This window comes from Perognathus longimembris, chromosome 5 (assembly GCF_023159225.1).
Source record: "Perognathus longimembris pacificus isolate PPM17 chromosome 5, ASM2315922v1, whole genome shotgun sequence".
Lineage (NCBI taxonomy): Eukaryota > Metazoa > Chordata > Mammalia > Rodentia > Heteromyidae > Perognathus > Perognathus longimembris.
In genome coordinates this window covers 864,833-1,001,893 of record NC_063165.1, presented here as the reverse complement: position 1 = coordinate 1,001,893, position 137,061 = coordinate 864,833, and the positions used below count along the sequence as shown (strand labels likewise).

Here is a 137,061-nt window from a genome sequence, read left to right as displayed (position 1 = left end):
GGGACGCCCGCCCCCCGCCCGCGTCCGTGGGACCAACGCCTTTTGTCCTTGTAGGCGGCCCCTAGGGCCGTCCACTTCCCTGGGGAACCCCGGGAGGAGCTGGCAGGCTGGGAAGCCCCCCACCTCCGCATGCCCACGCGCTGCGGCAGGCCTGAGGGAGACGCTGGGCTGGGCGGCCAGCCCTCCACGTGAGCGAGGACCGCCCGGCCCGCTAGCTGCTCCCACCGCGCCCCGCAGCCTCACCTGCGATGAACTGCTCGTACTCGATCACGGGGATGTTCTTATTGAGACTCGGCAGGTCAAAGAACTCTGACCAGGGGATGCGGACCTGATGGATGTCCGGGCTCTGCCAGTGGTAGAGGCGCCCCCACGGGGGCAGGACCAGCACCCACTCCTCCGTCTTCAGCAGGGTCTTCAGCAGGGAGGCCACGCGGATGTACACGTCCCTGCGGAGGTTGAAGCCTTCGGGGGGGTTGACGTCATACAGAAGGTACCTGACATGGACAGGAGCAGGACATGGTTCTGGTGAGGCCACGCACACAACACCCGCCTGCCCAGGCCCATGTGCTCCCCTCCACGCCTCCCACAGGTCCTGGCCTGCACAGGGGGGTGTCCACCCTCCTGACTCGGGGACAGGCACCTGGAAAGCTCCCCACACCAGCAGTGGAGGCCCCAGCATCAACACCTTGCCCGGCCAGCGGCGGAACCTGGGCATCAGTGCGCTGCGGTTTGCACGGCGGTCTAGAGAGCCCAGGGAGAGCTCCGTGATTACTGAGGATGCAGAGCCTACTTCCAGGGTTGGAGTTCAAAGCTACGAGTGCTCACGAGTTCACTCCAAGTCACGAGAATAGTGTTATGTGTCTGACAGTTTCAAAATAAAAACTAGTAACAAGAACAGCAATTCTTGCGGATTTGTTTTAGGCGTGAGGTGTGGTCATAGCTAGCTCTCATTTCTGTCTCTGGCCGGAGGAAGAAAGACAAGCAGTGGCCAGAAGCAGTATTATAACGACTTGGGAAACCGCTATCCCTCTCCGGACGCCCAACTCCTAGGCCTCAATGCAAACACCGTCAGGACTGCTCTCAGTGTGGGTTTTACCTGTGCTGGGTTCCTGCTTTACCACCCTCCGGCACAGAGACGGCCCAGGGCAAGGTCACACCCATGTCTGGGTCTGCTTTGTGCCGTCCCCCCTGACGGCCAGGTAAAGCAGCCTGCCTGTGGTTTCTATCCATCAACGCCCACCATGGGCACAGGGACAAAGAGCACGGGCCCTGGCGAGCCGGGTGAGTCAGGCTCCGCCCACCTCCCGGGCTCGGGATGCGGATGAATGGGGACACATCGGAGCAAGCCTGGGGGTGACCACCCAGAGGGCAGCAGGTTCCAACTAACTCCACAATCTACCCTGCTGCCACCGAACGCTGGCCTGTCCCACCGACCCAACCCCTGATTGGCCTCTGGGCCCCTCCCTGGACCCCCGGCCCAGGCCCCGGCCCCCTCCCTCGAACCCCGCCCCCAGGTCCTCTCCCTGGACCCCGGACCAGGCCCCAGCCCCCTCCCTGGAGCCCCGCCCCCAGGTCCTCTCCCTGGACCCCCGGCCCAGGCCCCGGGCCCCCTCCCTCGAACCCCGCCCCCAGGTCCTCTCCCTGGACCCCCGGACCAGGCCCCAGCCCCCCTCCCTGGAGCCCCGCCCCCAGGTCCTCTCCCTGGACCCCCGGCCCAGGCCCCGGGCCCCCTCCCTCGAACCCCGCCCCCAGGTCCTCTCCCTGGACCCCCGGACCAGGCCCCAGGCCCCCTCCCTGGAGCCCCGCCCCCAGGTCCTCTCCCTGGACCCCCACCCCCAGGTCCTCTCCCTGGAACCCCGGCGCAGGCGCCCCGGCCCCCCTCCCTGGAGCCCCGCCCCCAGGTCCTCTCCCTGGACCCCCGGCGCAGGCGCCCCGGCCCCCCTCCTTGAAGCCCCGCCCCCAGGTCCTCTCCCTGGACCCCCTCCCTGGAGCCCCGCCCCCAGGTCCTCTCCCTGGACCCCCGGCCCAGGCCCGGCCCCCCTCCCTGGAGCCCCGCCCCCAGGTCCTCTCCCTGGACCCCCGGACCAGGCCCGGCCCCCCTCCCTGGAGCCCCGCCCCCAGGTCCTCTCCCTGGACCCCCGGCCCAGGCCCGGCCCCCCTCCCTGGAGCCCCGCCCCCAGGTCCTCTCCCTGGACCCCCGGCCCAGGCCCGGCCCCCCTCCCTGGAGCCCCGCCCCCAGGTCCTCTCCCTGGACCCCCGGCGCAGGCGCCCCGGCCCCCCTCCCTGAAGCCCCGCCCCGGGCCCTCACGTGGGCCCCGCGGCTGGCTGTCTGGTCTCCACCCCGACCCCGGCGACCCCCGCCGTGGGGCCCCGCCAGGCCCGCGGGCCCCGCCCCGCCCCCTGCGGCCGCCGGACGCGCGCTCACCGTCGGCGCGACGCCGCCCCGGACAGGATGTCGGCCGCCGACTGGCCCGGCCAGAACTCCTCGCCCGAGGCCCGGGCCGGGGCCGGCCGCCAGGACGCCAGCCCCAGCAGCAGGCAGACGACGCCGAGAGCCGCCATGGCCCCGGCGGCCACGCACTTCCGGCCGCCCCGCCCCGCCCCGGAAGCGCGTCCTCCCGCCCCCGCGGGACGCGCCGCCGTCACCGTGGCAACGCGGCGAAGGCCGTCCCGCGGCGTCTTTCGTCACCGGAGGGGCGGGGCCGGGGCGGGGCCGGGAGGTGGGCGGGGTCCCGCGGGGCCGAGGGCCGCGCCTCCGTCGCTCCCGCGCCCGGCAGAGCACCGGGGCCTCCGCGCTCGCCCTCCGCGCCGGCTCCCGGGGCAGCGGCCTCTCCGGACCGGCCGGCCGCCTCCGGCTGTGCGGGGCGACGGCCTCGGGGACGCGGGCTCGCCAGGAATGTTCCCGGGCCGGCGGCGACAGGGCCGCCCGGGGGCAGCCGGGCCCGTGAAGCGGCGGCCGCTAGGCGCGGGCACGCGGGCACGCCACCCGCAAGCGGTCACGCCATCCACACGCGGTCACGCCATCCACACGCGGGCACGCCACCCGCAAGCGGTCACGCCATCCACACGCGGGCACGCCATCCACACGCGGGCACGCCACCCGCAAGCGGTCACGCCATCCACACGCGGTCACGCCACCTGCAAGTGGTCACGCCATCCACACGCTGCCACCTCGCCCGCACGCGGTCACGCCATCCGCACGCGGTCACGCCATCCGCACGCGGTCACGCCATCCACACGCGGTCACACCATCCACACGCGGGCACGCCACCCGCAAGCGGTCACGCCATCCACACGCGGGCACGCCATCCACACATGGTCACGCCATCTGCACGCGGTCACGCCATCTGCTCACGTTCACATCATCCACACGCGGTCACGTCATCCACACGCGGTCACGTCATCCACACGCGGTCACGTCATCTGCACGCTGTCACGCCATCCACACTGGCACGCCACCCGCTCATGCCACCAGCATGCAGTCACGTCACCCTCACGCAGTTACGCCACCCGCAAGCGGTCACGCCATCCGCACGCTGTCACGTCATCCGCACGCGGTCGCGTCATCCGCACGCTGTCACGTCATCCGCACGCTGTCACGTCATCCGCACGCTGTCACGCCGCCCGCGCGCGGTCCCTCGGCTCGCCTGGCTCTGAGGATGGAACCGCGAGGGCGAGGGTGCGCGGCGCGGGCTCTGCGGACGGTGCTGATGGCCGAGGGGACACGGAACGCGGGGCGGAGCGCACGCGGCACACGCACACACGTGACCCGAGCGCGGGGCGGAGCGCACGCGGCACACGCACACACGTGACCCGAGCGCGGGGCGGAGCGCACGCGGCACACGCACACACGTGACCCGAGCGCGGGGCGGAGCGCACGCGGCACACGCACACACGTGACCCGAGCGCGGGGCGGAGCGCACGCGGCACACGCACACACGTGACCCGAGCGCGGGGCGGAGCGCACGCGGCACACGCACACACGTGACCCGAGCGCGGGGCGGAGCGCACGCGGCACACGCACACACGTGACCCGAGCGCGGGGCGGAGCACACGCTGCACACACACACGTGACCCGAGCGCGGGGCGGAGCGCACGCGGCACACACACACGTGACCCGAGCGCGGGGCGGAGCGCACGCGGCACACGCACACACGTGACCCGAGCGCGGGGCGGAGCGCACGCGGCACACGCACACACGTGACCCGAGCACGGGGCGGAGCGCACGCGGCACACGCACACATGTGACCCGAGCGCGGGGCGGAGCACACGCTGCACACACACACGTGACCCGAGCACGGGGCGGAGCACACGCTGCACACACACACGTGACCCGAGCACGGGGCGGAGCGCACGCGGCACACGCACACACGTGACTTGAGCGCGGGGCGGAGCACACGCTGCACACACACGTGACCCGAGCGCGGGGCGGAGCGCACGCGACACACGCACACACGTGACCCGAGCACGGGGCGGAGCGCACGCGACACACGCACACACGTGACCCGAGCGCGGGGCGGAGCACACGCTGCACACACACACGTGACCCAAGCACGGGGCGGAGCACACGCTGCACACACACGTGACCCGAGCACGGGGCGGAGCGCACGCTGCACACACACACGTGACCCGAGCACGGGGCGGAGCGCACGCTGCACACACACACGTGACCCGAGCGCGGGGCGGAGCGCACGCGGCACACGCGCACACGTGACCCGAGCGGGGGGCGGAGCGCACGCGACACACGCGCACACGTGACCCGAGCGCGGGGCGGAGCGCACGCGACACACGCGCACACGTGACCTGAGCGCGGGGCGGAGCACACGCTGCACACACACACACGTGACCCGAGCGCGGGGTGGAGCACACGCTGCACACGCACACACATGTTCTGAGTGTGGAGCGGAGCACACGCTGCACATGCACACACGTGTTCTGAGTGTGGAGCGGAGCACACGCTGCGTACACACGCGTGATCTGAGCGCGGGGCGGAGCACACGCTGCGTACACACACGTGATCTGAGCGCTGGGCGAAGTGCACGCTGACACACGTGACCAATGAGCAGAAGTGAGCACACACACGCTGTGCACACACACGTGACCAGTGGGCAGAGCGGAGCACATGCACACAGACATGCCCACAACCAGCTCCTGGTCGCAGGGCTGATGGGGGGAGGAAGGAGGGGTGCATGGGGGGCAGGAGCGGGTCACGGGTCGTGGGGTCGGTGGGGGGAGCTCCAGGTCCGGGCCTGGCTCTGGCTCGGATGAGGGGCCGTGCCCTCCATGTGGCCCCCTACCCCTGGTGGGCTGTTCTGGCACAGGGTTCGCCTCCTGCGGGGCAGAGGGGGAGTGGGGGGGGGTAGTGCCGGGGGTGGGGGGGGGTAGTGCCGGGTGGGGCTTCCCCGCCACCGGCCCGCCCCTGCCCTGCCCACTGCAGCCCTGCTCAGAGCTGGGTGGGAGGCTGGGACTGGCGAGCAGAGGCTGGTGGAGTAGCCGGGCGCCCCCCCCCCCAGGGCTCTGGTCCTGGCGGGCGGGCGCTGGCCCCCCAGGCCTCCAGGGTGGAATGAGGCGAGAGCCTCCGCACGGGCGGCCCGGGGCCGCGGAGCTCCCCTTTCCTTCCTCCGGGAGGCAGCATCGGGCCGGAGGCCTCCCCGCTGCCCAGACCGGCCGCTGCCCCCACCCCGCCCTGGACAGACAGGCCTGTGACCCCCTGCGGGCCTGCGTCAGCCGTGACCCTCGCTGCCCTGGCGCCGAGCAGCCAAGAGGACACACGCACACACGTACGCACACACACACACTCACACGCACACACACGCACTCACAGGCAGGAACACTCACGCCCGTACCCCAGAGGTGCCCACGCTGAATCCCACACACAGAACAGAGAGGCTGGCGGAAGGCACCCTGAGAACATCTGCGCACACCTGCACACCCCCTGGCGCCCCTGGCCCGGCCGGCCCCCTGAGCTCCTGACTTCAGAACACGGTGGAACGGCCCGCGGGGCCCCATGGCCAGACCCCCCCCCCCCCCCGCCCCCGTGCTGGTCACTGCCGGCTCCTGAGTGCCGGCTCTGCCTTTCCAAACCGCAGTTACGCAGCCGAGAGCCGGGCCGGCATGTGTACGGGGGTGGGGGGGGCAGCGGAAGAGGGGCCTGTAAACACTGGAGAATTGCAAAACTGGGCGCCTGGCTCCGAGACCTCGGAGCACCCCAAGTGTGGGGGCCGAGCCTCTGCGCGGCCGCCCGCCGCCCTGGCTGGCAGCTGGGTGCCGTGGGTGGGGCGGCCCCGGGAGCCTGGCTTCGCGGCCCCGTGCCGGAGAGTGAGCTGAGCGCCGGGCGGGGCCCCGTGTAAGCCCTCGCGTGGCGGGCTCTGCGCCTCCCACCGTGTCCTCGCGTGGGGACCCGACAGCTGCCCCGGGAACCGGCCCGTCCGCCCATGGCCGCCCTGCCGGGGCGGTGGGGAGAGGCTGCGTCCGGAGGAGCCGCCTCCCGGCGCCTCCCCGAGTGTGCACATTGCCCGGGAGCTCCGTGGGTGTGCACACCCGTGCCTCGTGCACACGCCCTTGTCACGGCCACAGGCCGGGGTGCGGGGGCGTCCAGGCCCCGTGACAGCCGGAGCGCGGTGCCCTAGAGAGGAAGACCAACGCGTCCAGACTCGGGGTCTCCCCGCCGCAGACACTGACCCCAGCTCGTGGCCGGTCACCCCGGCCTTTCCCAGAGCCCGCGGAGGGACGGGAGACTAAACAATTCGGTCCACTTCTCATTTCCCGAAAGATCCTCTCTGCCCAAATAAATAGATGTCTGTCAGCGGCTCGGAGCCGGCCTGGAAGCCGGCTGCTCCCGAGTCGGGAGGACTGGCCGTGGCTGAGGCTTCGCCCTGGGGAGCCTGGGGCGTCGCCGTGGCCCCCCCACCCTGGGCCCCCCCACGCTGGGCCCCCCCACCCTGCCTGCAGCCAGCCTGTGGCGGCCCTGGGAGTTTCCCTCCCCGGGGTCCAGGGCGCCGGGACAGACCGCGCGCGAGGGTGAGACTGGAAATCAGGCTGCTGCCGGTGCCCTCAGCGGGGCACCGCGTGCCGCACGCCCGGCGCGTTGTGGGACGCACGCGGAGGCCAGCGAGCTCCACCCGCTTCCCAGAGGCATCTGGTGGAACCGGCCAGGCGTGACGCGTCCTGAGAGCCTGACCGAGGCCGGCGTGACTCCGGACGGGCACTGGGGTCGGGGCTGCCTTCTGGTCACTGTGTGCGGAGCGCACAGTAGGTCAGGACAGAAGCCCGGGAAGCGGCGCCCTGGTGCTGAGTCCCGCCTGCCGAACCCACTGGGCCAAGGGTCCCAGAGCATGGTCAGCTACGCTTTCTAGCTGTTTCTAGAAGACCCAGTGATAGCCGCGAGTCTGAGTGAAGGGGGTCCTCGCTGACCCTGGGCTCCACGAGCCGGGACAGGGTAATTATCTCACGTGGTGCTGGAGCAGGAAGCGTGGACAGCAAAGCGTGGGAATGCCTAGGAGGAGGCTCGGGAGAAAACCCGGACGGCCTCGCGTGTGGCCGGCCCCGTGGACACGAAGCAGGTCTTTGTGGTTGCCGGGACCAGCGCTAGTCAATAGGACGGGACGGAGGGCAGGGCCGGCTGGCGCTGGGGGGGGCCCGCGGAGTCTCACGGAGCCCTCCTCCGAGCTTCCTTCCGGGCAGATCCAGAGAACAGAGCCCGTGGGCAGAGCACGGCTCCCTCTGAGAGGGAGGTCAGGCTGCGGCGTCTCGGCGCCGACAGGGTGTCTCCTCTGGCTGGGAGACACGGCCCTCCTGGGGGTTCCGGGCCTCTTGCCGAGGAGCCAGCACCCCATCTTCCAACCCTAAGCCCTCCTCCCCTTCCCTGCTGGGTTCTGGGATGCACTCCCAGTGTCCAGAAGGCGGGGCTGGGAGCGGGGGCTCCCTACTTCCCAGGGCCAGTGGATCTGAGTCTGCACGAGTGGTGTTGCCTGGTGGGCGCCGGTCTCCCCGCCTGGGGCCTCCACCGTCCTGTGTCCGCGGCCGGCCCGGGTTCTACCACGGGGCATGGCAGACCTGGAAGGCAGGAGGGCAGTTGGGGCTCTCCAAGGGGCTCCTCAGCCTCGGCCTGGGCACTGTGCACGGCGGGCTGGCGTCTCTCCCTGGCTGCTCTCCTGGCCTGGGCCGCAAGACCTGGCGGAGGCGAGTCTCTGCCCCTGGTCCCCCCGTCCGTCCAGGTGGGCGGTGGCCAGAAGGCTGCAGACTCGCACCGCGGGGCCCCGCGGCGGCCACCCAGCCAGCATGGCTTTCCAGCGCTCTTGGTGGAGCTGCGCCAGGGTCACCGAGAACGGATGCCCGCCCTTGCTTGGGCATAAGAGGGACAGGAAGGAGATGGGGGGGGCGTCTGCGTCAGGGCCGGGAGAGCGAGCGAGTGGAGGGCAGGAAGAGGGACGTGGGCGTGGCTGGCTGGGATCTGCCATCGGTGGCCGCACTGCCGTGTGCCCTCCCCAGCCGTGGGCAGCACTGGGCGGCCAGGGCCAGGCTGGGCCCCCGTCAGGCCGTCCTAGCCTCCTCCTCGGCCCGCGGCACCCGTCCATCCAGAGTGGAGCCCCGGCCATTCCCGAGAGCCCCTGGTAAGGCCGGAGCCGCCTCGGTGCCCTGCAACACCAGCGCCTGGTGGCCTGGGGCCCGGTGACACCGAGCAGCGGGGGCCAGCGGGGGCCACACGCCCTGCTCCTCCCACAAGTGTCCCGTAGACACTGGTGACGCTCAAACTCCCCGGAGACCAGCACCCTGCAGGCCCCGCCCCGGCCTGTGCTCCTGCGGCCAGGACTCAGGGCTCGCCTTGGACACCTGCGCATGCCCCACCCCAGCACCCGTGCATGCTCCCAACCCAGTGCCCTGCATGCCCCACCCCAGCACCCGTGCATGCTCCCACCCCAGTGCCCTGCATGCCCCAACCCAGTGCCCTGCATGCCCCACCCCAGCACCCGTGCATGCCCCGCCCCAGCACCCGTGCATGCTCCCAACCCAGTGCCCTGCATGCCCCAACCCAGCACCTGTGCATGCTCCCACCCCAGCAACCGTGCATGCCCCGCCCCAGCACCCGTGCATGCTCCCACCCCAGCAACCGTGCATGCCCCAACCCAGCACCCGTGCATGCTCCCACCCCAGCAACCGTGCATGCCCCAACCCAGCACCCGTGCATGCTCCCACCCCAGTGCCCTGCATGCCCCACCCCAGCAACCATGCATGCTCCCTCCCCAGCACCTGTGCATGCTCCCAACCCAGTGCCCTGCATGCCCCAACCCAGCACCCGTGCATGCCCCGCCCCAGCACCCGTGCATGCCCCGCCCCAGCACCCGTGCATGCCCCGCCCCAGTGCCCTGCATGCCCCACCCCAGCACCCGTGCATGCTCCCTCCCCAGCACCCGTGCATGCCCCAACCCAGTGCCCTGCATGCCCCGCCCCAGCACCCGTGCATGCCCCGCCCCAGCACCCGTGCATGCCCCAACCCAGCACCCGTGCATGCCCCACCCCAGCACCCGTGCATGCTCCCACCCCAGTGCCCTGCATGCCCCGCCCCAGCACCCGTGCATGCCCCGCCCCAGCACCCATGCATGCCCCACCCCAGCACCCGTGCATGCTCCCACCCCAGCAACCGTGCATGCCCCAACCCAGCACCCGTGCATGCTCCCACCCCAGTGCCCTGCATGCCCCACCCCAGCAACCGTGCATGCTCCCTCCCCAGCACCTGTGCATGCTCCCAACCCAGTGCCCTGCATGCCCCAACCCAGAGCCGGTGCATGCATAGACCGTCTGTGTACTCCTGCTCACCCCAGTACTTCCTCCCGTGGTCTAGGTACTCCTGCTCACCCTGGTACTTCCTCCCGTGGTCTAGGTACTCCTGCTCACCCCGGTACTTCCTCCCGTGGTCTAGGTACTCCTGCTCACTCCGGTACTTCCTCTTGTGGTCTGTGTCCTCCTGTCTCACCGCTCTGGGGTGTCCATGGAGTGACATCATGGCCCTGGCTGTGAAGAACCTCCCCTCAGGAGGGTGGTCCCCCTGCTGCTGCCCTCCTGTGGTCCTCCCGTGGACTGTGGTCCTCCCGTGGACTGTGGTCCTCCCGTGGGCTGTGGTCCTCCCCATGGGCTGTGATCCTCCCCGTGGACTGTGGTCCTCCCCATGGGCTCTGGTCCTCCCGTGGACTGTGGTCCTCCCCGTGGACTGTGGTCCTCCCCGTGGGCTGTGGTCCTCCCGTGGACTGTGGTCCTCCCGTGGGCTGTGATCCTCCCGTGGGCTGTGGTCCTCCCGTGGGCTGTGGTCCTCCCGTGGGCTGTGGTCCTCCCGTGGGCTGTGGTCCTCGTCACCATGCCTCAGCCTTCCCCTCGCCCTCGGGGGCACTGGGGGTTCCTCTCTGCCCCGCCTGTGTGTCCCCAAGCTCAGGGGCCTCCCTGGGCCCCGGCTCCCCTGCTGTCCCGGCCTCTAGCTCTGGCCCCGCCTGGGCGCCATCTTGGTGCCGAGTGGGCTGGGCCCTGGCCCCACCCTGGGGCTCTGACCGGTCGTCCCCAGGGACCGGGCTGCTCCGTCTGGAGTCGGAGCTAAGATCAGGCCCCGCTGACCCCGCTCCGGGACACCGCGGCACGGCCGCCCTGTCTGGGTATTCTGAGTCCCTCTGTGCGTCAGCGGAGCCCGCGTTGCCCGGGACCCCTGAGGCCGGGGCCGTGTCGCCCCGGGGGGGGGGGCAGCGAGAGCTGAAAGGGGCTCTGTCCTCCCCAGGGGGCCTGGCCCGCCGGCCACACAGGGCCTTTGTTCTCCTGCGGAGCCTGGAAGGCCTTCCTCCCGTGGCCCCTGGGCTTATCTGGGCCTCGATTCAGGCGCTGAGTCCCAGGCTGCAGCGCCGACAGAGGCTGCGGCCCGGCCCGCCTCCTCCCCGGCCCAGCCCGGCCCGCTTCCCTCGGGCGCTGGAGACAGCCCGGGCTGGCCCGGCCGAGACCCGGGGCCCCCAGGGAGGGGCGGAGGCGTCCGGAAAGCCAGTGGCTCCCACAGAAGCTTCTGGTAGGAAGCCCTGTGGTGACCCCGGGACTGCGGGGCCCGGCCGGGCTTGAGTCTGCGTCCCTCCACGCGAGTGCCGCCCCTCAGTTCTTCCGGGTCGTGCTCAGCCCTCCCCCGGGGCCCCGCCTGGCCCGGGAGCCGTGTCTGTGGCCGGCCCTCTGCCCACTCAGGTCCTTCCGTTCTGCCTCAGAGACAGCAGTGCGGTGCCTGGGACCCGGGACCCCGGCCCTGCCTCCCTGTCTCACACAGAAGTCCTCCCCGAGCCAGGTGACCTGTCTGAGCCCCGCCGGGGACACGCAGCGCTAACGGGACAGTCCCTGCCCCTGCTCCCTGGCGGGCGCCCCTGCCCTGCTCCCTCCTGCCCTGCTCCCTCCTGCCCTGCCCTGGCCCTCAGTGCCCCTGCCCTGCTCCCTCCTGCCCTGCCCTGGCCCTCAGTGCCCCTGCCCTGCTCCCTCCTGCCCTGCCCTGGCCCTCAGTGCCCCTGCCCTGCTCCCTCCTGCCCTGCCCTGGCCCGTGACGAGTCCGCGCAGGTTCTCAGCGCGGGTGGATGGGCCCTGTGTCCTGCGGTGTGGACAGCACCCACAGGGGCTGGGCTCCCAGGCTGGGCACCGGACGCTGGGGAAGGGTCTGGAACTACGGGGGCCCGGGATGCCGGGGAAGGCAGCCGTGATGCCGGCGGGTCGGAGCTGAGGCTGAGGAGGGACGGAGCGGGGCTGGAGGACGAGTGCAGATCCCTGTCCCCCGGGGGGGCCAGGCCGGGAGGCCCGGGAGGCCCCACTCGCAGCCTCGCTGGAGCGCCGGGCGCTGAGTCCGTCCTGTCGGCCTGCGGCCTGCGCCCACACACCGCCAGCGGCCGCTCCCCACACGCCCCCCCCCGCCCACGGGGCCCCTCGCCCGACGGGCACCGGCCCAGCAGCCCCGTGCCAGGGCCGTCCACGGGGAGCGGCGGCACAGATGGCCGCCGTGTGGCCGGGGTCCAGCAGCCGGATTTGGAGCGAGGGTGGATCTTCAGGAAACCGCGGAGGCCTTGGCTGTGGGGAGGCTTGTGGGGGGTGGGGGGCTCCTGGGCCGTTCCTGAGGGGCCCCTCGCCTTCCCCGGCGGTTTCTGGAACGCGGTGGAGGAAGGCGCCGCGCTCTCGCCGGGCCCCGGTCGCTGTGGTCTTCTGGTGATGGCGGCTCCTCGAGGTCCTGTGCTTTCTCTCCTGGTCTCGCCTTCTGAGGCACCGCGCTGTGAGTCCTAACCCGGGGCAGAGCTGTGTGACCACAGCCAGGACGCAGAGCAGGGGCCCGGAGCCCCCCGAGGGCACCGCCCCTCCCCCGAGCCCCCGTGGGCTCCCACCCCTCGGTCCTCACCGCCGCCACGTTGTCTTCTCTAGCACGTTCTACAGCCGGAGCCCCACCGATGCATCTCGGTTCCTTTTGCTCCGGCGAGCGTGTGTGAGACTCAGCAGACGGCGGCAGGGGCCTGGGCGCCAGCAGCCGGCGGGCATTCGCGTCTGCGTCGCCACCTGCCCCGCGGCCTGTCCAGGGGTCAAGCTGGGCCCCGAGGGCCTGGAGCTGCCCAGGCCACGCGCCAGACCTCGGGGATGGCCTGGCTCTCAGAGCCCCCCCCCCCCCCGCCTGCGTGGCCGGTGGGACTGGGGGGGCCTGGCCTCCTGAGAGAGGAAGACAGCCAGCCGTGCGGAACTCTAGGTTTCAACAAACGGCCGTTTAGTTCTTGACCCTGATTTCTGGCAAAAAGCAAAGACCGTTTGAACACGTCGACCTGTAATGACATCAGGCCGAAATCAAATAGGATTTTCAACAGTGGTATTTCCAGACGCGTCCACTTTACACCCCGCCCGGCACGTCCGGGACCAGGGCAATTCAGGTCTTTATAGCCTGACAAAGTCACCCGCGCTTTGCCAGCTCCCAACTTTAAACAAAGAACAAGGGGCAGTTATACACGTTAAACGTCACGAGCGTAACGGGAAACGGAACGGCTGTAAATGATTGATGCCGTTACTAGGAAGACCGTGTCAGTGTCGTGAAGAAGGGCCTGCGGGTTGTCTGCTTTGGGGATTTCTTTTTTAATTTAGTAGATTCTGTTTCTTCAGAGCACTTTTAGGTCTACAGGACGCCGGAGCAGGAAACAGCGCCCGCACAGCCCCTCCCCGCCCCGCGGCTTCCCGGGGTGAGCCCTTCGCGGGGAGGCCTGTGTCACTCGCGCGGCCCCCGTCTGTGTGTCCGTCCGCTGACCCCTGGCCGCAGTTTACGTTCACCGCGACGCGGCCGATGTGGACAAAGGCAGGGCGATGCCGAGGCACCCCTAGTGTTTGGCGAAAATAGACGGGAGGCCTTGCTGAGATTTAAAGGTGGCGATTATAACCTTTGTTATATATATTCTTTTCCTTCTGAAAATACTAGCCTCGGAAGGAAATGCTTTAACAACCAGCTACTGTTCCGTGTCTCGGGCGCGGGTCCATCAGCGCACTATCTTATCTTTTTGGGCTGAGCTGCCAAATTACAGACAAGCCGCCGCGCCGAGGCTGTTTTCCCTGGCGGTGCAAGCGTAGCCCACGGCCGTGAATTTCCTCGGCACGCCCTGGCGTGACCGGCTGGAGTTCCCACAGAGGTCACGCGCCTTTCCCCCTCCCTCACTCCTCCGCCCGGCGGGTCACCTCCCGCGGTGTCCACGTCCCCTCCTTCTAGGAGCTGTGAGCGCTGAGAAGTGGAAGCAAGTAGTGCCTCTGCCCCCCCCCCCCCCCCCCGCCAGGCTCTCGGGAGGTCCAGACAGAGAGCCGCAGGTGAGAGGAAATCCACCCTCAGGATTCACGCGCCCGGCGGGGGGGGGGGGGGATTCCTCCCCCTGAGAATCTGACAGTCGACACGGCCGTTGGGAAGCGGGCAAACTCGTGCCCAGCACCGGGGTGCGCTCCAGCCCGCAGGCCGGAGCCCTTTCTTGAGCAGGTCCCCCGCCTGTCTCGGCCTTGGTGGCGCTGTGGGCTGCGTCCCACAGACAGGTCTGGGCTTGAGGGGCTCCTGTCTGGAGGCAGCCCCGCGTTTGCTCTCTGGTGACCTCCGGGAACGGCGGCCGGGTGGCCAGGCGGTGCCCACGGGGAGGCACCGCAGTCCCCCTTCCCAAGGGCCTCCGGGCTCACGTCCCAGGCTCAGGCCAGAGCCTGGGGGGGGGGGGGGGGGCTGGACAGGGGTGCGGTTAGACCATGGGGGCGTTCCTGGGAGAGCCGGCCCGCGCCCAGCCCTCTCCCCTACAGACCTTTCCTTAGGGATGGGAGGGGAGGGGAGTCTGCGGGACCCTTGCCTTCCCCGGCCCGCGAGCCGGGAAGCCGGGGTCCTGATCCACCCACCCTGCCCACTCGCTTGATTCTGTCTACACGAGCCTACTTCTCCATCCACACCCAGGGTCTCAGAGCGCGCTTCAGCGGGCCATTCTGGAAACGCACGCCCACCGCACCACCTGCCTTGGGCCACTTCCGCAGACGTGGCCCGCTCCTTCTTCTTAAAACCCAGAGTGTGTGTCTGTGTGTGTGTGTGTGTGTGTGTAAGAGCTTGACTGTCCTCCAAAACAAAGTGTTTTGTAGTCTTTTGTAGTCAGATTCATTTCTGGATTCCTTGTAGTTCCTTTTCTTTCTTTTTTTTTTTTTTTTTTTGCCAGTCCTGGGGCTTGAACTCAGGGCCTGAGCACTGACCCTGAACTTCTTTTGTTCAAGGCTAGCACTCTACTACTTGAGCCACAGCGCCACTTCCGGCTTTTTCTATGTATGTGGTGCTGAGGAATCGAGCCCAGTGCTTCATGCGTGCTAGGCCAGCGCTCTTACCGCTAGGCCACATTCCCAGCCTCTTGTGGTTTCTGATGCCTTTAAAATAGTACCATTGTAAAGTTCTCATTCTCTAACTGCTCGTTGCAGGTCTAGGCAAATGCCTTTAATTCTTTGGGTTTATCTTGTATCTAGTGTCCTTGCTAAATTCACTTTTTGAAAGTAACCACTTTATTGACCTGTAATTCACATGCCTAACATTCACTTATTTGAAATATAAACTTAGTTTTTTTTAGCGTATGTACAGAATTAGGCAACCATACTCAACTAATTTTAGAAGATTTTTTTATTACCTTCTCACACAAGAAAAACAATGAAAACCTATAGGACTCAGGTGTGGCCTGGGTGTTTGGCATATACTCATGCGTGTGCGCAGGTGCACGTGTGTGTGTGCATGTTTCGATTCCAGAGCCATTCCCCCGCATGGTGTGGAACTGAGCAAAGACACCGAGCAGGCTTCCGAGTTGGTGGTTTCGTGGCCATTTGGGGAGGTTGACTGTTTCAACCAGTCACTCTCCCTGGGCCACACCCAGCTCAGAGGCCCCTTCCTCCAGGAAGCCGTCGGGGCAGAGCCTGGGAGCTCTGAGTCCCAGAGCTCACGGGGCTTCCGAGCGCGGACGTGGGTGCCACCGCCCCGGGCGCCGCGGGAGCCCCGGCCTCCTGGTCGCCGACCGCCCAGCCTCGGGACCACAGCGAGCCTCAGGGCCATCGCAGGGCCGGGAGCAGCCCGAGCACCTCCCATACCACGGGGGTAGCGGGCCAGGCCCCCCCAGACCGCGTCCCCCGGCCCGGGAGCCCGGCCTGGGGCCCCACCGGGCCCGACGGTCTCCAGGGATGTCAGCCCGGGACCACTGCAGTTGTGAACCCACAGGTCCCTTGCTTGGGAATGTCGTGGAATGACGGGACGGGCTCTTCTTAGATGCGCTGGGAGTGGAAGCTGGTGGGAAGGGGAGGGCCCCGGACCAGGAGCACAGCCGCTGGGATGAGCTGGTGACCAAGAGAGGGGGGACACCCTCTGAGTCCTCACCTGGGGCTCTGGAGCATCCGAATTGTGGGTGCCTTGGGGCTAGGGTAGCTGAGGGGCTGAGGCCGGGCCGGGAGCTGGTGGTGACGGCCTGCCCACCCGCCCCACTGCCGAACGGCCACACGCCCAGGCGTAAGGTGAGAGGACTGTGTCCCAGAAGCGGGGTGCTGGGGTTCTCTGCAGAGAGAAGGCCCTGGAATGGCCGCGAAAGGGCCTCAGGACAGCTGGAGTTCAGAGGGACTGGGCTGGACAGCAAGGCCAGCCTGGTCAGACTCCAGCCCAGCCCTGGATGCAACAGGAACAGGATGCCAAAAAAAAAAAAAAAAGCAAAGAAATGATGGTTAGGGCGCCCTAGAGGGGGCCCCTTGGGGCTGCTGTAGGCAGGGGCTGGCCTGGCCACCTGCTCACCCTTTCCCTATTTCCCCACGCCCTCCCCATTTCCCGCCTTCAGGAGGCACTCACCCCTGTGTGGTCCTGACAGGCCCTCCCCGGCCCTGCCCCTGCCCCTCAGGCCCCCAGAGGTAACCCCAGGAGGTCATCCTCACCCACGCGTTGTGGGGAAAGAAGGGCCAGGCCAGGCCTGCGTGGCCCACCCTTCCCGAGGGGGCAGAGGGCCTATCCGCGCCTCCCAGGACCGCTTCCTCCCTCCCACACAGACGACCACGGGGCCCGGCCCTGGAAAGTCTGACCAGCCTGCCTGTGCCCCCCCCCCCCCCGCCTTTCCCCAGCGTTAGGAAGGCGTATACCCAGGCCCTGGGCCTGCACGGGGGACCCCCCCCCCGGGGTGGCTGGCTGCTCGCCCATGCTGGCCTGGAGGCTGGCAGCCTGCCCAAGAGCCTAGCCAAGGCCCAGAGCACCTTCTGTGGGTGCACCAGCTCGGTCACCAGCTGTGGGGAACAGGCGGCTCTGGAGGTCGAGGCAGGCTGGAAAAGGATAGGCACCTTGACTGTCCAAAATAGAGAGAAGAGCTGGGCACGGTGGTGCCCGGTGCAGAGGGCCTCGGTTCCATCCCAGGCTGCCAGCACAGACCTCGGGCCGGCTGCAGGTCTGCAGTGGGCAGTGTGGGCACCCTGGGAGGCCCTCTCACCAGCACAGGGACCGCCGGAGGACACTGGGCAGGGCTGGGGCCTTCTTTCTGGCTGACCTCAGTGAGAACCGGCCCCGTGGGGTTTGGGTCTCAGGCAGAGTCCGGGGTGACCCCCGTAGGCCCCCATTGGGGCAGGCACACCCACCCTGAGTGCCATGGGGTGGTATCAGGACTTTAGGGGACACAGCGAGGACCCAGAGGTGGCACCTGAACCTGAGGAGGAGGGAGAATCGTGCTGACCACTGAAGCCACACCTGTCATCCTGGCCACGCAGAAGGCTGTTGAGGATGGTGGTTCAAAGCCAGCCCCTGCAGGACAGTCCATGAGACTCTTATCTCCAAAAAGCTAGACGTGGAGCTGTGGCTCCAAATAATTTAAGGAACAGTGCCCAGGCCCTGAGTTCAAGCCCCGGGACTGGCACATACACAAAAAGAAATCATCACAAAACCACGCAGGGGAGTCTCCGGCTGCTTTTGGGGGGGGGGGGAGCGGCCACTGTGGGGTGTTGGAGGCCTGGGCAGCCGCGAGCACTTCCCCTGTGCCCGTCCAGGGGAGGTCACCCTGTGACCTGGCACACAAACCCCACGCACACCCCTGCCCTCCACAAGGGGAGCTGTAGCTTTCGTCCACCCAATTCTTTCCTTAATCGGATCTCTGAAGTTGAGAGGGGACGCCGGGCCTGGACGCCTCCCAGCCGCTGTGCCTCTCGGGCCTCAGAAGCCCACCGAAGCTGCTCTTGCTGCAGAAGCCTCCGCGGCGGCCCCAGACTGGGCTCCAGGCCGGGCCAAGGAGTCCAGACCACCCGTGGCCACCGTCCCCGGCGCGTGGCCCGGCGGGGGCCCCGTGAGCCCCAGGGGCACACCGCCGCCCAGAGCCCACCCGTGCGTGTCCCGGGAGGTGTGGGCTTCTGGCAGGAGAAGGTCAAGTCTGCTGCGCCCTGCCGTGTGCGTGGGCTCCGGCTCTCCGAGCGGGCTCCAGCTTCCAGGCCGCCCTGCGCCTCCCCCCGGCTGTGATCTCCGGAAGCACGAGTGGTTGTTAACCCTGCGCTGCTCCAGAGAAGCCTCACGGGACGCACGGCTCGGCCCCCTCGGTGAGCAATGGCGGCCGGAGCGCCGGCTCCCGGTGGGCCGGGCCCCGTGGCACAGTCCCCTGGACATCCGGCTCTCTGCAGGGTGGAGCGCTGGCTCCCAGTGGGCCGGGCCCCGTGGCACAGTCCCGTGGACATCCGGCTCTCTGCAGGGTGGAGCGCTGGCTCCCAGTGGGCCGGGCCCCGTGGCACAGTCCCCTGGACATCCGGCTCTCTGCAGGGTGGAGCGCTGGCTCCCGGTGGGCCGGGCCCCGTGGCACAGTCCCCTGGACATCCAGCTCTCTGCAGGGTGGAGCGCTGGCTCCCAGTGGGCCGGGCCCCGTGGCACAGTCCCCTGGACATCCAGCTCTCTGCAGGGTGGAGCGCTGGCTCCCAGTGGGCCGGGCCCCGTGGCACGGTCCCGTGGACATCCGGCTCTCTGCAGGGTGGAGCGCTGGCTCCCAGTGGGCCGGGCCCCGTGGCACAGTCCCCTGGACATCCAGCTCTCTGCAGGGTGGAGCGCTGGCTCCCAGTGGGCCGGGCCCCGTGGCACGGTCCCGTGGACATCCGGCTCTCTGCAGGGTGGAGCGCTGGCTCCCAGTGGGCCGGGCCCCGTGGCACGGTCCCGTGGACATCCGGCTCTCTGCAGGGCGGAGTGCCGGCTCCCGGTGGGCCGGGCCCCGTGGCACGGTCCCGTGGACATCGGCTCTCTGCAGGGCGGAGCGCCGGCTCCCGGTGGGCCCCGTGGCACGGTCCCGTGGACATCGGCTCTCTGCAGGGCGGAGCGCCGGCTCCCAGTGGGCCGGGCCCGTGGCACAGTCCCGTGGACATCGGCTCTCTGCAGGGTGGAGCGCTGGCTCCCAGTGGGCCGGGCCCCGTGGCACAGTCCCCTGGACATCCGGCTCTCTGCAGGGCGGAGCGCCGGCTCCCGGTGGGCCGGGCCCCGTGGCACGGTCCCGTGGACATCAGCTCTCTGCAGGGTGGAGTGCAGAGCCCAGAGCCAGGCACGTTTTTCTCCCTGTGGAAGTTCTCCCATTCGCCGTGGCCTTCTCCAGGCACAGGACGCCTTGCCTGGGGGGTGGAGGCCTGACGGGCGGACCGGGGGGACGCGGGCCTGGTGAGAGGCCGCCCCCAGCAAGCCTCAGCCCCCGCCGGAGGCGCGCGGGCCCCTGGCTCAACGCTCGACGGCTGGGGAAGCCCAGCTGCCCTCCTCACGCCCGCAGAGGGCTTTGGGTTTCAGGGGAGGTGTGTGTGGAGTTGCACTTCCCAGCCAGAGCCCCGCACGGCCCGGGCGGCCCCCACCGGAGCCCCGCACAGAGACGGCACCCCACTGGAGCCCCACACGGCCCGGGCGGCCCCCACCGGAGCCCCGCACAGAGACGGCACCCCCACCGGAGCCCCGCAGAGACGGCACCCCCACCGGAGCCCCGCACAGAGACGGCACCCCCACCGGAGCCCCGCATGGCCCGGGCGACCCCCACCGGAGCCCCGCACAGAGACGGCACCCCCACCGGAGCCCCGCACAGAGACGGCACCCCCACCGGAGCCCCGCAGAGACGGCACCCCCACCGGAGCCCCGCACGGCCCGGGCGACCCCCACCGGAGCCCCGCACAGAGACGGCACCCCCACCGGAGCCCCGCACGGCCCGGGCGACCCCCACCGGAGCCCCGCACGGCCCAGGCGACCCCCACCGGAGCCCCGCACGGCCCGGGCGACCCCCACCGGAGCCCCGCACAGAGACGGCACCCCCACCGGAGCCCCGCACAGAGATGGCACCCCCGCCGGAGCCCCGCACAGAGACGGCACCCCCACCGGAGCCCCGCATGGCCCGGGCGACCCCCACCGGAGCCCTGCACAGAGACGGCACCCCCACCGGAGCCCCGCACAGAGACGGCACCCCCACCGGAGCCCCGCACGGCCCGGGCGGCCCCCACCGGAGCCCTGCACAGAGACGGCACCCCCACCGGAGCCCCGCACAGAGACGGCACCCCCGCCGGAGCCCCGCACGGCCCGGGCGGCCCCCACCGGAGCCCTGCACAGAGACGGCACCCCCACCGGAGCCCCGCACAGAGACGGCACCCCCACCGGAGCCCCGCTAGCCCGGGCGGCCCCCGCCTCGCGGCCGGGCGTCCCGGCCCCTCCTGAGCGCACACACACTGCACACACACTGCACACACACTGCACACACACCGCACACACACCGCACACACACTGCACACACACTGCACACACACTGCACACACAGTGCACACACACTGCACACACACTGCACACACAGTGCACACACACTGCACACACAGTGCACACACACTGCACACACACTGCACACACACTGCACACACACCGCACACACACTGCACATACACCGCACACACACTGCACACACACTGCACATACACTGCACACACACATCCACCTGTGCACCTCACCCTCGCATGGATCTACCGCAGGCGCGGGGTGGAGGAAGAGTGCGGGGGGGCGGGGGGGGCACAGCTGTGGAGGGGACGGCCTGGCCGGACTCAGCCGGAAGTGATGGCGCGGGGCAGAAGACCCCAGAGGTTCTGCAGATGCCTGGGGGGGGGGGAGGGAGCACGCCATTCCCACAGAACCGGAGTGCCTCACGGCAGGGAGCCAGGCTGGTGCGTGGTCTCCAAGGTCACCTCACCCCCGCCCGCCCGAGGCCCAGCTGCGGCCGAACCCTCCTGCCGCCTCCCGCCCCCGCCGGCGGGGCTGAGTCACCTCCAGGGCGCTGGGTTCCCAGGCCCCACTGACCCCGCGAAAGCCTGGAGGGCGGCCAGCGGCCGGCAGCTCCCCTCCCTCCCCACCCACAGGGCCCCAGGCCCCGCACGCACGCACGTGAGCTGCCCAGAGAGCGTAGGTCGAACCCGGCCCCCGCCGCGGCTTCCCACACGGATGGGGATGGGGAGCGTTCCCAGGGCCCCCCTCGCCGGGGACCCGTCTGGGACCCCTGGGCTTGGCACCACCTTCCACCCAAGGGGCCCCTAGAGGGCAGGACGGGGTGGTGACACACGGTGGCTTGCGTCCTGCCCACCTGAAGGCCGCCGGCCCGCCTCCACCCTCCCCTGCCCTGCAGGCCTCTGGCTCGGTGCCGCCCCTCCCCCAGTCCTAACAAACCCAAGTCGCAGATAAAGGAGAGCTGGAGACGGCGCCCCTGTGGAGACCAAGGTGCGCCCCCCACCCCCCGCCCACCTCCCCCAGCGCTCCAGGACTTCAGGGTAAATGTATTCTTGTGCAGGAATTCCAGGTCTTTCTTTCACCGCCCCTGCCACCGTGTCTTGCTCATGCGAAAGGAGTGCTCTACCACCGAGCTACCCCTCAGCCCCATGATTCAAGGTCCCCCCCACACCCCCACACCCCACCTCCAGGGTCAGCACAGTGCCTTCCCTCTCCTCCACCTGCCCAGGCTCCCAGGGGCCACCGGGGCTCGCTCCCTGGAGTGGAGGAGCACGCGGCCTGCGGGTCCCCCCCCCCCCCCCGCGGGAGCTCAGCATCCTTCATCCTTCCAAGGCTTCCCAGAGGAAAGCTCCGGCCACCTAACGTGGCTTGGTGCGGCTCCTCGTTTGATGGGGGGGTGGGGGGCAAGGGTCTCCTCGTCCCCTGGAGCAGAGTGCGCGACGTGATTTGGTCAGTCCACCTGACACGCCAGTGTCACAGGCAACCGTGACCAGGAATGAGAGGACGTGGGAACACGCTTCATGACCTCCTACGCCTCGTCCTGTGGTTTCAGAAGGGGCAGCGAGTGTGACACGCTACCGACCGTCCGTGGACACAGGCGGGTGATTTGGTCACGCCGTCTGGACGCTTGCTGGTGATTCCCAGGGACCTGGCCAGTGTCGCAGGCTCCACACAGAGCAGGACAAAGCTAGAGCTGGCCATGGCCACCGGGCTGCCGCACCACACTGCTGGGCTTCGACCCTGGCTTCCTTGTCCGTGGGCGAGCAGGACTGGTGGGAGTCTGCTCACTCCACCAGGGTCCAAACGATGACTCACGCCGGCCACTTCCTCTGGACTCATTTCCCAAATACCCACAGTTTCGCCGCCAGCAGCCGAGATTCCCATCTGCTCAGAGCATACAATTGAAGTACATCAAACCCAGAGGAACTTGTGACTCAGCAGAGTCCTGGAGAGTTACTCACCAGCAGGGAGACGCTGGCCCAAACTCCTTCCGTCTTTGCTCGGTCGACGCGTGCCCAGCTCCTCTGTGGCCGCCCTGAGGCGACCAGAAACGCAATGTCCGCTCCAGGATCCCAGTTGGCAGAGGCCAGGACAGGACCAGGAGAGGCCTGCATGCAATCCCTGTGCAAAACAAAGACTGTGGTCTCTCCGTCTCTCTCTCTGTGTCTCGCTCTGTGTCTCTGTGTGGCTGTCTGTTTCTGTCTGTCGCTCTCTCTCCCTCTCAGGTACCAGCCTGTTGCGCTTGGATACGAGTTGCCTCCAGCAGGCACCGGTGTTGGGGCTTGGTTCCTGGCTCATGGCACTCGTTTGGGAGGTTCTGTTCTGGAGACTTGAGCAGATGGGACCTGGCTGGAGGACGTAGGTCACTGAGGAGGGGGGAGCTGGGGACAGCTTATCTCCTGATCCTTTCCACCTCCTTCTGTTTCTTGCCCCCCACAGATGCCCCCCACGCACCACACCTGCTGCCCCGTCCTCTGCAGACCAGCTCGGGGCCACGTGACCACAGACAGCCCTCTGAACTGAGACTAAGCGCAATCCCTTCTTCCCTCAGATTGCCCCTCCTGCGTGACCCCACGCGTGCACAGCAGAAACAGACACAGAGCAAGGAAGACGGCGAGGAGACAGATGGGGTGGGGAGAGGGAGAGAGAGCAGGAACCCTGGAAGTGGTTCTCATGGCTGCCTGAGTTGGGCGGTGTGTGGACTCATGGTGATTTATTCCACCCCGGTCCCCCCCGCCTCTTACGGAGGACACCCCGAGGGCCGTGCTCTGCCGGTTCGGGTTACGATACACGCGACGGCGGTGAAGAGCCCTGAACGTGTTCGGGTGTGCCTCTACTGCTGACCCCACAGGACGCACAGCAAGCTGTGGGGTCGCCGGGTCGCAGCCAGGTTGGAGGACGAGCTGGTGTTAGTGGACAGCCGGCCTTGGCGCCGCCGCGGGGCCGGGGGGTCTCGCGCCTCGCCTTCCTGCGGTTGTCCCTAGGGAGGATGGCCCGGCCCGGTGACCACCAAGGCGAGCTCTCCACGGGCCCACGAGGCCCGGCGCAGGAGCTGGGCACACGCCTTGCGCTCCCCGCGTAATCTGTGTTGATTTGTGAGTGCTCGTTCCCTGCACGACCCCATGAAATGAGGGGTCCCCTAGCGCCTCTCTTCTCCATCGTTTACCCCTTGATGGTGTCTGCAGGGAACAGAAGCCCTTGCTTCCCCCCTGTCCTCTGGGATGCATTATTTTCCGAGTCTGTTTCAGACACCCTGGTCATACACGTCCTGGCCGTGTTCTCCAATCCTTATCGGCACACGCAGCAGCAGCTGGCCGGAGCTGATAGGGTGGTGAGGATGATGATGATGATGTAGAGTTCAGGTTTGGTTTTCCCCTAGACGGATGTCCAAGCGAGTCGGCCTTATTTATTAAAGAGATCCGCTTCCCTGTGGGCTCGCACACTTTCTGACACATTGGTTACTGTGACCTTTTTGAAGCCATAGGTGGTGGTGGCTCCTCCTCCTCCTCCTCCTCCCCCCCCCCCTCCTCCTCCTCCCTCCTCCTCCTCCCTCCTCCTCCTCCTCCTCCTCCTCCTCCTCCTCCCTCCTCCTCCTCCTCCTCCTCCTCCTCCTCTTCCTCCTCTTCCTCTCTCCTCCTCCTCTTCCCTCCTCCTCCTCCCTCCTCCTCCTCCTCTCTCCTCCTCCTCCTCTCTCCTCCTCCTCCTCCTCCTCCTCTCTCCTCCTCCTCCTCCTCCTCCTCTCTCCTCCTCCTCCTCCTCTCTCCTCTCCTCCTCCTCCTCCTCCTCCTCGTTAGTGGGATGTGATCTCATAGCCTTGTGTTATCATTTCTTGCTCTTGGACGGCATGCTACCCTTGTGGCCACACCCCCACGTTAGCTAGGGGTTAGGTGGAGATAAGAGTCTCGGGTTTGTCTGTCAGAGCTGGCTCTGAACTGAGATCTTCAGATCTTCGCCTCCCGAGGAGCTGAGATTAGAGGCATGGCTCCCTTTCTACTTCTGTGTGTATTTTCAAATGTTTCCTCTATAAGAAGACTACTGATGATGCTTTCTTTTTAACTCCAGTCTGCCAGTCTTTGGCGTTTCACTTGACTGTCTAATGCAAGCCCTGACACATTGGAGTGCATCTGTCATCAAACATACGGCTTCCTATTTCTCCTGGGCTCTTTGCTTCCTGTTTCCATCTCCGCTCCGTTCTACTATCTACAGCTCCCCTTTAGCTTATCTGCTGTACATTCACGTGTCGCTCCATTAGCAGCTACTTAGGAACCATGGAATTCCGGATGACCATGGAAGTTAGCGGTTTGGCTCTCTGCGCAATGCCCCACCGCTCCGAACGCTTTCGCCTCCCCCGTTCCCTGCGGGGGATGGCGCACAGCCCAGATGCCCTCGTTCTAATCTCTAGAACTGGAGGACATGTGATGTTACACAGTAAGAGACTGGCAGGTACCGCGAGGGCCAAAATCTTGACACACGACAGGGTCCGTTCGAGCCCGGGAGTCCCGAAGGCAGAGCCACAGGGCGTACCTGGCTGGCTCGCGGAGCCCATCAACGGTGGAGGATGAGCAGCCGTCTCCCGGCCCCTTCTGCTCCGTGGCCCTGAGCGCAACCCCCCATGGAAGTACACCTCCGAACACCACGGCTGGACCTCTCTCCTGCGTACCGACACCTCCCCTCCCCCCGCCCCCTCCCCGCTCCTGCCCCGTGCCTGTGCTGGCCAGTGGTCCTTCCGCGGAGCAGCAGCCCCTCCGCAAACCCTTTCGGCTCTACTCTGTGGGGAAAAATTCTTTCTGCTTTTGTCTGAGCATTCGTTAGGCTTCTCTTGTGCAGGATTTTTTTTTTTTTCCTGGAGATGCGCTATTTGGTTATTGAGCAAGACATAAATAATAATATCATTGACTTACAGCCCAAGGAATAAAATGAACACACAGGAGTCCACATTGATTCAAATAATTGGCGGATGTACTAGTACGTGAGGGGAGGGGAATCTCTTAACCGTAATAGGATCGCCCTCGATACGTGAAACGGAATGAGGGGAATATGAAATACCACCGTCTGACATAACTGCTGTGGTCAAGGTAAACCGATAAGCGCTAAGATAGACGGAGAATGTGGAAGACGGAGCTGGATGTGTGCGTGGCTTGCAGTGCTAATCTCTGCGGTGGTTTCTGTAGGGGTCTCGGCTGAGCAGCGGAGGGAGAGGGGACCGTGATGGGCACGGAAGCCCGCCGGTGCCCCTCACCCAGTGGCCAGGCCCAACACTTCCGGGAGCAAGTCCTGGAGCTCTCCGGAGCCGGCCCCGTGCCCCCTCTGATGAGAAGCAAGCCTCCCCCCCCCCCACCACGTCCTCCCGGGAAATCCACCCCCCCCCAGGACCAAGAGAAAATACAGGCACCCGGGTGGGGTCCTCTCAGAGCCCCGGGCCGGGCTCCCTCATTTGTACCAAAAGCTCCGTAGTGTTGGTGATCACACGGTAGAAGCTCAGGCACAAACCTGCAGGGACCCTCGGACTAAATCCATTACTCTTCAAACAGAGCCTGGGGATACGCCGTTTAATTAATGAATTGGGCAGTGTTTCGGGCTCTCCTCCCTTCGCCTGCTGTCTCCCGTGGCCTGCTCGCTGAGCCGGCTGGGAGCAGGGCCTTCCCTGAATGGAGCTGACTGTTCCTTGCTTTGGGGGTGGCTCTGTGTCTTCATCTCCCATCGTCTGGGTCTGGTATGCGTGGCGCGTCTCTGTCTGTGCCCGGGTCCTGTCTGGACTCGATCACACGGCGGGCCGGCTGGCTGGTGACTCACCGGGCTGCCGTGCTCCCCCTCCTCCATCAGGCTAGCCCGGGCACGGCCTGCCGGTGGCGGCTGAGGCGCGAGCGCGAGCAGCCCCAGCTTCGTGCTCCCACCGAGAGCCGGGGCGCGTGTGTCAACGCCTTTCCACGGAGGGGCGGGCCACGGCGGGGCGGTGGTGCACGCTGCCCTCCCAGCTCACCCAAGTCCCCCCGACCCGACCCTGCCTCCTCCCCCAGACCAAACCCAGACACTGGCCGGGGCGAGGCGGGAGTCCATCTCCACAAAGCCTCAGGTCTGCTTGGTAGAGCCAACCAGGAGCTGGTGGGCGGCCTCCGGGGCCTGCGTCCTCCCGGACGTGGCCGGAAGGCATCCTGCCGGAGGTCCCGCCCCGCCCGTTCCGGGAGCGCCACTGGGGATCAGAACAGATGACTCAGACGGGGACCGGGCACCACCTGCCTCCTTCTCCTCCTCCGGCTCCCCTCCCCCTAGGCTGCCCCCCCCCACCCAAGACTCCCTCAGCTTCGCAGCCTGGCGCTGCCCACACTGGAGAAGTTACGAGCGACACCATGCCAACTGAGAAAACATTCTTCTTCTCCTCACTGTCTCCTCCTCAAATTCCAAAATGGAGAAAACAAACAAAGCCCCAGGAGAGCATTTCAGCAGACCTCAGCACCCGCGGCTCCGCCTTCCACCTCAGCTGCCCCCGTGACCCCTGGCGGCCCCTCCCTGCCCCTGAGCGCGTCCGTCCGTCCGTCCGTCCGTCCGGGGCTTCGGTCCAGGCCCCGGCAGACGCGGGCTTCCACGAAAGCAACCTCGAGGCCTTGGCGTCACCGACGGCAGCGGCCCCAGGCCGGGGCGCGGGCCCACGTTCCGGAAGCACGCAGGCCAGCGCGGGCGAGCTCTGCCCCGCGGCCGCGGGCGGCTGGACGCGGGGAGGCCGCGCTCCGTCCTGGGCACCGCGGCTGTGGCCCTGGTGTCGGCGTGGAGATGGGGAGCCGGGGCCGCGGACGGGCTCCGTGGCCCCTCCGTGAGGGGGTCTCGCTTCCCACTCAGCTTCCTCTCAGGGCGGGTCCTGGGTCCGAACGGGGCCCCTGCCGCGGGGTTGTGGGGACGGTCACTTGGAGACGGGCACTGAAGGCCTCTGGTGGCCTCGGTCGTGTGGTTGGGCATCCCGGAGCCAGGGACCGGATGCAGGGCCGGGAAGGGCAGAGTAATCGCTTCCGAGGTGTCCAGCTGGACTGCTCAGACGGGGGCGCTGGGATGGACAGCGTGGGGGGCCCACGCAGACCCGTGAGGGGGTAAGGACGAGGCAGGGAGGGCGTGGGCACGGGACGCAGTGGGAGGCACAGCAGGTGGCTTCGAGCATAGACGAGGGCATGGGTGGAGTTAGCTGACTGCATGGGGGGGGCAGGGTGGGTGGTGAGCCTGGGAGACGGGGGGGGGGGGGTGGGGGGGGGCGGGGGGGGATGGACGCAGCTCTCCCAGCGGTCAGAAGCGAAGGATTCTCTCGGGGGGGGGGGGTGGTTAATGGCAGAAAGAAAAAACAAGCCTTACCTATGTGCCGTCCGTGTCTTCCCACCCCCCGCCCCTCCCCCGGGCCCAGCCTCCCTTCCCTCATCTAGATAGTGGGGTGCCATGTATCCCCTTTGGTGAAGCGGTGTGCAAGCCCCGTGTCTACCCACCTACGGCGTAGATTAAATTGTCTGCATTCTTTCCCATCAATCTGTCTTCCGTCAGGTTAATTTGCAGGTGTCAGGAAGGAATCCAAGCCGCCGGGGAAAGGTCCCCCCCCCCCCCGGGTGTTTAAAGCCCCCACCCCATTCTGGAGCAGGAGGGCTGGCCCCGTCCAGGCCCCCAACCCTGCCCGTCTCTCGGGAGAATCAGAGGAGGCTGTGGTTTAGAAACGCAGATGGGAAAAGGGCTCTGGCCCCGTGCGGTCGGTCCCCAGAGCCGGGAGGAGAGGGCCGCAGTCAGAACGCGTCACCAGGGGCAGGGGCTGAGATGAGGACCCTGACCCGGGGGCAGCGGGAACCCCGAGGAGCGGCGAGGGGGGCAACAGGGATCCACCTGGAGGGGTGGGGCCGGACGGAGGCAGGAGCACGGCCAACGCCTGGGGGCTGCCAGGGGTCAGCGGTGGCTGGGCGGGGGGGGGGGTCCCCCTCTGTCATCCTGTGGCCGTCAGTACACTCCCGGGGCACCCCAGCCCTTGAGGGGGGCAGCTCCTGAGGGGCCACGGTCGGGACGGCGTCTTAATTGCTGGTCCCGGGCCGTCGCCGCCCCCTCCACAGAAGCCGTTCGTGGGGCGCTGGCCCGGCCTCCGGGCAGGGGAAAGCCACCCCAGGGCACGGACCGCCTCCACGGGCCTAGGGTGCACAGAGCTGCCCCGAGATCCGTGACTGGGCTCGCACGCCGCCTCAGGGGCAGGCTGGGGCAGGACAGGGCATCGCTTCCCGCCCGCCCGCCGGCCGGTGTGGGGCGTCCTAGCTGGGGTCTCCCTGTGGCCTTCGGTGGAGCCAACGTTTACTTTTTAAGGGAAAACAAACATTAAGACGTTTGTGACAAAATAGCAGCTGCATTCCAGAGAAACAGAGCCTGGGAGGCGGCGAAGCTAGAACCAGCCCCGCCCGCGGACGGACAGACTGACGGAGCGGCAGCGCCGAGGACCGACAGGCAGACCACAGCCTCCCCCGGCCCAGCGAACAAGCAGACCTCCACGACACCATTCCTGACCCCCGGGTCACGACTCCTGACCTCCACATGCTCGTCCTCCCAGGATCAGCGTCCACCCCTCTCTGGAGGCTCACAGTCCTTGCCCGGCCTGTGGCCTGAGCCCCCCTCATTCCCCGTCCTCCCCACTCTCCTTAGCGCCTCCTCTGGGTCCAGGTGCGCCCATCACTGCCCGGAGGCCCCCCTCCTCACCCCCGCCCCCCGAGGCCCCCCTCCTCACCCCCGCCCCCCGAGGCCCCCCCTCCTCACCCCCCCACCCCCCGAGGCCCCCCTCCTCACCCCCACCCCCCGCCCCCTCCTCACCCCCGCCCCCCCCGAGGCCCCCCTCCTCACCCCCCGCCCCCCGAGGCCCCCCTCCTCACCCCCCCACCCCCGAGGCCCCCCTCCTCACCCCCCTCCGCCCCCCGAGGCCCCCCTCCTCACCCCCACCCCCCGCCCCCCCATCCTGTCCACAGCCCTAAGCAGCGTGCGTCTGCGCTGCTCAGAGCCTCGTCCTGCAGCGACTCCCCTGATGTCCCACCCCCGGCTCACGCCGGTCCCCCCGACCGGAGCCTGGCTGTCCGTGGGACCTCCTCTGAGGGCACTGCCCACCGGTCATCACGCCCCAGGACCCCGCCGGGAGGTGGGAGAGGGTTTGCGGAGCCGGGCGGGAGCCCGGGTAAGGCAGCCCTGGAGCCACCTCAGGGACGAGGTGACCCCAGGAAACGCTGCTGTTCTTCTGTTCTGCAATGTCTGTTCATCCTGTTGGCCAGATGACGACCGTGTCTTGGTGCTGGTGTTTATGTCCGATCTAGACACACAAACCAACCAGGAACACCAGGCTCTCGGTGCTGCACAGCGTCTGGCCTGGATCTAACACAACCGCTGCCTCTCTGTTGCTCATCTGTCTATCTCCTACCACCAATCTGTTTACATATCTCTCATCCATCAACTACCTACCCCCTACTAGCTACGTAGCAATATATGCACTCATTTACCCACCTTCATCTGTTCCTACCCATCCACCATCTACATCTACCCCTCTTCCAACGAATCTGGAGATGGATGCATGAATAGAGCTACTGTCTCCACCCAACCACTCACCTGAGGGTCTGTGACTATCTGCAGCTTATTTAGCCATCCCTATCAATCTGCTTATCTGTCTATCAATCTATGTATCTTATCCAGCAGTGTATATATCTGTCTATCTATCTGTCTATCTATCTATCTATCTATCTATCTATCTATCTATCTATCTATCTATCTATCTATCATCTGTCCATCTATCCATCTCTGTTTATCTACCTCTCCAGCCGCCTTTCTACAGTCTGGCTTCCTGCGGTTGCTGTATCACAATGAAGAACAACGTCCTTTCTCCTAAATACACAGACTCCTTCAGCCCCAAGGAACCTTTGGGAGGAACAAGGCAAGAGCAAGCAAGATGGACTGCCTCCATCCCTGCATCCCCACGACTGCCCACCCCCCGCCATCCGCTCCCCCCCATCCTCACCCTGTGGGACTCGAGGTCGGCCAGAGCCCCTCCGTCTTCCGTGCCCCCCTCTGCCCTTGGCACGCAATCCTGGGTCACAGAGCGAGGACCAGAGAGCAGGCAGGGTAAGAAAGCCAAGATGGGCTGCGAGCAGCTCAGCCGGGAAGGCGCTCTGGGTGTGGTGTCCAGGGCCACAGAGGCAGCCGTTGGGAGTCCCACGAGCCACGACCACACGGTCCCCGCCTCCTGTGGCCGGAACCCCAAGCCGGCCGCCGAGGCGGCGGGGCCCTTTAGCTCTCCAGACCGGACAGCGCTCCACTGCCTGCCCGGCCTGGGTCGGGCTGCCTCCTCCCACCTCCCCACTGTATCCCCACGTCTCCTCTCAGCGCTCTGGGGGGCCCGGCGAGTCTCCACGCAGCTCAGGTGGGGCCCAGAGAGGGAAGCAGCTGCTGTCATGCCTCAGAGACAGACGTGTTGAGTGACCAGGACAACGCCGAGGTCGGAAGTCTGGCACGGCTGGAGAGAGGCCTGGCTCGCCCAGCTCGGGCGGGAGCGGTGCTGACCGCCGCCCGGGGAGGGTGCAGGTGCCCCGGTCTCCCTGCCGCCGCCCACCCGCCGCCCCAGACGGGCTTAGGCGGTCTCTCTGTGTATCCACCCACCGTTATTTCGCCGGTTTCATCTCCCCCAAGTGAATGAGCTTTCTCAGCAACGACAAAATGAGTGTTGGTTCTGAGGGGAGTCTGGGGGCTGGGGCAGGGCCCCGGGGCCCGCAGCCGTCCCCTCCCGCGGCCCAGCCCCCGCAGGAATGGCCAGGCCCAGGGCGCCCTAGCTCAGCCCAGAGCCTGGCAGACAGCACAGCGGGTGTGGCCGTCCGTCCGTCCTCCAGCTGGGGGTGGCCAGGCTCCACTCCCAGGGGAGCCACTCCCCACCGGACAGAGCTAGAGCCAGGGCCAGAGACGGGGATGCGCTAGAGACGGGGTGAGGAGGAGGAAGGGCCGAGCGGGCGCGGGCAGATGGGACAGGGTGAGGTGGTGCTGGGCAGACAGGCAGGGGCGGGGGCGGGGTGGAGCCCGGTCGGATCTCTCCAGGTGGGCTGTGGGAAGGGAAGGGGCGCTGGTCCCTGCTTCGTGCAGCCCACCCGCTCAGCCCCTCACCGCCCGCCAGGGCTGCCTGTGCCGAGGGGAAGCTCTGGCCGCCCTCCCTCCAGCCCTCCGGCGCCTGCTGGAAAGGCCAGGGGGGGCCCTGGGCTCCTCGACCTGGAAGGCCTGCTGAGGCGGTTCCCACGCAGCCCCCCGCACACCGTGTCCCTGGGGCTGCGTGGGGGTGTGCAGCCTCGAAGCTTGGTCACGCAGACCCGCGCGAGCCCTTTGCTCCTTCTCCCTCCACCCCCAGGTTTCATAGACTCCCATGTCCTCCTGGGCAAGGCCTCAGGCTGGGAAAGGGCAGGGGAGCCCAGGGTAAGGGGGGCAGATGGGGGGGCACGAGAGCCCAGGGCAGGGGAGCCCAGGGACAGATGGGGGGGCATGAGAGCTCAGGGCAGGGGAGCCCAGGGTAAGGGGGGCAGATGGGGGGGCACGAGAGCCCAGGGCAGGGGAGCCCAGGGGCAGATGGGGGGGGCGCGAGAGCCCAGGGCAGGGGAGCCCAGGGCAGGGGAGCCCAGGGACAGGAGGGGGGAGTCACATTCCAAGGGTCCCAGCTATGCGAGGAATCCAGCCTCGGAGCAGCCCACCAGCATGGGGTGGCTGCCATGGCGACGGGCAGGCGGGTGGGGCGCGTCCCTTCAGGGTGAATTCCCCGGCCCGCCCGCCGCGGTGGCGGAAGGAGTCGGTCTGTCCAGGCAGCCGGGGCAGGCGGACTCCTCCAGGCCTCCCAGGCCCCATCCCCGGATCAGCGTTCCCCGTTCCGCTCTCTAAGTGGCGGTGCCGTGAGCGCGCTGTGGACGGACACGAACGTCGGGGCAAAGCCGCAGCGCCACCGAGATCGGCCTCCGAAGGCTCTGCGCTCACCTCAGGTGGACGGCACGGATGGGAGCCTCCCGGGGCCCCTGAAGGGGTCCCGACTGCTGAAGCACGAGCTGCCCCCCAGCCCCGGCAGGTGACCGTCCCCCAGCAAGTCCCATCTCTGTTTCTTTGAAGCTTGTGGTCAGACTAGGGGGAGGGGTGGTTTGGCTGGAACTCAGCCTTTGTCTGATGGGGAATAAAACCAAAGCCTCACAGACTTTCATTTCCCACCACCCACCCGTGTTCAAAGTGGAAATGTGGCTCAAGAGGTAGAGCACCAGCCCCGAGCGAAAAAAAGTTCAAGGACGGAGATCTTGTTCAAGCCCCAAGACTGGTACACACACACGTACGCACACACGCACGCGCGCACACACACGCGCGCTGTCTGGAACCTGGGAGGTGCTGAGACCTCGCCTAGACACGGCCGGGGTCTCTTCCCTCTCCCCCTCGGCCCGCGGGCGGTGCTGGGACCTCAGAGCCGGTTCCCAGGGATCTGAGCTGGGCGTCGTCCGCGCGATTCTCAGGTGCGTCTTCCTGTCCGAGACGCCGGGGCGGAGCCCACGCCCGCTCTGCCAGGCGGCCAGGCGGGAGGAGGCTCGATCCCCCGAGTCCTCAGGCCCCCCGGCCAGGCTTCCGCGGCCCCACGCCGGTTCTCTGCAGTAATCACAGGACCCGCGGCTTCCTCTCCCCCGGAACGCGGTTTGCAGCCCTCAGTCCTCCCGCGTCAGCGCGGCCCGGAGGACGCTCAGCGCAGAGAACTCAAAACACGGCTCTTGTCCCAGCCAGCTTCCACAGCAGGGTCTGGTCTGTGCATGTGAGGTGCGTGTGTGTGTGTGTGCCTGTGTGTGAATGCGCGAAGGTGTGTGGGGGGCTGGAGGCGTGCGTCCCCATGTGAGGTACATGTGTCTGTGTGTGTGTGAATGTGCGTAGGTGTGCGTCCCCGTGTGAGGTGCATGTGTGTGTGCGAACGTGCGTAGGTGTGTGTCCCAGTGTGAGCTGTGTGTGTGAACGTGCGTAGGTGTGCGTCCCCGTGTGAGCTGTGTGTGTGTGAATGTGTATAGGTGTGCGTCCCCATGTGAGGTGCGTGTGTGTGTGAACGTGCGTAGGTGTGTGCCCCGTGTGAGGTGCATGTGTCTGTGTGTGTGAGCGTGTGTAGGTGTGCGTCCCCGTGTGAGGTGCGTGTGTCTGTGTGTGTGAGCGTGCGTAGGTGTGCGTCCCCGTGTGAGGTGCGTGTGTCTGTGTGTGTGAGCGTGCGTAGGTGTGCGTCCCCGTGTGAGGTGCGTGTGTGAGCGTGCGTAGGTGTGCGTCCCCGTGTGAGGTGCGTGTGTCTGTGTGTGTGAGCGTGCGTAGGTGTGCGTCCCGTGTGAGGTGCGTGTGTGAACGTGCGTAGGTGTGTGCCCCGTGTGAGGTGCATGTGTCTGTGTGTGTGAGCGTGTGTAGGTGTGCGTCCCCGTGTGAGGTGCGTGTGTCTGTGTGTGTGAGCGTGCGTAGGTGTGCGTCCCCGTGTGAGGTGCGTGTGTGAGCGTGCGTAGGTGTGCGTCCCCGTGTGAGGTGCGTGTGTCTGTGTGTGTGAGCGTGCGTAGGTGTGCGTCCCCGTGTGAGGTGCGTGTGTGAACGTGCGTAGGTGTGTGCCCCGTGTGAGGTGCATGTGTCTGTGTGTGTGAGCGTGTGTAGGTGTGCGTCCCCGTGTGAGGTGCGTGTGTCTGTGTGTGTGAGCGTGCGTAGGTGTGCGTCCCCGTGTGAGGTGCGTGTGTGAGCATGCGTAGGTGTGCATCCCCGTGTGAGGTGCGTGTGTCTGTGTGAACGTGCGTAGGTGTGTGCCCCGTGTGAGGTGCGTGTGTCTGTGTGTGAGCGTGCGTAGGTGTGCGTCCCCGTGTGAGGTGCGTGTGTGTGTGAGCGTGTGTAGGTGTGCGTCCCCGTGTGAGGTGCGTGTGTCTGTGTGTGAGTGTGCGTAGGTGTGCATCCCCGTGTGAGGTGCGTGTGTCTGTGTGTGTGAGTGTGTGTAGGTGTGCGTCCCCGTGTGAGGTGCGTGTGTCTGTGTGTGAGCGTGCGTAGGTGTGCGTCCCTGTGTGAGGTGCGTGTGTCTGTGTGTGTGAGCGTGCATAGGTGTGCGTCCCCATGTGAGGTACGTGTGTCTGTGTGTGTGTGTGAGCGTGCGTAGGTGTGCGTCCCCGTGTGAGGTGCGTGTGTCTGTGTGTGAGCGTGCGTAGGTGTGCGTCCCTGTGTGAGGTGCGTGTGTCTGTGTGTGTGAGCGTGCATAGGTGTGCGTCCCCATGTGAGGTACGTGTGTCTGTGTGTGAGCATGCGTAGGTGTGCGTCCCCGTGTGAGGTGCGTGTGTCTGTGTGTGTGAGCGTGCGTAGGTGTGCGTCCCCGTGTGAGGTGCGTGTGTGTGAACGTGCGTAGGTGTGTGTCCCCGTGTGAGGTGCGTGTGTGTGTGAACGTGCGTAGGTGTGTGCCCCGTGTGAGGTGCGTGTGTCTGTGTGTGTGAGCGTGCGTAGGTGTGCGTCCCCGTGTGAGGTGCGTGTGTCTGTGTGTGTGAGCGTGCGTAGGTGTGCGTCCCCGTGTGAGGTGCGTGTGTGTGTGAGCGTGCGTAGGTGTGCGTCCCCGTGTGAGGTACGTGTGTGTGAACGTGCGTAGGTGTGCGTCCCCGTGTGAGGTGCGTGTGTCTGTGTGTGAGTGTGCGTAGGTGTGCAACCCGTGTGAGGTGCGTGTGTCTGTGTGTGAACGTGCGTAGGTGTGCGTCTCCGTGTGAGGTGCGTGTGTCTGTGTGTGTGAGCGTGCGTAGGTGTGCGTCCCCGTGTGAGGTGCGTGTGTCTGTGTGTGAACGTGCGTAGGTGTGCGTCTCCGTGTGAGGTGCGTGTGTCTGTGTGTGTGAGTGTGCGCAGGTGTGCGTCTCCGTGTGAGGTGTGTGTGTGTGAGCGTGCGTAGGTGTGCGTCCCCGTGTGAGGTGTGTGTGTGAGCGTGCGTAGGTGTGCGTCCCCGTGTGAGATGCATGTGTGTGAGCGTGCGTAGGTGTACGTCCCCGTGTGAGGTGTGTGTGTGTGAGCGTGCATAGGTGTGCGTCCCCGTGTGACCGTGCAGGCTCCTGCAGACTGAGGATGGGGGGAATGTTTGTGCCTTCGAGCGTGGCCTGCGGGCTCCGGGGTGTTCTCAGAACGTCAAGGTCTCTGAGCCGGTGTGGTGAGAGCGCAGACAGCGCCAGGCCCCCCCTCCCACCCCCCCGCCCCCCCCTCCCGCCCCCACCCCCCGGAGGCTGTGGTGGCCCCGGGCACTGCCAGGACCTGGCCCGGCTGCCCTGGGGCTTCGGGCGGCTGATGTGGTCAGAGCTCTGCGCACAGCGGGCCTCCTGGCTTTGCGCCCAGTTCCCCGTGCCCTGGGGCGTGGGGGGGCATGCCCGGGGACCCCAGCGTGGAATCCCAGGTCAGAGGTCGGAGGCAGGAACCCAGCTGCGGAGGTCTCTGCCCAAGCCCTGGGGGGTTCTGACGCCATCCTGGGCTGCTCCGTGAGGGTTCCCAGGTGGGGGGAGCCAGTCCAGGAGGCAGGGGTGGGGGTGGGGCCGGGAGCCCCCCCTCCCCCCCCCGCCCCGGCCCTGCTGTTGCCCTCAGCTCCTGCGCTGAGATTTCCTTCTCACAAATAAGGTCTCCTGGCCAGCGACCAAGCTGGCCACCGTGGGATCTTCCCCGCGCCCCTCCCCTGAGTGCCCCCTTCCCGGCCTCCCTGCCCACGCCCCTCCCCGCCCCTGCCTGCCCAGGGGTCCCGGCTGGGGCGTCAGGAGAGGGGCTCTCCCTGCACCGTGGCTGCCCCCAGGGCAGGCCTGCCGCGTGCCTCCCTCCTGCGTAGGGGTCCGGGGTGCAGGCAGTCTGTGCTCACCCACACACCCTTTCCTGGCCTTGGTGCTGCGGGGCGGGGCGGGGGGGGGCAGAGCTCAGATCAGGTTTAAACGGAGAGGCTGGGTCAGCGCTCTCACCCCGCAGGGCGCAGGGCCCTGGAGTCCAGTCCTCTCAGGCACTGGGTCCAGTCGGGAGGATTTTACTTTTCTCGCCTGGGCACGGAGCAGAGGCCCCCCACACCATGCCTGGGGCAACTTCCGGTCCTGTTTTTCCTCTTTTTCTGGGATGGCTCTGGGAAGTCCCCTGTGCTCTGGTGACCTTTCTCGGTCGTGAGTCCTGTAAACAGCCTCTCCCTGTTGGCAGTTGTCCTTAGACGGCGTGTAAAGGACACACATTCCCCTGCCACTGGCCATTTTCCTTTCCAGGAGCGATGCCCAGCTCCTTCCCTGAGCAAGCCCTCTGGACCCACAACCAGGAGCGATGCCCAGCTCCTTCCCTGAGCAAGCCCTCTGGACACACAGCCAGGAGGACCTGCTACCTCCGTCCCTGAGCAAGCCCTCTGGACCCACAGCCAGGAGCCATGTCCAGCTCCGTCCCTGAGCAAGCCCTCTGGACCCACAGCCAGGAGGACCTGCTACCTCCGTCCCTGAGCACAGGCCTCTCGGCCGTCTCCGCCACCCTGTGGGTCAGCAGTCTCAGAGGCTGCGACCTCTGCCGTGACCTCCAACACCTCCTGCTCTTCCGTGTGTGCTGGGCTCTTTCATTCTGCCCAGGCCAATGTTAATAATCTCCGTTTCCAATCGTTTCCTCCACGAATATCCCTTCTCAGTCTTCTGAGTCTACTCCTCGCTGCGGCTTTCGTCTACACTCTGTGCGCCACGTTTATGAGATGTTTGCCAATCTCAGAGCCTACAAGGGACCCACTTACATTTTCTACATAGAATTTACAGCTTCCCTTTTGAGATCTAAGTCATTAATCCCTCAGGAGTTATTTTTACATTTTCCATAGAATAATATTTTTTTTCCCTAGCTCCGTGCTCGAGTGGCTTCTGGTCTTCCCCTGCGACACCCAGACAAGACGCGCCTGCGTAACCTATGACAATCTCACGACACCAACGGCATCCTTTCCCTGCAACCTCAACCCGTGCTGCTTCAGGCCATTCTCGGTCCTGCCCATCCTGTGCACTCGTAGAACAATCCTCTAAGTCCCAGGCAATGGCTGGTGGGAAATACAGTGGACCTATGCATTGGTTTGGGAGGAATTGTCTTCTTTATAACACCTGTACTTGCTCGTAAACATCAAATGTCTCTTCATTTGTGTCTCTCAAAGATGAATCTTCATATGGTTTTATCCACAGAGGTGTGTGTGTGTGTGTGTGTGTGTGTGTGTGTGTCTGTCCTGGGGCTTGAGCTCAGGGCCTGGGCGCTGTCCCTGAGCTTCTTTTGCTCAGGGCTACCACTTGACCACTTGAGCCACAGCGCCGCTTTTGGCTCTTTTTATTTCCTGAGTAATTTATTAGAGAGGAGTCTCATGGACTTTTCTGCCGGCTGGCTTCAGATCCTCTGATCTCAGCCTCCTGAGTAGCCAGGATCACAGGTGTGAGCCACCGGTACCTGGCTGCTAGAGAGGCTTTATACATCTTTTTTTTTTTTTAAGATGAATTAAATACTTGGTATTCTTTGATAATCTAAGGCAATTGTGTTTTCTCTATTTCTCCTATTTTTTTTTGGAGAGGGGAGATTTTTGCCACTGGTATAATGAAATCCAGCTAACTTTCTTTTTTTTTTTTTTGGCCAGTCCTGGGGCTTGGACTCAGGGCCTGAGCACTGTCCCTGGCTTCTTGCTCAAGGCTAGCACTCTGCCACTTGAGCCACAGCGCCACTTCTGGCCGTTTTCTATATATGTGGTGCTGGGGAATCGAACCTAGGGCCTCATGTATACGAGGCAAGCACTCTAGCCACTAGGCCATATCCCCAGCCCCCAGCTAACTTTCTTATTAACCATCTATCTAGTGATTTCGTGGCGTTTTCCTATACCTTATAATAACACATTTGCATTATCCTTTGTGCTTTAATGCACTTGAGAGGGCGATGGTTTCACACTTCCGTTTTCGGTGCGGGCTGGGGTGTGTGGTAGGCAGCCCTTTACTCTGCAGCGAATTTGTTCTGGGGTGGTGAGCTCCCATTTCTGGCATGAAAGCCGTGCGAAGCAGAGGGGCTGCCTCCACCTTGCTGTCTTCCTGAGGAGCAGCAGCGGGGGCTGTCGGGAGCGGAGGCAGCCCAGCTAGCCCTGGAGTGCCTTCCAACCTCCACATTTGTGATCCTGGCTGGCCCCCGCCTCAAGGCCTTCCGCACCGGTGCTTGGGATCTGACGTCCAGAACCCGGGAAGCCTGCCTTAATGCCAGCTCGAAGTGTGCATCTGTCAGGAGCAGAGCGAGGGAGCCGCTCCTGCAGTCTGGGCTCCTGCAGCCTGGGCCCTGTGGCCTGGCGTGGGACCCTCCGTGGAGGGCATGCAGCTCGCGTGCCCCTCCTCCTGCCCACTCGGCTCGGAGGCTGGCTTCCCTCAGCAGCCCACCCAGCTGGCTTTGCCCAGTGCGGGCTCCCTCTCTGACCACCATCAGAACCGCCCTGCTGCGCCCTGTCTGCAGATCTGCCTCCCTTCCCGGGAGGACGGCTGGGAAATGCACTTCTGGAAGCGGCACTGTGGGACTTCAGGCACAGGGGGACCGCAGACACAGCCGTCCCTGGGGGCGGGGCTTTCAGGTGCGTGCAAACAGAACACACGCCGCGGGGCGGATAGCCACTTCCCACCTCCACCCGCCAGGCGTGGACTCCGGGGTGGTCTCTTCTCCGAGGGCAGAGGTCGGGAAGGGAGTCGCGAGCCCCCAGGTCTTGGTAGCATTCTGCTTCCTGGTCTGGTGAGAGGTCACACTAGTGTGCCCACTCTAGACGTGCCTGGAGCCGACACTCCGCATCTGTGCAGCTCTACATGCACGCGTGCTTTAGTAGCGTTTGTTACCTCCCCGCAACCATAGACGATACACGCAGCAACACAGCCCCTCGCGTGCGGCTCCTCAGAGGGAAGTTCAGACCTTGACTCCCTCACCGTCGCTTTGCAAAGAGTGAAAATAAGTGATGTACGCACTCCATGCCAGAAGGTACTCAAAAAAGAGGAAAGGGCATCTCAGGAGAGTGAGAGGGGGACACGACTGAGAACCCCATCTTGCACTGGCTCCGTCGTGGGCCATCCTGCCCACCCCTCCCACCCAGGGCCCGATTGCCCCCAACTCCTTCAGTGTGGGTCATCGGCCCATTCTGTACTTAAAGTCCCCCGTGAGCTGCCACAGCTCCGTGCCAGGGGCTGTCTGAACCCGCAGACCCTCGCCTCTGTCGTCAGAGCTGCCTCGTCTCCCACCCAGGCCTGTGTGCGCCCGGCAGGGTTCCACCCCTGCCACCCAGGGGCTCAGGGGGCCACCTGTGGACGGGCCCATGCTCTTCTCATACAAGCCAATTTCTTGAGAGTGTTAGCACCAGCCATGGTCCAGTGAAGACCACGGATGTCCCACCCCTTGTGCCTCTGCCAGCTTCTCTCACCCTGCACCTGGGGAGCCACAGGCGGTCCAAGGCCCAAACCAGCCACGCCCTCCTCTACAGAGCCTGCCCAGCCCCCGTGCCGCGTAGGGGCCGTGGCCTCCAACGTCCCGGCGCCCGGGGCCCGGGGTTTCCAGGGACAGGTGCCACATGCTTCCCTAGCGTAACTTCCCAAGCGCCCTGCCTGCTCTGAGCGTGCCCCACTCCGACACGGGCATCCTACGCGATTAGAACTCACGTGGCCTCCCTCGGCCCTCCCGGGGAAGCGAGGGGGTCTCCCCCGTTCACCTCAGCTCCCGGAGATGGGGCCGGCCGGCGGTCTTCACTCCGCCACAGGGCAGAGAGCATGGGAAGGGCTCTCTCTGCGACGCAAGGAGAAGAGGGGCCTCGGGGAGAGGAGGGCGTCGGGTCAGGAGGCAGAGCTGGGGGACACACCGCATGATTTCAGTTTCCCTGCCCCGGCGTTTCCTGTCCTGGGGGCGGGGGCTCTGGTCTCCCGAGGACATTCTCCTCGTGCCTCCCCCTCCTCCCCCACGTGGGAGGCAGTCACTGCCACCAGAGACGTCTCGAGGAGAGTTTCTGGAGGAACGGCCATGGCGCCCGCTTGTGGTGCTCGCCTCACCAAGCCCGTGGCGGTCACTCTCCGCGGGTCCTGCTCTAGTCCTTGACCAAAGCCGTGCACAGGACCGTTCCCCACCGCCACGCCGCACAGGCGGTCCCAGCACTGCCTGCCGAGCACTGCCCACATGGGCCGGCCGCGCCCTACCACGGGGCGGGCTGCATTCCCCCGCGTGCTGGGGCTCACGGGCTCCCCGGGCCGGCTCCCCATCCTTTCACCGTCAGTGAGGTCGGCATGCACCCTAAGGGATCCTCGCCCTGACCTCAGAGCAGTGCGTGCCAGGCTCACTGCTGGACGCGGCTGCCGGGCTCAGCTCCGAAGCGGGGCGGGGAGGGCCTGCTGAACACTCCAAAGGGCAGGCAAGGTCCGAGTGAGAGACCAAGGCAGGTCAGTCGGAAGGACTGGGCATTCTGCAGGCCTTGGGCAAATGCCAGGGAGCCATACTCCCCCCCTCTCCCCCACCCCTGCAGAGCCAGCCCCACGTTTGTTTGCCTCTTCCTTTTCCTTTACGCTCAGAAGCCCCCAGAGGGAGGCTGAGGTGAGAGAAGAGACGCCTGGACAGAAAACAGGAAAAGGGGAAGCAGATGTGGGAGGCAGGGCAGAGCTGGGAGGAAAGAGGGGACAATGGAGTGGGCAGGGAAGGAAGAGGATGAGGGAGCTGAGGGGACTGGGATCCGCTTCGGGGTTCAACGGGCTGCAGAACAATGCAGCCTGACCCACCGCGCAGGGCACCCAGGCTCTCTGAAGTCTTGGGTTGGCCAGTCTTTGGTTTTTCACTCCCTGTGCCCCACTTTTCTCACCCCAGGGCTCCCTCCCCTCACTGCCATGATCCTGAGCCCATCGGTGGTGTAGGAAAGAATAAAACCCAAGTCTCCTCTTCTGCTCAGATCTTCATTAGACGTCATTTATAGTTGAATTATCTCCATCCGTAAGACGCTTTGCACATTCAGAGAATGTTTATAATGCACATAAGTAGTGTAAAGCGTAACGTAAAAACGAGCCCCTCGCTGGGGGCTCACACCCGTAATGCCGGCTACTCAGGAGGCTGAGAGCTGAAGATCATGGTTTGAAGCCAGCCAGGGCAGATGTGTCCCCATGAGACTCTCATCTCCAACTAACCACTCAAAAACCAGAAGTGGTGCTGTGGCTCAAAGCGGTAGAGCACTACTAGCCTTGAGTGAAGGAGCTTAGGGACAACACCCAGGCCCTGAGTTCAAGCCCCACGACTGACAAAATACAGTGCCCTCCCCTCCACAGCATTCTCAGGGCCACTTGCTGGTCACTTGGTGCGCAGCAAGAAGTTGGTCCCTAGATACCTAGCAGAGTGTGGAGCAGAAGAAGAGTGGCAGCCACTGGGGGAAATAATGAGGAACCAGCTCCCCTTTGGCCTCTGGTGCTTAACCCTATAGATATCTGGAAGACCACAGTAGAGACACACATCTCACAGACCACTCTAAAGACATCTGGTAGACAATCTAGAGACATCTCGTAGAGCACGCTAGAGATATCTGGTAGACCACTCTGGAGACATCTGGTAGACCACTCTAGAGACATCTGGTAGACGATGCTAGAGACATCTCATAGATCACTCTAGCAACATCTGGTAGACCATGCTAGAGACATCTGGTAGGCCACAATAGAAACATCTAGTAACCACTCTGGAGATATCTACAGACCACACTATAGATATCTGGCAGACCACAACAGAGACATCTGGTAGACCACTCTGGAAACATTTAGTAGACTGCTCTGGAAACATCTGGTAGACCACTCTGGAAACATTAGTAGATCACTCTAGAGATCTGGTGGACCAAGCTAGAGACAGCTGATAGACCAAGCTAGAGATATCTAGTAGACCCCATGGCTCAGTTAGCTCACCTGGCTGGTGTGACAAGTGTCACTCTGGCTTGCTGTGCTCTCTTCAGCTAGGGAGGGAGATGCTGGTGGTGCCGTCATCTAGAATGGGCTTTGAGCCATTAAGATCCTGAGGACTGCTCACCTCCAGAAGCAGAACTTGCCCATGAACTTCTCCTGCTCTTCACCACCGGGGAATCCCAAGGCATGGACATTCCCATTTGGTGTTTGAACCGTAACAGAGGGTCGTCCCTATGATCTTCTGAAGGATGCCGTCAGTATTCTACTACCTGTCCCCACAATATTGTATTCTACTCCATTCATGCTGATGGATGCTTCTTTCCTTTTCTTAAAATAGTTATGCATTTTTTTTTTTTTGAGATAGGATCTCTCGGTTGCCCAGGCTGCCTCCCACGTGGCTGGGGTTAGATGTGGGCCACCATGCCTGCTGCTGCGTGTTCCTTGAATCACTTGGATGCAGTCGGGAAAACGCCATCTCCGCGCCCTCCCCCCCCTCCCCCGCAAGCAGTTCAATAGTGAGCTTAAGAGCTTTATATTCAGGGTAGGCACACCGAGTGTGTTGTGTCGGTTGTGTGTGGTGTTGTGGGGTGAGTGTGGGTTGTGTTGTTGTGAGCATAGGCTGTATTAAGGTATTGTGCAGTGAGTGTGGGGTGTGTTGTGCTGTTGTGGAGCGAGTATAGGTTGTGGTGTGGTGCAGCCAGTGTAGGGTGTGTGTGGTGTTGTGGGGTATAGATTGTGTTGTGGTATTGTGTGGGGGTTAGTGTAGTTCGTGGGTGGTGTGGTGGGGTATAGATTGTGTTGTGGTATTGTGTGGGGGGTTAGTGTAGTTCGTGGGTGGTGTGGTGGGGTATAGATTGTGTTGTGGTATTGTGTGGGGGGTTAGTGTAGGGTGTGTGTGGTGTTGTGGGGTATAGATTGTGTTGTGGTATTGTGGGGGGTTAGTGTAGTTCGTGGGTGGTGTTGTGGGGTATAGATTGTGTTGTGGTATTGCGTGGGGGGTTAGTGTAGGGTGTGTGTGGTGTTGTGGGGTATAGATTGTGTTGTGGTATTGTGTGGGGGGTTAGTGTAGGGTGTGTGTGGTGTGGTGGGGTATAGATTGTGTTGTGGTATTGTGTGGGGGGTTAGTGTAGTTCGTGGGTGGTGTTGTGGGGTATAGATTGTGTTGTGGTATTGTGTGTGGGGTTAGTGTAGGGTGTGTGTGGTGTGGTGGGGTATAGATTGTGTTGTGGTATTGTGGGGGGTTAGTGTAGGGTGTGGGTGGTGTTGTGGGGTATAGATTGTGTTGTGGTATTGTGGGGGGTTAGTGTAGTTCGTGGGTGGTGTGGTGGGGTATAGATTGTGTTGTGGTATTGTGTGGGGGGTTAGTGTAGGGTGTGTGTGGTGTTGTGGGGTATAGATTGTGTTGTGGTATTGTGTGGGGGGTTAGTGTAGTTCGTGGGTGGTGTTGTGGGGTGAGTGCTCAAGGACATTCTGCACTCAGGGGTCCTCCTGGCTCTTGGGGAGGGCTGTGCCTTCTGCAGAGAGTGCCAGGGCACATAATTAACCTGTCTGAATGGGTGACATGACGCATATCAGGAAGGAAAGGGCCTGGCGGAGTGGGGCCGCTGTTTATGGTGGAAGGCAGCCAGGCTGGCAGGAAGGGGAGGTGCAGGCTTACCTGGACTGTTTCCTGGGGGTGGGTGTGTGTGTGAGAGAGAGAGTGTGTGTGTGCGTGTGTGAGTGTGCATGGGCGTGCGTGCGCGCCTGCCCCAGTGGCAGTACGAACACAAAGGCTGTGTGTTTCCCTTTGTATTGTGGAGCCTCCGCCCGGTCACCATGGGGACTCCGGATGGCTGAAGCAGAGTGCGGGGCCCTTCCTCATCCCGGGAGCTGAGCTCCGCAATGAGAACACTTCCTCTGGAGTGGGTGGGAAGGGTTACTGCACAAACCTCCGACAGTGTGGCCTGTGGTAAAGAAAAGGAGGAAGACACACAGCCCCCCTACTCTGAAAAAGTTGCGTCTTCCACGGATATCCACAGGCAACCACGTGTGGATTTAGCAGAGGTTGCACCCCGAGGGTGACCTCTTCTATGGGTGGTCGGCTGCTGTGAGTGGCCGGCCCAGCCCTACTCCCAGATGAGGCTGAACTGGGGTCGGCAGCCCCTCTGGCTGCTGCTTGACAAAGATTTACTGAACAACTACTACACCACCCACCCCCTGCCCAAGCAGAGCGTCCCCACGCAAACACAGTATGCCAGCCAGCGGGCCATGCCAGCAAAGGAGTGGAGGGCCACCGGGCAGAAGTGATAGAACATTCAAACAAACCTCAACCCATATGGTGATCGCTGCTGGGTAGAAGGGATTGGCACCCGAGCCAAGGAATAAGCGTGGGAGAGCTTGGAGGGGGGTCGCAGGCAGGAGACGCTGGAGGGCAGGGAGCGCAGGCCCCATGGCGCAGCTTCAGAGGGGCGCTGACTGCCAGGTGTCAGGCAACAGCAGGTGGACCGGGAGGTGGGGGAGGGGGGCCAGGGAGCCCGAGCATGCGCCCCGGCGACAGAGGACAGCTTTCCTCAGCAGCACGGCCCGTGCGTGCTCCCCCTTCCTCCCGCAGCATTATAGTTTGAATCTTAAATGTCCCCTAAAAGGAGGGGGGCCTTGTGGGAGGGGGCTGGCTCCCTAGGGGCGTCCTTGAGCTGGGGGGGGGCTCCACCCTTTCTTATCTCTCCCTGTGCCCTCTTCTCCCGAGGCAGAGGGACTCCTGTGTCACATGCTCCTCGCCACGATGTTCTGGTCACCACGGGTCCCCAAGTGGCCGGGCCAAACGCCGGCTGAACCCTCGAAAGCCAGGAGCTTCTGTGAGTTGTTTTGGTTAGGTGTTTGTCACGGTGCGGGGGAGCAGACTCGCACACCAGCCGAGGGCGGGCGGCTCCGTGGCACCGCCGGGCTCAGGCAGGAGGGGCGGTGTCTGCAGCCGTCGCTGCTCCGGGTGCCGGGCAGAGGTGCCCACGGTGGTGAGGACCCCCCCACCCCCGCCCCGGTGTCAAGCAGGGCTCTGCTCCCCAGGGCAGCTCGGTATTCATGAGGAAGAGGAAGGATTCGCGAAGTGTGTTACCCCGGCACGGCCGGAGGGCTTATTTTCCTGTACGCAGTATTTTCTGCTTTGCTTTTCTACAGCGATCACATCTTATTTCTATAAAGGAAAACGTAAAACCCTAACAGGAGAGAGAAGAACACGACGTGGAAGGAGAAGCGCAAGCTGGGCGGCGCTGACACACGCCAGGCTGTCTGGTCTGACAGCAGGAAGCTGGAAGGCACTCTTTACCACGGAGGCCCTCAAGAAGAATCTTCATATTTCTGGAAAAGCAGCCGGGCCCGCTCTGCCTGCTGCATGCCTCTCCCCCGCCCCCCCCCAGCAACCTCCCAAATATCAGCTTGCCTTTCTCTGGGCTTCCGACAGAGAAAAGGGGGGGGGGGGAAGCACCGAGGGAAGAGGTCCACCTCTCCTGGTGGGCTTGGATCGGTGTGACTGGCAGCTTGTGCCATGCTGCGGCCTGGGAGCCGCCGGCAGGCCCCAGGGCCTGGCTCTGCACACTTGCGCAGGCAGGCAGGCAGGCAGGCAGGCAGGCATCTGATTGAAGATTCAATCAGGTTGGGTGGGGTGGAAGCAGGAGAGACCTGGAGGGCAGGAGGAGATGAAAGGCCCACTTCAGATGCCTCACCTGGAGCTGGGTTGCCAGACAGACACCACTTAACAGACGGTCCGTGAGCCACAGGAGAGCACTGTGTTAGGACCCAGGGCAAGCGCCATGCCTGTGTGAACACCCTCACAACTGTGCACGCATGCACACGACAGACACATGTACACACTGCACAATCACAGACAAACACAGCAGGCATAGACACACAGACACACACAGAACCACACCACACATGGACACAGACACACAGACTCACCCGCCCCACTGCACAAATGCTTGCTAGGTTTCCACCCCCCCCCCCATCTGAAGCAAAAGTTTTGTAAATACAACAGAAGGATAATTTCTATTCCACTGAAAAGTGTGGGTCACAGTCCTCTGAATTGCCTTCTTTTCACTTGGACCAGGCTCTGGGGTTGGAGGCAGATGACTTGGGGATACGGGCAGGGGGGCAGGCAAGATTGGACAGGCCCCTGGGTCTGGGGCAGGATCCGGCCTTTGAAGCCTGGAATGGGGAGTGTGATGTGAGCAGATCAGGATTCCAAGCAGCTCCTGGGCTTGCAGCTGGAGCAGGGGCAGGCAGAGGGAGGTGTGCAGAGCAGAGGCAGGCTAGGTCAGGGCCCCCAGCGGGCGGCACAGAAAAGGGGGGAGCAGAGGGCCAGGAATGGGAGAGAGGAGGCGTGGACGCAAATGTGGGGTGCCGAGCTGAAGCTGGGGAGCCGGGGAGGAGGACTTGTCTCTAGGTGATGGGTGGGTGGTGGGTAGGGAGGCCCCGGCAGCTGGAGAAGCAGGAGTGACCGGAGACTCTGGGATCCTCGGTGGCTCACCCAGGGGCAATGAGGATGCTCCAGGATGGGGGCCTTAGGGCTTGGGAGGTCCTGGGTCCTGCCTCTGTGGGGGAGGGGGGGTCCTGTCCGGGATGGACAGGCGATGGACACCAGGGTCTCTGGCTGGTGGAGAGGCCCCACCAAGTAATGCCGCTGGGACAAGCAGCTCAGGGCCTTGGCCAGTTGGGGGTTCAGGAGTGCAGACCAGGAGGAAATCGCCGGGTGGAGGCAGTAGACAGGGAGAGGAGCTATTGACACCCAATGGAGCTCTGGGGGGCTGAGCTAGTGTTCTCCCCAAGTCGCTGGAGCAGCGGGGAAGGTCTGAGGTCCGGCTCTGTACCGTGGACGCAATGGGGGCGCTGCTCTCCCAACACTGGACTGGGCGGGCCGGCAGGGAGCTGCCGGGGGCCGGGCTGGGCGAACGTGGGGAGCCGGGCGCGGGGCAGCGCTGCCCAGGCCGGGAGCCCTGGGAGCTGCCAGGCCCCTGGGTGTCCAGGGCACGCCCGACGCCTCCGGGCAGAGCCCAGCCGTCCAGCCTTCTGCCCTGTCCCCTGTCCCCTGGTGCGGGACCTCCCCTCTGCCCCTCTGCGCCGGCCTCCCCTCTGCCCCTCGGCCCCTCTGGCCTCAGGCCGCGGCGGGCACCTCCCTGAGCGGTCCAGATCCCGTTCTGAGCCCCGACCCCACGTGGGGCCTCGGAAACTCCGGGAGGCGGCGCCGGGAGGGGAGGGCTGGGATGGGGGGGGCGGCCCCGGGCCCCCGGATTCCAGGCCCTCAGGGCGGGTCTCTCTGCCCCAGTCCGGGCGGGGACTGTGCCCGTCACTCCGCCCAGCACACTGTCCCCGCCCCGCCCGTCCGCCCGCCCCGCCCCGTGCCCGCCCGGCCGGGCCCCGCGGCCGCGGCTCTGAGCGCGGTGGGCAGGCAGGCGGGCGGGCTCCCCGCGGCGCACGGTCCGGCCTGGGGAGGATGGCGCCGAGGTTCGAGCGGTGGGGCCGTCGGGCGCGGGGCGGGGGGCGCGGGGCGCGGGGGACGCGGGGCGCAGAGTGGGGGGCGCTGGGCGCAGAGTGGGGGGCGCGGGGCGCAGAGCGGGGGGCGCGGGGCGCTGGGCGCAGAGCGGGGGGCGCGGGGGGCGCGGGGCGCACGCGTTCACTCGCGGTTGTCGCCCGCCCGCAGGTGGCCCTGGCTGCTCCCGCGGTGGCGGCGTCCCCTCCTGGACGCGCTCGCCGCCTTCGTCCTGCTGCTGGGGGTCGGCGCGGCCGCGGCGGAACCAGGTAAGACCCGGCGGTGCGGGGTCTCCGGGTCCGCTCCCCGCGCGCTCGGCCCCGGGCCCGGCGCAGGTGCCGGCGGCGGCGGCGGTGCGCGCGCGGGGTGCGGGCGGGGCCGGAGGAGCAGCCGTCCGCGTCCCGAGCCCCCCGACCTCGGCGGGCCCGCGGGGCGGGGGGGGGGGGGTCGGTGCGCCCCGGGCAGCGCGCGGGCCCGGGACCGGCGCGGAGGCGGGCGGCGGCGCAGGGCTCGGGGGCCCGCGTGGCCCGTCCCGGCTCCTCCGGGCCCTCGGGGTCCTCCCGGCGGACCCTCCCCGGCCTCATCCCGGGCTGCAGGGCGGCTGCGGGGGGCCACGAGGGCTTCAGGGGCTCACTGCGCACGGACGGGGCGCGCCGGGTCGGCGTCCGAGTTTCCCACCTGTGGAGGGGGAACCGCACCCGGGCCGCCCGGGGACCCCCCGCGGCCTGGCCCGCCTTTGTGCGCAGCTCCGGCCCCGGGCCTCGTCCCCGCGCCCGCCCGCCCGCCCAGCCGCCGCGGTGTCGGGTTGCGCGCGGTCCTTTGATGCCGCGGTGCGCGGCCCGGCTTGGGAACAAAGCTCCCGAGTCCGTTGTTTCTCGGGCCCACGCTGCTGCCTGGCGGGGACCCGCGCCCGAGGCCGACCTGCGAGTCTCCGGAGCCGGCTCCCGGCCCGCACCGAGCGGCCCTCCAGTCCCGAGCGCCACACGCCCAGCCCCAGGAGGGCCGGGCCGGCCGCCGGGCCCCGCCCGCGCCCCGGTGATGGAGGGTTTCACCCCGGGGTGCCATCTGGTGCGCCTGTCCGCGAAGGATGCGGTCCGTGCCTGAGCAGGAGGTGCCACCTGCCGCCGTGTCCCTGGCAGCCGCCGCGTCCTTGCCTGGGAAAGATAAGGGAGAATGGAACTCTTTTAGGGAGAGAGAAGTAACTTGTTTCATTGTTTCCAGCCGGCTTACTCAGCCGGCTAAATGCAGAGCGAACTCTCTAAAAAGTAAATCTGGAAAGCGCTTGGGGTTTGGGTAGCCAAATGAACCACTGATTTGTGTCAAGGAAGGGGGATGAGGGGGTCGGGAGGGATCTCAGGGCCCCCTCCCCGATCGCAGTGGCCCAGGGCTGTCCCCTCCGCCCGGGGGGCAGGGCAGGCCAGCTCCCCTGCTGGCTTTGTAAGCCTGTGGCCTCTCTGATTAGCAGCGGCGACAAAGGACAGGGAAGATGCTGGAGGGCCCCGGACCCAGCCCTCTTAGATGACTTGTTCTGGGATAAATTGTGATGCGGTAAGGTTTGGTGAGATGAAAACCTAAGAGCTAAGGGGGGGGGGGGTAGGGGGGAGAGCTACAGCTCAGAAGCGGCCTGTGGTACCTTTTGTCTCTGCCCTCCCTCCTGCCCAGGCTGCGGTTGGGGCTTTGGCCCCAGCCTCCAGTGCTCCGGCTGGAAGGCCCCGCGGAGGAGCCCCAGGAATGCGGCTCTTCTGTGTCCTGGAGGTTAAGCAGGAAGCCTCTCAGCGGGGCAAGCAGGCACCGGCCCATCCCCCAGCACTGCCCAGTTCCAGCCCCTCTGGGCTCGGGCCAGAGCCTGGATCCCAGTTATCTCCTGGATGAGGGCTGGAGAGCTGATAGGCACGGAATCCCGGCTGAGCGAGGGCGGTGGGTCTGCCCTGGACACCTGTAGAATTCGTCCTCAGGAATCAGAGCCGAGGCCCAGATGCCTCAGCTGCACGTTTTCTCTGACCTGAACTCCATGCCTTTCCCTGATGTCTGTGCCGGCTTGGTTTTCGGTTTAAGGACCGGTCTCTCAGATCCAGCCTTCTTGAGTGGCAGGCGGTGGGTTTCCCACCCAAAGCGCCAGTGCGCCTCCCGCACTTCCGCGACGGAGCTCTCTCACCGTGGCTTCACGGCCCTGCAGCTCCCCAGCTGTGGGGGTGCCACACGGCCATTCCCTCTGCCTTGAAGGTCACGCCTGGGGCACGCTCAGGATGCCCATGGCCACAGTGGAAACTGACCTCGCCCTCCTACCCCCGAGCCTGGTCTCCCCATCTTCCCATCCCCGAGCCTGTCTGGGTCGTGGTCTCCCTGTCAGACTCCATCAGCTCCCCTGTCCTGCTTCTGGTCTGGGTCCGCCCAGAGGAGGGTCCCTGCCCCCCCCCGCCTCCCCCCCTCCTCGGGGTCCCCTCTCACACTTGTTGGGGCAGCTGCAGGGGTTAGGTGTTCATCAGTGCCCACCGCCTGCCATCTTGGCCACACAGCCCCTGGTGGGAAGGAGCTCCTGGGGAGTTTTCTGGATTCACATGCAAAGACCTCTAAGATAGTTTTGAATTTCAGCAAAACTTGTTTTTCAGGGTACTCCTGTTTTCCTTCAAGGTGAGGGGGGAGAGGGAAGGCCCTGGGCGAGGAAACCTAGAAGGACTGAAGCGACTCTGCGGGTGCTGCCCACCGCTGCTCCGGGAAAGCAAGGCGCTGCCTCCCTTGCCGCGTGAAAACAAACGGTGCACGCACCGTGCATGCACACGTGCTCGTGCCAGACACAGGCACATGCCTGCACGCCTGGGCGTGCGCACGCATTCCCAGCGGTGCGGTGCGTGTCGCGCGTGTATGCGCACACACACGTGCACGAGTGCGTTCTCGGGCGTGCCCACACGGGCACACGGATGGGCAGCCTCCATAAAGGGAAGCGCGCCTCACACTCACGTGTAAGCGTGTCACACATCTGCGCGCACAGGCAGACTCACACCCTCAGGCCCCCTCTCCATTGGTATTTTGGGCAAGGTCTGTTTCCCGGGGTGCTGGGGGACCCAGGGGCCGTAGAGGATGACCAGCCCTTGGCCTTGTGATTTCAGTGACACCCCTACCCCAAAACTAGCTTGTGTGACACAAGCACGGGCTAAGAGTCGCCACCCGGGGACACTTCCCCCCCCCCCAGGTTCTTTAGGCCGAACTGTTATCCTGGGGTGCTTCGCATTGGTGCAAGACGGACTGATGGTGCAAAGCTTGACATAAAACTCCCAGGCCTGGTGCCGGTTTGTACGTAAGTCAAACCCTGGGAAAATTAAAATGCACGTTTAGTGTTCCATGAGATTAGCAAGTGCGGTACATTTTGAAATGTGATGGCCCCGAAAGATAATGGACCATTTGAGAGCCCCCACCACGAGCCCCGTGGGCCATGCTACTGTCCGCCCCCCCCCCCCAGGTCATCTCTCCCCTCTGGAGCCGGTGGCCTCTTGGAAGGGTGAGGCGGGTGTGGGCCCTCCCGAGGCGTCAGAGGCTGGGGGTGGCCGTGCCTCCCGTACCCAGCTGCCTGGGTGCAGACTCCACTCTGCCGCCGGTGGCTGCCGCCTGCATGGTGGGTTTCTGTACTTCCCGGGTGGTGGTTTGTGGTCGATGTTGTGTTACACTCTGTCTCTGCCCTACAACGAACTCTCCTCGCCACGCTCCGTGCCCACAACGCCCTGTCTTCCCCCCTTACGTGCCACCCCTTGGGGGGTGTGCAGCCCCCCAGCCGGCTGGAACTTGGCTCGTTTTTGTTCTTCGACACCGCCCATGCCTCCTGGGCAGAGGGAGGGGGCGGGTAGTCGGCTGAGGGGGTCACGTCCGATGATGGGGCTGAGATGCCACGGGATGCTCTCGATCGTGATGCGCTGAGTCAGATGGGACGTGAGGCGGCGGGTGCACCCTCCCCGGCCTCACACAGGCCAGGCAAGCCCGGGCGTGGCCCTCCCCTGCTCCAGCCAGGGCCGTGGAGCCCAGAGCTGCTTGCAAGCCCGTACGCCTCTCCGGAATTCTGTGTTGGCAGTCGGGGTCACTCCTGGGCTGATGCCCCGTGGCACCTCGCAGGTTTGGGGTGTGGTGCTTGCGATGAGGCACGGCAGTCAGAGTGCCTGGGCTGTGGTGGCCAGTGGGGCTCTCCGTCACCCCCAGTTTCTAGAAGATTGGCCCTGGGGATGCATGAAGGAAGAGCCGGTCCCGCCGGCAAGGCACCGGCGTGTCAGTGCTGACCTCTCCGGGGAGTCCCCAGCAAAGGTCGGCGGGGACTGCGGGGAGACAGCTGTGCCCGATGATGGGTACGGAGGTCTGGCTTTCAGTTCTTAGATACTCGTCATCCATCCGCTCACCCACGAGCAGAAACACTGGTCTGTTGTGCCCACGCGTAATTAGCTGCAGTTGGGCCCCCCACTTTGAGGCCGAGCTTGGAAGTCCTTCGGCGGTGGCACGTCTTGGCTGCAGGGTCCCTCTGTCTGCGAGGACCTGCCGGCACAGGGTGCCGAGAGCCGACGGCGGCGGAGCGGAGCTGGAGAGCGCACCCGAGCCGCAGGCCTGGCCCGGCCGGCCGGGGTCTGGCGCTCGGGCTGGGTGAGGGGCTGCCGAAATATTCAGCTGCTCCTGAGGCCGCGCTGGATGCGTTCTGAAGACCCAAATCCGGACACCCCCGTCAGGAAGCTTAATTTCGGAAGGGATCACATGGACGTGGCTGGGGTGAATGTTTGCCTGGGCACCTTCAGGGCAGGCTGCGGGGGGGGGGGGGTTGAGGGCGCTCTGGGCAGGCGGGGATGGGGGGGGCGGATTGAGGGCGCTCTTCAGGCCAGCAGGCAGAGTCCCAGCCGGTCCAGCGGGCTCCATTGCCAGTTGAGACCAAGGAAGAAGGGGTTAAACCGAGACGACCCCCCCTTCTCCTGAGGCCTCCTTGTCCTGGGCATGCCGGGTGACCCGTGCTGACCCCAGACACCTGGCCTTGTCCAAGAGCCTTATGTGGGCAGGGGCTGTGTCTGCGCTGAGGGCCAGGAGGTCAACACCCGTGCAGCCCCAGGTGCCCGCGAGCAGGCTGCCCACGGCCCGTGGCCGGGGACAAGCGGGCCACGGCGGGGAACAGGCCTGCCGTTATCTCGGAGGAGGCAGGGCGCCTGTGGTCTGGGTTCCATCCAGCTCCGTGTTCTCACGGTTCTTATCTCGGATGCTCCCGGCAGATTGGAGCTGAGCGTGGGGGCTGAGGTTGGGGCCTTCTGGAGGAGATGGGGGCTCCAGGTGAGAACTGCTAGCTTACAGGGGGCTCAGCCTGCACCAGGCCTGGGTGCGGGCAGGCCCCCCTTTCGGAGCCCCGCCGGGGGAGTGGCTGCTGCTCCGTGTTAACGGACTGCCCACTTATCCTCTGCAGGGGCCCTTCCCACGGCCCGCTTCCTTCTCGGGCCTTCCCAAGCCTGGCCTTTTCTGCCAGGGCACTGCGTTTTCCACTGCTTTCTGTCTGTGAATTTCACTCTGAATGTCCAACAGTTTGCCTGTTACCCTCTTGAGGACACTTAATTGAGGATGTGGTATTTCTTTTTGTTTGTTTGTTTGCTCATTAATTTTATTGATAAAGTATTTGGCCTGTAGTTTTATTAATGGTAAAAGAACACATAGAAAAACACAGTACAGAACACTTTAAAGCGACAGTCTAAATATGAATAGCAGAAATACAACTTGATGCTCCAAGTCAAGAACTGCCAGAAACTTTTGAAACACTTTCTCCCATATTACTGAGTAGTCAAGTTCCTTCTGAAAATGCCATTAACTTTAACACAAAGCATTTCAAGTTTTAACAGTTTAAAACTTTACCCTGCATTATGCACTCTATATTTGGTAATGCTGATATTTCACATTTTAGGCTCTTTAGTAGCTCTATAACTGTATCTCATCATGGCTTTAACTTACATTTCTCTGATAGCTAATAAACTTGAGTTTCTTTTAATTACCGTTGATTCACATAGTATTCTTGTCAGTTGTCTTGACTGTTTTTCCAAGTTTTATTTTTGGTTGTTTGCTATTCTGTTCTTACTATGAATGATTTCTATCTACAGTTTGTAGATCTCTAAATTTTACCTTAATGACTTTCAAATGTGCACTTAAAAAATTATGGACTTTACATTGATGTCATATCTTGTCATTCTGTGTGTTTTTTCTTCTTTATTGTCAAAGTGAAATGCAGAGGGGTTATAGTTCCTTATGTAAGGCAAGTACATTACTTATCCAACTCGTTACCTCCTCCCTCATTTTTCCTCCATCTCCCCTCTCCCCAGTTCCTTCTCCCCCTGAGTTGTACGGTTGGTTTACACCAATTGGTTTTGTAAGTATCATTTTTGCAGTGGTTTGTCTTTTTGTCCTTTGCCTCTCATTTTTGGTATTCCTTCCCTTCCCTAGTTCCATTACATGGCTATACAGTATCTGGGGTATTAAGATCAGTTACATTGATAGCAGGGGTTAAAACCATGGAAGGGAATATGAGAGAACAAAAGTTACGGTTTCACATGGTATGTTGAAATTAACTACAGCAATGATACACCACTTATTTCCATAACCTGGAGTTCATTTCGCTTAGCATTATCTTATGTGTTCATAGGGGCATAGCTATTGAGCTGTTGTGCTCTTCTGCTATGTCAATCCTAGATATGTACTACTTATTCCCTATGAGGGAAACCAGAGGGCTTATGTTTCTTTGGGTCTGGGTCACTTCACTTAGTATGATTTTTTCCCCCAAGTCCTTCCATTTCCTTACAAATGGGGCTTTCTGATGGAGGCATAGAATTCCATTGTGTATATGTACCACATTTTCCTGATCCACTCATCAGCTGTGGGGCATCGGGGTTGGTTCCATATTTTAGCAATGACAAATTGTGCTGCCATGAACACAGTTGTGCTGGTGGGTTTTGTGTGGTCTTGCTTGTAATCTTTTGGTAGATGCCCAAAAGTGGGGCTGCTGGGTGGTAGGGGAGCTCTATGTTTAGCCTTCTGAGGAATCGCCACACTGCTTTCCAGAATGGTTGAACAAGTTTGCATTCCCACCAACAATGCAGTAGGGTTCCCTTTTGGCCATATCCCCTCCAGCATTTGTTTTTGTTTTCCTGATAATGGACATTCTTACTGGGGTAAGGTAGAATCTCAGTGTTGTTGTGATTTGCATTTCTTTCATGGCCAGTGATGTAGAGCACTTTTTCATGTCTTTTGTTCATTCTCATTTCCTCTTCAGAGAAATCTCTTTTTAGGTCTTTAGCCCATTTGTTGAGAGGCTATGGTATTTCTTTCTTTTTTTTTTTTTTTCCTAGTCCTGGTGCTTGAACTCAGGGCCTGGGCACTGTCCCTGAGCTTCTTTTGCTCAAAGCTAGCACTCTACCACTTGAGCCACAGCCCCACTTCCGGCTTTTTTTTTTTCTCTATTTATGTGGTGCTGAGGAATTGAACCCTGGGAGGGCTTCATGCACTTTAGGCAAGCACTCTACCGCTAGGCCACCTTCCCGGCTCCGAGAGGATATGGTGTTTCTTAATGCATGGACTTGTTTCCCCCCTTCTCATGGCTTCCAACACACCCCTCACCGCCAGGGTGGCCAGCGCGGCCCAGGATTCGGGGCTCAGTGGCAGGCCTGTCTGTAGCTTCTCCTGCACGGTGACACTGACTTCACACAGCCCCTCAGCAGGACCGGTGCCACCTTCCTCCTTCTGCCTGCTGTGTATTTGTTACATACCTGCGGAGCTGGGTGCCGGTGGTTCCCACCTGAAACCCCCTAGCTACTCATAAGATGGAGATCTGAGGATCACAAAGCAGAAAAGGCCCCATGAACCTGATCGCCAATGAACCACCAGAAAACACGAAATAGCACCGTGGCTCAAAGTGGTAGAGAGCTCACCTTGAGCTGAAGAGCTCAGGGACAGCACCCAGACCCCGAGTTCAAGCCCCACGACAACTATGGGGAGACTCCTGGGAGAGCCAGGCGCCTTGCTCCAGGGAGGGGCTTTCCTTTGCACGAGTGGAGTCCAGGGCAGAAATCCCTCTGGGGGGCTTGGAGGAAAACACCGGGCTTCCTTTCCATCATGTCACTTTGGCTTCCCACCGGAAAGGAGAGCCACGGTCGGTCCTCATTGCTGCTGACCTCGGGTCTTTCTACCAGCTTTGTGTGTGTTTACCTCTGAGCGTCCAAGATGTAAAGGCCCCTCTGCTGTCTGCCAGGGTCCCTGTCCCTCCCTCCGCCAGGGCTGCCTGGGCCGGGGGACCTGGCCCCTTGCGGGTCACGGCCTGCCTCGGCAGAAACCCCAGGACCAGATTGTGAAGGCAGCTAGGACGTTCCCGCATGGACCGGAGAGGTGTGGATGAGGCCGGGGGGTTCAGGGCAGGGGCGACGGCCGTGAGGTAGGCCCCAAGCGAGCTGGGAGAGGTGTTTTCTAGGTAATCATCACCTAGCCCGGCAGTTCTGCCTCCGAGGGACTCCACCAGAATCATCTGTGTTCGTGGCCACTCAGAGCCTCTCAGAGCCAGAGGCGTAGACTCTGCCCCGCTTCTCACGCTGGCTGTGACCGCTGGCTTACTTCCCTGGGCACCGCAGCCAACCCAGGACTTGCTGGTCGGGCTGTGGTGCTCCCACCCCCGGCAGGAGTGCTACTCACGAGCTCTGGCTAGTTCTGGTCCCTTGTTGCCAGCCCTGTGGGGTGCACTTGGTGCAGGTCTCCCGTTCTCCCCCCCCCCCCACCCCCCAGCTGCCAGGGTCTTCCTGTTTTCTGACTGAAGTGTTGTCAACCCCAAGGAGAGTGCTTGGTGGGCAGTACAACCGTTCTTTGTAAATGTTTGGGAGATTTGGAACAGCAGAAGAAAACCAGCAATCCGCACGCCACCTTTCCTGTCACGGTGAGAAAAGTCTGAGGTTTGGCAGGAAAGCGGCTGCCCAGGGCCGGGACTCTGGCCCGGGCCTGCTGGTGAACAGCTCCGCCCTCCGCCACGCTCTGAAGGAAGCAGGGGTAGCAGGTGTCGGGCAGATCTGCTTCCCAGAGAGAAAACACAGCCACCTCGGGGAGGAGAGGACAGACAGCAGACCGTTGTGACAGCCCCCTCGCTGCGCTTCAGACCCATGGCCCTGCGTGTCCATGCTCTCCCCTCCAATCAGGAAGGGTGAACATACATTCCGCGGTCGACACTTGCGTGTGGTCTTATCAAGTAGTTGTGCAGATATCGCGGGACGAGGAGGAAGAGGTGAGCCACAAGGTGGAGTTGGGAGCGGGTGTGTGTGAGGATGGGAGGCTACGGATGGAGGCGTGAAGGTACAGGGTGGGGGTCGAGCTCTGGCCTCCCTCAGTTTCCCCCGCGGGCCGTCTGCGTCTCCCCGGGCATCTGCAGGGACGGGGGCATGGTGGCTGGTCGCCCCGGGCCGGATGCAGCCTCCCTCGGACCAGGGGCTTCGGCCCTCTCGGGGTCCCCGGCGCGCGGCCTTCCGGTAGATCGGATTTGACCTTTGACTTGCGGGCCACCCCCACCCCGACTCCTGTCCACCCAGCCCGACCGCTGTCCTCGCTCACGCCGGCCCCGGAGGGCAGGTCAGCGGCTGGCGTTCCTGCTGCCGGGCTGGGGTCTGTCTTCTCTCCTCCCGGGGGTTAAGTGGCAGTCCGGGGCCCCGTGGGGCTCCCTGCTTCCTCGAGGGTCACCGCCGCAGGCCTCCGCCCCGCCCCAGGCTCCCCAGGGCATCCGCTCCCCCGTGCCAACGCCAAGCTGCCGTCTGGAGACCCGGCAGCCCTGCCCAGTCCAACCACACGCCCGTGTCACACAGGTGTGTGGAGGCGGCCCGGCCACACTCACGGGTCCTGGTGTCCAGACCCAGCCCCTGCCGGGGGCTGCACCGGATGATCCCCAGCCCGAGGAGGCCGAGCCCCAGGCAGACGGCAGACGCCCTTCCAGTGCAGCTTCTGACGGTGCAGGACCCAATGGATTCCCTCACGTGGTGTGCTAGTGCGCAGTGGGGGGCTGGGCGTGAGCGGGGGCTGCGTGTGTGAGCAAGGCTGCCTGTGTGAGTGGAGGCGACACGCGTGCGTGCAGCGCACTGCGGCTGTCCGTGGCCCCTTGCACCCCCACCCGCTGAGCGGCCCCAGCCCCTGCCGCCCCTCCATGGGCCGCACTCCACAGCCCAGCCACACGGGCCACTGCCGGGTCTGCGGGGGCCGGGACGCCGACCGCTGGCAGAGCCAAGGGACAGAGATGTCACCCTCCGCGGGCAGTGCGGGCAGCGTCTGCACGGGCTTCAGCCTGGAGGGCACCTTGCTCAGGACCCTGGTGGCCGGGCCACAGAAGTGGGGTGTCCTGGTGCATCCTCTCCTTGACCCAGCTATCACTCAGGGCTGCTGTGGCCATGCGTGGTCAAGCGTGGCCCTGCGTGGCCCTGCGTGGCCCTGCGTGGCCCTGCGGTGCCGGGGCCCAGGGGCCAGTGCGTGGGGGCCGCTGAGCTCAGCGCCCAGGCGGCCGTGCTCTGTGCCTTGGGCTGAGGCCCCGGCCCTCTTGGCTTGTTCCGAGCCTGCCCCGTGTGGACTGAACATTATTTTCCTCCAGGCACTAGCGTTGCAGACTTGCTGGCACTTCCAGTACAGACCAGGACTGCGGGGGGGGGGGGGGGGGGGCGGGAGGCTGGGGGCGACCCGACCCTTCGTAGCACCATCGCGGGCATTGTCGGGAGCCTGGCGGCGTTGTGAAAGCTTCGTGGGTTTTTAACCATTTTTTTTTTTTTTAAAAACAGAATCCTGCTGTGTAGTTGAGTGGCCCAAGTAGATGGCTCTCCTGCCTCAGACTCCCGAGTGCTGGGATTGTAAGCGTGCACTACCAAGTCTGGCTTAGTGATTTCTTCTTCTTTTTTTAAATTATGCCAGTCCAGGGCTAGAGGCGTGGTCCGGTGGTACTACGGCAGTCTCTCCAGGGCAAGGCCCTGAGTTACCCAGCAGCATTGGGGGGAAGCCCCCACGTTGCTAGTGAAGAGTCACGTTTGCCTCCTCCCTCCCGTCCTGCCCTCCCGGAGCCTGCCGCGGGGGAGGGCTCTCGTGACTGCGACTTTTCGCTGGATGGACCAGGCTGGCCTCGAGCACGGAGCAGGCGTATCACCAGGCCTGGCCAGTCTCCAGTTTTCAAATCCGGGCTATTTAGTTGCACCCACGGTGGGGCCCCGGCGGCCCTGATCTGACTCGCGAAAGCTGCTTAGATTCTTTCATTATTGGCACAAAGAACTAAAAACAAAAATACAACCCCAGCCTTCCGAGACCATGGGACTGGACGTCGGCGGCCCTTCCCCCGCGGGCCTGGGCCTGGCGCTCACGTGCGCTCGGCACGGTGCTGGCCGTCCCTTCCCCCGCTCCGCGCGCCAGGCCCGGTGGCTCTCGTGTGCTGCGGGGCTTGGTGTGGGGGGCTGGTCCTTGAGCGCCCTGGGACCCGGGGTGGGCCTCGTGGCTCCCTCGGCCCTGTCCCCACGCCGGCGCGGAGCCCCTTGGGGCTCGTGTGCTTCTGGTGGCCCTGGTGGAGCAGCGCCATCCTGGGTTGACCCCCGGAGGCTCCCACCAGGCTGGCTCCGCGTGCGTAAGCCCCGGGGCGCCGTGCCAGGCCCGGCCGGCGGGCTGTGGCGTTGGCCTGGACGCCCAGTGGGCAGCACAGAGCTGGCGGACGTCTCCTGGGGTAAGTGGGGCACCGAGAGGCCCTCCCATTTTCCATCCCTAATTGGAGATGTGGCATGGCCGCGCTGAAAGCCCCTTTGTGTGCCCCCCCCCCCCACCCAGTGGCCGGGCTGGAGAACAAGGGGAAAGGTCAGGCCGTCTAGACTAATCCTGGATCGCGTTTCTTCTCTGCCCGTATCCTAGCAACAGGATCGCAGCAGGTGGGGACCCCCATTCCTCCTGCGCCTCAGAACTCCACGCGGCACAGAGCAGGGCACAGAGTGGGCAGGGAAGGTTGTGGAAGAGGCTGGCCACTGGGAGGCTGGAGTGCAGCACCCCCCGCCCCCCCGGGCTGCCACGGCTGCCCAGGCCCTTGGCACTGGGGTCAGGAGGAGGGGAGGGCCGGGTCATGAGCTCAGGAGCTATGGCGGGCCGCCAGGGCCACGTGTGGATTGTGCCAGCTCCCGCCAGGCCCCTTCACCGGCTGGGCCCGCCGACTCCTTCCTCGCAGGCAGGGCCGACCGCCCCTGCTTCCTGCCTGGGGCCTGCGGCTCCGAGTGTTTGGCCCCCTTGTGCAGGCTTTAATTTTGTCCCTGTCACCATCGGGTTAGAACTTGAATCCGGTGCCAGGCATCTGTGTTCCTCACAAAGGGAGAGGTTTGAGGCTGGGGGCTGGCTCTCACGAGGTCCGAGTGGCACTGACTGGACACGGAGCCGAGCCTGTGGACCCACGGGGGCTGGGCGGGGCCGCAATGGTGAGGACTCGCTGCCCGAGTGGACGGACCCAGTGCGTGTGAGAGCTGCCGGGGCGGCGGTAACGAGGAACCCCAGCCCACCGGGCTCGGCTCCTGTCACGCCTGTTCCACTCAGCAGCAGGGACGGGAACTGTCCTCCATGTCTTGTGCTTCTCACTCACGCCTGGGCCTTTCCTGCTTGTGCAACAAGTGTGGAAGAGGTGGCTCAGGTCAGGGTGACAGAGATGACAACCTCAGCCGGTGTGTGCTCCCCACTCGTGAGAGCACTCGGTGGGATCTTTGAACTACAAGCTTTTCCTTGGCATCCATGCTCATGTGCTGGGCTCTATGACACTTCCATGCTCACAGAGGGAGCTCTATCACACCTCCATGCTCATGGTGCTGGGCTCTATGATGACACTTCCATGCTCACAGAGGGAGCTCTATTACACCTCCATGCTCACGGTGCTGGGCTCTGTCACACCTCCATGCTCACAGTGCTGTGCTCTATCACACCTCCATGCTCACGGTGCTGGGCTCTATCACACCTCCATGCTCACGGTGCTGTGCTCTATCACACCTCCATGCTCACGGTGCTGTGCTCTATCACACCTCCATGCTCACGGTGCTGTGCTCTATCACACCTCCATGCTCACGGTGCTGGGCTCTATCACACCTCCATGCTCACGGTGCTGGGCTCTATCACACCTCCATGCTCACAGTGTTGTGCTCTATCACACTTCCATGCTCACAGTGCTGTGCTCTATCACACTTCCATGCTCACGGTGCTGGGCTCTGTCACACCTCCATGCTCACGGTGCTGGGCTCCATCACACCTCCATGCTCACGGTGCTGTGCTCTATCACACCTCCATGCTCACGGTGCTGGGCTCTGTCACACCTCCATGCTCACAGTGCTGGGCTCCATCACACCTCCATGCTCACGGTGCTGTGCTCTATCACACCTCCATGCTCACGGTGCTGGGCTCTATGATGACACTTCCATGCTCACAGAGGGAGCTCTATTACACCTCCATGCTCACGGTGCTGGGCTCTGTCACACCTCCATGCTCACAGAGGGAGCTCTATTACACCTCCATGCTCACAGTGCTGTGCTCTATCACACCTCCATGCTCACAGTGCTGTGCTCTATCACACCTCCATGCTCACGGTGCTGGGCTCTATCACACCTCCATGCTCACGGTGCTGGGCTCTATCACACCTCCATGCTCACGGTGCTGTGCTCTATCACACCTCCATGCTCACGGTGCTGGGCTCTATCACACCTCCATGCTCACGGTGCTGGGCTCTGTCACACCTCCATGCTCACAGTGCTGGGCTCTGTCACACCTCCATGCTCACGGTGCTGTGCTCTATCACACCTCCATGCTCACGGTGCTGGGCTCTATCACACCTCCATGCTCACAGTGTTGTGCTCTATCACACTTCCATGCTCACAGTGCTGTGCTCTATCACACCTCCATGCTCACGGTGTTGGGCTCTGTCACACCTCCATGCTCACGGTGCTGGGCTCTATCACACCTCCATGCTCACGGCGCTGTGCTCTATCACACTTCCATGCTCACAGTGCTGTGCTCTATCACACCTCCATGCTCACGGTGCTGGGCTCTGTCACACCTCCATGCTCACGGTGCTGGGCTCTGTCACACCTCCATGCTCACGGTGCTGTGCTCTGTCACACCTCCATGCTCACGGTGCTGTGCTCTATCACACTTCCATGCTCACGGTGTTGGGCTCTGTCACACCTCCATGCTCACGGTGTTGGGCTCTGTCACACCTCCATGCTCATGGTGCTGGGCTCTATCACACCTCCATGCTCACGGTGCTGGGCTCTATCACACCTCCATGTTCATGGTGCTGGGCTCTATCACACCTCCATGCTCACGGTGCTGTGCTCTATCACACTTCCATGCTCACAGTGTTGGGCTCTGTCACACCTCCATGCTCACAGTGTTGGGCTCTGTCACACCTCCATGCTCACGGTGCTGTGCTCTATCACACGTCCATGCTCACGGTGTTGGGCTCTGTCACACCTCCATGCTCACGGTGCTGGGCTCCGTCACACCTCCATGCTCACAGTGCTGTGCTCTATCTTCCACACATCCATGTGCACAGCAAGCACTCCGTCTACACTTCCGGTTCCATTGCCACCTTCTTTTTTTTTGCCAGTCCTGGGCCTTGGACTCAGGGCCTGAGCACTGTCCCTGGCTTCTTCCCGCTCAAGGCTAGCACTCTGCCGCTTGAGCCACAGCGCCGCTTCTGGCCGTTTTCTGTATATGTGGTGCTGGGGAATCGAACCTAGGGCCTCGTGTATCCGAGGCAGGCACTCTTGCCACTAGGCTATATCCCCAGCCCCCTTTTGCCACCTTCTTACTAGTTGGGAGGGGTCCTGTAAATTTTTTTTTCCTTGGCTGGCCTTAAGCCTTGATCTTCCTGTCTCAACCTCTCAATGATCTAAGATTATAGGTATGTGCCACTGTATTTGGTCTTTCTTTACCTTTTATGGAGACCCCCACTCTGTCACCTCCCAAGAATCCAGCAGCCAAATGGATGACTGACCCTGAGAATCTTTAGCAAACCTCTGGCACCCTGGTTCTTGTCGCTGCTGGCACAGGGCACGGCTGTCCTTTTGGGGCTGGCCGCACCTTTGGGACTGCTAAGCCCTGAAGCTTTGCCCTTGGCTGCCTGGGTGCACACATGCACACGCTCACTCTGAGGCTTACCGCAAGCAGACCTGGGCATCAGCCCCAGTTGGGGCACAGTCCCTGCTCTCCTGGGGGAGGGGCAGGGGTGTGGAGCCTGCCCAGATCGGGATTCAGTGGGCAGGTGCTCGGAACGCAGCGGCCCTGCCTCACTGGCGGTCAGCGAGGGCTCACTGCTCCCAGCTAGCTTTGAGGGAAGTACAGGTCACCGTCCAGAATAGGAGGCAGTGCCAGGAGCCAGCTGCCATGGTGAACACTGTCTTGGTGAATTGAGAGCGGAGCACAGGGAGTGTGTTGCAGGAGCAGGTGTCCAGGAGGGGCCGGGAGACCCTCTAGTTGTTCTACACCTGCCATGACAGGAGGCTGTTCACGGGATCCCTGCCGTCAACCACGAAGGATGAGATGTGACTGGAGGAGGCAGCAAGAGGGCAGACGTGGGCTTTCTATGACCCTGCCATGGTCGTGGCTGTTCTGCAGAGCCCCACAAGCCTGGAGGGTGTTTCTGGAAGGCTGAGGTGTATTTCAGTGCTGTAACTCTTAACCAGATACTGTCCCCCCATCTCAGATTGAGTTGGGAGTGACATCCTTGAGCTTAGGGGGACTCTGAAGGGCCCTGCGTGTCTGCCCGGCACCCATCGGCGTCTCCCTCTGCACTGGCACTCTTAGCTGACAGGCGGGGAGGGGGGCGGTGTATGAGCCTCCAGGGGTGCTGTTCTCTCTACTTGACTTGTCTCGGCTATTTGGCCTGGCTCTTGGGTCTTTGCAGGCCCAGGTCTCCGCTCCTGGCCTGCTTGAGTCACCGCCCACCCATGGGGCTCCCAGCACTGGGGTGATCTGTTGGTGCCGAATTCCTAACTTGACCCCAGTCAGCTATTAACAGGTGAGGCTGGCCGGAATCCTGCTGCCCTTCGCAGGGAAACTTGTTCATCCTGGACGTCGTTGGCCACAGAGTGCCGGAGGCCGGGTCAGTGCAGGCGCCCCACGGTGCCACGGAGGAGCCGTTGCTGTAGTCTGGGACCAACCTGGACAGGGCTCTGCTTTGTTTTCCCTATGGGCAGTGGCTGGACGCTCGGCCCCCTGGCCCAGGACGCTTCTGTGCGGGCTCTGGCATGGGCCGCGGGAGCAGCTGTGCCCCGCCGGTGCCCGTGTGCAGAGCCGGGCCCCAGAGGGTCTCCGGCCCTTGTGCAGCAGATGGGGTCAGGCCTGGGGAGTCCTCAGGAGGCTCCTGGTGCGGGCACAGGGGGCGCGAGAGCGGCGCTAGCTCGACGTAGGTTGCTAGCCCCAGGGCGAGGGCCGGGCTGGCGGCAGCCAGGCTGGTGCAGGGCGGCCCTCGCCCCCTGGCACTGCTGCCTCGCTGAGCAGGGCCTTCGGGGGATGCCAGGGCTCCTGGACGAGGGCCCAGCGTAGGTTTGTCCCATCACCTGGGGCCCTGGGGCCCTCTGCCCTCAGCCCTGCCCATACACTCACCCTGCTTCCCTTGACCTTCCTCTCAGCCGTCTGTGGTCCCTTTGGGGGCTGGAGCCCCTTGGGGGGTTGCCCGTGGCCCCCGTGGACAGGGCTGAGCGGGGGAGGGGTGCTCTGGCAGCCTGGACCCCTGATACATGTAGCCTCTGAAATCTTCATTATTATTATTATTGTTGTAAAGGTGATGCACGAGGGTAACGTAAGTCAGGTAAAGAGTACATTTTACGTTAATTACTTTATTTATTTTTGTCGTTTGTGGGACTTGAACTCCGGACCTGGGCACTGTCCCCGAGCCTCTTTGTGCTCAAGGCTGGCGCTCTACCCCTTGAGCCACAGCGCCCCTTCCCCATTCACTGTTTAAAGGGCACATTTCTTTGTGGGCAGTGTTACCCCCTCCCTCTCTCCCTCCCGGTTTTTCCCTCCCCTCCTACCCATAAGTTGTGTAGTTCACACTGAGCGCCATGGCCAGGGAGTAGCATGGCTGCCTTTGTTCGCCGTGACATGTCTTTTTTGCACACCCATGCGTGTGTGTTTTCTTTTCATTGCTGTTTTTCAAAGCAGGCGCTCTCCGGAGCATTTATGAGGTGCCTGGTCAAGTGAAATATTTGGATGGATGGTGATTAATGAGCAATCCAAGCTGGTGAGCGGATGGGCTTCCTGTTTGCGGTTGGTGAAGTTCCTTCCTTATCTCATCCGGCTCGCTTTGGAGGTTGCTGAGGACCTGGGAGGTGGGGTGCAGGACCCCCCCCCCCCCGCCCCACCGCTCACTCCAGCCGGGGCTGGTGCCAGCCAGACCTGCCCGCACGCTGGTGCCTGCCTGAGCCTGGGTGCCGCGGCAGCCATGCCTCCTTGGCCCACCCCGGCAGGTCCTCCTGCAGCCCCTTCTCCCCCCCACCCCCGGCAGGTCCTCCTGCAGCCCCTTCTCCCCCCCACCCCGGCAGGTCCTCCTGCAGCCCCTTCTCCCCCCCACCCCGGCAGGTCCTCCCTGCAGCCCCTTCTCCCCCCACCCCGGCAGGTCCTCCTGCAGCCCCTTCTCCCCCCTGCCCGCCCCCCGGCAGGTCCTCCTGCAGCCCCTCCCCCCTGCCCGCCCCCGGCAGGTCCTCCTGCAGCCCCTCCCCCTGCCCGCCCCCGGCAGGTTCCTCCTGCAGCCCCTCCCCCCTGCCCGCCCCCGGCAGGTCCTCCTGCAGCCCCTTCTCCCCCCCCCACCCCGGCAGGTCCTCCTGCAGCCCCTTCTCCCCCCCCACCCCCGGCAGGTCCTCCTGCAGCCCCTTCTCCCCCCCACCCCCGGCAGGTCCTCCTGCAGCCCCTTCTCCCCCCCACCCCGGCAGGTCCTCCTGCAGCCCCTTCTCCGCCCCACCCCGGCAGGTCCTCCTGCAGCCCCTTCTCCCCCCACCCCCGGCAGGTCCTCCCTGCAGCCCCTTCTCCCCCCCTGCCGCCCCCGGCAGGTCCTCCTGCAGCCCCTCCCCCCTGCCCGCCCCCGGCAGGTCCTCCTGCAGCCCCTCCCCCCTGCCCCGCCCCCGGCAGGTCCTCCTGCAGCCCTCCCCCCTGCCCGCCCCCGGCAGGTCCTCCTGCAGCCCCCTTCTCCCCCCCACCCCGGCAGGTCCTCCTGCAGCCCCTTCCCCCCCCCACCCCGGCAGGTCCTCCTGCAGCCCCTTCTTCCCCCCCACCCCCGGCAGGTCCTCCTGCAGCCCCTTCTCCCCCCCACCCCGGCAGGTCCTCCTAGCAGCCCCTTCTCCCCCCCCACCCCGGCAGGTCCTCCTGCAGCCCCTTCTCCCCCCCACCCCCGGCAGGTCCTCCTGCAGCCCCCTTCTCCCCCCCACCCCCGGCAGGTCCTCCTGCAGCCCCTTCTCCCCCCCCACCCCGGCAGGTCCTCCTGCAGCCCCCTTCTCCCCCCACCCCGGCAGGTCCTCCTGCAGCCCCTTCTCCCCCCTGCCCGCCCCCGGCAGGTCCTCCTGCAGCCCCTCCCCCCTGCCCGCCCCCGGCAGGTCCTCCTGCAGCCCCCTTCTCCCCCCACCCCGGCAGGTCCTCCTGCAGCCCCTTCTCCCCCCCCCCCCCGGCAGGTCCTCCTGCAGCCCCTTCTTCCCCCCACCCCCGGCAGGTCCTCCTGCAGCCCCTTCTCCCCCCCACCCCGGCAGGTCCTCCTGCAGCCCCTTCTCCCCCCCACCCCGGCAGGTCCTCCTGCAGCCCCTTCTCCCCCCACCCCGGCAGGTCCTCCTGCAGCCCCTTCTCCCCCCCCACCCCGGCAGGTCCTCCTGCAGCCCCTTCTCCCCCACCCCGGCAGGTCCTCCTGCAGCCCCTTCTCCCCCCACCTCCGGCAGGTCCTCCTGCAGCCCCTTCTCCCCCCCACCCCGGCAGGTCCTCCTGCAGCCCCTTCTTCCCCCCACCCCCGGCAGGTCCTCCTGCAGCCCCCTTCTCCCCCCCACCCCGGCAGGTCCTCCTGCAGCCCCTTCTCCCCCCCCCACCCCGGCAGGTCCTCCTGCAGCCCCTTCTCCCCCCCCACCCCCGGCAGGTCCTCCTGCAGCCCCTCCCCCCCTCCACCCCGGCAGGTCCTCCTGCAGCCCCTCCCCCCTCCACCCCGGAAGATCCTCCTGCACCCCCCCCCACTCCCCCGCAGGTCCTCCTGCACCCCCCGCCCCACTCCCCGCAGGTCCTCTCTTGCTCTCAGCTGTTCTGGCCCCTGACCTCAGCCTCAGCCAGCGTGTTGGGACAGCGCGGGGCTGACTGGGATCCGGGACGCTCTGGGGAGGCTCCTTCCAAGCTCCCGACTGGCCTGTGGAGTCCACTGCGATGGCTGTCAGTCATCCTGCTGGCCACGCCCGCCTTTGCCATGTGGGTCTGTGGTCTGTGGGCTGCGAGCATCCAGCCCTGCAGCCGCCACCTGGCCGAGCTCCCCAGTCCCTGACGCCTTCCCTCGCTCCTTCCCAGTCAGCGGGGGCCGAGCCCGCGCGTGGAAAGCAGTGCGCCGAGCCCGCGTGTGGAAAGCAGTGCGCCGAGCCCGCGCGTGGAAAGCAGTGTGCTGAGCCCGCGTGTGGAAATGTGTGGAAAGCAGTGCGCCGAGCCCGCGCGTGGAAAGCAGTGTGCTGAGCCCGCGTGTGGAAATGTGTGGAAAGCAGTGCGCCGAGCCCCGCGTGTGGAAAGCAGTGTGCTGAGCCCGCGTGTGGAAAGCAGTGTGCTGAGCCCGCGTGTGGAAATGTGTGGAAAGCAGTGCGCCGAGCCCGCGTGTGGAAAGCAGTGCGCTGAGCCCGCGTGTGGAAATGTGTGGAAAGCAGTGCGCCGAGCCCCACGCGTGGAAAGCATGGGAAGGAAGGAGTGCCTGGGAAGGTGCTGGCGCCCAGCCCCCCCCCCCCCCCCGGGCACTGAGCTGGGTCTGACTAATGGGGTGAGTCACCTCAGCCGTCTGCGGGGTGGAGGTGGGCTCCTTGCTCATTCCAGCCGGAGGAGAACGGGGAGAAGAAGGCAGAGAAGAAGAAGGCAGAAGAAGGCAGGGGTGACCACCGTGCAGGGTGTCCTGGGTGGGGTCTGCAGGGTCCTGGGCAGGGTCTGGGGGTCAGCTAGCATCTCTCCTGGAAGGGATCGATTCAGAGTTGTCCCGGTGTCATGGCTGTGTTCTCTGGTCCATCCGCACGCCTGGGGGCACGGCTGTGTTCTCCGGTCCATCCGCACGCCCGGGGGCACGGCTGTGTTCTCCGGTCCATTCTGGCTGTGTTACGCAGGCTCAGTCTGTGTGGCGCCTGACTGGGGGTTTCCTGGAGAGCTCCCTGAGAAGCTTTCCTGTCCCTGAAATGCCCTCCTACTGGACGGGCGCTTCCTGCACACCCCTCGGGGTAGGCCTGGCGCACACCTGCTTCCTTACCCCGCTGTTCTTCTCAGCGGCCCCAGAGCGGCAGCCCCTGAGAGCAGTGTGGGGTCTGGGGCCCTGGGCTGCCTGGGCTGCGGGTGGATGGGGGCTCCGGAGTGGCTCTGTCACCCAGGTTGGAGCTTGGCAGGACTGTGGGAGCCGTCGGTGATGTCGTAATAGACGCCTCATGCTGGGTCCCCCGGAGGTGGGGACAGTGCTCAGAAAAGGAGAGCTGAGTCAACGAAGATCGTGCAGCACCGAGGCCTGCTCCTTCGTCGGTGTGTTCCTTAGTGCACTGGCTCGGTCGCCATTGTACACCCACCGTGCTGGTGGAGCTGTGTCCTAGGAAGTTCCGCTTCCTGTCTGCGCTGTCCATGGCCACTTGCCCCGTCCACAGGCCCACGGGGCGGGCAGGGGGAGGCAGCCCTCTCTGGGTCCAAGCCCACCCCCCCCCCACAGCGGACAGGGCTCAGGCCGCTGACCGCAGTGGTCTCGTCTTTGTGGATCGGTAGAGTTTTCTTTTCTTTTTCATGTCCTTATGCCCATGGCCTGTGTCCATCAGAGCCACAGCTCCAGCTCCTCAGCAAGGCGTGCGACAATGCCCTGGCCACGCGGGCCGGTGGCCCCTCCGTCTCCCGGGACGCCATGCCAGCGTCTAGGCCCCACCTCGCCACCGGGACACCTGCCCTCCTAGTTCCGGCAGGAGAGCGCCGGCCACCTGGCTGGGTGGCTACGGGGCCTCGGCGTGTGTCCGTGGCTCAGGAGCGTGAACGGGAGGGGCCGGGGGTCAGCGTGGAGGAGTCCTGCTTCCCTAGTGCCCGCTCACGTGCTCCGTGTGCCGGACTGTCCACGCAGGTGGGGGGCCCGGCGGCACGGGACGCGTCTGCGGTCTCACGCAGGGAGAGGGGCCCCTCCTGCCCCAGAGGCCGGAGCCAGCCGCTTGTTTGCGGAGGGGGTGGGAGTTTGGGGCTTTTGTCCTGGGCTTCGTTCCCTCCTGGGCCTGGACAAGCTGCCGAGGCGGGGGCTGGGCCCAGGCCCACCCAGGACAGGCTTGGGGTCGCTCCTGCTGACCCTGGGTCTGGTTACAAAGGCAGATGGAGAACATGGGTGGCTGTTTTAAGACTCTGGAAGCCCAGGAATGTGGAGAGGGCTCATCTTGGCCTGGTCCCTGGGCGGTCTGGCTGTGCTCGCTTTTATTTCTAGGCAAAGACCACACGGAGAGAGCTTTAGAGCCCCGCTGACGCCGGGCAGAGCCTGCCCAGCCCCCCGCCTTTGCGTTGAGCAGCTCAGTCCCAGGGGAGCAGACCCTGTCCCGGGCTGTCAGCGGGAGTCAGGCCTGTCCACAGACGGGCCCCTGGGCAGCATGGCGGAGCCCAACGGCCCGGAGACACAGCCCCGCGTAGTGAAGGGCCAGGCCGCCTTCCCCACCGGGGCGGCGAGCGGCCTCTGCCAGTGGAGGGCTAAGGAAAGCGAAGCCTAGGGCTTCCCCCCCGGCGGCGGCGGGCAATGCCAGGCGTGCCCGTCGCAGGCCTGGGCCATCCGTCTTCCAGGTGAGTCTTGGCCGCTCTCTGGCCAGTGGAGGCCTGTCCGTCACATCCGCTCATAGCAGGCCAACAGGCGGGCCCAGGCGGGGTCCCGCACAGCCCAGCTCCGGCTCCCCGGGCTCAGCGCCCTGCGCGGGGCGGCCCGTGAGCGGCTCCATGGGGTCCCACAGGGGGGACCCCGGGACTGCGAGGAGGCTCTTGCAGAGAGCTGGGGAGGCCCAGGGACCCCCCGGGCACACACAGTCACCACTCCTGGGTACGTAGGACATGGAGGGACAGGGGCCGGGACACAGACTCCAGCCAGAGGGAAGTGAGAAGCTGGCACTCGCCCTGCTCGGTGGCCCTCGGGGCCAGGTGGAGGCCGGGCCCGGACGGTCCAGGGAGGCCTCATGCTAGCGGGATTTCTGAAAGCCCCAGAAGATGAGGCCTTACCCGAGGCTGTCTGGACATTCCCCAGTTGTCCCCGAGGCCCTGGACAATCCCGGACTCCCCGTGGCTTGCTCCTGGGCCCGCCGTTGGGTCGGGCTACGCCTGTGTGCCGCGGGGGGCACCCGGTGCCGCGGCACAGAGAGGGGCCGCCGGCCACGCTTGCCCGCGGGCAGCCCCAGGGGTCATGGGAGGCTCGCGAGGGCAGCGTGTCCTGCGTGTGGCTGTCCAGGTGGGGGGCAGGGCCCGCTCACTGGCCCAGGATGACGGCCGTGCCTACCGTCCCCCAGTTCTTGGTGCCGTGGCTGGCGCAGTGCTGAGGTTTGCAGTCAGAGCTCACACGCCAGGCAGATGCCCCCCACCGCTGACCTGCGCCGGACCCCCTCCCGCGTCCGTCCGTCCGTTTCAGAGAGGGTCTCCAGCTTCTGCACTCGCTGGCCAGGGCCTCCGTCCTCTTGCTCTTGTGGAGGGGATGACCAGCCGCTCCGGCCCAGCCCACCCAGCTTCTTGTTGAGATGAGGCCCTCAGCCCACACGTCAACCACAGTCCTCGCTGTCTGTGCCTCCTGAGTAGCCGGGCTGGCAGGTGGGAGCCTCCAGACCCAGCTTCTCTCCAAGGTTTAACAAGGACGTGCGGTCCTTCCCATCGTGGCTGCTCCAGCTGCATTCTGGGGGACCCCCAATGTGGCCAACACCCGATCCCCCCAGTGTCTGCCCACCTTCTCTCCCAACATGCCAGACCGACATGCATCCTGCTTCACGCATCACCTGCTCCTGCTCAAGGAAGCCTTGCTCTCGCCGCCTCGCGGGGTGCGTGGCCCCGTGGGAGGCAGACCGAGGGACTGCAGCCCAGGACATGTCGAGAAATAAATGACAAGCAAAGGAGCTGGGAGCGTGGCTTAGCTGGGCCTGCGTTTGATCCCAGAGAGAAGGGGAAGTCACCTCGTTGGCAGCCTGTGGGGAGGGGTCAGGGACCCAGCAGGAGCGTGGCTGGATTCCTTTTGTTCATGGGTGGGAACCACTTTCCATTCTGCCCGCTGGGGGTCTAGAAGCTTCCTGGAGACGTGGCATTGCAGTGCGTGCTCTTGCGGGGTGCTGCTCCTTGCAGGCTAGGGAGTCGGGGTCCCCCCGTCCTGTCCTGTGTCTCCCGGGCTGGGGCTGAGGGCCACGAGGGGGGAGGGGGTGGGAGGGAGGCCTCCGGGGAGCCCTCTGCCGCGCTGGCCGTCAGGACCGCCGTGGAGGCCCCGAGAACAGTGCTCCCACAGATGCTCGTGCTCTCGGAAGCTTCACTTAGGTGGCTTGGCCAAAGAAAACAGCAGCCAGCTTTCGATTTGAAAGGCATCCCCTTCGTGTTGGATTTCATTTGACCTCGCGCGTGCTGGGGTGAGGCACCGCGGTCTGTGCCGACGAGCTGGGAAGTATGGGAGGAGAGGCGACGCTGGCTTTCAAGGGAGGACATTATAAAACTGTTTTCCTAGGTCACATTCCTAGAAGACCCTCAAATACCAGGTCAGCAGATCTTACCCCAGGGCCTCTGAGAGTCCCGGCTGGGCACTGTCCTGGGCAGGGAGTGTGGCCCTGAGTACAGGACCTGGTGTGTCCTCAGGGGCGTGGCCCTGGGCTCCTGCTCTGTCCTCAGGGGCGTGGCCCTGGGCTCCTGCTCTGTCCTCAGGGGCGTGGCCCTGGGATCCTGGTGTGTCCTCAGGGGGTGTGTCCTCAGGGGGTGTGGCCCCTGGGCTCCTGGTCTGTCCTCAGGGGGTGTGTCCCTCAGGGGGCGTGGCCCTGGGCTCCTGCTGTGTCCTCAGGGGCGTGGCCCTGGGCTCCTGCTGTGTCCTCAGGGGGTGCACCTCTGCCTTCCTGCAGTGGTGAGGGGTACACTGACCCTCTAGCTCTTCTTGCCGGGGTCCTCCAGTGAAGCCAGTGTGGTCCCGGCCCCCGGAGGTGATGATGTCCGTGCTGAGGACCAGTGTCACCACCACCCGCCCGGCCCCCTTGGAGGGCAGAGCTGAGGCGATGGTGACCTTAGGGCTCGACTCCCTCAAGCTGTGCGGGAGACGGGTTGAGAAGAGGGGGTCAGGAAGGCCCGGGCAGGAGGACGGAGAGCCACAGTCTCGCCTCTAACCTGCCCGTGGCTCGTGCCGTGGAGGCGGGCCACCCCTGCCTGGGCCCCCAGCTGGCTGTGCCGAGCCGAGCGCAGTGCACGTCCCGACGGGGCTGGGCGCGGTGAGGGTCCCATCTCCACCCGAGTCCTGACTCTGTGCACCCGCTCCAGGCCGTGCACGTCCCGGCGGGCTGGGCGCGGTGAGGGTCCCATCTCCACCCGAGTCCTGACTCTGTGCACCGCTCGAGGCCGCGTTTGCCGTTTCCATCTCTAAACGGGGCAAGGGCGCTTTCAGTGCGGCAGGAAGGGCACCTTTGTTGGGGCTGGGCGGCCAGGCCGAGAGAGGCCAGGCCAGCTCGGAGGGGGGCGGCAGACAGGAAGCGCTGTGGAGCCGGGTGCGAGGGGGAGGCCATCTGCCCGGGGCTCGTCTCCGGGTTCCATCATCTGCACACTGCACGGAGCAGCCTCGGGGCCAGGGCTGTGGGGAAGGATGTGTCCTTCGTGTGCACGCGCGTTACACTCGCCTGTGCACACCCGCAATGTCTGTGGGCTGTGTGTCGCAGCCTCTCCCGGGAGCGGTGGGCGCTCCTGGGCGGGAGCCCTGGCGGGGGCCGTGCTGGGATTCGCCCCCCGTGCTGGCGCTGGGCGCTGGCCGCCTCTGAGCAGGGCCGCGCCAGGCTCCCGCACGGTGTGTGGGAGGAAGCGGCCTTTGATTCCTGCAGAGCAAGCAGCTTGTTTATTAAATGGCATTAGCAGGTTTGTCGGTGAAGCTGGAAGAAAGTCGGACGGCCCGCACGGGACACAACCAGCAAAGATGACTTCCAGATGCGGGGGCCCGGCACTCCTGCGGCGAGGTTGGGGGCCCGGGGTGGGGGCCGTGTCTGCTCAGTGCTGAGGACAGAAAGTGACGTGCCCAGGCGCTGGATGGCCGTGTGCTGTGGTCAGGACATTTTTATTGTATTTTATGAGTATTTGTCCACAGCAGATCAGGGAGAGGACGGGTCCTTCCCACACCTGGAGCAGCTGCCGCCGGGGTCCAGATAGGACCTGGAAGCCCTGCTCAGGAGGACGCGCGAGGGGCTGGTGTGTGGGTGGGGAGAGCCTAACAGACAGCAGGGCCCAACGGAGGGGCCATGGCGTGTGTGTGTGTCCCTGTGTGTCTGTGTGTCTGTGTGTATGTATTGTATCTATGTATTGGCAGGTGTGTGTGCAGTGTGCGTGTTGTATGTTATGACTGTGTTGGCAGGCGTATGTCCCTGCAGTGGGGTGTGTGTGTGTGTGTGTGTGTGTGTCCGCGCGCGTGCATGCGCGCTCTGTATTGTCTATGTGCATCCCACAATGAGAGCCGTGAAACAAGCTTCCTAGTTGCCCTTGTCTGGGGACTTGGCGTCTGGCGGAGGACGTGAGGTCTGGGCTCCCCCTGGTGGCCAGGGCCGGGCCTGGGCGTGGTGGTCAGAGCTCCATCGCCCAGGCCGCAGGACACCTGCGTCTTTCTCCATGTGCACCACAGGCTGAGCTCAGGATGGGAAGGGCGTTTCGTCCTTGCTCAGGTTATGATCACAGTTGCGCTTCAGCAAGACGTAGAAATCAGGAGCCGAGCGGCTCCAAGGGCCGGGAAAGAGGCCTTCCCGGAAGTTGGCATGACAGTGGCAGAGTGACAGTGGGCAGAGGCAGGAGGATCGCGCGTTTGAGGCCAGCCTGGGCGACTTAGCGACTCCCTATGTCAAAACAAATGTGACTCGCCTAGTAAGAGCGCTTTGCCTAGTGTCGGAGGCCCTGCCTACAATCCCTCGTACGGGCTGGGGGCACTGAGTTCCCATAGAGAAGCCGGGTGGGAAGCGTGGCCCTGAGAGCAGTGCCAGCCGGCCCTGTGCTTCTCCCTCCCTGTGGCCAGCGGCTGAGGGAGACAGAGCCACTGAAGATGGAGAGAGGAGATGGGGGTGGAGGTGGAGGTGGAGAGATGGAGAGGGGAGATGGAGATGGCGAGGGGAGATGGAGATGGAGAGGGGAGATGGAGGGATGGAGATGGAGATGGAACTGGAGAAGGGAGAGAGAGAGGGGGGCGGGGCGAGGGAGATTAAGAGGGAGAGGGAGGTGGAGAGAGGGGAGGGGGAGAAGGGGAAAGGGGAGGAGAGGGAACCGGGAAGGGGAGACAGAGACGCATGCCCGAGCCGCCGTGGCGTGTACGACGTGTCCTGTGCGTGCAGTGGCATGATGTCAGCACGTGGCCACGAGCCCGGAGCTACATCCTCACACAGATGGGCTTCCAGCCCACAACTCCGAGCCCCACACAGACGGGTTCCGTCCAGCTGCCCACCCCAGCCACTGTGGGCTGGAGTCCGGGACTGAATTCCCTGCCCACCTGTGAGAACATAGGATTGCCTAGCCAGCCCTCCAGCCCTCCCTGAAGAGACCTGGTTAATGAACAGCCATAGGCTGTTAAAGACGAACCGGCCTCTACCCGCTGAAAAGGCCACCAGCGTAGCCACATGGTGTGGTGGCTGAAGTGCTAACCAACCCCCAGGACCCGCCACCAGCACGGCCCTTCACACCAGGGAGGGAGCTCCCGGCCCAGCCTTCCCTCCACACAGTGTGTTTCTCCCAGGAACACCCAGCAGACACAGGCAGGTGCATGGATTGTGCCCAAGACGTGGACAGGTGTGCAATTGTGTCTGGCGGACACGGGCTGGTGTGTGGACTGTGTCCAGGATGTGGGCAGGTGTGCGGATTGTGCCCCAGAAGAGCATGCTTCCTCCCCTGGGGTGGAAGGACGAGGTGTCAGGATGACCCTACACCCCACCAGGCACACCCCCAACATCCTACTGGCCCCTGTGAAAATGCTAGTCAAATATTAATCTCGTAGGTCAAGAGTCTTTACTGAAGAAACACCCCTGGCCAGGTCCCGTGAGGGGGATGGCAACCACAGGCGTGGAGACAACACCCTGAGTAAGAGCTGTCAAGCCCAGCCCCAGCGGCACCAGGACCGGCTCTGTTCCAGGACTCTCAGAGTAGGCGTGTGCCGTCCTAGCTGAGGCCTCCAGTGGCTCTTCCCCCAAGGCCGGATGCTGCTGCCAGGTCCTGGCCTGTCCATGAGGAGCTGATGTCACTGTGTGTGTGTGGGGGGGGGGGGGCGTTGCTCTCCCTCTGCTGAGGGACATGCTTCCCAGGCTGCCGGTGGATGGTGCCTTCCCGGTCACCCCGGGTCTTCATGCTCCCCACCATCCTCAGCACCCCGTGGCACCTCCCACTCCCACCCTCTCAGGGAAATCTCGGGTGTTTTTTTTCAGTGGGACTGATGACCCTCCCCCCTGGACTTAGGACCTAGGCTGGGCTGGGCATGTCCTTGTTGCTCAGTACATGTTTGCTGAATGGTGAAGGAAAACATGTGTGGGATGAAGAACTAACATTGCACAGGGCCTGGCTCGTCCCTCCCTGCTGTTGTCTGTCTGGGTGTGGGAGTCACCTGGTCCCCTCTTGGTGTTGTCTATGTAGGTGTAGGAGTCACTTGGTCCCCTCTTGGTGTTGTCAGTCTGGGTGTGGGAGTCACCTGGTCCCCTCCTGCTGTTGTCTGTGTGGGTGTGGGAGTCACCTGGTCCCCTCCTGGTGTTGTCTGTGTGGGTGTGGAGTCACCTGGTCCCCTCCTGCTGTTGTCTGTCTGGGTGTGGGAGTCACCTGGTCCCCTCCTGGTGTTGTCTGTGTGGGTGTGGGAGTCACCTGGTCCCCTCCTGCTGTTGTCAGTCTGGGTGTGGGAGTCACCTGGTCCCCTCCTGCTGTTGTCTGTGTGGGTGTGGGAGTCACCTGTGTCCCCTCCTGGTGTTGTCTGTGTGGGTGTGGGAGTCACCTGGTCCCCTCCTGGTGTTGTCTGTGTGGGTATGGGAGTCACCTGGTCCCCTCCTACTGTTGTCTGTCTGGGTGTGGGAGTCACCTGGTCCCCTCCTGCTGTTGTCTGTGTGGGTGTGGGAGTCAGCTGGTCCCGCCTGCTGTTGTCTGTCTGGGTGTGGAAGTCACCTTCTGGTGTGGGCTGGCTGGCAGTCTGTTCTCCAGGGGGGCCATGAGCCCCACGTTCTCCCAAGCAGGCACAGGGAGCAGGGTGGGGGCTGCAGAGTCCTTCGATAGAGTGTTGAAACATGAACACCACTGACTACAGAGATGAGTGTCATTACCCTGTGTTTTTTAAGAAAATGGTAAACACCTCCTTAGAAAATAGGTGTGAAAAGCACACAGGAATTTATAGAAGTATTTTCATCAAAATACATGAAAAAAATCAGTCCAAAGGTCAATTAAGTGTAAAATTAAGCAGTATTAAGAATTTATGTGGCTTAGAAAATGTGATCTGGGTCTCTTTTCTTAATTCAGCGTTATTGAGATATAATTTACATACCATGCAATTCATTCCAAGTTTAAAATTCAGTGGTGTGTGTGTGTGTGTGTGTGTGTGTGTGCAAGGATCACTTCAGTCCGCGTTAGAACAGTTCCTCACTTCAAAACGAAGCTCTCCGCCTCTTACCCCCGCCGTCTCCCTCGCCCAGCTCCGCCTGCCGCGAAGGTCCCGGTTCCGGGCAGTTGGTGAGGGTGAAGCCCTCGGTGTGGTCCGCGTGTGTCCCCTCCGCGTGGCGTGTGCGAGCAGACTCCATCCCCTCCTTGTGCGGATGGCCCGCGTTTTGTCAGTTCCTTCGTTTACGGCGGGTCGGTGAGCACTGGCGTCCCTGCCACCCTTCGCCTGGGTGCCCGGTGCTCTGTAGCATTCGTGTCGAAGCGTGGGCGCGTGGCCACCCACGCTGCCGTGCCCGCTGCCGCACTCTCCTCCGGCGTGGCTGCCTTCCGTGAGTGGTGCCGTCGCGTTCCTGTGCTTCAGAGCACCCCGGCTTCTGCCTGGTACTGTGGCTTGTCTTCTAGCCTCTTCGTGCATTCGGCTGGGTCGTGACAGCCAAAGGCACCGAGCGCCTTCTCCTTGCTGCTCGGGAGACGATGTGTTCCTTGGAGAAATGTCCGTTAACCACTCTTCGCTCGTTTTGATCATTCGTTGTTTTGTTGATGCGTTACGAGTTCTTCCAAAGGACAAGTACTCTAGTACAAGTCCTTTATCAAGTGTATGATGTGCAAGTATTTTTATTCATTCTTGATGTCATTTCGTATGATTTCTTGGCAGTGGTGTCTCTTGAAGCGCAAAGGTTTATCCTTGGGTGCCGTTCGAAGTAACTTTCCCCAACACTTGCCGCTCAGACTTTCACGCTTCACCTAAGAATCCTTTGCAAAATTCAGAACGTGACTACTTATTACTGTTTGTCTTTTACGAGTCTTATGCGTTTAGCGTTTGTTTCTCGGCCCTTAAAGCTAGCCCTCGTCTGTGGCGTGTGTAAGGGCTCAACATCGTTCTTTTGCCCACTGCAACCTAGCGGTCCATGTAGCACTTCCTGGGAGGTCCGCTCTTTCCCCCGAGTGGTCTTGGCAAATTCTCTGATCTGCATGTCTGCCTTGTCTCAGGGCCACACTGCTTGCGAGCCCCTGCTTTATAAGAGTCAGTTTTGAGATTGAGAAGCCCTCCGACTTTATTCTAAGCCTGTGGTGTGAGCAACTGTAAGCTGGGTGCTCAGTGAAACAGACACGTTCCTAGAAAGACACAAACTAATCAAACTGGATGACTAAGAAATGGAATGTCTTAATAGATATATAAAAAGCAAAGAAGTAGCATTAGTAATGCAAATCTACCCATAAAGAAAGGCCAAGCTAGGGCTCGGTACTGGTGGCCCATGCCTATAAACCTAGCTACTGAGGACCCTGATATCTGAGGATGGAGGTTCAAAGCCACCCCAGGCAGGAAAGTCTGTGAGCGTCATATCTATGATTAACCACCAAACACAAACCTGGAGTGGAGATGTGGTTCAAGTGGTAGAGTGCCGCCTAGCCTTGAGCAAAAAAGCTCAGGGACAGTACCCAGGCCCTGAGTTCAAGCCCCAGGACTGGCAAAAAAAAAAAAAAAAAAAAGAAAGGAAGGAAGGAAGGAAGGAAAAAGCCAAGCAAGGAACAGTGGCTTAAGCCTGAAATCCTAGGGACCTAGGAGGTTGAAGTGAGGGAATCATGGTTTGAGGACAGCCTGGAAAAATCTCAGCGAGGGGATGAACACAATGGTGTGTACTTGGAATCTCAGTTACAGGAGAAGTACAGTAGCAGGAGTGTGACACTGTACCTAAAAAGAACTGATGGAAAGAGGGGCCGGGCCACAGTTTACCTGGTAGAGTACCTTCCATGCAAGAAGAAGGACCTGAGTTCAATTCCCAGTTACCCCCACTCCAAAAAACACCCAAAGCCAAAACCAAGCCAGCAATAAAAATACAGGTAAACGTCAGAGAGGTTCACAGCTGATTGTACAAGCATTTAAAGGAGACTTAAAGTCAACCCCCAGTCCCCTCATGCCCCCAGCCCACCGTATCCCCAGCCTCTTCACCCCCCCTGCACCTCACCCATCCCCCCCAGCCCACCTCCCCCCCCCCCCCCCTCAGTTCTCTGCCAGGTGGTTTTGAAGCCTCCGCAGCAGGAATGCCCACACTGCGCCCTGGGGACATGGATTAATGTCTGAACAGCATTTCTTCCCGCCCTGTGCTGAGTCAACTTCACTTCCCTGAGGTAAAGAGAAGGAGGAGATTCTTAAAAGGATATCAGAAAGAAACCCGTTTTCCTGGCAGACTTTCCAGCTTAGAGACAGCTTAGTGGAAAGTGCAGCAGACATTCATCCGTGTCCGTCACCTCACTTCCTAGCTGGCGTTTCCCCCTGCGCATGTGTCCAGGAACACATGGATATGCCTGTGTGTGCTCATGCACACATCTGTGTCTGCATGGAGTACATAGATGTGTGGCACGGTCTCATGTACACACTATGTGCAACATGAAAACCTACTTCTCTGGTGGGGCAGGGCATGGTCCCCTGGCCTGTTGCCCTGGTCCTGAGGGACTTCCTTGAGAGCGTTCTCCTGCGGTGTCCCCAGGGGGTCCCCTGAGAGCGTTCTCCTGCGGTGTCAGTACTCCGTTGAACTTTACTAGAATTCTGTCTGTTTTCTATATTCAAGTCATCACTGTTGTAATAATTCCTTCCTTGTGGGCCATCTGGGACCAGCACTGTTGGTGTGCGTGACCCTGGAGACTCTAGAATGGCCCCAACCTTGTCTCTATGATGTGGGCATGGAGGTATCTGGTGGACTGTCCCAGTCTGCCACCTTTGCCACGGTCCGTGGACCGTGGCAGTGTGCCCAACGGGGCAGTCCCAGAAGGGGTGCTTCCTTCCCGGTGCCCTGGCCTCCCCACCCTAGGGACCTTCCTCCCGTTCACTCCATTTGTAACTACTGAAGATCCTTCTAGACAGTGTCTGTGTGCCGTGGCCCCCGTCTGAGGCCGACCTGGCAGGGCCAGTGCCGCACAGAGCCCCAGGGAACCCTCCGGCTCTCCGGTCTAAAGACCCCCAGCCACCCCCAGGGTGGGGAGCAGCTCACCCACGGAGGCTGGTTGGTATTGGGCACATGTTTAGGAGCCAGAGCGTTCTCTCGGGTTTGTGAGCCTCGTGGAGGAATCCGTACGTGAGGGCCGGGCCTCCATACTCTCCCAGCACCAGAGACCCCAGTCCCTGAGAACTGAGGGCATATCCCCCAAGGGCCTCGCCTTACGCCCAGGGGTCTCACAGGCAGGAGAGAACCTCCTCCATACTCCTGGGGAAGCGCGAGCCTACAAGGCCTCTCCCTCCTTCGGGGACGGGGACAGAAGGAACAGGACACAGGCTGGTGGTTAACGCGCAGGTGTGGTGCAGCATTGCCGCCGTGGGGTCTGTGTCTGCCAGGCTGGGGTGCAGCTGGGGCAGCTTGGTGTGCGCGGGGGGCGGAGCCTGGCGCCCGCTCGCCCGCGGCCCGGCCCCCACTGCCGGGCTGCCTCCAGCCTCTTCCTCTCCCGGGCATCAGTAGGCGGCTCTGCTAGCCGGTCAGGGGCAAAGGAGGGGTCACCTGGTGCTCTGGCCAGTGCAGCCATCTAGCAGGGCCCCTCTGGAGCGCTCCCGCGAGCCTCCCCGGCAGAGCTGGTAGCACAGGAGCCGTCGTCCCTGCCATCGTTTGGAGACGTCTCCACGAGTGCGGAGTCCAGCAGGGTGCTTCGGAGCCCTGGACCGTTACCTGCGTGCGCCCCAGGAGGGCGTGTGGAAAGGTCACAGGTGTCCGGGCCTTCTGGGGGAGCTGTCCTGGGGAGCGGGCAGCAGGTGGGTTTCTAGGTCTGGGGACCACAGCTGGGCAGGAGAGCAGGGGACGGGGCACCGCCCTGGGGAAGCCAGTCCACGGTAGACACGCGCTGCTCCCGTGCCCGCTGTCCCGGGGCAGGTGAGGTCCATCTGAGTCCCGCCAGAGCGGTGTGCCGTGTGCGGGGGCAGGGCGATTGTCCCTCCACGGGCCAGGGCCCTGCGTGCGGCCTCTGGGGAGGGTGGGAGGGTGGGGCCCTGGGGCTGCTGGCTCCTCACCTCTGTCCTTCCCACCGGCCTTCGAGGCCGTGGACTCGGGGTAGAGATGGAGGCCGGGTGGCCCTGAGCACTATGTGTGATGTGACTCCAGGGAGGTGGGGTGCTGACCGTGGGTCTCCAGGAGCTGCGCTTGAACGGACAGCCCAGGCCGCGGTCCCGAGGCCCCGATCGTGGGCAGCCCTCATTTCACTGGCCAGACAGGTTCCTCAGCTCACGACAGCAGTGGCAGGTGCAAACTCTGAAGGAGATGGGGTGCAGGGTGCTGGGGTAGTGGCTCAGCGAGCGTCCCCGAGGCACTGGGAGGAGGGGAGGTTGCAGAGCCAGGTGACCCTGGGCCTGAGGCAGATATGATGTCTTCTGGGACTGCCAGGGCCCAGCAGAGCACGGAGATGTCCTGGGGTAGTGGGGGGGGGCTGCTGTGCCCTGGGGCACTGAGGAGGGTGGGGCCTGTGCCCTGGGGTACTGAGGAGGGTGGGGCCTGTGTCCTTAAGTAGTGAGGAGGCAAGGTGTCTGCACGCTGGGAGCAACACAATAGCAAGAACTGAGCCTGGGCCCTGGGGGCTGCATAGGATTTTGCCAGAGAGAAACCACTGCTGAAATTCTTCTCTCCCTGTTGCGCCTGTGCTGGGAGCCGACCATGTTTCCAAGGTGTGGCTTTCCTTGCACAAGCAAGAACTTGTGATGGAGACCTTGCCAGGTGTGGGTGTGGGGTGGCCATCTTGGTTCCTGTGCTGGAAGTCAGGTGAAGCTCCACTTGGCTGCTCTGAAGCTAAGATACACCCCCCCCGGGGGGCTGCTCTCTGGGCCCCTTGCTGCTGCACCCAGTCTCCCTGGCTGGCAGCAGTGAGGAGAGCCCACGCGTGGCTCTGTGGACACTGCCCGTGGTTTGGAGGAGCCCACGCGTGGCTCTGTGGACACTGCCCGTGGTTTGGAGGAGCCGCTCTCTCAGAGGAGTGGAGACCGAGAGATCCACAGACTCAGGGAGCCTTTGAGGCTGCATCGTCACTGAGGGGGGCTGGGCAGAGGGCAGCTAGGCACCAGGACGGTGCGGTACAGTGTGTGGTGGACAGCGGGCTCCAGAGAGGGTGTGGGCTTCCCTGGGCTGGACAGGCAGGTTCCTTGGGTGGGCCTGGGTTTCTAATACTGCACATGGTTCTAGAGGGCCTTTCCAGAGCCCCAGCTAGACGGGCCATGGGGACCACATGCCACCGGGGCTGGCACTGTTGCCTAGCAACGAAAGTGACTAATTTTCTTGCCAGGTTAATGAGAAACAGAGCTGCGTAGTCAGGTGGAACTCCTGCAGATTGGGGAGGTCACAGGCCTTGTCGGAAGTCACCGGGGGCTGCTCAGCGCGGGCTCCTAAGGAGGAGCCCGTTCTCGGTTGGCCTGCTCTTGTGACTGGACCAAGAGAAGGAAGATCCGCAGGGGCTGGAGAGCAGTCTGGGCCAGCCTGTCCCCGGTGGTGTTGGTGTTGGCGGTCCCCGCTGGCCTGTCCCGTGATGGTGGTAGTGGTCCCCGCTGGCCTGTCCCCTGCAGTGCAGCTGTTCAGAGGTGCTGTGTGCTGACCCGCGGGGTGATGCTGACCCTCCCAAGAGGGGGTAGCGGTCCACGCATGCCTGCCTGCGTGGGGGCGGCGGGACGGACTGGGGCGCATGGAGAACGCTGGCAGAGGACGGCAGCGCCGGTGCCTGGTGCTCCTGCTGGGGAGTGGCGCCCCGACAGAAGGTCTGGTGACTTCCCACTGGCTCCCTCTCCTACCCCCCCGGGTCCCCGTCCCCGGGCTGGCCACCTTTTCCTGTCCTCCGTCCAAGTGCTTAGATTGTTTTCCTGAGAGCTCTGAGGGTCTTCTGAGCCCAGCAGTCTCCACAGAACCCACAGAGGTCAGAACGAGGCGCACGGACGCCTCCGCGGCCGGAAGCTCCACAGGCGTGGTGGGGCTGGTTGCGTCAGGGGCAGCTGAGAGGCAGGCCGCCACGGAGGTGCTCTGGACGGCCGGGCTGCGGCCCTCCGGGGCACTGTGGCCCTGTGGGCAGAGCTTTTTCCATTCCTTTGGTCCCTCCAGCCTGGATCTGCCCAAGAGTTTCACACTTGAGTCCTGGTTGTGGGACTGGCGCCGCTGACAGGTGCCCCCCCAGAGAAATGGTCGGAGCGTCCAGATGGGGCCGGGGCCAGGGACATCGCACCCTGACATCGCAGCTTTGTGGGCTCCCTACAAGGCTGGGGGGGGGAAGGGGGAGGGAAGAGAAGGGAAGGGGAAAGAGACCCTGGAATTTCCGCCCGAGGATTTCCCAGAGACACTCTGAGGCATAAAATCGCATTAGTGGCAGTGAATTTTCAGAGATTATTCTCTGGGCATTTCTTCGACAGCTGTGAGCGTCGTGGGGATTAATTCTGGGAGCCGAGCCTTGCTGAGACACAGATGTTTGCCTCTGGCCTGCCCCGGCCTGTAGAACGGGGACTCTGTGTTCAGCTGTTTGGAATGCAGTCTGCTCCCAACCAGGATGCCTGCCCCGTGCACAGACAGCAAGCAGTCGGGGGGGGGGGGGGGGGGGGCCCTGCACAGACAGCAAGCAGTCGGGGGCTCCCCTGCCCTCTGAATGGGGACAGTTGGGGACACATCTCCAGGCCCTTCATCACAACTGCCCTGCGGTGGGGAAGGGTGCAGCCCCGGTGACAGTGGCCTGAGGGACATGGGGTGAGGAGAGACTTGCAGGACGCAGAGGGGGCATTGTGCAGAACGCAGTGGTGAAAACTGCAAGTGTGTGTGTGTGAGTGTGAGAATGTATGTGTGTGTGACTGTAGGAGTGTCAGTGCATGTGTGTGCAGATACCCAAGTACCATTCTGAGTCCACCTCGTACAGACCCCATGCTCTGGAGCTGCCCCTTAGGCCTCCGTGCCTCAGTTTCCTCTTTCTGTAGACCACACTGAAGGCTGAGCAGCTCACAGGACATCTGGCACTAGAGCTGGTTAGTTATAGTGGCTCACACTTTGTATGTAGGCCCCCGTGGCCTGGGTGGCAGCCCCGTGGCCTGGGTGGCAGCCCCGTGGCCTGGCTGGCAGCCCCGTGGCCTGGCTGGTAGGCCCGTGGCATGGCTGGCTCTGTGGACTGCTGGGAAAGGCTCTGGAAGGTGAGCTGATAAGTGACGCCTGGGTGGAAATCGCGTCTGCCTGGGTCGTCCTCACTCTTGGCAGGGAGCCAACCGCCCACAGGTGCAGCCAGAGACCCTGGGAGGAGCACACAGCCTGCTACCTATCAGCTGTGTCTTTGTGGATAGCACCAAAGGTGGCCAGCCCAGGCAGTGGCTGATTCTCTTCTCAGGGTGACCCTTCCCTCCTCTAGCTGCCGTCCACTGGACATTGGCCTCCCCATTGTCCTCTCATTCTCAGGCCTCTGCCTGAAACCCAAGCTCTGGCTTCTGTTGGTACCAACCTTCGAAGTCAGTCTGCTCGCTGCGCCTCCGGGCCTCGTAACTGCCCCTCTCCCTGCTCAGAGTAGGGGCTCAGGGCCCCGTGTACCTTCATCCCAAGACGCGTCACAGGCGAGTAGGCACTGAGGGCTTGGCGGAGGCCAGAGCAGGAGCCCCCTGCCCAGCGGGAGTACTTGGCATCCTCGAGGCCTGGACCAGAAGGGACGCCACTAACAGACAGGGTGGTGTTACCTCTCGGGCAGACACTGACCCTTCCTTCCTTCCCAGACCTTCCTGGGCGGGAAGGGGTCAGCATGCCGCAAGGACACGGGCTGTGTCCTGTGCCGGCCTCATTTAGTCTCACCAGGCCCAGGGAGGAGTGGAGCAACAGCAGCTCACAACCCTGCCGTGGCGCACTCCAGAGCCAGCTCCGCTCCTGGGAGCCGCCGCCAAAGTGGAGCAGGAGCTGAACGTGGGACCCTGGTGGGGGGCGGGGAGTGAGGGGCGGGGCTGAGGGGCCATGGGACCCAGGGGAAGGGGCGGGGCCGAGGGGGCCATGGGAGTGGGGAAGGGGCGGGGCCATAGGAGGGGGGAAGGGGCGGGGCCATGGAACCCAGGGGATGGGGCGGGGCCTTGGGACCCAGGGGATGGGGCGGGGCCGAGGGGCCATGGGACCCAGGGGAAGGGGCGGGGCCGAGGGGCCGTGGGACCCAGGGGAAGGGGCGGGGCCGAGGGGCCGTGGGACCCAGGGGAAGGGGCGGGGCCGAGGGGCCATGGGACCCAGGGGATGGGGCGGGGCCGAAGCGCCTTGGGACCCATGGGAAGGGGCGGGGCCGAGGGGCCATGGGACCCAGGGGAAGGGATGGGGCCGAGGGGCCATGGGACCCAGGGGAAGGGGCGGGGCCGAGGGGCCATGGGACCCAGGGGAAGGGGCGGGGCCGAGGCGCCATGGGACCCAGGGGAAGGGGCGGGGCCGAGGCGCCTTGGGACCCAGGGGATGGGGCGGGGCCGAGGCGCCTTGGGACGCAGGGGAAGGGGCGGGGCCATGGGACCCAGGGGAAGGGGCGGGGCTGAGGGGCCGTGGGACCCAGGGGAAGGGGCGGGGCCGAGGGGCCGTGGGACCCAGGGGAAGGGGCGGGGCCATGGGACCCAGGGGAAGGGGCGGGGCCGAGGCGCCTTGGGACCCAGGGGAAGGGGCGGGGCCGAGGGGCCATGGGACGCAGGGGAAGGGGCGGGGCCATGGGACCCAGGGGAAGGGGCGGGGCCGAGGGGCCATGGGAGTGGGGGAAGGGGCGGGGCCATAGGAGGGGGGAAGGGGCGGGGCCATGGAACCCAGGGGATGGGGCGGGGCCGAGGGGCCGTGGGACCCAGGGGAAGGGGCGGGGCCATGGGACCCAGGGGAAGGGGCGGGGCCGAGGCGCCTTGGGACCTCTGTGTGATTAGTGATACAGAACTTAGTGGAAATGCAAATCCTGCCAATAGTTGGACTGGCCTTAGTGGGTGCCAGTCCTCACATTTGTCACTTGGCACCTCAAAAGGAGCTTGTGGCCCATCCCTGGAATACTGGCTGCTTGGTAGGAAGAGATTGGGAGACTCTCAGTTCCAGGCCAGGCTGAGCAAGAAATGACGTCATCTCAGCGGAAAAATGACTGGCCGGGGTACACGTCCATCATCCCAGAAACAACAGGGAGTGTAATCAGGAGGACGGCAGTCCAGGCTGGCCTGGGCAAAAGTGAGACCCTAGATGCAGGGCAAGATCTTGCAGGAAGCCAGGGGTCGCAGGCAGCCAGGCTGCTCCTCTCCAGGGTTCGGGCGTCATGGAGCTGTGGGTCCGGCCATCAGGGCAGGGGTGCTGTCACCCCACCTCTACCTTGCTACTGCCTAGCACTCAGGGCCAGGAAGGTGGGCTTCTGGCCTGGGGAGCCTCTCCTAGTTGGAATACGGCCCTCGAAGAGGGCGGGCCCTCTTAGTTCCTCTAGGTGTGGGTCATAGGAGCTCACCTGGCAGCAGGCAAAGTAATGGCCTTGCTGAAAGGCAGAGAACCAGCTCACATACCTGCAACCCAGGGTGGGCACAATGCAACAGATAGGCGCTGTGCGGTGGACGGGAGCTACACGGTGGACAGGCTAGCGCTATGCCATAGGAGCTACGAAATGGATGGGGGCCTCACGGTGGAGGGGAGCTACGCAGAAGACAGGAGCTACGTCCGCGGTGGACAGGCGCTATGCGATGGACAGCTGTGCGATGGGCAGCTGTGCGAGGGACAGGCTCTACAGGACAGATGGCTACATGATGGACATGGGCTATGCGATAGACAGGAGCTACACAATGGACAGGAGCTAGGAGGTGGGCAGTTGCTACATGATTGACAGGCGCTACACAGTAGACAGGCCCATGCAGCCCCTTCATTCCCCTATGGGATGGAGAGTTCTCTGGAGCCGCGTGAAGAGAAGGGTTAGAGCAGGGGGGGAAGCATGCTGCCAAAGACGAGCCTAGCAAACGCATGTGCCAAAGCACAGCCACGTACCGGGCTGGCCTCCCCGCCAGCCTCTGCGCTCTGCCCCTGCAGGGGCACCCAATGGAAATGCCTAAGCATATCGGGACCCGGGCTCCCCACAGCTCTGCGGCACCAGCCAGGGCAGGCCCTGGCCCACACAGACGGCGGGCAGGACTCACTCGGCCATCTGGAAGGACTTGGGTGATCCTCGCGTCCCACGGGCCTCTGAGCAGCCTGAGCTCTGCATACTGGTGAGAGGCTCTGTGGGGTGGAGGCAGGAACCCACAGCCATAACCCCTTCACCCCCGTAAGTCTCAGGGATTATCCTGTGCCACCAGGTTCTTGCCCTCTGTATTCCTGTTTAGAGCATTGAGAGCAATAGAGCAGATTTAAGAATAAAAGTGGGGGAGTGTTGTCTACTCCATTCTACAGGAGGTGGAGGGTGAATGCGACTAGTTCTGGGGACCTGGGGGGACAGGATGGATGCATAAGAGGATAGATGGATGAGTTGATGGGTGGATGGATAGATGAGTGAGTGGATGGATGGATGGATGGTTAGTGTAAGGTCTCCACCCATTTACCTGGGTAATCGGCATACCTGGAGGCAGTTACTTTCCCCTTCTCGGAGGTCACATCCTAATCCACCTGGCCACACCCCCCTGCCCTAGATAAGGCAAGGCTGGGTGGGGGTCACCCCTTCTCTCCAGCCATGCATCATCTCGGCCACAGGCCAGCAATTCGGTAATAAACTTTCTCTCCTGCCTGAATACTGGGTGACATTCTCCTTTATCAGGTACCTACTTTAATAACTCTTACAGTTAGATAGATGGAGGCATGGATGAGTGGAAGGATGGATGCATGAATGAGTGGAAAGATGGATACATGGATGAGTGGGAAGATGGATGGATGAATAGGTGGATGATGAATGGGTGAATGGATAGGTAGATGGATGGATGAATGGATGGATAAGTGGAAGGAAGGGTGGAGGGATGGATGGATGGATAGATGAATGGGTGAGTGGATGGATGGACGGATGAGTAGAAAGATGGATGATGGATGGATCGATGAATGGGTGGAAAGATAGATGGATGACTAGGTGGATAGATGAATGGGTGGATTGATGGGTGGGTGGGTAGATGGATGGATGGATGAGCAGAAGGATGGATGGATGGATGCTGCATGGGTGAATGGAACGATAGATGGATGACTAGGTAGATAAATGGGTGGATGGATGAATTGGGTGTGTGTGTGGATAGATGGATGGGTGAATGGGTGGGTGGGTGGGTGGATGGGTGGGTGGATACATGCATGACTGCATATCGTCAAGTCTGGGCAGCGAGATGGGAATCCCCTCTCTTCCCTCCTCCCCGCTACAATGTTTTCATGCCTTGGAGGCAGCAGTTGCAGCAAGACTTGGAATGGCAACAGGCATTTTTTTAAGCTCCCATTTTGCCACAGAATGGTGGCTGGAGGCCAGGACTTGCAGTGTTCTCCGCTGTGGGGGAGGGGCTGGGCGGAGGCCTCAGTGTCCCCGTGGGCCTGGGCCTGCGCGCCCCACGCCCACACACACCCTGGGCAGACTCTGCGGTTGCTGACAGGCAGGGGTCCTCTGGCCGCTCCTTGAAACGCCCCTGTGCTGTGGGCACCTCAGAGGGATGGACAGGAAGGAGTTAACTGGAGCATGGAGGTTGGTGGGTCACCTTGGCTCCCTGGACTGGACCGGCCGACTGGAGTGGAAAAGTGGAAGGAGGCTGCTGGGAGCGGCCGAGCACTGTGACGGGGTGGGTGGGCCGAGCCCGCAGGCCCCGCCTCCTGGCCCCGGGGGCCGCTCCGGCTCACAGCCCAGATGGCTCCCGACCCCAGCGGACGCCTCTGCCGCCTGCTGCCGCTGCTGCTGGCCCTCTGCACCCTGCCTGCCGGGGCCAACCTGCTGAGCCTCGACTGGCTGTGGTCCAGTCAGCTGGTGGACTCCCCGGCCACCCTGGTCCCCCCGCCCCAGAGCAGCCCACCTGGGCGGCCCACGGAGGCCCCCGCCGCACCTGCCGCCCCCCACCCTGACCCCGCCGGCCCCCAGCTGCCCACGGAGGAGGGCGAGCCCGGCCGGGGGGGGGCCCCGGCCTCCCCCACCGCCGCCGCCGCCAGCCCAGGCGCGAAGGAGGAGAACCTCGCCGGCGTCGGAGCCGAGATCTTGAACGTGGCCGAGGGCATTCGCAGCTTCGTCCAGCTGTGGGAGGGCGCCACTCCTACCCCGAGCTCAGCCACGGAGGAGGCCCCCGCGTCCTCGGCCTCCGCGGACCCCCCCACCCGCGCCGGGCCGGCCCGCACCGCCCAGGAGAGCGGGGCCACCCTCCGGCCAAGCGGCGGAGCTCCGGGCGCGCCGGCCGTGCCCACCCAGCCGTCTCCCTCTTGGAGCGGGACCCGGGCACCTCCGAGGGGGCCCCCAGCACCGCCGGTACCCGCAGGTAGAGCCCCTCTTTCCTCCGTGCCGGGCGGGGCCCCTCCCGGGCAGCCGGGCCATGCGGACGGGGCGAGACGTGGGCCGGTGGCAGCCGGCCCCAGCCAGCAGCACGGACACCCCGAGGGACCTGAAGTCCACGGGCTCACCCCACTTCTGCTTCCGCTGGTGGCGGGTCCGGGGGACGGTGGCGCGTGGGTCTCCCACGGGGCCGGTTCTTTGGTGCCCGGTCTGGCGAAGGACTCGGCCTTGCCGGGGGCGGGCCGCTGCCTGCCCCTGCCCCCCGGCCTGCCCGTCTGCGGCCGTCTGGGGTTCGGGTACGCCCGGCTGCCCAACCTCCTCCGCCACGAGACCGTCGCGGAGGTGCGGGCCGCCGCGCGGGCGTGGACGGGCCTCCTCCGCACGCGCTGCCACCCCTTCCTCGCCTGGTTCTTTTGCTTGCTGCTGGCCCCTCCGTGCGGCCCCGGCCCGGGCCCGCCGCTCGCCCTGCCGCCCTGCCGCCAGTTCTGCAAGGCGCTGGAGGACGCGTGCTGGAGCCGCCTGGATGGGGGCCCGCTGCCTGTCCCCTGCGCCTCGCTCCCCGACCAGGAGGAAGGGTACTGTGTGTTCGTTGGGCCGGCTGCAGGTAACTGGCAGGTCACATCCCCCCCCTTCCTCTTTACCTTGTGAGGGGAGCTCAGCCGGGGCTGACTTGCCCCCCACGCCTGTCTCCACCTCTCCAGAGCCTGCGGTGGCACCTGGGCGGGGGAGGGGGCGGGTGTGAGCTGGGTATGGGTGTGAGCTGGGTAAGGGTGTGAGCTGGGTGCGGGTGTGAGCTGGGTATGGGTGTGAGCTGGGTATGGGTGTGAGCTGGGTGCGGGTGTGAGGTGGGCATGGGTGTGAGCTGGGTGCGGGTGTGAGCTGGGTATGGGTGTGATCTGGGTGTGGGTGTGAGCTGGGTATGGGTGTGAGCTGGGTATGGGTGTGAGCTGGGTGAGGGTGTGAGCTGGGTAAGGGTGTGAGCTGGGTATGGGTGTGAGCTGGGTAAGGGTGTGAGCTGGGTAAGGGTGTGAGCTGGGTATGGGTGTGAGCTGGGTGAGGGTGTGAGCTGGGTATGGGAGTGATCTGGGTGCGGGTGTGAGCTGGGTATGGGTGTGAGCTGGGTACGGGTGTGAGCTGGGTACGGGTGTGAGCTGGGTATGGGAGTGAGCTGGGTGAGGGTGTGAGCTGGGTAAGGGTGTGAGCTGGGTATGGGTGTGAGCTGGGTATGGGTGTGAGCTGGTAAGGGTGTGAGCTGGGTGAGGGTGTGAGCTGGGTAAGGGTGTGAGCTGGGTATGGGTGTGAGCTGGGTAAGGGTGTGAGCTGGGTATGGGTGTGAGCTGGGTCTGGGTGTGAGCTGGGTATGGGTGTGAGCTGGGTACGGGTGTGAGCTGGGTAAGGGTGTGGCCCCGGGCCCGGGCAGGCAGCAGGTCTCTGGGGCATCCCCTGTCCCCGGCGATGGTCGTCAGAGCAGCTCTCCTGCATCCCCCCGTCCCCTGTCCCAGGGAGTAGCACCTCATCTCTGTTCTGTACAGCATGTGGCATCGTGTCCCGGCCTACAGCGTCGGTCACTGGCGGGAAACGGACACGTGGAGCCAGATGTGATTTGCCCGAGGGAGATGGAGTTCCTGCCAAGTGCTGACTGTGCCCCTGCACCCAGCCATCAGGCCACTCTGTCTCAAGTTCTGTGGCCCCAGCCGGCTTGGCTGAGGGGGCTGCGGGGGCACAGCCCTGGGGGCGGGCGGGGGCGGCGGGCCCAGCGGCTCCTCCTGTCTGCCGGGGGCCGGGCCTGTGAGCCGCACCCCTGTGCCAGCCCCGCAGCGGCTGCCTGGGTGGATGCTCTTGGCCCTCTGCAGGTCATGGCTGTAGGCGGCCTTGACCTTTGGCCATCAGGCTTTGGAGCTGGGCTCTGCTGAACCCAGGTGGGGTGTCCGCGGGAGAGGTGTGCGTTGGGACACCATCCTGCTGACTCCAACAGAATGAGCTTCCGGGCGAGTCTGGTGTCCGCCGGGAGGCTTTCCCTGCAGAGGCCTGGGGTCTCCGCCGTGCGGCCTGGGGTGTGTGGGAGGAGGCTGCACAGGGCGGTGCCCGCCCTGGGGTGACACACGAGGGGCTGGAGTGTGGGGAGACCACGCGCCACGAGGACCATCGCCCCAGCATGGGGAAGAGGAGCGGGGTGTGTGGGAGGTGGGGTGCAAGGTGGCGCGCGGGGCCTGCTCCAGGAAGGAGACCGTTGTGGCTGGGGCCGGGCCGGGAGCGGGGCTCTGCCTGGAGCTCGGGCGGTCTCTCACGGTTCATCCGCAGGGCGCTGTGTTCTTCCCCCACGCCCTCCTCCCTCCGTCCTGCAGCGGCCGTGTCGAGCCAGCTCGGAGCGTGCCACTCCGCGGGCCGGCAGGGGTCCGCCAAGCCCGCGGGGAGAGTCCCGCGTCTGTCCCTCCCCATCCCCCCCCCCCCGCCTCGTGGGCCGTGTCTGACCTTGGGCAGTTTGGAGGTCACCTTGGGCTCCTCGCCGCGACGTCCCACGGGTGCCCCCTTGCCCTCTGCCCGTGGCCTCCTCCCCCGTGGCCCCCGCCCGCCCTGGCAGTGCCCAGCAGTGCTCACCGCAGGCTTGCGTCTCGCTCCTGCAGCGCAAGTGGGCCTCGTGGAATGTTACTGTGCTTCACAACGCTTCGGTGAACTTGAGGATTCTACTTAACTTTGATTCCGGAAGGAGGCAAGACCACCCCCGTGGAAAAGTACCCGAGCGCTTACCCCTCCCTCCCGGCACGCTGCAAATACTTGTTGTATGACGCCGCGGGGCTTCCCACAGACAGCCGGTCCCTGTGAGGCGGAGCCGCCCGCCCGCAGGGCCAGGGCTTCTCCGCGGCTCGGGTCCGTGAGGCCACCCGGGAGCCCGTGTGATTTCATGTACATGTGGACGTCATGGTTGCCTCGGGGCGTTGGGAGGTACTGACCCCCATCATTGTGTGCCCTGAGGCCGGCGCTAGCACCTGCCCACCTGGGTAACGGCAGCTCCGTGCTCGGCCTCCCAGTTCAGCGTGTTCAGATCCCACCGATAAGTGAGCTCGCGCGGGGCTGGTCTCTGAACCCGGTGTCGTAACATCCACCAGGCTCATCTGCGCCAAAGCGACAAGATTTCCATCACCTGTGACCACGTGCCCCTGATCAGCTGCCCGGGAGTGTCTGGGCGGGCTCCTCATCCCGGCTCTTCTGGACAGCGCTGCAGTGAACACGTGTGTCAGTGTGTGTGCACCTGTGTGGGTCTGTGCACCTGCGTGTGTGAGTGTGTCTGTGTGTGCACCTGTGTGGGTCTGTGTGCCTGTGGGTGTGCCTGTGTCTGTGTGTGCACCTCCGTGGGTGCCTCTGTCTGTGTATGTGTCTGTGTGGACATTGATGTGAAACACTTATTTTCGGCCTTTTCATTTCCTTCTAGTTTGTTCTTTTGTCTGTTAGGCCAGAAGAGCCATCCAGTGACCGTCCTCGTGGGTGTGAGCTGCCTCTCAGAGCGGTTTGGACTTTGGTTCCCCGGCTTTGCGTGACCTTGTGCACACTTTCATTGCACTGCTCATTGGAGAAGTGTCAAGTCCTTTGCCCATTTTTTACTTAGGCCATTTGCTTTTCTGTTGGACCTGAAGAGTTCTCTTATGTTCTGGACGGTAATCCCTTCTTGGCTACATGATTCACGAACGTTTCCTCCCATTCTGTGGGCTACGTCTTACTCTGCGGTCTTCTGATGCAATGATGTTTTAAAACATCATGAGACCCATTTTCCTGTTGTTTCTCTGTTGCCTGTGGCGTCGTAGCCAGCCTTTCTTTTCTTAAGAAATATTAGTTTTAAGTAGTTGTATAGAGGGATTTCAATCCAACATAGCGAGTTCTGTTTCCTGCGCTCTCACCGTCCTGTCTTTGGCCATCGGGGTTGCTGGGTATGTGGCACTGGTAGGTCTTCGGGTCTTCGGTAGTAGATGTCGGCAAGTGAGGGTCTGCCCCATGCTTTGGCACCTGGATACCCAGTTTTCTCAGCACCATAGTCGGCTGTCACCTGAGCAGCCCCATCCCCTCAAGTCCTCCGTTCACTGGTCCCTCTTCTATCTCTGAAGTTGGCATGAACACGGTGGCCTCCTATGCATGAGGAGATCCAATACGGCACTTCAGGAAGGAGCGTGAGGAGCAGGTGAAGGGCCCGTGGCTGCCTCCTTCTTCCGTGACATTGCCGGAGCCAGCGAGACTATCCAGGAATTCCTGGCCAGGAGCTCCTGCCTTGGGGCTCCTAGCCAGCCCTGTGGAAACCATCGCTGATTCCTCACCGCCTGGCGTGGGCCAGCAGTGTGTGGGAGCCACGGCAAACGGTCTCCAAGCTAGAAAGGAGCTTCCTGCCCGCTGGGCCACACAGCCCCACACATCCAACACCGACTGTGGCACCAACTGGACTCACGTGGTAGAGCCCCAGCCACGAGCAGGAAAGGATCTGGCTATATAGCTCAGACTGGCCTCGGCCTTCGGATGCGCTTGCCTTAGCATCCCAAGTGCTGGGGTTAAGGCATGTGCCGTTGTGCCTGGCTCTATATGTCTGTCTGTATCCAGCGTCAGGCTGGGCTGGCGTTGGGGGGTTTGTAGGAAGCTTGGAAGTAGAGAACTGTGAACCCTCCAGCTTGGTTCCTTTTCAAATTGTTTCAGCTGTTTGGGGTTCCTTGAGATTCTGCATGAATTTCAGGATGGGTTTCTCTATTTAGGCAAAAACTGTCTTTGAGATTTTGGCAGGGATGGCAGTGAGTCTGTAGGTCAGCTTCGGGGATGTCTGCGCCAGCCGTTGTTCGAACGCGTGAGTCCCGGTTCATGTGGACAGCGCGTCGGCAGTGCGGGAGCGTGAAGAGGTGTGGCCGGGGACGCCACGTCGTGAGTGGGTTGAGCGTCCTTCCCAGCCAGCCTCTCTACCTCGGGAAGGCAGAGTGCTGTCCCTCTCAGAAATGCAGCAAGAAGGCTCTGCCGTGGACCCAGAGACTAGCCTTCGAGCTGGCCTCGACTCCCAGCCTCAGAACTGGGAGGGGTACATTTCTGGTATTTATAGATTGCTCTAGGCGCCACGGAGGTTTCCATCCAGTCTCCCCGCAAAACACCAGAGGCATTTCAACTCGTGTTCATCTTCCTGTCTCTCTGCAGTGCTCTGCAGTGTTCATCCTACGAGCCTTTCACCTTTCTGACCGAGTTAGGTCCTAAGCATCATTGTTTCTGTAATTGCCTTTGCAGACCATTGGCTGCTCCTGCCGGAAGCGCCATGTTTCCGTGTGACAGAGGTCCGCTGCCTTGCTGAGGTCACTGGTTCTAAGGGACGCTGTTGTTCTGTGCGTGCCTGTTGGCTCTGGTGGGTTAACATGCTCTTCAGGTCTTCTGTCCGTCCCCTGCTGGAGGCATCGACAGAGAAGTCCTCCTCCGTTATCGCAGGGGCAGCTCTTGCTCCTCTGTTCCCTCAGTTGCTTCATATGTGTCAACTGGTTGTAAGGTGCATAAGTGCTTTTAATTGTCATACCTTCTTTGTGTATTACATCTTTTCATAATATAGCCCCCTTGTTTCTTATAACCTTTTTATGTTTTCAATTTAAGCTCATTTTGCCGCTGCCTGTGTAGACTGCTGTCCCGTGCTCTCCTTCCCACCTGTTAGAGTATTCGCGTCTCCCACGATTATAGTGAGAGTGTAGTTGTTAAGCCCATTCCACCACTGTCTTTACTCTGAGGTTTAATGCATTTGCCTTAAAGTTTATGACCGCCAGTGACATTCGCGGGTCATTTTGCTGTCTGTGCTACCTATGCCCCCGATCTTGACTGTTCTCTCTCACTTTCTGAATTAGATGAGTTTTTTTTTTATTTTATTAATTAAATTTTGTTGACGAGGTGTTGTGCAAAAGGGGTACAGTTACATAATAGGGCAGTGAGTACATTTCTTGTGATATCTTACACCTTCATTTTTCTTTCCCTTCCCTAGATCAGGTAGACATATATACAATACCCAGTGTACCAAAATCATATACAGTAGCCACGTGGCCTACGCCAAAGGGAATTCACCTAGAACTTTAAATATAACGCCAACAATAGAGTTTGCTTATCCTTGTCTTATATGAACGTACATACATAGCTGTTGAGCTATTGTGATCCACTGAGAGGTCTATTTTAGACCTTTTTATGTTGAGTAGTTGTTTGGTTTTAGTTACATAATGTTGGGTCGCTGACCCAAACCTGTGGAAATACCATTTGACAAGAAGTTTTTTGTTTCGCAGACCTGGTCTCTACTGTCCACCCCTCCCCCCCCCCACCCTAACAGCCTAGATGAGTTTTTTAATAATGTAATTATTGAATTCCTTTCTAATTGCTTTGATGCATATTTTGTTTTTATTTTCTCTGTGGTTACCTGGGAGGATTACAATGAGCACCTTGAAGTTATAACACACCAGCCCGCCTTCAGTAGCTTATGAATGCTGTTCCTTTACAGTCCCGCCCCAACCCACTTTGGGTTGTTGGTACTGCGTAATCACATCTACACATTCTGTGTCCCCAAAACATAAATGAACAGTTCTTTGAAATTTTGTTTAAATTATATAAAAACATGTAGAAAACAAAATGTGGAGTTATAACCCTCAGCAGTTACAAGGCTTTTAGGCAAATAATTCCACGTGAAGATGTAATTGTTTCTTAAATCATGTAGAAAATAAAATGTGCCCTTAGAAATCAGAGTTCTAATAAGGTGGGTTCCTGAGGTCTTCATGCCCTCCTCCTCTGCCTTCGCACTGCGGGCTGGCCTTCACCCCCCCCCCCCCGCCCCCATCTTTACCTCCCCCACCCCCACCCCCATGTAGGAGCGGTCCCAGCACCCTTCCAGGGGGTCTGCTTGCTGGTAACACAAGTCCTCCATGTTTGCTTACTTGGAGATGTCAGTGTTTTCAGACTCAGCGTTGTTGATTCTTGGTTGGATGGGTGATTGCTTTCCCTTCTGCACCTTGGAGATGTCGGCCACTGCCTTCTGGCCCCCAGAGACTCAGGGGAGGAAGCTGACAAGATGGCACCGAGGTGTGGCCCTTGATCCTTGGAACGTGATGAGCTGTTCGCATCTGCTGCCTTTGGGTGCCCTCTTCCCATCTGCCTGCAGCGCGCCTTTCCTTTCTCTGGGTGTCCCGTGTGTGTGTGTGTGTGTGTGTGTGTGTGTGTGTGTGTGTGTACCCCCTGGGTGTCCCTCGTGTGTGTCCACACGTCCCCGTGTGTGTGTGTCTGCACACCCATGGTGTCACAGGGTGTGGGCTCTCTGGCTGGCCTCAGGGAGTTCCATGGTCCTCTGCTCCGTGTGTTGGTTCTGTCTCCACACGCACATTGCCCTTGAATCTTTCTAGTGAACTCTTTCTTTCAGTTACCGTGCTGCTCGGCTCCAGAGTGTCTTCCTGGCTTCTGTTTTGCTTCTCGATCTCCTTGATAAAAAAATTTCCGTTTCGTTCAGCATTGCTTGACCTTCCCCACAGTTCTCCGGACACCGAGTGCCTCTAGGAGAGTTTTCAAGCCTGTTGAGTAGATCTTCCCCGTGGTCTTTTTGTTTATTCCTTTGAATGTATCACACTTTTCCATCTCTTTGCATTTCTTCTGATTTTTTTTGGTTAGAAACTGGACATTTGAACCTAATAATATGGAAACTGTAAAACGGCACTTCCCCTCCTTCCTAATTGTTTGCTGATTTCACTTGATTTTATTTATTTGCGGGCTGTTGGTGCCCCAACCTGAGATGTAAATGTAAGTCTTCCAGTCTTTTGTGAACCTGTCCCTTTTCCTGTGCACTGGTAGTCACCTGATTTTGCTCATGGAGGGTTGTTTTTCAGCCTTTTGAACTTTAATGATCGGCCCTCGAGAGTGGATAACAGAAAAACGAGAAAGGTTAAAAGGTGGGAGAGGAGGGGCCCCCTTTTAACTCCTCCAGAGTCACCGGCCACAGGGCAAGCGGCTGCCCTTGAGAGGTGAGGACGGCACTCCACGTCCTCGTCCGCCTCTGCCATCAGAAGCTCGGTCCGTGACGGAGCCCGGACTCCCCACGGGGAGGGTGGGGGGCGGGTCCCTCGGCCCAGGCCGGCTCCTCAGGCTGTGCCCACAACCTTCCGGGAAGGGGGCGGGAGCCGGGCCAGCTGCTGCCAAGCACTGAGTGACCGGAAGTCAAATCCTCCCGGAAGCCTGGCCATTCCTGGTGCTCCCTGCTCTGTCGTTTCCCCCGCCCCCTGCGGGAAGGCACTTTTGAGCACCTGCCCTCAAGTCTCGAGGACCCATGCCGTCAGACGTGTGCTAGCCGGCACCCCGCGCCCGCCCCAGCCACGGAGGGGACACCCGGCGTGGGCACCTCGCGTCGGAGGTGGACTCGCGCGCGTGGGGCCGGCTGCGTGTGGGTCCCGCCTCCCCGGCAGTGGCTAAGCGGCTTTCTCCTGGCACGAAGGCAGGGCCCTGCTGCGCCAGGCCTGTTCTCTGTAATCACTACCGAGGAACAAAGTCGGGACTGCAGGGTTTCCCATAAACACCGCCTCGCTCAGGAAGTCTCTTGTGTGTCTCATGGCTGGGGGGGGGGGGGGGGCTGAGCGGGGACCCCAGGGCCTGTCATTACAGACAGGCGTGGGCCTCGGCGCCAGGTGCACGTCTGCGGCAGCTGGCGGGGCTGCGCTCAGCGGTGTGGAACACGCCGGCCCTGGGCCCCCGGAACCTTCACCCTGAACTCTGCTCCATCGGACACCTGTCGCAATGCTTGCTGTGCGGCCGTTTGTCCGGTGTTTCCCCTTGGCCCGTCGATGCTGCTTTTGCCCTTTGCTCTTTGCTCCTTGCCTGACGTGGTCTCTGTTTGCCTCTTACCCCACTGGAGAGCCTCCGTGCGTTCTGGCGGCTGACACACGTGGCCGCCTTACCGTATCATTTTGTGCTTTTTAATTAACGGTGAATGCTGGCGGTCTCCCCTTCTCACCTCCACGAGGGCCCTACATGCGTCTATCTTAGAGCAGAGGCAGCGGGGCTCCCTGAGAGGGGGCGCTGAGCTGCCCCTCCAGACGTCCCGCGCTAAGCCTGGGGGCCTCCTGCTTTCTGGAACGGAACCAGACAAAAGGGGTGGATACCCCAGAGCCCTCCGCAGGCCGAGTCACAATCCAGCGTCTCGGCCTGTTGCGGGACAGGCAGCCCTGTGCCGGGGTGTGTGTTGTGTTCTCGCTCCTGGGTTCCTGTGGGTGTGGTGATGACTGGATTCCGAGTGTGAGCCCGGCGCGGATGGGTCTGTGGTCCCCCCGGGCGCATGGGCCCCTCCGCTGCTGTGTGCACAGATTCTGAACAGACCCCGGGAGCTGGAAATGGTGTGGGGCTATTGTAGTTAGTTCCCTATGGCTTTAGGACAATGGTCAGTTCCTCTAGAAGGTTCCGCAGGAGTTGTTGGGTGCAGTCCAGTGTTTCGACCCGCTTTCTTCTCCTGTGCTGAATTAGAAGATCCTGGGCTAGCCTGTCATCCCTCCGGGGCCAGACGCAGGACGCCAGCTCAGGAGCCGGCAGGCCCAGCAGGGGAGAGACCCTAACTCTACCAGGAAGGGAGACGGGCAAGGGCAAGCGGCAGCTCCAGACCTGCCCTCGGCCCTGGATGGGTGAGGATGAGGCTGAGAGCGAAGGCTGTGCTTCTGGAAAGAAATCAACTACATTCCTGACTGCCTCAGCCCCACCCCCCCCCATCCCCGACACAGAGGGCTGCTCTCTGTGGGGGGAGAGGCTGTGCTCAGTGTCTGGGGAGCACGGGGGAGGAGGCTGTGCTCAGTGTCTGGGGAGCACGGGGGAGGAGGCTGTGCTCAGTGTCTGGGGAGCACGGGGGAGGAGGCTGTGCTCAGTGTCTGGGGAGCACTGGGGAGGAGGCTGTGCTCAGTGTCTGGGGAGCACGGGGGAGGAGGCTATTCTCAGTGCCTCGGGAGCACGGGGAGGAGGCTGTTCTCAGTGCCTCGGGAGCACTGGGGAGGAGGCTGTGCTCAGTGTCTGGGGAGCACGGGGGAGGAGGCTGTTCTCAGTGTCTCGGGAGCACGGGGGAGGAGGCTGTGCTCAGTGTCTGGGGAGCACGGGGAGGAGGCTGTTCTCAGTGTCTGGGGAGCACGGGGGAGGAGGCTGTGCTCAGTGTCTGGGGAGCACGGGGGAGGAGGCTGTGCTCAGTGTCTCGGGAGCACGGGGGAGGAGGCTGTGCTCAGTGTCTGGGGAGCACGGGGGAGGAGGCTGTTCTCAGTGTCTGGGGAGCACGGGGAGGAGGCTGTTCTCAGTGCCTCGGGAGCACTGGGGAGGAGGCTGTTCTCGAGGGCTTGGGAGCACGGGGGAGGAGGCTGTTCTCAGTGTCTGGGGAGCACGGGGGAGGAGGCTGTGCTCAGTGTCTGGGGAGCACGGGGGAGGAGGCTGTGCTCAGTGTCTGGGGAGCACGGGGGAGGAGGCTGTGCTCAGTGTCTGGGGAGCACGGGGGAGGAGGCTGTGCTCAGTGTCTGGGGAGCACGGGGGAGGAGGCTGTTCTCGAGGGCTCGGGAGCACTGGGGAGGAGGCTGTGCTCAGTGTCTGGGGAGCACGGGGGAGGAGGCTGTGCTCAGTGTCTGGGGAGCACGGGGGAGGAGGCTGTGCTCAGTGTCTCGGGAGCACGGGGGAGGAGGCTGTTCTGGAGGGCTTGGGAGCACTGGGGAATCCTTGCTGACCAGGCCTCTCCTCACTGCGGGGGATGCTGGCTGCTGTTTTTCCATTGTCCGCTTAAAGGGGCCAGGCTAAAACACTGGCTTCCCAAACCACCATGGAAGGAACAGAGTCCCTGCATCCCGGATCTGGGGACAGCTAGCTAGACGGGGCTCCGCTCCGCTCCGCTGGCTGAAGGGCTGCCCTCCCTCCTCCTCTCCAGAAAGACCTCCTGTGAGTCCCAGAGCGGGGGGGGGGGGGGCAGGCTTTCACTCCTGAGAGAGCATTTGTCCTCCCGCCCAAGAGAGCTGGCCCGCGCCCACGCGTGGGAGGCGGTGACCTTCTTCTTTCGGTGCCTTACGCAGAGGATGGAGCCGTGATCTTAGGGCCCTGGCATTCACAGGCAAAGGAAATGGCGGACTTTGGGAGGAGCCGGCCGCGCCCCCTCCCCCTGCCGGGTCCCGGGGGCCACTGTGGAAGCAGCTGCTGCCGTGCCCTGGGTCAGCGTGGAGCCCGGGGCCTGTCGCTGCCCGACCGGCGTGGCGAGGGCCTCATCACCAGCACCGAGGCGGGCGGGCGCGTGCTGCCTCTGCACTAGCGGTAGAGCATCTGCAAGTGGACGCAGGGCCCCGGCACTGCCGCGGGACGTTATGGTGGGCCTCAGCGTCTGTCTGCGGGCGGGAGGTGGCCGCGGGCCTGGCTGCCCACCCCCTCCCCCGCTCCCGGCCTTGGGGAGGTGGGCAGCGGGACCAGGCCGTGTCCCGCCGAGGCCTTGCCCACATGGCGGCCTGTTCCACGGCCAGCCGGCACGCCGGACTGAGAGCAGGGAACGCGGCGAGGCTGCAGAGAGCCCCAGCCGGCCGGCCGGGCTGCCCGGGGGCCCCGGAGGACATGTGGCCCGGCCAGGGCCCCTCCCGGCCGTGCCCATCGCTGACCCTGCCCTCCAGATGGGGTGCGGGGGTCTGCTCAGCCCCGGGAGCGGCGCGGGGAGCGGGGCCCGGGCCCCGCGGCGGCCTCTGGTCTCGTGGGGAAGGACAGGAGATGGGGGTGGGCGCACGGTGCCGGCACCTCGGCCGCTCTAGCGTATCCTGCGGCATGGAGGATTCCCTGGAGGACGGGGAGGGCGGCGCCGGGTTTGGCGTGGGCTTCCGCGGTGATGTGAGCGAATGAGGGAGCCCGCCTGGGGCTGCGGGGAGCCCCTCCTCCCCGTGTGGTGCCCCTGGCGACCTGTGGGGAGTCGAGGAGGGATTGGGGGGCCCGCACTGGCAGTGGGGCCCCCGCGCCGGCCTGCGGCGTGAGGAGCGGCGTCCCTCCTGGAGGTCACGGGACGACGCTGCCGACCACCGGCCACGGAGCCCCGAGGGCTGGGCGGAGCGGGGCGCCCCGGGGGCAGTGCGGGCACTCACAGGCGTCCTTCTCTCCGCAGAGAGCGCCGTGGAGGAGGTGGGGCTGCCGCAGCTCCTCAGGGAGCCCCTGCCCCCGCAGGTCACCCACATCGAGGACCCCGACGTGGGCCCCGCCTTCCACTTCGGCCCGGGCGCCCACAGTGGCCAGGGGGCGCAGAGCCACTTCCCCAGACTCTCCTTCCGCGACTTCTCGCTGCTGTTCCACGTCCGGCCGGCCACGACGGGCGCGGGCGTGCTGCTGGCCGTCACGGACGCGGCGCAGGCCGTGGTGTCGCTGGGCGTGAAGCTCTCGGGCGCGCAGGGCGGGCGCCGGAACGTCTCGCTGCTCTACACCGAGCCCGGCGCGGCGCGCACCCGCACGGCCGCCAGCTTCCGCCTGCCCGCGCGCGCCGGCCGGTGGACTCGCTTCGCGCTCAGCGTGGACGGTGGCACCGCGGCGCTCTACCTGGACTGTGAGGAGCTCCAGAGGGTGCCGTTGGCTCGGTCATCGCGGGGCCTGGAGCTGGAGCCGGGAGCCCGCCTCTTCGTGGGTCAGGCTGGAGGCGCGGACCCTGACAAGTTCGAGGTAACCCCCTTCCCTCCTGCGTGTCGGGGACCAGGGGGCGGGTGTCCACCCAGGGCCGGGGGGGGGAGCAGGCCCCAGTGCAGGCGCCTAGTCCCTCTGGCTGGGGGGGCGGGGGCATGTCTCTTCTGGCACTCTGGTCCAGGCCACCCCGTCCAGAGCAGCCTGGGCTGGCCCTGCCCTCGAGCGCCCCCGGGAAGCTCCCCGTGGCCTCCTGACGCGACAGGCCGTGGAGCCGTTTCCCAGAGCTTCCCAGAGCCCCGGGAGCGGAGCGTGGGCGCCGGCGCCCGCACCGCCCCGGCTCACGCCTGTGGACACACCAGCTGTCGGGGCTGGGCGCCCAGGTGTGTGGCGGCGGGGGCGTGTCCTTGGGGGACAGACTGTCGACTGTGACCCGGACCAGGCCTGCTGTGTGGAGCTGCTCTCAGTCCACGCTCTGGCCTTCCACCCTCTGGGCTCAGAAGCTACCCGGACTTTGACACCAAACTGAGCCTCTTTGTGTTTTCCTTTGGATCCTCAAACGTGATGACCTGCAAGGTCTGAGCGCGGCGTGCTGTCGGGGGGCGGGGGGGACTCCAGGCATTTCCAGTGGAGCGGAGGAGCCCGTGGGTCTGCGGGGCTCTCCTGCTGTAGCCGGAACACCTGTGCCTCGCACTCGGGGCCCAGCCACGCTCGGGGGCGCGGCGGGGCGCGAGGGTGGAGCCGGGCGGCGGAGGCTCCAAGCCCCGCCAGGGCCGTGCAGAACAGGCCGGCCGGCCGGAGACAGGCGGGGCACCTGGGTGTTTTGAGTCGCATTTCCGAAGACAAGCTTTGTGTTGGCTGTTTGCATTCGATCCGTTGTGGTCTTACATAACCGGGTTCAGCCACTTCTTATTGATTTATTTGAAAGAATCTTATCTTGGGTGTTGTGTCCTGAAAATGTCACTTTCCTGACTCAGCTAGATGCGGTGGCTCGCACTCGTAATCCTGGCTACTCTGAGGATCTACTTAAAAGCCAGCGCAGGCACGAAATGCTATGCGACTCTTATTTCCAAAAGCCAGGCGCGGAGCTGTGGCTCGAGGGTAGAACATCAACCTTGACTAGAAAAGAGCTAAGGGACAGCACCCAGGCACAAGAATATTTATTTCCCAGTTTGTCATTTGCCTTTTTACCTTTTATAAAACCACTGGGATGTGTCCTGTTTATGTGGTTAAACCAGGCTAACCCCCCCATGGGGGCGGGATCTTTACCGGGTGGAAGGGCGAAAGCTGAGGCTGGGCGCCAGGCGGCCCTGGGCTCCTCGGGGGCCTTGGGCCAGGCACCCTGGCCTGCTGCCGCTGCCTGCGCCATCTTGGTCTGCGCTGGGTTGACCGCTCCAGAGACATGTTTGTTCACTGCTGTTCTTTTCCTGCTTTCCCCGAGACACAGCCGCCCTTGTTGCCCAGCCCAGCCTGGAATTTACAACCCTCCTGCCTCTGTAATACCCAGTTCTGGGGGTCTTTTGTGGTTTGTTCCCTCTGAGTCTCCCGGAGGCTGCTCAGCCCCCCCCCCCGCCCCCGGCTGTGGGTGCCTCCATTCAACACGGCCTTCCTCTCCAGAGCACTCGCCTCTTCCGCTCCTTCCACCGAAGGCCGCCACGCCGGCCCCTGCCCCCGCCACGCCAGCCCCCGTCCCCTCTGACTGGGGGCAGGATGGGACCTGCCCAATGTCAGCTATCTCCCCGTGCCTCTTGGTGGTCCCCTGGCCTCTACACCCCTCTTCTTCATGACCAGCACCTTGAACCTGTTTTATTCTGAGCTAAAATGGTATTCGTTAGGGTGCAACCTAGGCACGATGTCACCCCAAGAATATCATTCTCTCACTGAACCAGACGGAGGAATTGAAGAGCGCTGTGTGCAGTGACATCAGCCTGGGCCGGCACGGAGGGGAGATGATGGAGGGGAGATGAGATGGGAGATGAGGAAGCAGACGAGAGGCTGGTCCTGGGGAAGCCAGAGCCGGGCTGACCGTGGAGGCTGAGGACAGAGGCGGCGGGGACTCGGCCTCCAGTGGGCAGGAGAGGCTGAGCCCTCCAGGCGGTGGCACCGCCAAGCTGAGAGGAGCCGGGGGCGTGGCCCAGAGGCCGCCCCGGAGCCCCAGGGGCGTCCTGGGGACAGAGGGAGACCCCAGCCAGCAGCTCCCATGTCAGGGCCTCAGCACAGGGAGCAGTCCCCTCACAGTGAAAACCCGTGTCGGCACTTCACACAGTCTTTATTCACGGGAGGCTGCCATGCCCGCGGCTCCGGTGCCTCGGGATTTCCTAACTCCTGGACTGAAGTCCGTCGGATGTTTGCAGTGGGTCTCGCGGCTTTTGCACAACTGGCGTCTTACCCGCTCAGTGCTCCGGCCAGGCTGGCTGTGGCGAGGGAGGATGGTGGGCTTCCCTGCCCTCGGTGGGCGCTGCCAGCCCCCCGGAGAGGGGGCGGCTTGTCTGCAGGGGGGCCTTCTCTCAGCGGCCTGGCTACCTGGGCCCGCGCTGTGGTGTGGGAGCCCCGGAGCCTCCTCCATCACAAACGCCCCCGGGGGCAGAGCTGCTGTTGGGAACGCTTGCTGGTTCCCACCCAGACTCCTCTTGTTATGCCAAGTCGCGAGAAGACCACCAAGAAGGCCACCGAGGCTCAGACGTTCCGAAACGCAAAAGCAAGGCGAGCTGCAGATCGGGCCTCGTCCTCCCCACCGACACAGCGGAGGTTAGGAGGACAGCCCCGAGCTGCGATTGCACAGGGCTTATAAAGGCAGAAAACAAAGTTCCAACCATCAGGTGTTCAAGCAAGACAAAAAACAAAGTTACAGCCATCCGGTGTTCAAGCAAGACAAAAAACAAAGTTACAGCCATCAGGTGTTCAAGCAAGCAAGCTTAGGACACGGGTACAAATCTGATTGGCTCAGGGTTCGAGGCATTCTGGGGGCGGTCAGAGTCAGAGTTAAGCATTCCCAGGTGGTTAGAGTTCTTGACCGGCTGGGCCCTAATGGGCTTGTCCTGGGTCTGCTCACAGGGCCTGCTTATCTCAGGTTCGCGTGGTAAAGTGGGGCCTGACTTCAGAATGGCTTTAGTCTGGCTCTTCACTCTGTCGTGGGAGTGGTTGAAAGGTCACCCCAAAATGACACAACATGGCCTCGGCCTAGGAAACCACCAACCATATCTGGAGATCATTAAGTAAAAGCGAGGGTGAATACCGCCGCGTCCGGCAGAGACAGAGACACCTTCCACCACCGCACCCCCTTCCTTCCGCCCTGCCGCCCGAGAGCAGAGGAGGCAAGGGCGTGGCCACTGGGCTCTGGAAGCCTGGTCCCAACGTGCTCTCAAGGTGCTGCTGGGCCCTGCCTCGACGCCCCCCTCCCCGCCCCGCCAAGGCTGCCCTCCCCGGAAGCCTTGCACGCATGACCCCTGAGGGCAGGGGGTGTCTGGTGCCCACTCACGGCTGAGAGGGCCCAGACCGACTGTGTGGAAACAGGAACCCGAAACTTTGCCAGTGCTGTGGGCTCCTTTCGCGGCTGGTCCCCCATTTCTGGTTTGGGTTGAACGTTGAAGGTCCGAGTCAGAGGCCCTGGGACCCCCCCTCCTGCCCTCCCCGGCCCCGGGCCCCTTCCACCCAGTCACCCCGGGCTGCCTCTGCCAGCGCGAGGCCCGAGCTCCTCCCTGACGCCTTCCCTCCACGCAGGGGGCGATCGCAGAGCTGAGGGTGCGTGGAGACCCCAAGGTGAGCCCCGCACACTGCCTGGAGGAGGAAGACGAGGATGAGGACGACGGGGTGAGCGACCTCCCGGAGGGCCGGGCTCCCGGGGAGGAGGGCAGGTCAGGCCCCGATCAGGCTCCAGGGCGGGCTCCAGAAGATGCCACTCTGAGCGCCGGGACCCGGAACAGCCTCGTACTGACTCCTGACGTTTGAAAACACAGAACAGAAAGCAAATGGCAGAAACCGCCGCTAACGAGCCACAGGCCGATGGAAGATTGCTACAGTGAAAGCGTGTGTGTGTGTGTGTGTGTGTGTGTGTGTGTGTGTGTGTGTACATGGCTGGGAGAGTGGTATCTTCAGTGTGTGTGTCTATGTGGATTGTTTGTGGTATGTGTGTAGGATGCGTCGTGGTGTCGTTGGTGTCTGTAGGTACATGTGTGTGGTGTGTACTTGGGTAATGCATGAATATGGCGTGTGCATGGATGTGTGTGAAGTGTATATCTGTTCATATGCTGTGTGTGATGTATGTCTTTGTGTTGCAGGGCAAATCTGTTGTGCATGTGGCTCTGTGTCTAGATGGGTTTCTGTGTGTGCCTGAGCGTCTGCATGTGTCGAGGTGTGTCTGTGCATGTTCCTGTCTCTGTCTGTCTGTGCCTGTGTGTCTAGGTGTGTCTGCAGGTGCCTCTGTGTCTGTGCATATGTCTGTATCTGTGTGTGTCTAAGTATCTCTGTGTGTGCCAGTGTGTCTGTACGTGTGCCTGTATGTCTAAGTGTTACTGTGTGTCTGGGTGTGTGCTGTGTGTCTAGGCGTGTCTCTGTGTGTGCCTGTGTGTCTGGGTGTGTTCCTGTGTCTAGGTGTGACTGTGTGTCTGGGTGTGTGCTGTGTGTCTAGGCGTGTCTCTCTGTGTGCCTGTGTGTGTGTTCCTGTGTCTAGGTGTGACTGTGTGTCTGGGTGTGTGCTGTGTGTCTCTGTGTCTAGGTGTGTCTGCATGTGTGCCTGTGTGTCTAGTTGGCTTGTGCACAATTACAGGACATTGACAGGAAGCGACACCAGCCCTAGAAGGCAAAGGACAGGAGGAAAGAAAACCCAGGGAGACCCTGTCCCCCGTGCTGTTCCCCGGGGAGACCCTGTCCCCCGTGCTGTTCCCCGGGGAGACCCTGTCCCCCGTGCTGTTCCCCGGGGAGACCCTGTCCCCCGTGCTGTTCCCCGGGGAGACCCTGTCCCCCCACCACCCTGTGCTGTTCAGCAGGTGGCCGAGGCAGCACCAACTCAGTGTTAGACTTGGCAGCTGCCCCGTGCGGCCACCACTGCCCCTTCCCCAGCCTGGCCGCCTTCATGACATGTCAAGGGTCGGCTGGACGGTGCTTCTCCGGGGCACTGCGTTAAAACCACGCGGGCAGAGGGAAGCTCAGGCGTGGCCAGTCCGGGCGGTAAAGGGCCTGGTGTGGCCTTGGGCACTAGGGCCTCTGGCTGGCAGGGCCCCGCGTGGCCTCTTTGGGGGTCGGCCGTGGTCCCCCTTCCTCCTGACTTGCCTCACCTCCACAGGTATCTGGAGATTTTGGAAGTGGCCTCGAGGACAGCCACAGGCCCCACCGAGAGGACGTGGTGAGTCACCGGGTGGGGCCACGACCACGTCTGGGGCCTGGGAGGGTCTCCGCCAGGGCCCTGCCCGGTGGTGGGGGTGGGGTGGTCCCTCGGCAGAGCGGCGATGTGGACCCCGGGCTGCCGGAGTCGCCGGCTCCTTCCTCCCCGGGGGCGCCATCGGCCCCTCCGCCAGCATCCTGATCTTCAAGGGGATTGTTGGCGGGTGGCGGCCACAGGGACGGGACTGTGTCCACGCTCCGTGCCCCGCGAGAGGACAGCCCACGACCGTGCAGGGTTCCTGAGCCCCACCCGTGGGGAGTTCTGGTCTGCAGGCAGGAGGGACAGAAGCCAGCCGGCACCCGAGCTGGGCCCCCCGAGGTCCCCCACACCTGGACCCCGGTGACAAACTCCCCAAGCCTGCTCTGGCCAGAGTGCTAGAACGGTTCTTAGCCATCTTTCTTAACTCAGGCAAATCATTCGCTTCCGATCCGAGCCCCCGAGCTGGGGGGGAAGCACGCGCCCCGACGCCTTCCTTCACGGCTCCCCTCTTGCAGGACTCGCCCCTGCAGCCTGGCCTGCCCCTGCCTCCCCCGGTCACGCTCCCGCCCTTGGCTGAAGGGAGCCACCTGGAGGATTCCAGAACTGAAGAAGCCGAGGACGAGATCGTGGTGGATTCATTCGGAGGTGACGCTGCTCGGGGTGCCCCCAGAGGTGGGAGTGGCCCATCAGGGACCGTCCCCACCCGTGGCCACCGCGTGCCACTAAGCCATATTCCCAGCCCCTATTTTTATTTTTATTTACTTATTTTGCTCCTGGGTGTCCATGCCTCACATCTGTAATCATAGACACTCAAAAGGCTGAGATCTGAGGCTCATGATTCAAAGCCAGTGCCAGCAGGAAAGTCTATGAGACTTATCTGCAGTTAACCACCCAAAAGCCAGACATGGCGCTGTGGCTCAAGTGGTAGAGGGCTAGCCTTGAGCACAAAAGCCTCGGGACAGTGCCCAGGTCCTGGGTTCAAGGCCCAAGACAGCATTAACATTTTTTATTATTAATTATTATTATTTGCTTATCTAGGCCAGTTATTTCCTTACTGTGTATTAGAAAGGCTGCCTTGTGCCTGTGTTGAAGATTGGTTGTGCATACTTGCGTCTCTTCCTGGTTGTTTTCTCTCCCGTGGATCTGCACTCTCTGTGTGGCAATGTCACCGGCCTCTGTCCTGCTCTTGGAATTGGGCGGTGCTCTTCCTCCAGAGCCATTCTTTGGCTTCCCAGGCCCTGTGCGCGTTCGTGTGGATGGAGAAAGCAAAAGAGCACAGGCTCAGTGCGTCTGTGGCGTGGATGCCTTGGCAGTATGGCGTCTCCCGACCAATGAGTGTCTTTGGTCTTTTAGATTTCGGTAGCCAGTTCTGCAGTTTTGCGCAGCCCCCAGGTAGGGATTTCAGAGCCCGCCCAGACTCCAGCCTTCCTCCAGAAAGAGCCTGCTGCCCCCTGGTGGCGGTGTGGTGACTGGATGAGGTTGGCCACCGTGCCCGCTGGTCCGGGCCGGGCTGGTGGTGTGGACACAGCACAGCCGTGTGGTGGTGTGGACATGGAGCACAGCCGTGTGTCTGGTCAGGGCAGGCTGGTGGTGTGGATACCAGCGCAGCCGTGTGGGCCCCACCATGGTGAGCGGAGGGGTCGGGGCAGGGCCCGTAGCTGCACAGTGGCCTCAGGCCAGAAGTATATTTGGATTCCATTCCTTCTGGAAGTGGAGGCAAGTGTCCCACAGAGCCGTGAGCACACAATATACACCGCCGTGAGCACACACGGGAGCCCCGAGCACACACACAGCCAAGCACGCGGCCTGGGTAGCTCGGTGGTGTCCTCGGCGTTGGCTGGTGCAAGTTTGGCTAAAAGGCCTCAAAGCCCACCAGCCATGGTGCCCAGTCCCCAACCCAAACCCACTAGGGAGGTACACGTTTTCCCAGCAGCCCCCGGGGAACGCGACACCCACGGTACACCGCGTCTCGTCTCCCGCGGTGGACAACGCGGAGCAGAGGCCGGAGGCGTCCGGGCCTCTCCCGCCCGGCTCCGCCGCCGTTGAGCCTAGGGGCGGGGCCCGTGTGGGGAGGAGGGCGGCCCGGGCGGGCCTGCCGAAGCCTGCCCTGGCCGGGGAGGCAGCTGGTGGCCCTGGTGGCGTCCGGGACACCCTCTGCCGTGGCGCGGTGACCTGTCCTCTGCAGCTGTCTTTGGCCTTTTCTGGTGTACACAAATCCGTAAGAGACATGGCTGGCTCAGAGGCGGCCGGGAAGCGGTCAGACAGCAGCCGGGACGCAGCTCAGCCACGGTAGTCCTGGCTGAGCACAGGACACGCGGAAGGAGACAGGACCGAGGCCACGTGCGGAGCCACGGGGTGCCTGTCGAGGCTGTGGATGGGGCTGGCAGCTGTTGGCTTGCAGAGCATTGAGAAGACGCAGGGGGCACAGGAAGGAGGGTCCCGACTGACACCACAGACCTGAAGGGGGGGGAGAGGAGGGGGAGCCCATGAGGGGTGAGGTACCTGCGGGTGGGTCTACATCCACATCTGGGGTTCATTCATGCCGGGCTTAAGCTCCACGCCCCCCCCCCGGGGGAGACATAAGCCTCCAATTGTGGGGGACAGTCGGCTCTGCGCGCTTCTCCCGCCGGCGGGGGGACAGAGCGGGTCCCTGTCGGGCTAAGCTGAGAAGAGTTAGGGCTGCCGAAATCCCCGCGCGTGCCCAGCCCCCTTACGTTTAAGAGACGACACTCACACGGAGATCCCGGGGAGCCGCCCGGTGGTCTACCGGCTTCCAAAGGATTTTATTCAAGGGAGGGGCTTATATAACAGTAATGGCGGCAGGAAGAGGAGGGGCTGACTGGGTATTAACGATTGGCTAGTGAACTGTCCATCACGGTGATGTCACGGAACTTCCTCTATGGGCGGAGACTACAGCCCCCCAAGGACCGGGCCTCTGGGGTCTCCGGTGCCATGGTGGCACCCGCGCTCGCAGAGAGGGTGGGGCTGGTTTGGCATCTCTTCCGGTTTGGGACCCGGAAGGAGATGGGAGGGGCTAGCAGCCAAGCAGCCCCTGGGCGGGAGAAGGGGCCTGTCTCTTAGGTATAGGCAGACCCCGACACATTCAACTCGGGGTTTCCGTTAGGATTCAATTTTCAGATTATATACTAGAAAGAAGAAAAAGATAATACGAAGGCATTTTGATGGGTCAAGTTCTCTTAAATCCAGGAAGAATGTTCTGGAAGGTTTCAGCTTCACTGGCTTGCTTAGGATGGCTGCATGGTTGTGTGTTAACTTTGATTCTTCTCTGTGCCTGCCCTGGTCAATGCCATCGCCACCCCACCCCAGGCATGTGGTGGGGACAGCCTGGGACGGGGCGGCCCAGAGTGAAGGAGAGCCTGGGACAGCCTGGGGCAGCCTGGGACAGCCTGGGGCGGGGCAGCCCAGAGTAAAGGAGAGCCTGGGACAGCCTGGGGCAGCCTGGGGCAGCCTGGGGCAACCCAGCCCAGAGCAGAGCCTGGCACAGCCTGGGACAGCCTGGGGCAACCCAGCCCAGAGCAGAGCCTGGGCAGCGTGGGACAGCCTGGGGCAGCCTGGGGCAACCCAGCCCAGAGCAGAGCCTGGGACAGCCTGGGACAGCCTGGGGCAACCCAGCCCAGAGCAGAGCCTGGGACAGCCTGGGACAGCCTGGGGCAACCCAGCCCAGAGCAGAGCCTGGGACAGCCTGGGGCAGCCCAGCCCAGAGCAGAGCCTGGGACAGCCTGGGACGGGGCAGCCCAGCCCAGCACGGCTGAGCCACTCCCAGTGACAGTGGCCCCTCTGTTTGAGCAGCTCCCACCCTTCCTGACTCAGAATCGGCTGGCGTGTGGGACGAAGGTGTCCAGAGCCCTGAGGTGAGGCCACCTTCCCCGAGCCCTCTGCCTGCTCCTCTCACTGTGACCCTAGCAAAGCCCCTCAGCCCCTGCCCGTCTCTCTGTGTCCACCCTGCCCGTCCCTCCGTGTCCACACTGCCCGTCCCTCTGCGTGTCCACCCTGCCCGTCCCTCTGTGTCCACCCTGCCCGTCCCTCTATGTCCACCCTGCCCGTCCCTCCGTGTGTCCACCCTGCCCGTCCCTCTGTGTGTCCACCCTGCCCGTCCCTCCGTGTGTCCACCCTGCCCGTCCCTCTGTGTCCACCCTGCCCGTCCCTCTGTGTCCACCCTGCCCGTCCCTCCGTGTGTCCACCCTGCCCGTCCCTCCGTGTGTCCACCCTGCCCGTCCCTCCGTGTGTCCACCCTGCCCGTCCCTCTGTGTCCACCCTGCCCGTCCCTCTGTGTCCACCCTGCCCGTCCCTCCGCGTGTCCACCCTGCCCGTCCCTCCGCGTGTCCACCCTGCCCGTCCCTCTGTGTCCACCCTGCCCGTCCCTCTGTGTCCACCCTGCCCGTCCCTCCGCATGTCCACACTGCCCATCCCTCCGCGTGTCCACCCTGCCCGTCCCTCTGTGTCCACCCTGCCCGTCCCTCTGTGTCCACCCTGCCCGTCCCTCCGCATGTCCACACTGCCTGTCCCTCTGCGTGTCCACCCGGCCTGTCCCTCTGTGTCCACCCTGCCAGTCCCTCTGTGTCCACCCTGCCCGTCCCTCCGCGTGTCCACCCTGCCCGTCCCTCTGTGTCCACCCTGCCCGTCCCTCTGTGTCCACCCTGCCCGTCCCTCCGCGTGTCCACCCTGCCCGTCCCTCTGTGTCCACCCTGCCCGTCCCCTCTGGGACGCAGCGTGTGGCGCAGCGGGAGGTGGTTGCGGTCACGGCAGCGTGTTCCCATGGCCCTGACCCCTAGGGAGGCTGGAAGGAGCAGAAGGGAGAGTCCGGTGTTCCGGGGCCCGGCCCAGTGGTGCCGGGCTCCGACGTTCAACCTCCCCCTGGAGCACAAGGGCCCCCAGGACCGCCAGGACCACCAGGGAAGGACGGCACCCCAGGAAGGGACGGCAAGCCAGTGAGTACCCTGCTCTCCTTGGTGGTCCGGCCCAGTCTGGTGTTCGGGGCTCCGGCAGGAGGGGAGGTGGGCTGCGTCCACATCCTGAAACCCCGGAGAGCAGGTGCCCGCTGTCCCCCTGGGCGCGGAGCCGGACGGGCTGGACGCAGAGGCAAAGCCCTCCACGTGGGCTGCGGTCAGGAGCCGGCCGCCGGAGGTGGTGGCTGGGGGGCTGGGAGGGTCGGGAGGGGTTCTCTGTCAGCGATCCCCAGCTCTAACTGCTCCTCTTACACGTTCCAGGGGGGCCCTGGTGAAGACGGAAAACCTGTAAGTTTGCTCTTCCTTCTGAGCTGGACTCATGCTTGCCGAGGCCGTGGGCTTGGCCCTGACCCGCAGTGAAGCCCCCAGCAGGCAGCCCCCACCCAGCAAATTCAAGTCCGCCTGCGGGCGGAGGCTGGGGCTAAGTCCCCGGAAAACAGGAGAGGCTCCCAACTCTCCCTTCCAGGGGAAGCGGGCAGCGAGAAGGTGGACCGTCTAGGGGTGCCGTGCAGACAGGATCCCGCATGCTGGTCACGTGCCCGCCCGGGGGTGACGGGCACCTGGGGACAGCAGCCTGGGAGACTACTGGGCGCCGCGGGGAGTTAGCGAGCGCTCAGCCACCGCCCCAGCCCACGCGGGTGTGCCACGAGCGCACACGTGTACACAGATGGGGACACGTGCGCACACACAGACGGGACACCAGCACACGCGTACACGCGTGCGCACACACAGACGGGACGCCAGCACACGAGTACACGCGTGCACACACACAGACGGGACGCCAGCACACGAGTACACGCGTGCGCACACACAGACGGGACGCCGGCACACGAGTACACGCGTGCACACACACAGACGGGACGCCAGCACACAAGTACACACGTGCGCACACACAGGACGCCCAGGCACACGAGTACACGCGTGCGTACACACAGACGGGACGCCAGCACACGAGTACACGCGTGCGTACACACAGACGGGACGCCAGCACACGAGTACACGCGTGCGCACACACAGGACGCCCAGGCACACGAGTACACGCGTGCGCACACACAGACGGGACGCCAGCACACGAGTACACGCGTGCGCACACACACAGGACGCCCAGGCACACGAGTACACGCGTGCGCACACACAGACGGGACGCCAGCACACGCGTACACGCGTGCGCACACAGACGGGACGCCCAGGCACACGAGTACACGCGTGCGCACACACAGACGGGACGCCAGCACACGAGTACACGCGTGCGCACACAGACGGGACGCCCAGGCACACGAGTACACGCGTGCGCACACACAGACGGGACGCCAGCACACGAGTACACGCGTGCGCACACAGACGGGACGCCCAGGCACACGAGTACACGCGTGCACACACACAGGACGCCCAGGCACACGCGTACACGCGTGCGCACACAGACGGGACGCCAGCACACGAGTACACGCGTGCGCACACACAGACGGGACGCCCAGGCACACGAGTACACGCGTGCGCACACACAGACGGGACGCCCAGGCACACGAGTACACGCGTGCGCACACACAGACGGGACGCCCAGGCACACGAGTACACGCGTGCGCACACACAGACGGGACGCCACTCACTGTCTGGAGAGGCCCCGGGCAGCCATCTTAGCCGACACAAGGTGGAGACCACACACAGGGCCCCTGAGCACTGCTCCGCGGACGCAGGCCCCTCTGTGGCCAGAGTGTCCCCTCCCCTCCTCAGTGCTCCCCGGAGGCAGGCCCCTCTGTGGCCGGAAGTGTCCCCTCCCCTCCTCAGTGCTCCCGGGACGCAGGCCCCTCTGTGGCCGGAAGTGTCGTCCCCCCCCCCCCCCCGCAGAGCCCTGCACAGCCTCTCCCTGTGCCCCGCACTGGCCGGAAACCAGGCTGTGCCGTGCCGGGAGAGAGGGGTGCTTCTCCCGGCCCAGCCCCTGCCCTTGCCTTCCAGGGGGACACTGGACCACAGGGCTTCCCAGGGACCCCGGGAGATGTGGGCCCAAAGGGCGAGAAGGTGAGCGTGCAGGCCCCGCCCGCCCCACCTGCCCCGCCCCGCCCGCCCCACCTGCCCCGCCCCGCCCGCCCCACCTGCCCTGCCCCGCCCGCCCCGCCCCAGCCTGGGCCCCGGTGTGACGGGTCGTTCATCACAGGGAGATCCTGGCGTTGGCCCAAGAGGACCTCCAGGACCCCAAGGCCCTCCAGGGCCTCCGGGAGCCCCCTTCAGACAAGACAAGCTGGTGAGTCCCCCTGGCCTCCCCGTGGGTCTTTGCCCTCCAGCCTGGGAAGGGTCCCGGGGGGGCTTCTGGCGTGCAGAGCCCCTCGCCCGCCATGCTTCACAGAGGAGCCCCGCCGGGTGCCTTTGCCTCTCCCGCGGACGTTAGGAGCGCCCGGCCCGTGGGGCGGGCGTCAGGGAGCGGAGAGGCGAGGCCATCCTGGGGGTCGGCGGGGTAGCCAGCGCTCTGCTGATGGCCTCCGTCTCTGTCCTTAGTCATTCATCGACATGGAGGGCTCCGGCTTCAGTGGGGACCTGGAGACCCTCAGGGTGAGTGGCCATGGCCTGCCACCTCCTGGCAGTGTGAACCGGGCTGTGGTCCCGAGACCATGGGGGGGGGGGGGCAGAGCTGGCTGGGGAGGGCTCAGCACCATGTCTCTTGTGTCTAGGGTCCCCGAGGCTTCCCTGGCCCCCCAGGGCCCCCTGGCGTCCCAGGCCTGCCGGGAGAGCCTGGCTACTTCGGGTTCAATAGATCACATGCACACAAGCATGGACCAGCAGGCCTTCCTGGAGTGCCTGGGCAGGTGGGGCCCCCCGGGTCTCCCGGCATCCCGGTAAGTCCTGCTCATCTGCTGGCAGTGGGGTGAGCGCCGTGGGGGCCCTGTGCTGGGAGTGGGGTGAGCGCCGTGGGGGCCCTGTGCTGGGAGTGGGGTGAGCACCGTGGGGTCCTGTGCTGGGAGTGGGGTGAGCACCGTGGGGGCCCTGTGCTGGGAGTGGGGTGAGCACCGTGGGGTCCCCGGTGCTGGGAGTGGGGTGAGTGCCGTGGGGGCCCTGTGCTGGGAGTGGGGTGAGCACCCTGGGGCCCTGTGCTGGGAGTGGGGTGAGCACCCTGGGGTCCTGTGCTGGGAGTGGGGTGAGCACCGTGGAGGCCTGTGCTGGGAGTGGGGTGAGCACCGTGGAGGCCTGTGCTGGGAGTGGGGTGAGCACCCTGGGGTCCCCGGTGCTGGGAGTGGGGTGAGCACCCTGGGGCCCTGTGCTGGGAGTGGGGTGAGCACCCTGGGGCCCTGTGCTGGGAGTGGGGTGAGCACCCTGGGGGCCTGTGCTGGGAGTGGGGTGAGCACCGTGGAGGCCTGTGCTGGGAGTGGGGTGAGCACCCTGGGGGCCTGTGCTGGGAGTGGGGTGAGCACCCTGGGGCCCTGTGCTGGGAGTGGGGTGAGCACCCTGGGGGCCTGTGCTGGGAGTGGGGTGAGCACCGTGGAGGCCTGTGCTGGGAGTGGGGTGAGCACCCTGGGGGCCTGTGCTGGGAGTGGGGTGAGCACCCTGGGGCCCTGTGCTGGGAGTGGGGTGAGCACCGTGGGGCCCTGTGCTGGGAGTGGGGTGAACGCCGTGGGGTCCTGTGCTGGGAGTGGGGTGAGCACCCTGGGGTCCTGTGCTGGGAGTGGGGTGAGCACCGTGGAGGCCTGTGCTGGGAGTGGGGTGAGCACCCTGGGGTCCCCGGTGCTGGGAGTGGGGTGAGCACCCTGGGGTCCCCGGTGCTGGGAGTGGGGTGAGCACCCTGGGGTCCCCGGTGCTGGGAGTGGGGTGAACGCCGTGGGGTCCCCGGTGCTGGGAGTGGGGTGAACGCCGTGGGGTCCCCGGTGCTGGGAGTGGGGTGAACGCCGTGGGGTCCCCGGTGCTGGGAGTGGGGTGAACGCCGTGGGTGTCCTTCCTGTGGATCTGTGTGGCAGCCAGGTCCCCTCCAGGCCTCACAACACTCTCCTCCCCCCAGGGGCCCCCAGGACCTCCAGGCAAGGAGGGCCCCCCAGGAGCACCAGGCCAGAAGGGCAGCCTTGTAAGTTGTCTCCTGCATGGGGGGTGGGCTGATGGGTGCAGTGCGGCGGTGGCCCAGGAACTTGGCCTCTTGGCCCCTATTTCTCGGCGAGGCCGTGGGGCCGGTGGCCTTCCAGGGACGTCGACAGCGTGGTTGGGGGGTGGGGAGCCCCCCCCCGGGGGATGAGCCGCTGAAACACCTCTTAAAGACCCTGCTGGGAGGTTGCCAAGGCCTCTGGCGACCTGCTCCCGGCCGAGTCGGGCAGGGCACAGGGGAGGTGGGGACACGGGGTCTGGCTGAGAGGCGCCCCAGTGTGTCTCCACTGCTCCCTTCCCATTGGCAAAAGGGCTGGGGCGGGAACGCGCTGGGAAGTGACGGACTCAGCCCACCGGAGCAGTGGGGCCGTGGGCTCCGGGGTGGGCGGCACCGCCGGGCCGTGCGGTGCCCTGAGCGTGCTGGCCCCTCGCCCTCTCCCCGCAGGGTGTCGCCGGCGCCCCAGGACCTCAGGTACGAGTCACCGTCTGTTCTCGGGAGCACGGGTGCCGGGGAGCCCGCCGCGGCCGAGACCCCGATCACCAGCGCAGGGCCGCGGCCCCGGCCGAGACCCCGATCACCAGCGCAGGGCGGCGGGCGCCGCCGTGCGCTCAGCCCCGCTCGGGCTCGGGTCTGAGACGACAGGACTCCGCAGCCTCACCGCCGCTCCCGAGCGTGGACAGAAGTCTCCCAGGGCGCTCCGCCGAGAGCTGGGCACTTGGAGCCGCCCACGGCCTGGCCCGGTCCCCAGGGGGGCTCCCACCCGCATTTTGCTATCCTGGGGTGTGCCGTCCTGGCCCTGCACACCCATCAAAGGGGGCAAGACCGTAAGGCCGAGCGCGGAGGTTCCCAGAGCCAGCCCTCAGGCCCCGGGGCGTCCCTGCGCGCCTCACGAAGCCAGCTCTGGGGCAGCGCAGGGCAGGGCAGGGCAGGGCAGGGCAGGGCAGGGCAGGGCAGGGCAGGGCAGGGCAGGCAGGGCAGGGCAGCCCAGGGCAGGGCAGGGCAGGGCAGGCAGGGCAGCCCAGGGCAGGGCAGGGCAGGGCAGGGCAGGGCAGGGCAGGGCAGGGCAGGGCAGTGCAGGGCAGGGCAGGGCAGGGCAGGGCAGGGCAGGCAGGGCAGGGCAGGGCAGGGCAGGGCAGGGCAGGGCAGGGCAGGGCAGGGCAGGGCAGGCAGGGCAGGGCAGGGCAGGGCAGGGCAGGGCAGGGCAGGCAGGGCAGGGCAGCCCAGGGCAGGGCAGGGCAGGGCAGGCAGGGCAGCCCAGGGCAGGGCAGGGCAGGGCAGGGCAGGGCAGGGCAGGGCAGGGCAGTGCAGGGCAGGGCAGGGCAGGGCAGGGCAGGGCAGGCAGGGCAGGGCAGGGCAGGGCAGGGCAGGGCAGGGCAGGGCAGGGCAGGGCAGGGCAGGCAGGGCAGGGCAGGGCAGCGCAGGGCAGCGCAGGGCAGGGCAGGGCAGGGCAGGGCAGGGCAGGGCAGGGCAGGGCAGGGCAGGGCAGCACGCCCACCGAGAGCCCCGTGTGGAGCAGGGCTGGACTCAGGCCGACCCCCACCTTGCAGGCCAGGGAAAAACCATGGCCGGGTCTGCTTTGGTGAGGAGAGCAGGGTGAAGGGGCTGTGAGCAAAGTTGCTGGTCCCTCTCCAGGCCCCTGTCCCCCGCTCTGGTCCTCTCCAGGCCCCTGTCCCCCGCTCTGGTCCTCTCCAGGCCCCTGTCCCCCGCTCTGGTCCTCGCTAGGCCCCTGTCCCCCGCTCTGGTCCTCTCCAGGCCCCTGGCCCCCGCTCTGGTCCTCTCCAGGCCCCTGTCCCCCGCTCTGGTCCTCTCCAGGCCCCTGGCCCCCGCTCTGGTCCTCTCCAGGCCCCTGTCCCCCGCTCTGGTCCTCTCCAGGCCCCTGTCCCCCGCTCTGGTCCTCTCCAGGCCCCTGGCCCCCGCTCTGGTCCCTCTCCAGGCCCCTGTCCCCCGCTCTGGTCCTCTCCAGGCCCCTGTCCCCCGCTCTGGTCCCCTCCAGGCCCCTGTCCCCCGCTCTGGTCCAGGGACCATGGCAGCAGGTCTGTGTGCATGTGCGTCTCTCCTGGCTCTTTGTTTTCAGTGGGCCTTGCAAAGTCAGGAGAGATTCCGCTGGGTTTGCTTTGTTCTGTAGACTGTGACTTTCCTCTGAGCCTTCAGACTTGGGGCCACATCTTAAGGAAATGTATCTACTGGGTACTCGTGGCTGCCTGGGGTTCACAACAGTGACGCCATCTCTCCACCCCTGCAGGGAATCAAGGGAGACCCTGGCCCCGTGGGAGCACCTGGGGAACGCGGCTTGGCCGGGTTGCCTGGGGCAGCTGGACCTCCAGGACCTCCAGGACCTCCAGGACCCCCCGGGCCACCAGGACCAGGATTTGCCGCTGGATTTGTGCGTCTGCCCTGTTCTTGGCCCCCAAAGCCTGGGCCTGTGGCCCGTGGCTCCTCTCCCTCCTCACAAGCTGAGCGCCCCTCCGGGCAGCACCCCGTGGCGTTTCCTGTCCCTGTTCTGGCTGCCCCTCACAGCCGCACGGGCCAGGCAGGCGCTGGCCTGGCCTCGGGGATGCAGAAAGAAGGGGCCTGACGCCCCGTCGCCCGTCCCAGTGTCTGCAGCTGGGCTCCAGCCTGGCCACGGCCCGGTGCTGCCGCACACACAGACCCAGAGCACGTGAACCACAGCCAGAGCCTCGGGCTCATGCTCTCTGGGGTCACCGTCCCCCCCAGACAGCTCTGTCTACAGACAGCTCTGGCCTGGGAACCCCATGCTCTCCTGCAGCCCTCTGTGCTTGCCGGGTCCCGGGAGGGCCCTTCCTTGAAGAGGCTGAGACCAAGGAAGGGTCCTGTGTCTCCAACAGGATGACATGGAGGCCTCTGGGATGCCACCCTGGTCTACTGTGCCTGGCGCCACCGGCCCACAGGTACTGCCCGCCGTGGTGGGGGGCTCACGCCCCAGCCCACAGGGACCGCCCACCGTGGGGGGGAGGACAGGCCTGGAGTCCCCATGGCAGAGGCACCCAGGACCCACCTCGCACGGGGCCAGGAGAGCCCAGCAGAGTCACAGGGCCGCCCCCTCGGCACTACCCTCCCTCCCTGGAGTCGGGAAGGTCAGGGCCAGAACCTGGCCTTCGGGCAGCTGGCCAGCGGCAGTCACTGAGCACCGCGCAGCAGGGCTTAGCCCAAGACCTTAATTCCTTCTGTGGCTCTAATTCTGAGAAGTATTTGGCCTGAGTAGGGTTTTAGTTGGTGGGTGCCTCCACCTTTCCTGCTGGGCACCTGGCCCTGGCCGGGGCTTGGGGTTTGAGGAGATGGTTGCTCGGGCCCAGTCCAGGGCGTGACGTGGCCTCTGCTGGCCTCCCCTGGGAAGAGGCCCCCACCGACCAGCCCTGCCGACCCCAGGGGCCAGAGGGGGCTGGCCTGAATCCCGGCATCCGCTCGGCTGCTCCGGCCCACCTGCTGAGGGCACGGGGCAGAGCTCCTGTGGCACGCTGGAAAGGCTTCACTGCTGTTGTAACTCGGTGCTTTGCTTTCTCTCCCTTCATTCCTTCATTCTGTGCTTCCACCTTCTTCCCTCCCTCCCACCTCCCCTCCCTCCCTCCCTCTTCTCAGGGCAGTCTGCCTGTGTCGCCCAGGTTGGCTCTGTGCTGGGGACCCTGCCTCTCCCCTGGAGTGGGGGGCTGTGGGCGTGATCTACGCCATCGGGGGCTGGGCGCGCCTCGTCAGCCAGCCTCAGGGGCGGCCACAGAGCTGCCCGGGCAGAGGGTCGCACGGACAGTGGTTAACCTTTATCTCCTTTTTAGAAAAGTGGAATGTGGGTTTATGTTGGTGACAGACAGCCGAGCTGGCTCGTGGGGGCTCGGCCGCACCCCACGCCCACCCTCGCTGGTGGGGTTTTGTGCGGTGTGTTGGTTCCTTTATGGAAAACGGGGTTTTCTGTGGGGTCAGAGCTGGGGTGCTAAGGCCGGGCGTGTTTGCCCGTGGGCGCAGCGCGTCGTGGCTGGGCTGGCTGCTCTCATGCCCGTCTCCTCCGTCCCCACAGGGCCCGCCTGGTGTGCCAGGACTCAAGGTCAGTGAGGGGCGGCCTCGGGGCCGGGCTTTTCTGATCAGAATTAGTGCGCGTTCTGTGCAAAATACAGCGGAAGCCTGATGGGGAAAGACCACCGCTTCCACGGTCCCCTTTCCGGGGCCCTGGGCTGCGGCTGCGGCTTTCAGCCCGAGCGTGGGGCTTTGAAGGCCACATGCCCTCCGGAGCTGCCCTCGCGGCCCTGGAGACTCCAGGCTGGCCCCGCAGACCCCACCTCCACCGGGCCGGTGCCAGGCTCAGGGAAGGGGGGGACGGCCTGCCCGGCTGGGGACAGCATTTCAGAAGGCTTTGGGTCTCTGCTCAGTCGCCCTTGCCCTGGGATGGAGCCGCTCTGGGCTGCGGGAGGGAGCACCCCCCCACCCCCCCCCGGAGGGAGCACCCCCCCGCCCTCCCCCCCGCCCCCCCCGGGGATGGCACACCTCACTCACTGAGCCCTCACCCATCTAGGGGGAGCCGGGAGTGACCGGGCCTCCGGGAGCTAAGGTAAGTACCTGGCTTCAACTCGGGCAGCAAGGGGGCCCCCCAGACCAAGGCCAAAGCCCATCACCCCTGCGCCTCACGTGGGAATGCTGGGGACAGGTCGGAAGCTGCGGCCTCGTGTGGAGGCTGTGGAGGCCTCCCCCCCAGGCAGCCGCCCTCCCTCTCCCAGCCTGCCCCCTCCTCGCCGGGTCTGCCTCGTCTTCGTCCTTGACGACAGGCCTGTCTCAAGGTGGCCCCTGGGACGCCCTCCTCCAGACCCCCTTTCCCCAGCACTCTCCAGGCTCTTCCGATTGTGGCGTGGAGGGACGCAGGTTTCCCGCCGCCTTCCTCTCCCGTCGGGATGCCGGATGCCCCGCCACCAGCCGCCCCTCCTCACCCGCCACACCCCCCCAGCCCTCTCGGGCTGAGCGAGTGACCCGCAGACGCCCTGGCTGACGGCCCACACAGCTCTGGGGCCGCTTCTGGGGAGGGGGGCTCCACAGCCCTGGCCTGCACACGGACATGCGGACGTGCCTCTGTTCCAGGGAGAAGCTGGGGTGGACGGAGCCCGGGGGTTTCCTGGCCTTCCTGGCAGAGCGGGCTCAGCTGGGCCCCTGGTGAGTGACTGCGGTGGGCTGGGGGTGCCGAGGGGGGCGCCCGCGAGGAGCCCCGGCACCTAGGACCCCCTTTCCAGGTCTCTGAGCACGTGAGCCCCTCCAGTTACTCTGTGTCCCAAGAACCCCAGTGGGAGTCACCCAGGATTCCGGCACCATCCCCAGCCTGTGGCCCAGGCAGAGTAGTGCTGAGTTGCCGAATGGCTCCCAGTTCTCTTTGTGGTGAACCATTTCCTTCCTTCTCTGCAGGGACCAAAAGGAGACACAGGGAGCCAGGGAGCCAAGGTGAGTCCCGAGGCCGCAGCCGCTCCTTCACCGCGCGTCCAGGCGGACGGGAGACCCTCAGAGGCTTGGCGGGCCCTGGGGTCTGCACCGAGCAGTGAAGGGGTGGACGCACCGTGTTCTCTTCCAGGGCGAGCCAGGGAAGGACGGAGTTGGGCAGCCGGGTCTCCCAGGGCCCCCAGGGCCCCCAGGGCCCGTGGTCTACGTGTCGGATCAGGACGTAAGGACGCCGCAGAGCGGGTGCATGGCAGGGACGGTCCCTCTGCCTGGTCAGAGTTCTGTGGGGCCCCTTGGCTGTCATGACCACCAGTGCTTTCTATGGAGCCGGTGTCAGCAAATCCAGCTGAGGAGGCCCCCTCCCAGGCTCAGGGCTGCCTCGTGACACACTCACACACTGGCCGGAAGCCTGGGCCTTGGGGCACAGTTGGGGCCCCAAGAGCTGATCCGCTGTTGGGTGATGGGTGTACCGCCCCAGATGGCCGTCCCGTGGTTAGATCCCCGCTGCCCCCCGGGTTCTGGGAGGGGCGGGCGGCCCTGGGCGAAGTCAGAGCGGGGATGGGGCTCAGATCCCAGCTCCTGCTGTCTGCTGTGTGATCTCGAACACAGCGGCGTCTCGGTGCTCAGCCTCCTGGTTTTCGGGACAGAGAGCACAGAGTTTGGGAGTGAGTTGGGACTAAGGGTGAGAATGGTCCCCAGGGCCTGGCTGTCAGATTCCTCGGCATAGGCCGACTTGGAAGCAAGCAAGCGAGATGCAGGGGGTGGGGGGCAGAAGGACAGGGGGTGCTGCTGGCTGGGGTGGAGGCCCAGGGAGCGCTGGTCAGCTCTAGCCGGTAGTGGCAGCCCTGATGCTGTCACAGAAAGCCCCCCCCCCTCCCTGGGGCAGGGCTCCAGCAGGGCTTGAACAGTTCGTTTGCAAAGCTAAATTCGTCTTGTCCCTTACGGATTCTGAAGTTGAGTGTTGAGAGTGGCACCTGCCCCAAGTCCTGGGGCTGCTCACAGTGGGGCCACTGCACGGGCTAGGCCCCCAGGGGCAAGAGGACCCTAGGGGCAGGGGACCCCAGAGGCAGGGGCCTTCAGGCAAAAATAGGGAGGTGGTAGTTTTCTTTCTCTCACTTTGGATTGTTTCACTGGTCATATACCAGCCACACAGCAGGAGCTGATTTAACGCTGCAAAGGGCTTTATTTTCCTTGCTTCTTGTCTGATTTTTATTTCCTGCTGGTTTAGGGACAGCTGATAGTGGCAGGTGTGGCAGGACATGAGGTATGAGCTGCCTTGCATCTGAGAAATTTAGCAGTGATCTTCAGCAGTGGCCGTGGGCCTGGGTGGGGGACGTGGGCCTGGGTGGTGGACGTGGGTCTGGGTGGTGGACGTGGGTCTGGGTGGGGGATGTGGGCCTGGGCGGTGGACGTGGGTCTGGGTGGTGGACGTGGGTCTTGGTGGTGGACGTGGGCCTGGGCGGGGGACGTGGGTCTGGGCGGTGGACGTGGGTCTGGGCGGTGGACGTGGGTCTGGGTGGGGGACGTGGGCCTGGGTGGTGGACGTGGGCCTGGGTGGGGGACGTGGGTCTGGGTGGGAGACGTGGGTCTGGGTGGTGGACGTGGGCCTGGGTGGGGGATGTGGGCCTGGGTGGGGGACGTGGGTCTGGGTTGGGGGGTGTGGGTCTGGGTGGGGGGTGTGGGTCTGGGTGGGGGGGTGTGGGTCTGGGTGGGGGACGTGGGTCTGGGTGGGGGACGTGGGTCTGGGTGGGGGACGTGGGCCTGGGCGGCAGCCGTGGGTCTGGGCGGGGGACGTGGGTCTGGGCGGTGGACGTGGGTCTGGGCGGGGGACGTGGGTCTGGGCGGTGGACGTGGGTCTGGGCGGGGGACGTGGGTCTGGGCGGTGGACGTGGGTCTGGGCGGGGGACGTGGGTCTGGGCGGTGGACGTGGGTCTGGGCGGGGGACGTGGGTCTGGGCGGTGGACGTGGGCCTGGGTGGGGGACGTGGGCCTGGGTGGTGGACGTGGGTCTGGGTGGGAGACGTGGGTCTGGGTGGTGGACGTGGGCCTGGGTGGGGGACGTGGGCCTGGGTGGGGGACGTGGGTCTGGGTTGGGGGTGTGGGTCTGGGTGGGGGGTGTGGGTCTGGGCGGTGGACGTGGGTCTGGGTGGTGGACGTGGGTCTGGGTGGGGGATGTGGGCCTGGGCGGTGGACGTGGGTCTGGGTGGTGGACGTGGGTCTGGGTGGGGGATGTGGGCCTGGGCGGTGGACGTGGGTCTGGGCGGGGGACGTGGGTCTGGGCGGTGGACGTGGGTCTGGGCGGGGGACGTGGGTCTGGGCGGTGGACGTGGGTCTGGGCGGGGGACGTGGGTCTGGGCGGTGGACGTGGGCCTGGGTGGGGGACGTGGGCCTGGGTGGGGGACGTGGGTCTGGGCGGTGGACGTGGGCCTGGGTGGGGGACGTGGGCCTGGATGGTGGACGTGGGCCTGGGTGGGTCTGGGTGGTGGACGTGGGTCTGGGTGGGGGACGTGGGTCTGGGTGGGGGACGTGGGTCTGGGTGGTGGACGTGGGCCTGGGCGGCAGCCGTGGACCTGGGCGGCAGCCGTGGGCCTGGACAGCACCTGATTCCATCTGTCCAGTGTTCCCTTAGCCTGGTGTCCCCAGCGCTAATGCTCCCCTCCTTCCGCAGGGCCGGCACAGGCACGAGGGACTGATGGTGAGTGGCCTGCACCAGCTGTGGGTGGGGGTCCCGTTGTGCACTTGGGACCAGCGTGGGAGCTAGAGGCCTTTGTTAGAGACAAGGGCGGGGTGAGGATGAGGAGACCTCGTCTGTGATGGTGAGGGGCGGGCACATGACCAGGAGCAGCCTCAGAACCGGACGTGGGGGGCAGGCCTCCTCACTCCTGCTTGGTCTCCACTCCAGGGACCTGTTGGACTAAAGGGTGACCTGGGCTCCAAAGGCGAGCAGGGCCTCCCAGGCCCCAAGGTAAGGGACTGCTATGGCGTTCACCAGGTGCGGTCTCCCGGGCCCAGGGTAAGGGGCTAGGTGCTAGCTGCGTGGTTCCAGCAGCCAGCTGGGGGTCCGACTGTGGTCTCACTGCTGTCCAGGCCTCAGCTAGGACCAAGGTGGGTTTTTGGTGGGCAGCCCGCCTATGAGAATCTAGGAGTCGTCCCCTCTTGGGAGGCGAGCCTGGGTCCTTTGCCAAGATCAGTGATGGGTCCCCGGGTCACAGCTGCCTCTGGAAGGCTGAGGCCCTGCCTCTGTATTTCTGTTCCTGAGATGTCTGCCTGAGGCCCTGGTGGGCGGAGGAACCATGCTGCCTTAAGCCACGGCCATGCGGGGCCGTGCTGGCCCTGGCCTGACCACCTGCCCTTGCCATTCCAGGGTGAGAAGGGGGAGCCTGGCAGCCTCTACATCCCCGACAGCAGAGCCCTGGGCCTCACCCAAAAAGGTGCCAAGGTGAGGGTGCTTCTCCTTCAAGGTGGGCGTGGGGCATTGGGACTTCTGGAGAACCACGGAGACAGCACTGCATGGCTCAGCTTCCTGGAAAAGGGGCCCAGATGACGAAGCTAGGGCACTGCATGTACAGAGCTCTGGGGAGTAGTGTGCACGGGGCTCCGGGGGGCAGTGTGCACAGGGAGCAGCGTGCACAGGGAGCAGCGTGCACAGGGAGCAGCGTGCACGGGGCCCCGGGGGGGCAGCGTGCACAGGGGGCAGCGTGCATGGGGCCCTGGGGGGCAGCGTGCACAGGGAGCAGTGTGCACAGGGAGCAGCGTGCACAGGGGGCAGCGTGCATGGGCCCTGGGGGGCAGTGTGCATAGTGGGCAGCGTGCATGGGCCCCGGGGGGCAGTGTGCACAGGGAGCAGCGTGCACAGGGAGCAGCGTGCACAGGGGGCAGCGTGCATGGGCCCTGGGGGGCAGTGTGCATAGTGGGCAGCGTGCATGGGCCCCGGGGGGCAGTGTGCACAGGGAGCAGCGTGCACAGGGAGCAGCGTGCATGGGGCCCCGGGGGGGCAGCGTGCACAGGGAGCAGCGTGCACAGGGGGCAGCGTGCATGGGGCCCCGGGGGGGCAGTGTGCACAGGGAGCAGCGTGCACAGGGAGCAGCGTGCACAGGGAGCAGCGTGCACGGGGCCCCGGGGGGGCAGCGTGCACAGGGGGCAGCGTGCATGGGGCCCTGGGGGGCAGCGTGCACAGGGAGCAGTGTGCACAGGGAGCAGCGTGCACAGGGGGCAGCGTGCATGGGCCCTGGGGGGCAGTGTGCATAGTGGGCAGCGTGCATGGGCCCCGGGGGGCAGTGTGCACAGGGAGCAGCGTGCACAGGGAGCAGCGTGCACAGGGGGCAGCGTGCATGGGCCCTGGGGGGCAGTGTGCATAGTGGGCAGCGTGCATGGGCCCCGGGGGGCAGTGTGCACAGGGAGCAGCGTGCACAGGGAGCAGCGTGCACAGGGGGCAGCGTGCATGGGCCCCGGGGGGCAGCGTGCCCAGGGAGCAGCGTGCACAGGGGGCAGCATGCACAGGGCCCCGGGGGGCAGTGTGTGCGGAGCGTAGCCGTGGGCATAGCCCAGGTGGCCCTGGTCCCGTGCCTTGCCGTGATCAGCATCTTGGGGGGCAGGGGGAGCCACAGACTCACAACCATGCCTCTGGCCTTTTGTTCAGGGAGAGCCGGGCCTCCGAGGACCCCCGGTGAGTAGCTCCCCTTCCTCTGTGCCGAGGGTGTGGGTAGGGTGGGCCGGCAGGGCCCGTCAGCTCGCCTGGCCCAGGGTGGATGGGGAGGCTGGGAGAGGCCGCAGGAAGAGCTCCTCCCGGATGGGTGGGCTCCTTGGCCTCGGTCTCCGCCTCATGGGGGGTCAGCCCCCACTGCAGCCTCAGCTCAGTCCTCCTCTCTACAGGGCCCATATGGGCGACCCGGGTACAAGGGAGAGATTGGCATTCCTGGACGGCCGGTGAGGACCCAAGGCATCCGGTCGGGGCCCGGGACTCAGTGGGCGGCAGGAGGCCCAGCCACCCGGGACGGGCCTGGGGTGGGGGTCACCTGCCTTCACGCTGTCCTGACTCCGAGCTCAGCTCTCCTCCCAGTGTGGTGGAGGATTCCAGGCCACGTCCGGGAGCTGGGCCCCAGGAGGGAAGGGGTGCAGGCCTGCGGGACCCTCTGGGACACAGGCTGGAGGAGGAGTTACCACGGCAGTGTGGGAAGAGGGGAGATGATGCAGCGTGCCCCCCCCCCACTGGAGTGTTCGTTGGCCAGAGCGCAGCAGGTCTCTCCTCTTTGCCTTGCTCCAGGGTCGCCCCGGGGTGAATGGGTTGAAGGGAGAGAAGGGGGAGCCTGGAGACGCCAGACTGGGCTTTGGCTTCAGGGTGAGTGCTGGGTGCGGGCGGAAGGGGAGGGGACGGCCTTCGGCCCCGACACTCGGGGTGCACGCACGCACACGTCCCCCGAGCCCACCAGAAACAAGCCCCGTGGCTCTCCAGGGCCTGTGCCACCGTGACCCGCACGCACCGCCCTCCCTCGCCCTCTCCCAACGCCGCGCGTGGTTGGCCATGCCTCTGCTGTCTCTCGCTGCCCGCCTCAAGCAGCCACCGAGACTCCCCAACTCCCAGCCTGCTGCCCGCCGCCGGCAGGCCCCGCCCCGCCCCGCCCCGTGGCAGCGTGGTGCAGAACTCCAGCACAAACGCCCAGGCCTGCGGGAGTTCTGAAGGACAGACCCAAGGACAGGCCGCACCCGCCAAAGAGAGACGCCCGGCCTCCGGTTCTGTCCTGGGCTCGACTTTGCACAGCCTCTTAGAAGGCCGCGTTCCTCGCGGGGGGGTGGCGGTGGGCACAGGCGGGCGCGGCCCCCCGCGCGCGGCAGGGGGCTGTGAGGAGAGAGCCCCGGCCGCTCTCACTCCCCGCGGGCAGCCGTCCTGGGAATCGGCCGCGCTCACAGCCCGGCGTCCTGTGTGGCTAGTCCAGACCACGCTCCTTCCGCACGCAAGGAAATACACACAAGTCCAGCTCCACACACGCACACACAGGACGCCTCCCTGCCCCAGCTCTGCCCCGGGAGATGGCAGGAGGGACGTGCCCCCCTGCGCCTGCTGCGGCACGGTCCCCCCGTCACAAGGGGCCCACGGACCCAGCTCTGCAGGAAACCCGGGTCCAGGCTCTGCCCCAGGGCCCGGGCCAGCTCGCCGCTTCCATGGATGAGACCATCCTGCCCCTGCCCTCCGGGCCGGCCTGGCCGTGTAGACAGCCCGGCTGCTCCCTGACTGACGTCTTCCTCCCCACAGGGAACGCCGGGCCCCCCGGGCCCCCCAGGGCCCCCAGGACCCCCAGGACCTCCCGGGACGCCCATCTACGACAGCAATGTAAGTTGCCTTGCGCACTGCACAGCTCTGCCAGCCTCCCTACGCTCGGTGCTGAGAGGCCAGAGCTGCCCCTGCCCCGGCCTCCGAGTCCAGTCTGTCCCTGGGCATCTCTGGGGCACGGGTCTGTCTGGTGGCCACATCTGGCAGTGGGTAACAGGGGTTCCCTGGGGAACAAAGGCTGGGGGAGGGGCGAGGTGTGTCTGTCTGAGGCCAGCCCTGAGCTGGGAGGGAGGCCCCCATGTTACCAGCTCAGCAAGCCCAAACCCACGCTTCCTCCTACTCCGAGAGCCCGGTGGGGAGTGAGCGCATCCTTTCAGAGGGGCCTGGCCTCTCCGGGGCTCCGGAGAGGGGCAGCCCCCGTCTCTGTAGCCCAGTCCCTGCCCCGTCCCTCAGAAGACACCTCTGGACTGTTCTTTGCAGGCATTTGTGGAGCCTGGCCACCATGGGCCGAAAATAGTGCAAGGTGAGCTCTGTTGCGCACGGCACAGCAGGGGTCCTGCATGGGGTCGGGATACCAGCTCCAGGACTGACCTTCGCCTGGGGCACCTGCTCCTGAGCCCCTGGGCCGTGCCCTGCCCTCAGCCCTTCCTCCCAGCCCAGCCTCACCAGGGGCACAGGTGGCCCGGCTGCGAGGCCACAAGCTGTGACACAGCCAGGTGTGCAGCTGGAGCAGGGACAGAAATGGCCCTGCCCTGTTTGGCGTCACAGCAGTGGAGGGGTGCCCCTCCCTCCCAGAGAGCAGGGGTGCCGGGCTACAGGCCCTGCCCAGCTCCCCCTGATGGCACGGGGCCTCTCTTTCTCCAGGGGCCTTGGGGCCATCCGGACCGAAGGGTGACAAGGGAGAAGTGGGTCCCCCCGGGCCGCCAGGTGAGTGAACCCTGCCGGTCCCGATGGACAGGACGGCCCAGGTCCCTGGCGGGTACTGGGCCTTGGTGCGTGCCAGCTCCCCCTCGCCCTCCACCGGAGGGGGAAGCCCCTTCCCAGCCTCTGGAATCGGGGGCACCGGAGCCCCAGGGCCGGGGCCGTAGAGGGCTGTGGGGACAGGGGCCTGGGATATCTCTTGCCCTCCCTACCTGTTGAAGAGCTGGGCAGCTGCCACTCACACAGCCCCCTGGGGTCCAAAGGTCTCCTTCCCTCCCATGATTGGTCCCCAAGAGCAAGTGGCAGCACAGGTTGGCACAGGTCCCCCTCTGTCCAGGGACCTCGCCTTGGGCTGCCAAGGACAGGGTTGTCCAGGGGTGAGTCCCAGCCTCTCTGTTCTTTCCTGCGGACCTCTGGTTGAGGGCTCACTAACCCCCCTTCCAAGAGAGCCTGCAATCCTAGCTATGCCGGGCAGATCGGAGACTCATACCTCCAACTAACCAGCAAGATGCTGGCAGTGAGGGTGAGGCTCAAGTAGTAGAGCCCAGACTTGAGCAGAAAACGCCAGGGGAAGAGCGTGAGCCCTGGGTTCAAGCCACGGTACCAGCATAACGCAAAGCCCGAAGAGCTGAGCAGGGAGCAATGGCTCGGCTGCAACCAGAGCGTCCCCGGGCCTCCCGCGGGCACCGGGCCCGAGCTGGGCCCGGCCTCCGAGGGTTCCAAGGTGTCAGGAAACAACCCATGCTAACCAGACAGACATAGCTGGGAACCCTGGAGATCAGAAACGAGGAAAGTATGCTTACATGTATGTGACATAAGGACCAAGAAAGGCCAAGGACTAAAGTGAGTTCTCTAAAGGTGTTCGCTACACCATGCACAACAGGAGGGGCCGGGAGGAAGGGCTGAGCACGGCCCCGCGCTCCGCCATGGCTACGCCGAACTCCACGTCGCCCGCCCCTCAGACGCCGAGGACTGCCGGGCTGTGGGAGGCGGGGGGGGGGGGGGGGGGGGCGGAGGGACACGAGGCTGCTCTAGGGCAGGGCGGGGCAGGGAGGGGGCAGGGAGCAAGAGCACCGGCCGCGTCCACGAGTCGACATCAGAGTCAGGAAGGGCACCCGTCAGCTGCAGGACAGAAGGCCAACTTAGGAAACAGACGCGTTGGTGGCATTTGGGTGCATATTCCCAGCCCCCACACAAACAGCGCTGCGAAGGCTCTGCTCGTAGACACGCAGGGGGTGCCACTCACGAGGAGTCAACGTCACGAAGCGAGTGTCGGGCGTGTGCGGGGGGGTGTGCCATGAATCCTGGCACGGGAGGGGCCCTGGCGGGCGTTCCCGGCCCCCGGTTCCCAGTGACTCCCCCCCCACCCCACCCCTCCGCAGGCCAGTTTCCCTTGGACCTCCGTAACTTGGAAGCTAAGATGAAGGTGAGTGAGGGGGCCGGGCGGGGGGGAAGGGTGGCCGTCCGCGGGGCAGCCCGCACCCGGGGTGCTACCTGTGCCCTCCGTGTCGGGTGCCATCGCCTTCCCGTCCCTCCCCCAGGGGCCCTGTCCCGGGAGAGTCTGGGGAGGAAGTGGCCGGCGCCCCGCAGGGCAGCCCTGGGTCCGGGGGGACCCCGCGATGAGCGGCCTCAACACCTCTGCGGCTCTGCCTGACTCGGTCATTCCCACCACAGGGGAACAAGGGAGACCGCGGGGACCCCGGACAGAAAGGCGAGAGGGGCGAACCTGGGCCCAGCAGTGGCTTCTTCGGCTCAAGTGTGCCTGGGCCGCCCGGCCCCCCCGGCCCCCCCGGCTACCCTGGGATTCCGGTGAGCTGGGACCCCGGCCAGCTGCAGGCGTCCATGCGGCCCAGGTCCGCGCGGAGCCCGGGGCCGGTGCGGCCCGGCGGGGGACATCTGCCCAGGCCGCTGCTTTGCCCTTGGGGGGCGAGGTGGGGGGCGTGGAGCCACCCAGATGGTCACGCTGCATGGACCTCACGCGCGTCTCACGACCGCCTGCCGGTGTGCCGCTGCCTCCCCCGCCCCCGCCCCAGCCCGGGACCTGGGCCTCGGGGGGCCTCGGGGGCAGCGCTTCCTGAGGTGCTGAGGAGCACCAGGGCCCCTCTTACCCATGGCCAGGATCACACTGCCCCAGAGGAGCGGGCCCTTGCGCGGGCAAGGCAGTGACCGGAGGCCCAGGCCACCCCCACCTGGAGGCCCCAAGCAGACGCAGCCCCGCCTGGGGCTCAGGTGCAACGCCTCTGCCTTGCTGTCCATAGGGTCAAAAAGGAGCGAGCATCCCGGGCCCGCCCGGCCCGCCCGGGCCTCAGGGACCTCCCGGCGTCGGCTATGAGGGGCGCCAGGGCCCTCCTGGCCCCCCAGGCCCTCCGGGGCCCCCCTCATTTCCTGGCCCTCACAGGCATAGTAAGTCTGGGGAGTGGCTTGGGCAGAGCCCTGTCCAGGGTGCCCTGCGGGCTCCCTGCATGGCCAGGCCTCCCCTTGGCTGTTGCCCGGGCTCACCTTGGCTTCTCTCCTGCAGCCGTCAGTGTTCCAGGCCCCCCGGGCCCCCCTGGACCCCCAGGGCCCCCCGGAGCCATGGGAGCCTCCTCAGGGGTAAGACGCATTTGGGGCGTCTGGGGCGGGCGGGCACAGGGCGGTGGGTGGCCTGTCGGGAAGCTCCACGGCCACAGGGCCGGAGGCGCGCCGGGCGCACACTCTGCCCACAGCCCCCCTGCCCCCTGCCAAGGGCGGCCACACAGCTTCTTCTCCCAGCCAAACCCCTGGGAACGCTCAAGCAGCCCCACGCCGCACCCAGGCCAGGACGCCCACGTCCTGCCCACGGCTCCCCCCCCCCCCCTCACGGCGAGCCCCAGGCCGGGTGTCGGGGTGTGGGGCAGCAGCACCCACTCGGGCTTGGGACTCCAGCAGGTGAGGATCTGGGCCACCTACCAGACCATGCTGGACAGGGTGCGCGAGGTGCCCGAGGGCTGGCTCATCTTCGTGGTGGAGAGGGAAGAGCTCTACATCCGGGTCCGCGACGGGTTCCGGAAGGTCCTGGTGAGTCCTCGGGTTGACCCTTCCTCTGCGCAGAGGGGCCAACCACTGGGGCAGGACACACTGCAGGTCCAGGGTGCGGAGCCTTCTGGAAGGTTAGAGACCCCACGCAGACCCCGGCCACTACCGCCCTCGGCCTATAGCAGAAGCCAGCGTTCACTGGATTCGACTTGCCCATTTTGGCTTTTAGATTTCTTTTTTAATTAACAAACTTGTTTTCTGGGTAGTTTTTGTTTAGGAGTAAGTGAATGTGTCACACAGGCTCCAGGTCCCGGTGCTAGGCCTGGAGCCACAGTGTGTGACTACCTGAGGCCTGAGGACCCCCGCCCCGGGGGCCCGGGTCACACCGAGGAGCCCCCCCCCGGGGACCCGGGTCACACCGAGGAGCCCCCCCCCCGGGGACCCGGGTCACACCGAGGAGCCCCCCCCCGGGGGCCCGGGTCACACTGAGGAGCCCCCCCCCCGGGGGCCCGGGTCACACCGAGGAGCCCCCCCCCGGGGACCCGGGTCACACCGAGGAGCCCCTCCCCCGGGGGACCCGGGTCACACCGAGGAGCCCCCCCCCCGGGGGCCCGGGTCACACCGAGGAGCCCCCCCCGGGGGCCCGGGTCACACCGAGGAGCCCCTCCCCCCCGGGGACCCGGGTCACACCGAGGAGCCCCCCCCCAGGGGCCCGGGTCACACCGAGGAGCCCCCCCCCGGGGACCCGGGTCACACCGAGGAGCCCCCCCCCTGGGGGCCTGGGTCACACCGAGGAGCAGCTCCCCCCCGGGGGCCTGGGTCACACCGAGGAGCCCCCCCCCCGGGGGCCTGGGTCACACCGAGGAGCCCCTCCCCCCCGGGGGCCCGGGTCACACCGAGGAGCCCCCGTAGCCCCTTTGCCTGGCGAGCGCCAGGCAACCCCAGCTCTTCACTGGGGAACGGCCGCTGCCTCCGCAGACCTGACTGGTGTCTACTGGGTACCTGGTGTGGGGCACTGGGGTACAGCCAGGTCCTGCTACCGAGGCCTTACCTTGTGAAGACGGGGAGCAGGTGGGAGGCGCCTGGCCTTGGGCTGCTCTGTCTGAGCTTTCTGGAGTGAATCCTGCCCTTGCTTTCCAGCTGGAGGCCCAGACACCACTCCCACAGGGTTCGGTAAGGAGGTTTTCCCTCTGCACCATTGCCGGTGGTCGAGCGTCCTTGTTTCTGGGTCCGTGTTTGGCCCCCGGAATCCTGGAGCTGAGGGCGTGTGGCCTGAGGCTGTCCCCGCAGGGGAGAGGGCACACGTAGGCCACGGGCACTGCTGTCTCGGGAGGGCACTGCCTCTCCCCTTCCTCTGCTTCAGTCATCCACCACTCATTGGCCAAACCACCCCACGTCTGTCTTGGAGCGCCGTGTGGGCGGGTGTGGCTAGGTGGGTGGGCAAATGTCATGCGGGTAGACGGGTTAGGTGGGCAGGTGAAGGAACGGGCAGATGTACAGGTGGATGGGTAGATGGTCGGACAGATAGGCGGACAGGGCTTGTGGTCAGCGAGAGGGAGGAGGGCAACCGCATGGCCGGACAAGGAGCTCCAAGGCCCCGTGGACCCCCCCGTGCAGGGCAACGAGGTGGCCGCCCTGCAGCCTCCAGCGGTGCAGCTACAGGAGGGCAGCCTGTACACCCAGCGGGAGGCCTCCTACTCCACAGAGCGGCCCTGGCGGGCAGACGACAACCTGGCCATCCCTCCCCTCCTGCTGGACCCTCAGCCTTACCCCGGAGCCCCACGCCGCCACCACCACCACCACCACCACCACCACCACAGCGCCTACGTGCACCTCCGGCCATCCTACCCCACCAGCTCCCCTGCCCACACCCACCAGGACTTCCAGCCCGTGGTGAGTGCCGCCAGGCGGGTGCCTCCGTCCGTCCCCAGGGCTGCAGGGAGCAAGCCCTGGGCAGGGGCTCCCAGTGGGCCTTAAAAAGGTTTACAGTACCGAGACTTGAACTCGGAGCCTCACACTCACTCAGCTTGCTTGCTCTGATGGTGTTTTACCACTTGAGCCACACCTCCAGCTTTTGCTGGTTATTTTGGAGGTGCAGTTCCATGGAGTTTTCTGTCCACACTAGCCTCGAACCCTGAGATCTGGATCTCAGCCTCCCGAGTAACTAAGATCACAGGCCTGAGTCACCAGAGCCCGGCACAAGGGCACTTCGGGCTGGCCAGGGCGGTTCAGGGTGCCGCCATCTAGGCCTGCTGGAGGAAACCAGGGACAGCAGCAGACCCCGCCCGCCCTGCCCACGTTCAGTGGAAAGGGCACTGGGAGCTATCAGGAGGCTGCTGCCTGGCCGGGCTGGGTGGGGAGGGACGGGGGGGGGGGCAGGGGTGAGGGTGGGGCTGCTGCTGTGTCCCTGTGGTCTCTACTGCCTGTCAGGCCCCGACACCCCTGCACTCAGCCCTCAGACACACGGTCCCCCAGTGTGTAAGGCTGTGGCACACCCGGAGCCCCCGGGGACCTCTGTGGAGTGGCCCTTGACGGGACACGGCCTCTCCCCCAGCTCCACCTGATCGCGCTCAACAGCCCACTGCCGGGCGGCATGCGCGGCATCCGAGGGGCCGACCTCCAGTGCTTCCAGCAGGCGCGGGCCGCGGGGCTGCCCGGCACCTTCCGCGCCTTCCTGTCCTCGAAGCTGCAGGACCTGTACAGCATCGTGCGCCGCGCCGACCGGGCGTCGGTGCCCATCGTCAACCTCAAGGTGGGCGGGCGGCCGGGCGACCGCCGGGCGTGCCCATGCCTGGGGCTCCGGATCCACAGCAGGGATCAGGACACTCCAGAGCCCCTCACACCGAAACCGCATAGCTCCTTCCCGGGTGGCGAGGCCTGTCCCGGGGTGCTCCCCGCACCCCGACACAGCACCAGAGGCCACAGGCCCCACACATGTAATGCACTCACGGGAGCCGGGGTTCCAACCGCTAGGCACGCGGGACGTGGACTTGCAGAGCCCCCGGGGCAGGAGGGAGGGGCTGGGAAGGGGAGGGCCCCCCTTCGAGGGCCTCCCCGGCACGCATGCCTCTGGCCAGATGCAATCGCGGCTGAAGAGCCCCCTTCTCCGCAGGACGAAGTGCTGGCCCCCAGCTGGGATTCCCTGTTCTCCGGCTCCCAGGGCCAGCTGCAGCCCGGCACCCGCATCTTCTCTTTCGACGGCAGAGACGTTCTGCAGCACCCTGCCTGGTAGGTCCTCCAGCACGCAGTGCCGCGGCCCTGGGGAAGCCCCGAGCAGGAGGCGGCCTGCGCCCCCACCTCTCACCCACCGCCCATGCCTCCGGACTGACCCTGGAGAGTGCATGGCATGTCTAAGAACAACACGGCTCTCAGCACACGTGCACACACGTGGACCGGGTCCACGCCCACCTGACGCCCACTTCCCACCCTGTAAACAGCGGTGACTACTGGCACCGTCAGGTCAGCTTGCAGAGCCGAGACCTCGCTGCTGGCCAGGGGCCACAGCCGGCGTTCCTCCGGCTGTGGGCAGCTTGGGGAAGGGAGCGGTGTCTGGGTCCTGGTCATCTCCTGGCACGGTGAAGCCCCTGGGGAGCCACTGGGACCCTGGCAGGTAGAACCTCTTCTCGGCCAGCAGCCCGGAGTGTCTGTCGGGCACGGTGCAGGCTCAGCCTCCCCCCGGCTGGGAATGGCCGGCCCGGAGGTGAGCTGGCCCAGGCGGTGTCTTCTCTGCACCTCGCCCTCTGCAGAGGGACGCAAGGGGAGGCAAAGCCGAGGCCTCCGAGCCTCGGCCCTCTGCACCTTCGTGCTGCCCCCCAGGCCAGCGGCTGGCCTCTTCTTCCTCTGCCCCAGCAGACCCGCCTTGCAGGTCGAAGGAGGCTGACGGCCCATGCCTTTTGCAGGCCCCAGAAGAGTGTGTGGCACGGCTCAGACCCCAGTGGGCGCAGGCTGACCGAGAGCTACTGTGAGACATGGCGGACGGAGTCCGCCTCGGCCAGGGGCCAGGCGTCCTCTCTGCTGGCAGGCAAGCTGCTGGAGCAGAACGTGGCGGGCTGCCACAATGCCTACGTCGTCCTCTGTATTGAGAACAGCTTCATGACCTCCTCTTCCAAGTAGGGCTCTCCTGGCCGAGACGCCAGACGGAGAGTGGCTGAAAGGCAGGGCAGGGCAGGGCACATCTGGCCAGTCCTGCCCTATACAGTTCACATTTCATGTAATCCTCAAGAAATAAAAGGAAGCCAAAGAATATATTTTTCAAAAAGTTTAAAACAGAGAGCCTGATGCCAAGACTTCCTGTTCTCCTCGCCCCGGCACTGGCCAGCTGGTGGCATGTGGTGGGGGGGGGGGGGGTCTCCCCGCCCCAATCAAGACCTCGGCTGAGATCAGCCAGATGCCAACTCAGGACTGCCCTGAGGCCTGCAGGCTGCTCAGGCGCCTTAGGGTTAGGCGGGGGCAGGCCGCCCTGCCTGGTGCCTTTCTTTCTATGCACAAATCTCAGACCATTTGCAGGCTGGCCGCAGGCATGTGCTGTGGGTGGACAGGCCAGTCAGGCGCCGTGGGCCTTTTCTCCGGCTCACCCAGGTGCCCAGGATGGGAAACGGCCCCGCACTGGCCACGCTCCACGCTGAAGCACCGCAGAAGCCCCAGCCAGAGCATCTCCAGTGCCAGCCCATCTAGCCACCCCGACCCTGGGCGGGCAGGCACGTGACTGGCCTCATTCCATCTGCTGCTTGTCCCGGAGCCAGTCTGATGTGGGAAGCCCACCCTCAGGCTTTGTGAGGCTGGCCTCCCCAGGGACCCACAAGGTCACCTCAGAGCAGGGCCGCCCCAGCCGAGTCTGAGCAGGAACATTCTGCAGGGCCTGAGTCAGGCTGTCGCAGCACCCTGTCCCCGGGCCCAGGCCCGGCGCGCCTTTCCTGCAGTGTCTCCACAGAGCCTTGTCTGGGCCACCCTGTGCTGGGGCCGCCCAGCTGCTCCAGTCTGACAGGGATAAAGCCAGTGGGCTGGTTCTGTAACTGTGATGTGAAGCCATTTCAAAGAGGCACAAATAAAGATGGACTTTCACAGACACCTGTTTGTAAACAGCCTTCCCCATCAGGAAAGGGGCACGATTATTCAGAACGAGCCCTTGAGGGCCTATCGCTGCATTTCCCAGCTGGCGGCCTGCTGAGGAAGAGGGGTATACACAGCTGTGAAGTGTACACACAGGTGCGAACTGTGCACGCACATGTGCAGATGCCTCGGGAGCCTCCACCCTTCTGCTCTGGGTCCCCCCTGAAGGCAAGCAGGGCTCGCCAGCCAACTTCAGAGCCACAAAGATGGGCCTGCTGTTGCCCTGTCCCCGGGGCCGGGGCTGCCACACCACAGGGCTGGCTTGCTCCCCTGGAGCACCATGTCCAAGGTCCCTGCCCCTGTGGCCAGCCCAGGGCTCAGGAGCAGGGAAGCATCTGGCCTCAGCCCAGGCCTCCAG

General features: G+C 64.4%; 2 protein-coding genes and 1 long non-coding RNA gene across 5 annotated transcripts in view; 2 read left to right on the top strand and 1 right to left on the bottom strand.

Moving 5' to 3' along the window:
* The window catches only part of Pofut2 (protein O-fucosyltransferase 2), a 13,328-nt gene extending 10,747 nt beyond the window's left edge, over positions 1-2,581 (bottom strand). The window contains 2 exon segments of the mRNA XM_048346087.1: positions 244-494; positions 2,426-2,581. Of these exon segments, the coding sequence (XP_048202044.1) occupies positions 244-494; positions 2,426-2,562 (388 nt within the window). The 5' untranslated portion in view covers positions 2,563-2,581.
* A 44,942-nt stretch (positions 2,582-47,523) lies between these two features.
* Col18a1 (collagen type XVIII alpha 1 chain) lies at positions 47,524-136,661 on the top strand. Of its 3 annotated transcripts, none has more exons than XM_048346080.1 (42): positions 47,524-47,595; positions 47,792-47,889; positions 101,100-101,644; positions 105,323-105,412; positions 106,884-106,943; positions 107,477-107,606; positions 110,772-110,833; positions 111,755-111,910; positions 112,190-112,216; positions 113,882-113,944; positions 114,081-114,167; positions 114,419-114,472; positions 114,592-114,756; positions 115,911-115,973; positions 116,433-116,459; positions 118,231-118,371; positions 118,835-118,897; positions 120,016-120,042; positions 120,508-120,543; positions 121,065-121,136; positions 121,383-121,418; positions 121,546-121,635; positions 122,641-122,676; positions 124,080-124,106; positions 124,314-124,376; positions 124,776-124,850; positions 126,051-126,077; positions 126,284-126,337; positions 126,675-126,749; positions 127,662-127,739; positions 128,160-128,202; positions 128,544-128,606; positions 129,983-130,026; positions 130,275-130,409; positions 130,859-131,003; positions 131,119-131,192; positions 131,505-131,636; positions 132,735-132,767; positions 133,212-133,487; positions 134,149-134,346; positions 134,707-134,822; positions 135,494-136,661. In XM_048346080.1, the coding sequence occupies exons 1-42, from the start codon at positions 47,585-47,587 to the stop codon at positions 135,705-135,707; spliced, it is 4,011 nt and encodes a 1,336-aa protein (XP_048202037.1). In that variant the 5' UTR covers positions 47,524-47,584; the 3' UTR covers positions 135,708-136,661. The 3 variants fall into 3 exon arrangements, with proteins under 3 accessions (XP_048202037.1, XP_048202036.1, XP_048202035.1); XM_048346079.1 differs by having other exon boundaries at positions 110,769-110,833; positions 131,508-131,636; XM_048346078.1 differs by having other exon boundaries at positions 110,769-110,833.
* LOC125351386 lies at positions 58,801-75,545 on the top strand. The gene is made up of 3 exons (XR_007210941.1): positions 58,801-58,813; positions 59,592-59,596; positions 75,418-75,545. It is a non-coding gene; the product is annotated as an uncharacterized LOC125351386 (long non-coding RNA).
* Positions 136,662-137,061: the final 400 nt, after the last annotated feature.

What these genes read in the sequence shown, in the direction of transcription:
- Col18a1 (XM_048346078.1), top strand. An exon ending in CTGGTGAAGACGGAAAACCT is followed by an intron (nt 112,217 to 113,881) that starts GTAAGTTTGCTC and finishes CTTGCCTTCCAG; the next exon opens with GGGGACACTGGACCACAGGG. An exon ending in ACCAGGACTTCCAGCCCGTG is followed by an intron (nt 133,488 to 134,148) that starts GTGAGTGCCGCC and finishes CCTCTCCCCCAG; the next exon opens with CTCCACCTGATCGCGCTCAA.